Source organism: Lynx rufus, unplaced genomic scaffold, assembly GCF_022079265.1.
Source record: "Lynx rufus isolate CCGP_SWC_20201006 ecotype Redwood Valley unplaced genomic scaffold, mLynRuf1.p SCAF_2, whole genome shotgun sequence".
Taxonomy (NCBI): Eukaryota; Metazoa; Chordata; class Mammalia; order Carnivora; family Felidae; genus Lynx; species Lynx rufus.
This window is the reverse complement of record NW_025814834.1, coordinates 121489274-121633452: the sequence shown is the minus strand read 5'-3', so window position 1 is coordinate 121633452 and position 144179 is coordinate 121489274. Positions and strand designations below refer to the sequence as shown.

At 40.6% G+C, this 144179-nt stretch overlaps 2 protein-coding genes across 4 annotated transcripts; one reads left to right on the top strand and one right to left on the bottom strand.

The window, feature by feature from the left end:
* Positions 1–46642: 46642 nt before the first annotated feature.
* On the bottom strand, positions 46643–106368 carry GDAP2 (ganglioside induced differentiation associated protein 2). Of its 2 annotated transcripts, XM_047082497.1 has the most exons (14): positions 106268–106366; positions 97463–97705; positions 96052–96191; positions 87320–87473; positions 86828–86916; positions 81084–81160; positions 79548–79707; positions 77160–77316; positions 67460–67536; positions 66657–66733; positions 63490–63629; positions 62758–62812; positions 51072–51215; positions 46643–47191 (listed from the first exon to the last, which is right to left on the bottom strand). In XM_047082497.1, the coding sequence occupies exons 2-14, from the start codon at positions 97636–97638 to the stop codon at positions 47144–47146; spliced, it is 1494 nt and encodes a 497-aa protein (XP_046938453.1). In that variant the 5' UTR covers positions 97639–97705; positions 106268–106366; the 3' UTR covers positions 46643–47143. The 2 variants fall into 2 exon arrangements, with proteins under 2 accessions (XP_046938453.1, XP_046938455.1); XM_047082499.1 differs by lacking the exon at positions 46643–47191 and having other exon boundaries at positions 51092–51178; positions 106268–106368.
* A 31-nt stretch (positions 106369–106399) lies between these two features.
* WDR3 (WD repeat domain 3) lies at positions 106400–137932 on the top strand. 2 transcript variants are annotated; one of them, XM_047082496.1, is made up of 27 exons: positions 106400–106476; positions 109111–109312; positions 110257–110466; positions 113230–113348; positions 115438–115516; positions 116406–116501; positions 117436–117549; positions 117756–117857; positions 118302–118399; positions 119265–119372; positions 119892–120122; positions 122463–122556; positions 124440–124541; positions 126201–126286; positions 126921–127056; positions 127753–127809; positions 129083–129183; positions 129402–129513; positions 129961–130095; positions 130373–130423; positions 131405–131470; positions 131968–132060; positions 132533–132580; positions 133479–133522; positions 135167–135295; positions 136800–136893; positions 137196–137932. In XM_047082496.1, exons 2-27 carry the CDS (start codon positions 109142–109144, stop codon positions 137349–137351), a joined length of 2832 nt encoding a protein of 943 aa, XP_046938452.1. In that variant the 5' UTR covers positions 106400–106476; positions 109111–109141; the 3' UTR covers positions 137352–137932. The 2 variants fall into 2 exon arrangements, with proteins under 2 accessions (XP_046938452.1, XP_046938451.1); XM_047082495.1 differs by lacking the exon at positions 106400–106476 and adding an exon at positions 106574–106597.
* Positions 137933–144179: the final 6247 nt, after the last annotated feature.

Sequence of the window (144179 nt, the reverse complement as noted above, 5' to 3'; positions counted from 1 at the left end):
TCTATTCCCCTGTTCCATTAAAGCAGCTGCTTTGGGGTGTTGAGGAACATGAGAAGACCAGTAAATTCCATGAACAATGGGCCCATTACTGCACTTCTTCTATTATGAAGTGAGTTCCTTGATCAGAAACAATGCGGTATGGAATACCATGAGAGAGGATAAGACATTCTAGGAGTTCATGGATAATAGTTTTTGCAGAAGCACTGGGTATAGGGAAGGCAAAACCATATCTGGAATAAATGTGTATTCCAAAAAAGATAAAACACCGCAGCTTCCAGGATGAAAGCAGTCCAACGTAATTAACCCAGGTAGCTGGCTGTTCATCCAAGAATAGTGCCATTTTGGAGGCTCTCAGTGATAGTCTCTGTTACTTGTGGATTAGGCACTGGTGACCATAGCCAGATTAACCTTGATGAGTGCATGCCCATGTTGCTGGCCCAGGCAAATTTCCATTTCTGCCGCCATAGTCACTTTGTTCATGAGCATGCTAGGGAATGACAAGGGACGGAAGGGGAAAGAGGCTGACCGATATCCACAAAACAGATTATTCTATACACTTGATTATTAAAATCCTCCTCTGCTGAGGCTATCCTTTGGTAAGCATTCACATGGAACCCAAACATCTTCATGGTTTTTGCCCATTCAGAGAGGTCTAGTCACATACCTCTTCCCCAATTCTGTTACCAAATGTCCATTATGTCACTTCTAAGACCTTGACCATTCAGCCAAACCTTTTGCTACAGTCCATGAATCTATTTGCATGTCTCCTCATTTCTCCTTCTGAACAAAGTAAACACCCAGGTACATTGCTTGAAGCTCTGCCCTCTGGGAGGACTTCCCTTCATCACTGCCCTTATGGGATGTCCCAGGGAGGGACTGTAGTGCTACAGCTCTTCACTTTTGTGGGGCGCCTGTACATGGTACAGAAGCATCTGTAAGCCAGTTCTAAGTGTTCTCTTCCTCTGCCAGTTGACTGTAGGGAACTTTCCATGAGGCCACAGGTACGCGGGGTGAGAGAAGATAGGGCAGCAGGAGTGGGTCCAATGGCCATTTGAGCCACTTCTTCATGTAACTTACGCCTTCAGGATCTGATCGGGACTGAGCATGTACTTACTGCTTCCATTTAATGATGGGTTGTTGTGCATGTCTAATTTTATGGTTTGGTGAGTTAGATAACAACCAGTTCACGAAGGTAGCTCAGTTCACATAGTAAATTGGTGGCCCATGGTTAAGTGTTCAGTCTCTACGAAGGCCCAGTAGCAGGCCAAGAACCATTTCTCAAAAGGAGAGTAGTTATCCAAGGAGGATCTTAGGGCCTTTCTCCAAAATCCCAAAGGCCTATGTGGCAGTTCAACTATACGGACCTTTCCAAGTCTCCAAACACATCCCTATCTGCCACCGACATTCCAAGCACCAATGGATCTGCTATATCATATGGCCCAACTGGCAAAGCAGCTTACACAGCAGCCTAAACCTGTTGTAAAGCCTTTTTCTGGTTCTGGGCCCCATTCGAAACTAGCAGTTTTTCGGGTCACATGGTAAATGGCCTGAAGTAACACACTGAAATGAGTAAACTGTTGTCCTCAAAAGCCCACTAGGGACACCAACTCAGTTGGGTAAGTGGCCGACTTCAGGTCAGGTCAGGATCTTATGGTTCTTGAGTTTAAGCCCCGTGTCTGGCTCTGTGCTAACAGCTCAGAGCCTGGAGCCCGCTTTGGATGTGTCTCCCTCTCTCTCTCTGCCCCTCCCCTGCTTGTGTTCTGTCTCTCTCACTTTCAAAAATCAATGAAATATTAAAAAGAAGAAGAAGAAGAAGAAGAAGAAGAAGAAGAAGAAGAAGAAGAAGAAGAAGGAAGAGGAGGAGGAGGAGGAGGAGGAGGAGGAGAAGCCCACTAAGGCATTGTGCCTCTTTCTTGGTTGTAGAAAAGGCCAGCTGTGACAACTTCTCCTTTACTTTAGAAGGGATGTTTCAACATGTGCCATTATCACTGAACCCCTAGAAACTTCACTGAGTGGAAGGCCCCTAAATTTTAGTCAGATTTATTTTTCACTCTCCGACACACACATGTCTTACCAATAAATCTAGAGGAGTTACTAATTCTCACTCATTAGGTCCAATCAGCATAATGTCATGTGATAAATATGGGAGAGCAGCTATCTCTTTGAGATACTAATTTTATTTCCATTTGATGTATACCCAGAAGTGAGATTGCTGAATTATATGATAGTTCTATTTTTAGTTAAAAAAATTTTTTTTAGCATTTATTTATTTTTGAGAGACAGTGAGAGAGACAGAGTGCAAGTGGGGGAGGGGCAGAGAGAGAGGGAGACAGAATCCGAAACAGGCTCCAGGCTCTGAGCTGTCAGCCCAGAGCCCGATGCGAGATCACGACCCCAGCCGAAGTCTGGAGCTTAACCGACAGCCACCTAGACGCCCCTCTATTTTTAGTTTTTTAAGGAATCTTCATACTGTTTTATGTAATGGTTGTACAAATTTACATTCCCACCAACAGTGTACAAGGGTTCCCTTTTCTCCACACTCTTGCCAGAATTTGTTATCGCTTGACATTTTTTCCTCTGCAAACTGTAGTTTTTAGGAAAATATATACTTAATTTATTTACAGAGATACTGTATTATTTATAACATTTATAATAATAATAATAATAAATCATAAATTTATCATTTATTTATTATTTATTCTTTATTAATAACAAGTTAATAAATATTCCTATTCAGGGCACTGAGCTTGATTTATATACATTACTGTTGTACAATAATTTCTTGAATTTTTTAATAATAGGCATCCTAACAAATATGAGCTGGTATTTCATTGTGGTTTTGATTTGCGTTTCCTTGATGATTAATGATGTTGAACATCTTTTCATATAACTGTTGGCCATTTGTATATCTTTGGAAAAATGTCTATTCAGGTCCTTTGCCGATTTTTTAATTGGGTTATATGATTTTCTGCTATTGACTTCTAAGTGTTCCTTATATATTTTAGATATTAACCCCTTATTGGATACACAGTTTGCAAATATGTTCTATCATTATGTAGGTTGCTTTTCTTTTCTTGTCCTTTTTATTTTTTTTAAACTGTTTCCTTTGCTGTGCAGAAACTCTCTAGTTTGATATAGTCCCATTTGTTTATTTTTGCTTTTGTTGCTTGTGCTTTTGGTGACAAATCTAAAATATCATCATCACCAAGCCCAACATCATGTAGCTATTCCTGTGGGGCTTTTCCAGAATATTAGGAGTTTTACAGTTTTAAGTCTTATATTTAGGTCCTTAATCCCCTTTGAGTTTATTTTTATGTACAGTGTAAGATATAAAGCAAATATATAAAAGAAACATTGATAAAATTTAAAGATGATATTGATAAATCTGTCATCAAAGCAGATTTTAACACATCAAATATTATAACTATTTTAACTATCAAATATAGATAGCACATGCCAAAAAAACATAGTAATGTAGATGACTCGAATGTAACTAATGAATCTGATCTAATATATAGATCATATATAAACTTGGCTCCTTAAGACTAGAAAATCACCTTCTTCTCAACATTCACAGAGATCATAATCATGTTAAGCAAGCTGCAATAAATTTAAAAATTGGTACACAAAGACTACATTCTGTAATAAGAGTACAATTAGGTAAGAGTCAATAGCAAAAAGACTAAAAATTCTCCTATATTTAAAAATTTAAAAATTTTGAGAGAGAGACCACACATGCATGCACACATATGAGCCAGGGAGGTTCAGAGAGAGAGAAGGAAAGAGAATCCCAAGCAGGCTCCATGCTGTGAGTAAAGAGCCTGACACGTGGCTCAAAGTCACACACTGTGAGATCATGACCTGAGCTGAAATCAAGAGTTAGGCGCTTAACCAACTAAGTCACCCAGGTGTTCTTAAAAGCACTCTTCTAAATACATAATGAGTCAAAAAACAAATCGTATTGGATATTAAATTACTTAGATATGAATAGTAATAAAATAATAAATATCAATACTTGTGGCATACAGTTAAAGTGGAAATTGTAGGGTAACTTTTAGCTTTACATTACATTTTTTTATGAATGTTTATTTATTTTGAGAGAGAGAAAGAGAGAGAGAGCATGAGTGGGGGAGGGGCAGAAAAAGCATGAGTTGGGGAGGGACAGAAAGAGAGAGGGAGAGAAAGAATCCCAAGCAGGCTCCATGCCCTATGCAGGGCTTGATCCCATGACCTGAGCCAAATCAAAAGTCAGACACTCCAGCTGACAGAGCCACCCAGGTGGCCCATAGCTTTAAATGTTTATCTTGGAAAAGAAGAAGCCTGAAGTGTAATAAGATTAGGAAATTTGGAAAACAACAACAGAATAAACACAGAGAAAAGAAAGGGAAAACGAAGAGTAAAAATCAAGGAAATAGGAAACAAAGATACATTAGAGTGTCAGAAAGCCAAAGGTTAAGTCTCTGGAAAGGCCAATAAAATTACTTAACCTCTGTCAAGATTGATAAGGAAGAAAAAAAGAAATATACAATTAAAGAGTATTACATTACACTAATGTAATATTAATGCCACATAATATTAATATTGCATTAATATAGCAGTGATTAAAAGGAAATGATATTATGACCAAATGTATGCCAATAAATTTGAAATGTAGACAAAATGGACAAATTCCTAGAACATAAACCTGATGCTAGAAGAAATAGAAAGCCTTAATAGTCCAATCTTTATAACATAATTGAAGTAGTATTTAAAACTCCTCAATAATGAAAACAGGATAGGTTACAGTTGTACAAGCAAATTCTACCAAGTTTTCAAGGAGCTGATCATTTCATTATCATAAAAGCTCTTCTATAAAGTGGAAGAAAAAAGAACCACACCTTCCCCCCCACCCCCTGCCCAATAAATCTAATGAGGCCAGAATAATCTCAATACCAATACCAGTCAAGGATGGTAAAAGAAGTAAAATAACAGGAAAAAAGCACTCATGAATTTACACATAAAAGTCCTAAATAAAATATTATCAAACTAAATCCATCAGTTTTTGAAAGAAAGAATACAGAGGAATGACTGTAAAGGGGCATGAAGGAATTTTTAGGGTGACAGAAATGATCTTACATGTTGACTGTAGTAGATACATGATTGCATGTATTGGTTAAAATCCATTGTACTATAGACTCCAAAAGTTAATATTATTGTATATAAATTATACCTCAATTAACTTATTTTCAAATACGTTTTTATTTTTATTTTATTTTTAAAGAGACATTTTATAGAATTCCACACATATTTCATGATAAAAATTCTTAGTAAATTACATGAATAAAAGAAAGCATTCTTACTCTGATAAAGACTATCTACCAAAAATTTACATAGGAAGCCACATCATTCTTACTAAGGAATGTTAGAAGCATTACTTTCAAAATTAGAAAGAAGACGAAGATGGCCACCATTATGACTTCTATTCAATATTGCCTTGGTAATTTTAGCCAGCATGGTAAGACAATAAAAGTACTAAGAAAGGTAAGAATGGGAGGAAAAAAGAAACAAAAAATGATTTTCCCAAATAATATATTTGTCTACACAGAAAAATCCCAACCAACAGAATTAGAAACAATAATAGAAGTTAGCAAAGTGACTGGCTAAATTAGCAAGATAAAAGATAAAGTTCTATTTTTATGCCAACAAAGAACAAAACAGTTTTAAAAAGGAAAGCATTTGAGTATCAGTAAAAAATAAGGTGCTTAAGAATAGATCTAACAAAGCATATGCAAGACTTGTCTGTAGAAATTAAAAATTTTTTTATTGGAAAAAAGGGGACTTAAGTAAATGGAGAGGTTTTTTGTTGTTATTGTTCATGAATAGAAAGATCTAAATTGATTGATTCCATGCCATTTTAATCACACTTGCAACTGGCTTGGAATTCAATAAGCTTATTTAAAAATGTATACTTAAGAGCAGAAGGATGAGAAAGAAGAGTACACGGGGATCCTTGCCCTACTAGTTACCAAGACTTATTATAAAATTATAGGAATACACAAATGGATACATTTAATAGTAGGTAAAAAGAGAAATAAGCTTATACAAAATGGAACTTTGATACATGATACAGATGGCATCACAAATCAGTGGGGGAAGAAATCGTACTGAGAAAGTTGATTATTCATATAAAAAAAAGTTATATTGGATCCCCAACCCACTCCGTACGTAAAATCAATTCTAGATGTATAAAACAAAATGTGAAAGGCAAACCTTTTAAAACGCAAAATAAAATATAGCTTTCTGATCTTGGGGTAAGAAAGAATGTCTTAAGCAAGAGAGAGCACACTATAAGAGACAAGATAATGTTAAATTAAAAATTGTATACTGGTGGGGCGCCTGGGTGGCTCAGTTGGTTGAGTGTCCGACTTCAGCTCAGGTCATGATCTCACTGTTCGTGGGTTTGAGCCCCCAGGTCGGGCTCTGTGCCGACAGCTCAGAGTCTGGATCCCGCTTCAGATTCTTTGTCTCCCTTTCTCCCTGCCCCTCCCCCACTTGCACTCTGTCTCTGTCTCTTAAAAATAAACAAATGCTAAAAAAATTTTTTTTTTAATTTTATACTGGTTTGTAGGTTTCCAGGTGCTCATCATATTATTACACATTATTGTATATATTATATATTTATAGTTTATATAATAGTTGTATTATAACATAATTATTTATTATATAATATGTAATATATATTATATAGTTTATATAATCATATTTTTATTGTATGTTTGTAGTTTACATGTTTGTGATAAATACTCTTGAACGTGGCAAGTATTATATTAAACACAACAGAGGGGAAGCATTTAAAAAATGAAGAAAGAAATGAAAGGCTGAGATGGGCTAGATAGAACAAGTATGTAGCCAACTTAAATGAACTAAATTTCCAGGTCAGATGATTTCTGTCCCAGAATGTTAAAAGAATTTGCAGATGTGGTTGTTAAAAGTCTTTAGAAAATCATGAATGGGAGATATAATAGTAAAGTGAAGACAGTTAAATAAATACCCTGATTTTTTAGAAGCTGGGAAAGGTAGAGTTTTTTAAAATAATGGCAATCAACTTCATATGGATTCCTGTCACAAATTTCTAACAGATGACATGTTGGCATTTTGAAAGAATCATGTGCCCACCAGGAGCTTCGTGGGTTACTGGCAAGTGTAATTTCTGTTTGTTATTGGGTGATTGGACGTGTATCATGATTAGGCAGGCAGAAACATAGTGTGATCTTGCTAAGTGATCTTAGCAAGACCTTTGATAAAAAAAAGTCCTGTTTTTGCAGACAAGATAGAGAGTGGAAATGTGTGGATTTGTTGCTGACTGAACAAGCCGAAATGTATTGGTCAGTACCAGCCTGAGTGAGCCCTGTCCCTGGCCTCCTTGCCGTTCTTGTGCAGCCTTGAAATGTGGAGGGGGAGCTAATAATATATTCAGTGCCAGAACCAGGACTGAGAGAGACCTGGACAAGACAGAGTGAGCATAGATTAAAAACAAAACCCTCAGTTTAGTTTAAAAATGTACTTGGAAAAACATTGTTGGGAGGAAGAGCTGAATTAATAGCCACATGTCTGAAAAAGGGAAGGGGAGAGGCAGAGACAGGAGGAAGAAATATGTCCTCCAAATTCAGCACAAGGAAAGGAAATGGCGTGCTAGGGTTGCTAAAAGAGCGGTAAGACTCATACTCTATTTTGCAAATGGCTAGAATGCATCTGGAGTTTGGGTCCAATTATGGGCACCTATTTTAAGAGGAACATTGATCAACTAGAGAGAACCCTGTGGAGGTCAGGTTGGCTGTGTAGGAGTCATACCAGAGAGAGTTGAAGATTTTAGGGTTTGGGTTTGTTTTTTTTGTTTTTTCTTTGCTTAGAGAGGAGAAGCCTTGGGCTGGGATGGCTACTTTAAAATATTTAGCCTACTATGATGTGGGGAAGGGATTCAACTTATTTAGGCTCCAGAGGATCTCACTTGGTTTGGTAAAAGGAATCTTTAGGAAGGTAGGTTTTTCTTTCGGAAAACAAGAGGAGGGGAGCGGAGAATTTCTAACAAAACCATTCAAAGGCTGAATATCTGTCTCTCACAGAAATAAGTTGCTGTTACTAGAAGTGATCAACCCGTTCTGGGTGTTTTAGAGAGAATTCCACCATTGGGTAGAAGATTTTGCTAGATGGCCATCAAAATCTTTACCAGGGGTTAAGGTTCAGGGATTCTATACCTACCCCTTACCAAAAACTCTCAATTCTGTTACTGAAATGATATTAGGAAAACACTATTTGCCTATCAGTTGACTCCAGGAATCTATCTTAAAAGCACAGTTACTTCTATGTATAGGAAGCTTTAAGCAATTAGCACATAACCCTAACTGAATTTATCAAAGATTGGCCATAGACTAGACTAAAAAATCGGCAGGGAAAGAGAAAGAAATAAAAAAATATATTACTTTTATTAACAAAACACGATCATCGTAACTGTAAAGGAATTTTTATGACAGGAAGAGAAATCACCCTTTGCCCTGTTGTCTTAAAACTGATTTCACTTTGACATTTCCTGCATTTGTCCCTCTGCACACTGTTTTTTCAAAATTATTATTATTTTTTTAACATAGTGGTTGCCAGAAATATTTTGGTGGGAGAAGTTTGGGGAAATAGATTTAGAGTAAAGAGTTGGCAGCTGGGCTCAGAGCAGAAGAGCTCTGAAAGCCTAGAAGTGAAGGAAGGAGTAGGGAGGCTGAGGGAGGAAAGGGACTGACTGGTTAAGGCACAGGATAGTGCAAAGTACCTGCTTTGGGGTGGTAATTCTCTACTTTCTGGGTCCTGCCTCAGTCAGACGGAATGCCTGCTCTCTCCTTAAGCAAAACCCACATGCCCTGCCCATTCCTGCTGCCTCCAATACCCTTGCACCCTCTCTGCTGCTCTGCCTCCTGGGTCTCTTCCTGCAGAGAAACCCAGCCAAGAGAGGCTCCTTTTATTGCAGTGTGACCAGACACACTCCCAGTTCCAGATGTTGCTGGCATCAGTTGAACAAACCTCATGAAGACCGTAAAGCCAAGCACAAACCCCAGATTAACTGTTTTAGATGTTTTCTTTTTCTGAGAACTGGGACAGGGGTCTCAATCTTCTTCATGCCTTTCTCAAGCTAGAGCCACATAGGGACAAATAAAAGTTACAATTTTCAACCAGTTGTTAATCATGACTGTGTAAGAATAGCATAGGGCCCAGTAGAGCCAAGCGAATGTTGCCAAGGGTTCCAGACATGATGCAGGGGGGTTCTGGCTTGCTCCAGTTCTGTACAGTGGGGTGGTGGTCTAATTTGGCCTAGAGGCCATGGAGAATCCAGAAAGGTGACAAAAAGGCATTTTGAGACTTGCTTCCTTCACTTAAGATAATAAAACTCATCAGAAAAATATAGAAAAATATCCCTCAACTGATGGAAAGGCCAGCCCATGCCAGGGTAAGGTGGACCCACAGTCTATACCAAGGGCGTTAGAAAGAGGAAGGAATAGTGCTATGGTGATACAACACCAAGAATCTGCTTTCCCAGGCAGGGTCTGGTCTGAGTTCCCATGGTGGGGAAGCTGTCACCTATAATGCTAGACTTCTGGCAGGACCTGGAGCCTTGGGCACTACGGTGCAGGCCCCATAAGTACATGGGGTATATCTTCAGGCTCCGTAAGTCAAGGAAGACAGAAATATTCTTTTTTTTTCAAACCTTCAACTTTCTCCTATGCCTATGGGTCAATGTATGTTCCTCCTCTTGCCTAGAGCTCCATCTCTGTCCTAGATCCCTTTGCCTGGCTCCTACTTATCCTTTAAAACTTGGTGTTACCACGCTGGAAAGTCTTCTTGAATCCATCACTTCCCAGGCCAAGTTCCCACAGCACCTGGTGCCCTCTGACTGTGTTACACTGTTTTTTCTCTCTCCCATTTAGCCTCTAGGTTTCTCTGAAGTCAGGGCGGTGCCTTATCCATTCTGTACACACAGGAATACTCAGAACTGTTCTTTGAATAAACAAATAAAGGAATGGCATCCTGGGATCCTGAGGAGCTAGAGCAGAGTAGCAGAGAGGTCTTAAAGATGGCACATCAGGAGAGCAGAGCAGTGGGGCTTCTCCCAGGGATCCCAAGACCAACAGTTCCCATTAAGGTCAAGGATGGGGAAGAGAGTGGGGCCCCAGGGATGGCTTGGTGACCATTATGCTATTAGAACTGAGTATGCAGAGTGTGTAGCCGTTCTGAGGCAACTTACAGAGCAATGATGATGAAGGTTTGTTTTCGGTTATGGTGTGGCCTCAAAACACCATTGGGAGAGGCCCCCCGAGACATCTCAATACTACAGTGTCTCAGAGTTGCTTCCAGAGCAGCACCAATAGGAGCCTCAGTTGACCTGTGTTCTGTTGCCAGATACAGAGCAGGGTCAAAACAACCATGGGGACAGTCACTATGGTGGGGGGCCTGGACATGAAAAAGCGGTGGGTGGGATCTGGCACTATTTTGAGTTGGTCAAATTGCCATACATGATGTAAAGCACGTAATTCCTGCCAGAGCAAGTCCCATATATGGAAGGATACTAGCAGTAATATCATTGTTAATATGATCAAGCCAAAAATTAAAATGACCCCAACACTAAATAGCCAATTATTTGTGGGTGGAGGGAGTGACTTCATGGCTCAAGTAGTTTCGTTGTGAGATGAAAGGAAGAGAAAGCAAGTACAAGACCGGAACCCACTAGGCCTGGTTATCAAAGAGCTGTGGGGGTCTTGCAATTCGTCAGGCAACACGTCTCACCTGAGACAAAAGTCGCACAGAGTTGTCAATGGATGACTGCCCAGCTTCCATTAGTACTTCTTCAGTTTCTGTCTCTGTGGCACCAGGAGGCTCTCACTGAGAGGAGCGGTGGGGAGTGAAGGGCTTTGTCATGGGGAGTTGCCCTGCTTCTCAGCAGAGAAGAGCCCCATCCCCCCCACCTCCTGAAGCAGGAATATCCTGGTCAGTATGGGGGCGACTGTGCTGCTTGGTGGGGGCAAGGTGATTGGGTCTCCTTTCGTCACCGACTTACTGTTGCACAGGGCTCACTAACGTCTTTCAAAGGCTCAGTAACTTCCGAAGAAAACAACCACAAACCACTTCTACCTAGCAGAAACAACAGAAGGACTTATTTGAGCAAGACTTCAGACTTGGCAGGGGCTTTTCTAGATCAGAGGTTGACATTTTTTTTTTTCCTGCAAATAGCCAGAGAGTGAGTATCTTAGGCTTTTTTGCAGACCATGACATTTATTTCCCAACGCCTCACCTCTGCCCCCTGAAGCATGAACGTAGCCATAGACACCATGTGAATAAATGAGTGTGGCTGTGTTTCAATAAAATTTCACTTACAAAATAGTGAGCTGGATTTGACCCATGGGCCATGGTTTGCTGACTCCTGAATTAGATCAACAAAAAGCTGTCATTACCGAAATGGTTCTCCCACATTACAGCAGGTTACTGCCATGTTCTGGGCTTCTCCGAGGAATGAGGCTTAAGGACAGGCGTGACCTGGAGGGCAGAAGGTCAATAGTAGGTCGTCAGCCTGGCCCTGGTTGCTGCACTCAAGGCCACTCTGCTGAGGGGAGCAGAAGAAGGATGGTCAGAGGCATGAGGGGCACGAGGAGAGGGAAAGTTAGAATGTATGGTGAGAAAGGGGACTCTAGGTGGGACAAAGGAGGGGATCAGGGAGAAGCTGGGGACGGGAGGATTAAAATAGGTGGATGGATAGGAATCTCTGCTTTAGCCAGCTCCCTTTTACTGGGGCTGGACTGGAAAACACTTGCTCTGGGTCACAGATGACTTTGTCCAGCTTCTTTCGGACAAAGCCTCCAGCACCTCTGGCTGGGCCTTCAGGTGGTCCACAGTCTTGCGGGTAGAGAACTGGTCCATTCTTTCTGCCATCTCAGATCTTGGATACCTCCCATTTCTCAAAACTCACTATACCAGATTTCAACTGAACTCAAATAGATGCTTAGAAGTGACACAGGGCAGATCCCCTTTCCCGAGTCGTGTTCCCACTCTCAGCTGTCACAGAGCTAATCTTCGGAAGTACTGAGTCCCCAGGATCGCCATGTTTTCCCTGTAGGGTGGGAGGAAATACTCAGTGATTTCTCCTTTCTTGTGCATCTGCTTCTCAGAATACTAAGGATTCTGCACCGTTTGCTGTTGACAGCTCCCAGATAATGGATGGTCAGATCATGGAATGACTTCAGAAATGGCAGTCAGCTCCTTAACAAAGAGCAGGTCCTCCCAAGGCTGCTTGCATCATGCAGAGTCTACATTGTGCCTGCACATGAACTTGGAGTGGAGGGAGGCACAGGGCACGTGTGCACAGTCAGGAGTTCCGAGCAAATACTGCCATGGAAGGAAGCATACAGGTGGCTGAGTGGCCTTCCGGGAGCCTTCTCTTCCCTCCCCTACACAAACGGGAGAGTGGCAAGAGTGCTTAAGAAGGCGGGGTCTAGAGTTTGGGGACCTGAACCCTAACACATTCTGGCTGTCACATTCTGACACATTCTGGCTGTCAGTGACTTCGGAAAAATCATTCAACTCCTCTGAGCTGTACTTCCCTCATCTCTAAAATGAGCATACTATTTCTGACGTAAAGAACTGATGTGAGGACTGCTGGAAATAATCAGTTTCAGAAAAATAAACCTTTTTCTTCTTCTTCCTATTGTGACACAGACAGGAATCAAAGGGTGTAGACAGGGTCCCATGAAAACCCCAGACCTCCTGCTCTGAGCCTGTTCTAGCTGCCTGAATCCTCCTCTGGAGATTCTTTTGGAATAAACGTCCATCTGTCTGGAGATAAAACAAGGTACATCACCGTCAGTCGCTTCTGTCTCAGGGAGATGGAATATGCTTCTCTACGTGCATTTTCCTTCACTTTAAACAGAACACTTGCACGTACATTGTATGTTCAGAACTCAATACAGTCCTGGAAAAGTGAGCCTAGGGAGGGATCGTTCTCTTCATTGCACAAAGGGGAAAAATGAGTCACAGAATCCAAGTCATTCTGAGGGAGTCTGGACAGAAACCAAGTGCTTATTGCACTAGAGCAGTTGCTCAGAGGGTGTCCACAGATGCCCCCGCTCCAGAAGCATTGTGGGGCTTTGTTACAAAAGCGCATTCCGAGGCCACAGCCACATGGGTTGTTTAGACTCACTAGAGGTGGGCCTGGGAATCTGTATTCTTTGCACCTTCCTCATGTAATTCGCATACATTTTATAGCTTTGAGGCCATTGCTCCCGAGTCTACAGCAGGGGCTCTCAAGCCTAGCTAAACGTCTAGATCACCCGTGAGGGATTTACTTAACAAAATACACTCAAGCCATACCCACTCAAGTATGGGCCCCGTACTCCAGAGTTGTGACTAGATAAGTTCAGGGTGGATCTCTGGCATCCAGTGCTTCTTACTCTCAGCTCCAGTTGAAAGTTTGCTGCAATTAAAATGGCCTGCACGGGCCACACCCCAGGCCATTAAAGCAGAATATCTGGAAATAGAATCATTCGTATTTAAAAAGTCTCTGGGCTACATGGGCATTAAGGAGGATACTTGTTGGGATGACCACTGAGCATCATACGTAAGAGATGAAGTTCTGGGTTCTACTGGGTTCTACTCCTGAAGCCCATACTACACTGTATGCTAACTTGAATTAAATAAATAAATAAAAATAAAAGAAAAAGAAAAAGAAACAGCCTCTCCCAGGTGCTCCTAATGTGCAGTCACAGCTGAGAACCAGTGGTCTAGACCAGGGGTCAACAACTTCTTCGGTAAAAGTCCAGAAAATAAATATTTTTTACTTTGGGGCCATATGGTGTCTGTCACAACTACAGATGGTCCTTGACTTACAATGGTTTGACTTACAATTTCTTGATTTACGATGGTGAGAAAGTGATATGCATTCAGCAGAAACCATACTTGGAATGTTTAATTTTGATCTCTTCCCCGGGCCAGTGACATGTGGCACAATACTCTGCCATGATGCTGGCTGGTCGCAGCTCCCAGTCGGCCATGTGATCCTGAGGGTGAATCACCAAGACATGGATGACCATTCTGTCCCACACGACTATCCTGTTTCTCACTTTCAGTAGTCAATAGATTACATGAGAGACTCAACCCTTTATTATAAAATAGGCTTTGTGTTAGATGATGTTGCTCAAATGCAGACTTATGTCTACATAGGCCAGGCTAAGCTATAATGCTCAGTAGGTTATGTGTATTAAACACATTTTTGACCTATGATATTTACAACTTACGATGGGTTTATGGGAACCTAACCCTATGGTAAGTCAGGGAAGATCGCTACTCAATGCTGCCATTGTAGCGTGAAAGCAGTCATAGACAGTATGTAAATGGACAGGTGTGCCTGTGTTTTAATACATTTATTTTAAATTTTTTAATGTTTATTTATTTTTCAGAGACAGAGACAGAGCACGAGTGGGGGAGGGAGAGATAGACACAGAATCCGAAGCAGGCTCCAGGCTGTGAGCTGTCAGCACACAGCCTGATGCTGGGTCCGAACCCACGAACCGTAAGATCATGACCTGAGCCAAATCTAGCTGCTTAACTGACTGAGCCATGTGGCCCTTAATACATTTTTATTTACAGAATTCGGTGGTAGGGCGGATTTGGCCCATGGGCCACAGTGTGCTGGTTCAGATCAATGCCTCTAAAACCAGCTGGATATTTTTTTTTTAATTTCCAGTCTGTGCTAGACTGATTCTTTCGTAAAATACAACAAAAGTGAATTACTACAAAAATGAAATAAAAAACATAAAATACAAGCCCACTGATTATGCAATTAGATGTCACAGCAATGCCAAATTACTATCAAAGCTTCTAGTTACACTTTCTTTACCTATCTTGCATGAACTGGCAACGAACATCTCACGTTAGATCTGTTCGAAGATAACACTCTGAGCCACACTGCTAAAATCACAATAATCTTCTCATTTAAGAGAGAAACGTGAACAGAATTGGATAGAATTGGTATAAACTTTGTAGAGAAACAACCTTTGCATCCAACTTTGAAAAAGATGATGGACCTCTGTTCGTGAAGAAGGAAAGAGAAGGCATCTTAACATAATACTTGCCAGTTAATAAACACTCCATAAAGTAAGTGAGCTGGATTTGAATCAGGCAGGGAAAAGCAAGCTTTATTTGTTAAAAAGTTAGACAGAGGCATGTTTGCTGCTATAAGTTGAGTAGTGCTGATGAACTCTCAAGTGAAAGCACTTTGAGGGGCTTTGAAATCAGACAAGGATCAAAACCCGGCAATGCCGTTTATTAGCCAAGTTGGGGTAATCATTGACTTTTGGGAGCCTTGGTGACCTCATCTATGAATTAAGAATATCACCAACTTCCCAGGACTGTTGAGGAAATTCAAATCATATAATACAAAGTTCCTACCTCAGTACGTGGCACTCAGTAAATGGCAGCGACTGTCACCGAAAGCAGGCAGCGTTGTGGGGAGAACGCCAGCTCTGGAGCTGGGCAGACCTTGGGGTGTGAATTCTGACTTCACCACCTGTGTGATGTTGGGCCCTTTCACTTCAGTGAGTCTGTTTTTTATCTGTAAAATAGAGACATCAGTACCTACCTATGTTTCAGGTTAAAGTAAGAATTAGGGTTGATCAAGGTATGTGAAATGGTGGCCCAAAGTAGTGCTCAAAAGGTGGTGGTTCCTGTGTCTCCCTCATATAATTTCTTTGTTGAGCTATATTCATATTATCATACAATTCACCCCTGTGAGTGTGCAGTTCAGTAATTTCTAGTATATGCACAACGCTCTGCAACCATCATCACTATTTAATTTCAGAACAGCTCCTGGCTTTTAACCCATGTAACTCAGTAACCTGAGCTCGGCCTCTGTCCTCTTGCCAGCTACCGGAGGCTTGGCAAAGCCTGACACGGGAGCCATCACACCAACAATACTCTGCAAGATTTCTTAACATCTCCAAAGTCTCACACCCCACAGCCTCAGCTCCAATCTATTCTCTCTCCTCCTCCCCCTCTCCCTTCTCTGAGCTTCTGTGTCCTTCCCAGTGGGTAGGTCTGTGTCCTTTCTAGCCCATTCCCTTGGCTTCTTCACTCCATTACTGCCAGTCATTACCTCGCCATGTCAGGGACTGTTTTTCTGAGACCTGCGTCCCCTCTCATGATGAGGGGGTCTGAAAGAGGGATTCCCAACCGGAGCTACATTTCTCACCTGCCTAGCATCTATGTGGACTAGGTAGACTGGTCCTCATTCCTGGGAGGTGGGCAGAAAGGTCACTTCCAGGCTTAAGTGATTGAGAAGGGGGTACTTCTCCTCCACCTTCTCTTTCCTTCTCTGCCAGCTAAAGGCAGGACTCCAAGACCCAAGAGGATATAGCTAAGCTTCAAGGAAGGAACATGGGTCCATGAATCATCACAAGTGAGGCTACCTATGGAATCCCTGATAGGATTGACGGGAACAAGAAATGAAACGATCATAGTGATGCTATGGAGAATTGGAAGGTCTGCTTATTACAGAAGCTAGTTTTGCCTTGATTAGTATACCTGCTTAGCTCAAAGAAAACAAAACCTTTTTAACCTCAGAAGTCCCCAGAGAGAAAATTGTTATACATATTATCCTTCATACAGATTTTTCTGACCTATTATTATTACTCTTATTATACACCCAATTCACCCAATTCCATTCAAGACTGGGACTTGCAGGGATGATAATAAGATGTCTCTGTTGACAGAGAGACTGAGTTGCTCCCTGAGGCTGGGGGAATGCTTCTGGGGCAGCTGGTAAGGGCCTTCCACCCCATCTCCCACCCTCTACTCTACGATTAGATGCTCTGGCTTGGCCCCCTGACTCAAATGGTCAGTGGTAACAGGGCTTTCATAATTCATAAATGCATTTATTCATTTGGCATCTTCATAAATTCATTTATTCATGCCTTTACTTGTCCGTCTATCAAATGTTTCCCGAGACCCTACCTTGTAACTAGCACTGCTGTAGGTGACACGGAGTTTGGAGAAATAAGAGGTCTTGGTCCTTGTCCTTAAAAGGCAGAGCACAGAGGCAGAGATAAGAGCAACAGCTTGTGATTAAGTCTATGTCAAAGCAGTGGCACAACCCTCTGACAATGGGCCAGGGAGGCCTGGGGGTTTGGTGGAATCTAGAGAGCTGGAGGCTTCTAGATACGCTGGGGCTTGTGGTCAAAAAAGACAAAGGCCTTGGCAGGGGCTACGCCATCTCCCAGCTCGGGTGGAGCCTACTGGCATCGTGTTAAAGCACAACGAGAAGGAGACGCCAGAGTTCAGTTGGCTGCCCCAAAGCACTAGGGAGTGGACTCTGGCTAACTACAAACAGAGATGATACCTCTCTCCCTCAAGCTGGCTAGAACAGTTCCAGAGAACAGCACAAAACCTTCCTTGGAGACAGGCAGGAACTCGGGCTGAATTTCAGTTGTCCAGTCTGGCTCTCTCCCTTTTCTTCTTCTCTGGTCCCTAAGCCAGTAGCCCAGGTGAAACTGCCATCAGACCTGCCCAGACTTGCTTTGCCAGAGAATCTTCCATGGTGTCACCCAGGGGGAAATTAGTGCACCTTCTGGTGTGTGTGTGTGTGTGTGTGTGTGTGTGTGTGTGTGTGCACGCATGCACGCGCATGTAAGAACAGGAATCCTCTGGTACAGGTGCGATGGTTTCACACCACTACTACCTCTTGCCTCTCTCCTTGGAAAGAAAATCAAGAGGGCCATTTTTTATAGCCCAGTGGGTAGGCAAAACCAGTTTGAAATCCACCTGAGATCTAGTCCTGGGGCAGCCCTGGGATCAAGAAGACCAAGGGTTTGGGTCAAAGCTCACAACCACACAGGGGAAACACCTAGCGTTTCTTCCCCCACAAAAAAGTGAGAGGCAGAATGGGAAGATGAATATGGTTCTGGTGTCTCCCCTAGTCTGTCCCTATGACCAGAGATTACAGACCATGCTACCTATTTGCGCTACAGGACTCAGATATCCTCCCAGGGGACCAGCCGAAGGCTCATTGATCAGATGTCTGTCATTGAGGCTTCTCAAACTCCTTCCCATCCTGCCGGGTCTTAGAGAGCACAGCCCCAGAATTCTTAGGTGACAACATATTGTTTCTCTAGTGGCCAGTTCCTTCTGTTTGAGATGTTTCCTTAGTGTATTTGTTGAAAGATGTTGCTGAGAGAACTTGCCCAGGGTTTCTGTACCGAGTCACCATGACCCAGAGGTTGACCCTTAGGTTTGCTGGTTTGAGAACTTAATTTCATCAGTTCCTCACAGATAAGCAAGGTATGGAGAACCACGTCCCTTAAATAAGGGCCTGAATGACAATGAGGAGATCAGGTAGGATCACTGGTGCCCATCTTTTCTCAGAGAACTCCTGCGGATCATACCACTCAGGATGCTGAAACACAAAGCAGATATTCTTAATGTGGACACAAGCAGGGAAAAGCTCCATGGGATATCCTTTGCTCCTAAGGGATATTTAATCATCCTAGAGTACCTGGATGAACTGCCTACTGCACTCTGGAGATGTTTCTGGTTGAACAGTGCTGGTTCTCAGAATCAGAGGGATCCCACTCCAGCCTGGAGCTTGAGAAGCACCAGTTTGGTGTAAACTCACACAGACCACGCCCATCTGTGATGCCTGCCTTGACCCAGACATAATACAGTACAGTTGAACCAATAACTTTAGAATCTAGTGCTTCCCAACTTCTTGTCCATCATGCAACCATACACAACAATGTTTGTGTGGCATACTGGGTGAACTGATAGAGGGACTTGTCATCCTAAGTCCTGTTCTGCCACCCTAAGGTTCCAAGAAAGTAAAAGCCCCCATACAACGGTGGGTCATTGTTGCTAGAGAACATGTTAGAAAGCTCTGGCACATACCATGATCTTCTTCACTGGACTTGGGAGTATTTAGTAGAGATGGTAAGTTCTCCAGTCTCATCAGCAACACACCTTCTTTTAGGATCTGATCCTTTTAACATTGAGTCTCAGGGTGTTTTGGTTTTACTTTCGGCAGATGAATTCTTCTAATCCTCACAAATCTTGAATACCTTCTGTTCTCTCCAGGTCCCCTCTTCAGGGCTGAGGCACCCAGCTCCCAGCTGCTGAAGGCTCTCAGCTGTGTCCCTTACTAGGTCAGTGCCCTTGGCAGAGAACTGCCTGGCCCAAGATTGAGGCCCCTCCCAGGGGTGGCTCACATCCAGGACTGGCTAATGCAGTGTTATAAAGGCCAGGCCTCCTGGCTTCAGTTGGAAGTCATTCTGAAAGCTCATTCCAGCTCCAGAATTCCATCAGATTGTCTAAGGGCTCAGTTACAACTATATTAAAGATTAGTTTCTTCTTCTGACCAATCATCATAGGTGTCCCTACGGAAGTACACCCAACTTCTACACTGTAATTCTTGGCATCGGATCTGCCTCCAAGGAACCCTATCTAGGCCATACTCTAAGATCTCTTTAGGGGTGCCTGGGTGGCTCAGTCAGTTAAGTGTCCAACTCTGGCTCAGGTCATGATCTCACTGTTCATGAGTTCGAGCCCTGTGTTGGGCTCTGTGCTGATAGCTCGGAGCCTGAAGCCTGCTTCGGATTCTGTGTCTCCCTCTCTCTCTGCCCCTCCCCTGCTCACACTCTGTCTCTCAAAAATGAATAAACGTTAAAAAAAAAAATTTAAGATCTCTTTAGCATTCTACGTATGTCTTTTACCTTTTACTGCATAAAATGGCCAGATGTCTAGAAAACTCACAGAGTAAATGTTAAAAGTTATTTGATAATGTGAGGACTGGTGAGCAACTGGAACTTCTGAGAGAGGACAACGATTCAAAAGAAAAGTCTGAGTTTCCCTGAGGGAAAGGAGAGAATCCAGAGAGACCAAAAGGCTATCCACCCTCTACATCTCCTAGGACCAGTTGCCTTCTCTCTCTGGGCCTCATTTCCTCCATCCATCGTGGGATCACCACCTGATTGCTCTGCTCAGACTTCCTAGGTTCTCCGTTTCTGTTTCTCTAAGGCGGTGGTCCCTCCCAACTTGCATGCGTCAAATAACCTCTGGGTGGCAGGGGGTGCGGGGGAGAGGGGAAAATGGGTGATGGGCATTGAGGAGGTCACTTGCTGGGATGAGCACTGGGTATTGTACCTAAGCGATGAAGCATGGGAAATCTACCTCCAAAAACAAGAGCACACTTTACGTACTGTATGTTAGCCAATTTGACAATCAAAAACAAAACAAAACAAAACAAAACAAAACAAAACAAAACAAAACAAAACACCTCTCAAAAGACTTGTGAGGACACAGACTGCTAGGTACCACCACTAGAGTGTCTCATTTAGTGGGTCAGGGGTGGGGTCCAAGAATCTGCATATTTCTCACAAGTCCCAGGTGATGGAGGTTGGGGGGCCACGCATTGAGGACCACAGCTTGAATGGTATCTAAGGGCTGCCTCTTCTTTCAGACAGAAAAGGGGCTGGTTCACCAATTATAACGCGGTGGCACTATTCCTCCAGTGACTTTAAAGAGTTAATTCAGCTTCTTCATTTGCTTAGTGAGAAACTCTCTGTTTAAGGAAGTGCATTCCCAGCCCAGTTGGGGCCCAACTCTCAAAAGCTAAATCTTATGGGCAAAAGAGGTCACTTTCTTCCAGAGGAGACCGCAAAGGCTGAAAACCAAACAGATTTGGGTTTATGGCAAGCTCCTCAAAGCAGAGAAGGGAAGGAGGGAAGAAACCGTCTTTCTTGAAGACTCTTGCCACCTGAATGTGGCCTGCGCCCCGATGGTGTCAGACGCTGAACCTCCCCTTGGGCACAAGGTCTCAGACTCCAGCTCCCCGGGATTCTGGGGAAAGTGCTATAACCTTCTGAGGCGTGCTCGGTGCCAGCAAGAATCATCATCGGCATGGGGCTATGCTGCTGGAAGCAGTCTCCCTTCTCTGGCCCGGGGCCTCGCCACCCAGTCTGTTTTTACTGGACATCTAGGAGGCCTCAGAGCCCAGGCGTCAGGGCACTTCCTTCTTAAGAGTGTAGTGTCTGGGATGCCGAACCCAGTCTTGCCAGTTCCCATGCACGCCTCCAGGCCATGACCTTGCTTTGCTGGCTCGAGGAAGGCAGGCTTTGCCTGTTGTCAACAACTATTTGGTTGGACGGTGCCCTGGAGCTGTCTTCTGGAAGCAGTTGGGCACTGCATGGATCAGGGACATCTTCTAATAAATCTTCTCTTTTTCCCCAAAGGCAGTTTACCCAGGTTTAAAGCGTGAGAGGATCTCAGGAATCCAAGGGACCTTGACAAACCAACCAGTCTGGCTCTTTAATAACCAGACAATCCCAGTCGTAGTCACGAAGACAACATTTTACAGTCTGCAGAGTCTACAAAAGGCTTTCATGTACATTTCACGTTCCCCTCACATAGCACATTGGATCTGTTAAAGGTCTGCGGACTCTTCTTCTAAAGTGTGTCCTGTGGACCCGTCCACTCTCCCCATCTTCCCTGCTGCCACCCTGGCACCCTCACCTCTTCGGCGTCAGCCTCCAAACACGTTTGTTCTTTTGTGCCTTGCTCCTCCGCCACCCATTTTCTACATGCTGACCAGAACGATTTTTTAAAAATATACATTGGTGGTGGCTGCACAACCTTGTGAATGTACTAAATGCCACTACAATATTCACTTTAGAATTTTATGTATGTTATGTGAATTTCACCTCCATTAAGACATGTGTGTGGGAGCACCCGGGTGGCTCAGTCGCTTAAGCATCCGACACTTGACTTCGGCTCAGGTCGTGATGTCATGGTTCGTGGGATTGAGCCCCACGATCTGTGCTTGGGATTCTCTCTCTCCCTCTCTCTGCCCCTACCCCACTTGCACGCACACTCACTCGTTTTTACTCAAAATAAATAAATAAGTTAAAAAAAAAAAAGATGTGTGTGTGTATGTAAATCACCATATGTCGTGTGTTAGCACAAAACTCCTCAACAGTTTCCCCGCTGTATTTAGAACGAAACCTAAATTTTTTTCCATGAGAATACTAGGCCTACCTGATGTGACCTTGCGACCTTAACCTACCTCATCTCCTACCACTCTTTATTGCACGGCTCTGTTTCCAGGCACACTGACTTCCTCTCTGCACAAGCACACTGAGCTCATTCCGAAGAAGCTCTGCATGCCCCAGTCTATAATAATGTTCCACCCAGATCCACCCAATCCGAAGGAGCCCCACGCAATCACAATCAGCACCTGGTTTTGCATTTTATTCACATCACTATCTGATATTGCCTTGTTTGCCTAATTGTCTGACTCTTGCCCCTCAAGAATACTTGCTCCCTGTCTCCTTCAACAGTGTGCCCCAGGCTCTAGAACAATGCCTGACACATAGCAGTTGTGTTAGTCAGGTTCTCCAGAGAAATGAACCAATAGGAGAGAGAGAGAGAGAGAGAGAGAGAGAAAAGAGAGAGAGAGGAGAGAAGAGATAGAGAGGGGAGAGAGGAAGAGGGAGAAAGAGAGAGAGAGAGGAGACTTATTATGAGATTAGTTCACATGATTATGGAGGTTGGCCAGTCCAAAATCTGCAGTGTGGGCCGGCAGCCTGGAGACCCAGGAAAACTAGTGGTGCAGGTGAAATCTGAAGGCAGTCTGCTGGAGGATTCCTTTTTGCTGGGGGAGGCTGATCTTTTTGTTCTAACCAGGACTTCAACTGACTGAATGAGAGCCATGTACATTGTACAGGATAATCTGCTTACTCAAAAGTCATCAATTTAAATGTAATCCCATTTAAAACACCTTCCAGGTGGACACATAAAATTAGCCATCACAGTAGATATTGTGTAAGTGTTAACTGAATTTCTAGTTTGATCCTTGGAAGGTCTATGATACACGGATGACTAGCCCCCACTTCATAGGTGTCCCTGGAGCGAGGAAGTTAATGGATTCATTTGAGAACACAGAGCTGGAGGGGCGCCTGGGTGGCGCAGTCGGTTAAGCGTCCGACTTCATCCAGGTCACGATCTCGCGGTCCGGGAGTTCGAGCCCCGCGTCGGGCTCTGGGCTGATGGCTCAGAGCCTGGAGCCTGCTTCCGATTCTGTGTCTCCCTCTCTCTCTGCCCCTCCCCCGTTCATGCTCTGTCTCTCTCTGTCCCAAAAATAAAAAAAAAATAAAACGTTGAGAACACAGAGCTGGAAAGTGGCAAAGGCAAAGAAGGGCAAGCCCCTCTTCTACCACCGAGACTAGAACTCAGGTTCACGGTCTCCAGTGTACTCTGGACACACGTCGTCTCACGTGCTACGCCAAGTCAGGACTGCGTCTGGAGAGCACAATCTCTACTTTTCTCCGGAAGCTCTTCCTTATGGTTACAGAGATCTCCCTGCCAGGACAGGAGCCTGAGAAGAGTCCGAGGGACAAGGGCAGTGCTCCTCCCCAGGACTAAATGCCCTTTGGTTTTTTATGCCTGTTGCTTCCCACTCTCGTTGCTTCCACCACGTCAATCAACAACACGTGCAGGGGAAAAGCAACCCACGTTGTTGCTGTGGCCCACTGCTGGCTAAAGGAGCTACCATTTGCCAGATGCCTGCTGCGTGTCAGGCAACCTTCAAGAGTAGATATCAACTCCATTCTGCAGCTGATAAAATGGAGGCTACGTAACTTGCCAAGGTCACAACTTGCAAATGGCAAGGCAGATTCAAATCTTGTCTGACTCCAAAATTACAGTCTTCTCACTACCCCACAGGGTCTCTTAAAAGAGGTCAAATCTGTGACTCAATTCACCACCTTCACTTCCTCCCCACTCCGTTCCCCTCCTCTGCCAAACTGAAGCAGTATGCTGTAGTGGACAGATCACAGGTCCTAGACAGAGAAGGCCTGGGCCCTTCCAGGCTGTCTGAACAAGCTGTTTGGTCTATCATTCTACAGTTTATTCATGAATGAAAGGAGAAAAAAGTACCACCATTCGGATGAAAAGAGATGATGTCTGTAATGTTCTCTGAGACTAGAAAGCGATACGTGTGTTAGTTGGTATTGTTATAATCTACACACATGACTTCTTTCTAGATCTGAAGTAAAAACCTAACTTGCAGGAGTCCCTTTCTGACTGATACAAACCCATTTAATCACTTGCTTGATTTGTATGCTGCAAGCATTAGCAAGAATTAGGGCCTCGTTTTCAAATAAATTCAGTATTTGCTATGTATCCTCAAATGGACTGTTCAACAAGGCAGGGACTGAAACTTCCATTTCCTTTTCATCCTTCTGTCTTGCCCAATGCAGGGATCTTCATTTAACAGAATTTGGCTCAAGAATGAGAATGTGTAGGAGAAGTCAAGAAGTCATTTTGCTTGAGGGGAGTAAGAACTTTGATAAAGGCAAGTGTGGTGAATCAGAGGTGCAAACTGAGTGGGGGAGGGAGCTATTTCCCTAAACGAACTAGTGAGAAAAAAATGGGGCCAAGGTAGAGGGGCAAAATCCCGAAATCCCAATGCTTATCCATTTTGAAAGGGTGGGTATTGGTTCTTTCTGTCCTAGGGTTGACATGGTACCGTGTAAAATTTCTAAACCGTGAGTCAAAAATCCTGGGCTGCAGAATCGCAAGTCATTTCATATCCTTAAGCCAGTTTTTAAATTTGTAACATGATAGTGCTGAACTTGATTATTGTCAGGTTATTGTTTCCAGCTCAAACATGTTATGTGATCACAGACAAGAGGCTTTCTTAACATACAAAGACCTCCTACAAACCAACTAAAAAAAAAAAAAAAAAAAGCCAGTAACCCAACAGAGAAGGTGAAGGATATAAGCAGATAGTTCACAGAAAAGAAAATACAGGCAACGTTTAAACCAAAAGAGCCATGCAAGTTAAAACTACAAAGAAATTCAATGTTTTCAACTATCAGATTGGAAATAGAGTTCCATGATGCATTGTGTTGCTGACTATGAGAACGCCAGCACTGTCAAGAAAGTAGTAGAAGCGTATACTGGACAATTTGGTGCTAACTATTAAAATTAGAAGCTCACATATTCTTTGATGTGGCAGTTCCACACCTACGTGTTTACACAGGTATGCTTACACACATGAACCACCACCTTTTAAAGGGCATTTCACAACAGCATCTTGGCAGTATCAATGGATTTTAAAACAACCTCAATGGCCATCTATGTACTGTTACTTAGATAAATTATGGTGCACTAGATTCCCAGACAATGTAATAATAGCAATCTTGAAAAACAATGAGACATCTCTCTATATAGTACCATGGACAAACCTTCCAGATATACTGTTTAATAAAAAAAGAGACGGGGAAGACAAAAAGAATATATATGTTGTATAATATACATATTCCTTTTTACTTGGAAATACTTTAAAACTTACAACAAAAATTGTAAAAAAAAAAAAAGGGTATAAAGAACACCTATGTGTTCAAAGCATAGCTTTGATACAAAGCCTGTAAATGCAGCAGAAGAAAACTACAAATAAGGCATAAGAAATGGTTTTCATATGGCTGCTTGGTTTGTGACAAAGATGTCATCACAATTCAGTACAGGAAAGGATGGTTTTTTCAATAAATAACATTGGGTCAACTGAAATCCCTTAAAGTAAAGTTCATTGATCCTTTATTTCACACTCTATTTCACAGTATACCAAAAAAAATTTTTTTAAAACATAGACATGTATATATGATTGTTAAAGCAATATGCTACCAGAAACAAAACAAAACAACAAAACAAAACAAAACCACAGACGGTATCTCTACAACTTTAGGTAGGCAAACATTTTTAAAACAAGATGTAAAAACCACTAAACAAGAGAAAAATTTAATAAATTGGATTCCATTAAAATTAAGAACTCTTCATCAAAAGACAACATTCAGAGAGTGAAAAGGGAGGTGACACACTGAGAAGAGAACTCCCTCCCTCCCTGTCATGACAAGGGCCTCATCCAAATACACAAAGACCTACAAACCAAAAGACTAAGAATGCAACAGACAAATGGGAAAACACTTGAAGTTGGCATTTAACAGAAGAGGATATTCAAATGACCCATGTGCAGATGAAAAAGGTGCTCAATGTCATTTGATCAGGAAAATGCAAATGAAAACCAAAAATGTGATACTGCCAAACTACCACCAAAATTAAAAGGACTGATTAGAACCAAATGTTGGCAACAATGTGGTAGACAACTAGAATTCTCACACGCTGCTGATGGAGTACAGATTGGTTCAACCACTTTGGAAAACAATTCGGTAGGTTAATTTTTTTTTAGTAGCTCTGAGGTGTAATTCATATACAATAAATTGCATATTTTTGTCGTGTATAACTTGGTGAGTTGTACATATGTATGTACCCATGAAGCAATTGCCACGGTCAAGAAAATAAACATGTCCACCACCCCCAGAAATTTCCTAGTGCTTTTTGGAACCCATTCCTTCTCTCTATTCCCCACCACTTGATACTTAGGCAACCGCTGATCTGCTTTCTATCACTATGGATCAGTTTGTCTTCTCTAGGATTTTATATTCATGGAATCACAGAGTAGGTATTTTTGTACCCAGTTCTTTTACTCACATATTGATTTTAGAATTCATCCATGTTGACTTAGCTATTGTTTTTTATTGCTGAGTAGTATTCCATTGTACATCTGTACCCCATTTGTTGATCTATGCACCTGTTGATGAACAGCTGTGCTGTTTCCAGTTCTCTACTATTACAAATAAAGCAGCCCTGAAAACTAATGTACAGGTCTTTGTGTGGACATATGCCTTGTTTTCTCTTGGATAAATGGAATGACTGAATCATAGGTAGGGGTACATGTAACCTTTAAACAGATGAGCAGCAGTTTTTAATAGAGATAAACGAACATGTTCCCTATGACCCATCAAGTCCACTCTGGCTATATTCCCAAGAGAAATGAATGTATACGTCCACCCAAACATATGTACCAGAATGTTCATAGCACTTTATTTGTAATAGCCAGAAATTGGACACATATCCAAAAGCCCCTGAATGGTCGCCAGAAATCCTCCACCACTGTGGTGTTCCTGAGATGCTTTGAGCCAGCCGCGGGCATTCTGTCGCTCAGAAAATCTGTTACAATCACTCCATTACATATACCCTCAATCCCCCTCCCCCTCTCTCCTGCCCATGTTCTTGACTGTCAAACCCCAAGAGTCCTAAATTCAGATTGCTGCCTACTTCCTGCTGGCAGGCGAATGTGACTACAGAAAAGCATGCTTCTTTGTGACTGGTGTCCTAGTTTTTCTCAATTAGGAATGGATCAGTCCCCTAGGGGGCATTTGGAAATGTGACCGGGAGTTCTTTTGATCATCACAATCAGTGAGGGGTATTACTAAGGGCCAGAGATGCTAAATGTCCTGAGGGCCAAAAGCTTGGAAAACACTGCTTGATCACAAACCTCAAGTGGTAAGTGCTGACCACAATCATGCTAGAATTCCTTCATCGATTCCTTTTTCCACTCCCCAGACAACTTTTCTCTCTTCTCATCTCAAACCTCTAAAACCTTTTCCCTCTTCCTCATTTTCAGCTAAAAACCCTATCTCTTAATCAAAAGAAAAAAACAGAAGAGTTCAAGAAAAAATGTCCACATTCTCTTGATTATCTACCAATATACCTACAACTACACCCACATACTCAGTGTCCCCTTCTGTCGCAATGGGTAAAGTGTCCGGGATATTTTCGAAGTCCTGCACCAGATTCTATCCCCTCTCACATACTCAACAATTTCCCCCCTGCAATAATTTTATCATCAATTTCCCCTCTCTGCTCTATTATTCCCATCAGGATATAAACAGTCCATACAATTTCACAACCCCCCAAATATTCTCCCTTGACATCATGTGACCCTCCACATTTTAGAAGGATCGTAATGTACAGGGAGCCAAGAGGCCTGGCTCTGCCACCATGTCACCAATGACCTTGGGTGGTTGACCTTTGCACACCTCTTTTTCTCATCTATAAAATGAAAAGGTGATACAAGTGAATCTCTAAGATTCCTTCTCTGGTTAACATTGGATATCGATGACATGTCCCCTCACAATGTACATACACATCAGGCAAGGCACAAAGCAGAGCGAGGCTGTTTAAGAAAGGTATTGTAAGCCACACACTCCTCCACCGGAGGAACATGGGGCACAGGACAGGAACACAAAGGATCCTTTTACCAGGGAGGTTAACAGTAAGGGCCTTCAAATAGGGATCAAGTTCAGGGTGGGGAGATCAATGAAGTTAGGAGAACTGGTGGAGGTTTCCTGGAGGATAGGGTTTATGACAGGGCTTAAAGGATACTCAGAGGAACAGTAGAAGTTCAGAGCTGCAGAAACTCTGCCAGGAGTCAGCCCAATATGTTGGAGGTAAAGGAAAGTAGTGGGAAAAAGACGAGGCTGTAAAAATGGGCTGGGGCCCTATTGTTGGAACCTTGAGGTCTGAATGAAAGGCTTGTTCTTTACATGCAGCATGGAAATTCATGCTGAAAAAACTAAAGACAGTGGAAACAATGGAAACAAGTATGTTTTGCAGCTCAGCTTGAGTCCTACATCCAACATGAATTTGTGTAGCTAAGGTTCCGGTCTCTAATACAGGGAATGGGGCAGAGATGAAGAGAAAATCATCTTTCTGATTAATTTGGCCAAAGCACATCTGGAAGTTGTCCAAAGAGAACAAATGAGTAACCCTAGAGTCCTGGTGTACCAAATATCTGTTTTTTTTCTGACTGTAACTATACATTTAACCCTGGAACCTAGTCTCTCCATATCAGGAACATTCTGTTCCAAATTACCACAGGAGAATGCCCATTTCTTGTCATACTGGGACATGCAGTTATATGGGTGGTTGCCAAGACAAATCTTGTCATACAAAGGGCAAATAAATGTTAAATGACAGGACAAATCAGTTTTAAGATCAAATATATATTCTCATTTAGTTGCTAGCACATTCTTGGTTACTTTGTATAAAGCTCAACATTAAATACTTCAACAGTGTTCAACAGCCTTTAACACTGGTGCCAGTTGTGGGGTTCACAAAGCTGTGTGGGGAGCCTAAGAGTCTGAATTCCCATTGATCCCACCACCAATTCACAGGTATCCTTAAGAAAGTAACTGCCTGCCACTATTAGTTGGCAAACTGGAGGCCTGGATACCTTAACACCAGGTTCAAATCCTGGCCCTGCCACTAATAGGACTCTGGCCTTCATTCTCTTTGTGCCTCAGTTTCCTCATCTGTAGAGTGGGGATAACAAAGGTTCTAGCCTCCCAGGATTGTTGGGAGAATCAAATGTGTTCATATATTTAGAATACTGCCTGGCCTGTGGTAAAGAATTATAAATACTAGTTATTACAATTTACCTCCACACTACTTCAGCCTCTCTCTGAGGTTATCACTGCCTCCTGATGGCTTTAAATATGCAAGGCAGGAACATAGTTTCCATAAAGGACTGTGAAGCAGAATTTAGGATGCTCAGAAATCTGACCTTTCACCTCCACTTCTTCTCCCAGACTCACTGGTGTGTGATCTATGATCAGAGACCCCTGGGAAGAAAGAGAGAAGTTCTGTCAGAATTTTTTCTTTGAGGTGGTCATAGTGACCCTCTGGTACAGCATGTTCTTCAAGAAAACTCTTCCCCCACCACCTCATTATCCATTTCCATTTCCCTTCTTCAATTTCCTGGTAGCTCCTTTCCCATTTTTCCTTTGGTCGCTTCATTGGTACCAGTTTTTCTTTTCTTTCTCACCTAGCCCATTTTTCAAGTGTGCTTATCTGTATAAGGACACCAGGACAAATGTGCCAAAGGTCAAAGCCTGATAACCTGGGTCAGAAGATCAGTTTCTCTAGTAAGAGGTTGAGAGAAGTGTACGGAGCCTCTTGGTTCACCCAGTGGGAGAACGTGCTTGGGGAACCATGGAGTTAGTGGGCTGGACTCAGGAGACTTCTGGCAAACAAATTTCCCGGGGAAAACATGGAGAACATACCTTTTCTATTCCTGTGTGCCTTCCTCCCACCTGAAGCTAAGGGAGTTAAAAATCCAACTCAGGAGTGCCCAAAGGAATGTTCTTAGACATGTTGCAAAATTCGGTTGAGTTCAACATACTCTCAGATCTGATTCCCTCTGGAAAATCTCTACAAGGTCACACTTCACTGAAACCATGACCGAACAAGGACATGATTACCGTGCAGTCTCTCTGGAATAGCTGCAAATTCAAATAAAGCTCGTCCCCTCAAACGATCACTTTGCAACTGTCATACCACGAGTCCTAAATGTTTGTTTGAAAAACAGGAAGTGTTAAAACTATAAGACAAGAAAGTACAGTATGCTATTCCTGTCCGTAGGTCATCCAGAATAAAGGGCAGGACTGACAACTCTCTGCTGGAATGCATTTGTTTTCAACACTTCACGGCAAAGTGAGATTCTTCAAACAGGACAGTAATAATTTGGTATGGACATGGCCAAACCTCCTGGCCCTTATCGCTGAACACAATGTCCTAGTCTACTCTAATTCATTCCGTGACATATCTGCTTGAGGAATCTTGACATTTTCGTCACTTCTTTTCTCTATCTCCAGGTTGGTTGCCAACCCTTGCTAACACTGCAACAGGATGTAATCATTGACCAAAACTCACAGGACTTTGTGAACTGCTTCTGTTGCACTGTGTTCTTTTCAGGAATTTGCCTTGGCAAAGTCCTTGCATTTATTACATTAGACTTGGGTGAGCAGAAGCCTTTCATAAAAGATGTAATTCTGGTGAATTCTGACAATATCCAGAGTCAGGGGGTTGATCTTATTTACAAAGGATGTGACGATGCTACTTTTCTAGTCGGATATTGCACTTTCTAGTTTCTAATTTACCTTCAGCTACGTTTTGAGGTGATGCAGTATAATTATAAGGCAAGAATAAAGTCTAGAGATAAAGGCCAGGTAGGTAAGAAAATGGAGAAGCTAAGTTTCAAACACAGGTCTTGTAATTCCAGAGCCCTGTGTTCTTTCTGCCAACACTCTAACAAGTTAAGTGCAATGAACAAGGAAAGCAGGAAAAAGAATCTTCAACCCTTAGAACACAGCACACTATTAAGCCTTTCTTTCTACAATGGAACAGACACTCTTCTTTGCTAAAGAATGCATTTTTGATGAACATATATCCATCTTTTGTACCTTCTTTGCAAATAACTCATTCTACACCGAAAGTCATTTAGCTATTTAGATATGTAAACAAGGCAAGACTGATTTTCCTGCCTCTTCTTCCTACCTTCTCTACCCCCTGGTTGTAATGCATGGCTTTATAGATACATGCCTACTTGTTTTTCATAGTAGTATTACAATGTAAAGTAAAAAACAACAAAAACAAGCAAAAAACATAAAAATGGGTGTCAGTTAAATACTGCTCATAGCTCAGCAGTAAGTAAGCTATTTTTAAAATGTAGTGTAGTCAAGAAGTACATATTTATAATGTCATGTTCAGAAGTAACTATAAAGGGCAGGGCTTCCAATTAATGTGAGAATCCAAGAGAGCAGTTAGCCCAAATATTTATTAAAAATAAATAGTACAGGTATCGTGCTCAGTACTGTGAATAGTGTGGTGTTCAAAACAGACACTGCACAGTGCACCCTCTAGATGCAAAGTTTCTGTCTTTCACCAAAACCTACCTGGAGGGTTAATAAAACTCCTTTGCTCACTGCAAAAATGCAAAGGGAGCATTACACAGCAGGCTGCATCCAAAGCCATGTTTGAAGAATTGTCTAACATTGGGCAATCTGATTACTGCAAGGATTTCCCAAGGAGCAAACAGGGAGAGAAATGTCTGTAGCAATAGAAATATAGCTGAAGATTCTGCATCTTTTTTGAAGATTCTGAATGTTAAAACTTGAAATCAGAGCAACTACTCAGTGACAAATAAGTCTCTGAAATTTGTTGCTGGGCAATAAGGTCACCTGTCTCTAGCGGACCGGAGGGGTCCCACACGATCCTGGATCACACAAGCAGACAGCTGATACAGACCGGCATGCCGAGAAAGGATCTAGATGAGCACGAGGCTCTCATAAATCATGTATTAGCCTCCTGATGACATTCTGCTGGAAGAGGGAGAGGCTGGCAGGGACTGAGCCATCACAAATACAAGCAGGGAGTTGGTGGCTCCCTTTCTGAGGATGGGCACATGGTCCCCAGACAAGTTCAAAGGACAGATGTCAGTATTTAAAGAGAGACTGTGGAGTGTGACCCAGGACACTTTGGACGAGGCAGATTCTTAGAATCATATGGAAAACTGTGAAGTGCACAGCAAGAGGGTTTAGAATCACAGTCTAGCCCTGATTAAGCAGAAAGTCTGTGTATTTATTACCATACAATAAGTGGATCAATGACTCTGTGTGCTTCCAGACATTCCAACATCAGATATAGGGCAGCCATGGGGAGTTAGGCAAATACAAAATACACCAGTTATTACTATTAGATTCCAGAACTTTTCCCTGCTCAGCCCAGGAGGGTGCCCTGGTCATTCTCATTACAGTGATGTAAGCATCTGTGATCAGTTAATGTCCAAACATAACCTTTTTGCAACACTTGGACTAGGCTTTCCCCAGAGCTCTCTTGTAAGTGGGGAAGGACCTATTAACTTGTTCCTATCAAGGTTCTCCCTGGATGCTGGAGTGAGTGAAGAGGAACTTTCAGGTAGGTGAGTACATTTTAGTACAGATAGGAGGACTGACAGGATAGGTGGGCAAGAACTGACGAACAGACATCTGCCTAGTCCCTCCTGGCCAAGGATTTTGTCTATCCCTTGTTGTGACAGAACTGGTCGTTAACATCAGATTCACACTTGTCTTGCATGTTTACAAATGTCCCCACCAGGCTAGAAGGTGCATGAAGTTAAGGACCCTGACCCTCTTGTGCAAGCCTGTGTTCCTACAGCCCAGTGCATGGTAGCTGCTTAACAAGGATTTTCTGAGTAGGTAGTAAGTAAACTTGTGTCTAGTAACTGTTTAGTAGAACAAATATAGTGGATTCAGTTGCTCACAACTGCAACTGATTCTTATTGTTTGTGGTAGTTACGTTTTATAAAGGTGCTGGGACACTAAATCAGTGAATCCTGAAACACTGCTGCTAGGAGAAATACGAGGTTCCACTCGCTGAGCCTCTGGTCAAAACATTTTTCACCAACCAATCAATCCGTAACTTTGTTTTCTGTATGTTCCTGTTTAAAGATCCCTTATATGGTTGACTCACTAACACTTGTGGCCAACAGCACCGTACAACTCATGCCTGAACGGAGCTCATCTAGCCCATTTATTTCTTCCCTAAGGAACATCACAGCCTTCCTGCGTTTAGGAATACCAGACAGCACTCGAGTGCTGCACTGGGAGCCATTTTAAACAGAGAAATCAACAGAGAACAAAAATGCAAAACACCTGGCACTAAATGAACCAAAACCAGGAGACTTGTTTATGGCATGGGAGCTGAAACGAGGAGGCAGAGTGCCATCTGGTTCCACCTCAATCATTTTGCTGTCATGAGGGAGAAAATAGAGCACCTCTTTGGTGTGATGGAGAAGAGTAATGGACCCAAGAGGTAGTTTACGGTTAGCATCCGGGTGCCTGGCAGGTCCCCCAAGCACACGGGGCCTCTTTAAGAGCTACATTCATCTGGGGATGATTACATGAAGACAGGAGGCATTAGGGAGGTGAGCGCGGAACTAAATAATCACCAAGTTATAAAATGCCAGGTTTAGCAGGTAGTCCTTGAACACTGAAAAAGACAAATCTGGAACACGTGGAAGATTGTATCTCACAGAGTAAAAATAAAAAAATAATGGATGGCATAGGCTTGGAATACCTTCCGAAGTTCAGAGACATTCACAGGTGGATATTAAGGAAAGGCAGGAAGTGTTAGGGAATTCTTAAGAATGCACCACACTGAATTGTTTGGACTCTGCCGAGGTGATGTGACACGAGCATCTCTTGTCCGTCTCCTAGCCTGGCAAGAGAGGCATGCTGACGACGGTGCCCAGGTTCGTGTGGGGTAACTTTACCTGAGGGTAGCTCCAGGGGTAGGTATTAAGCATTCATCAGTGCCCACTCTCTCTGCGTGTGTGTGTGTGTGTGTGTGTGTGTGTGTGTGTGTGTGAAGGCCCAGCTGTTGGGAAGGACAGAAACGGCTCCGGCCACTTAGGCTTTCTGGCTCGTTTTATGGGTGACTCAGTCTCCACCATCCTAGAAGACTGCACAAAACTCCTCTGCAAGGCTGTCTCATCACCTCAGAGCCTTCCCACAGGTTTCCACATCTTGTTGGCTTGGTAGAAAATCAGCTTCTACCTCCAGGTCTAGTATTTGGTCATTAATGAGGCAATTTGGGACCTGAAACCCAACCCTCACTTAACAGCCCTTCCCCGGGGTGGAGGGAAGCAAATTATTCAGAATTAATGTTGTGAAGCAAAGTTGCTAACCAAAGGAAAGAAAATTTGGCTATCCATAAAAATGTATTATATGGGGATCCTCTTAATTCTTATGCCTTTCTTGCTCCTAGGACTCATCAAGTAGTTCCCAAATCCTGATTGACCAAGTGATTCTCCTGCTTCAGATCTTACTTCTTGGATACCATAAGCATAAATACATTTTGCTTTCAGCAATTATTTAAAAACCTACTACATGTCAGCGACTGTTCAAGGAGATATTGAGAATACTACAATGAACAAAACAGAAAGTCTATGTCCCTAGTTATTCATATATATATATATATATATTCATATATATATGACCTATATATTCATATATATATATATGAATATGGCAATAAATGTAGTATTTAATAAATGTGGCACTGACCAATCAGAAGAGGTGCTAGCCATAGTCTTGGCATAGGGTTCTGGAAGGGCAGGTGGTATTAACCCTTTAGTTGCTAGGATTGTGTGGCGATCCAGGGAACCTGGGGGAAGGATGGGGGTAGTAAAGGGCACCTGCAGGGCTCAGGATGGCAGCTATTTTGGTACTTTTAACAGTTGATGTGGTTGAATATGAGCCCTGGCGGTAAGTGCCATGGGGAATATTAAATGGCACAACATGACCAAAGCGTGAATAGAGTGACTTATCCCAGAAACACAGTAATACTCATGTTTTAGAAAGCAACTTCTTTCGGGGGGGGGGGGGTCAAGGGCTGGGGGGGGGGGTGCAGTAAAGGGAGTGCAAAGGGAGGAGCAAGTGAATGCAGTACCTGAATGTTCTTTTTTAAGTCTCCGTCAGCAACAGACTTTGTTTTTATAGCACTCCGTGAAAACAAAATACCCTTAATCTCACAGTTTACCTGAAATGAGTCATGACCTAAAGGTTCTGATGTAAATGATGAGAGTATGTAAACGGCAGATGCTTTAGAAGAGAAAATAAAAATCAGTAACATCTGAATTTAATGTCTGAATATTAATAACCCTCTCTTTCCTTAAGAGGAGACCATGGTATGGAATGCGATGTGGTAAGTAAATGACAAGAAGGAGAAGCAGCAGAAGGCCAATCCTGAGTAACACGCTGGACGCAGATCCAAGTGGCTTCTGAGCAGTGAGCTGTGAATGTTACCCTCACAACTGTATTTCTGAAGGCAAAAAATTGCATGTTAGTCCTTAACAGGCTGTGGTTTCTCACTTTTCCTGTTGAAGCACTTGGGACCAATAAATGTCATTTTTTAAGTGGTAATTTTTGAGAAAGTGACTTTTAAGGGAATCAAGTTTTGAGAAATATGCCTGGGAGCCATGAGTGACTACAGAAAACATGTTAGGCCTTAATGTTTAGTGCCCTTGATATAATTATTTCAAGAAAAGGAAAGAAATAAGACATCTCCAAATCCTGTTTCCATGCTTATGAAAAGAACTGTGATCAACATTATTCAGAACACATAAACAGCATCTTCTTTCAATAGTTGGCCAAATACTTAATGTAAGGTTTCTTAGTTTGATATTTATCTGGAGAGATGATCCAGACCTTTAAAATAGTTTCTCAGAGGTGTCCCTGACCTAAGAAAAGATGAAGAACCACTGGCACAAGGGAAAATTCATTCATTCATTCATTCATTCATTCATTCATCTGTTTGTTCATTCATTCATTGCACATGCATTTATGCAATGTCCGTTATATACCAGGTACTAGGCTAGGCACTGGGCATATAGCACGTAATGAGTCCAATGAGCTCCCTATTCCCATGCAGTCTGTATTCTACTGAGTGGGTTGGGCAGGCTTATAGGGTTTAGAACCCTGGGCAAGTTTTTTGCTTCTCTGAGCCTCCCTGCTTTATCTGTAAAGTAGGAATAAGAGGATAAGAACAAAAATGAGTCAAATATCTAGTACAAAGGTATAAATACAATAATAATTATTATAAAACTCCCATCGCCCGGAGGAAGTAGGCGTAGGTCAGAGAGGTAGCGCTATCTTCATTTTTGTAGATACAAAGGTTAAGCTCAAAGGGGTTGCATGAATTGTGTTAGGCAAGGGAGTGATCGATACATAGCTCTGATCTGGGCTAGCTAGTTGATACACTGACTGGCTCTTGATTTTTTCTTTCTCCAAATTGCTTTTTCTTAATTAGGCCTCTACTGGATTCATCAGTTTTAGAGAAACACTGAATTATTTAAAACGGGGGTTGGTAAACGGTGGCCCGCTGCCTATTTTCACATGGCCCTCAAGCTGAGCGTACTTTTATAGTTTTACATGGTTGAAAACAAAGAAAAATATTATTTTGTTATACTTGAAAAGTTAGTTGAACTTTACATTCCAGTCTCCATAAAGTCTTATTGAACACAGGCACACCCATTTGCTCAAGTACTGTCCGTGGCTGCTTTCATGCTATAGTGGCAGAGCTGAATGGCTGTGACAGAGACCATATGGCCTGAAAAGCCTAAAATATTTATGATATGGCCCTTGACCAAAAAAGTTTGCCAACTCCTGACTTAAAATGTCATTTTCTCTTGAAGGAAAGACATACCAAATACATCATCATCTTCTGAACTGGGAATGTGACATAATTTAAGATTAAAGAGCCAAGATTAAGTCTGGAAAGTGAGACACTTTTGATCACAGCAATTAGAATACTTAAATGAGACACCAGCTAGTGTTTATGAGACTTTTGGAAGTATTAAGTCATTTGATCCTCAGAATAACTCTAAGAGGTAAGTACTCTTTACATATAAGAGGGCTGAAATTCAAAGAGGTTGGGAGACGTGTCTGGGTCACACAGCCAGTAAACGGCTGAGCTGGGATTTGAATTGAGGTCTATGCTTCTATATACCAGACAAATGCCATACAATGGACAGCCTGATAGCTTAAGGAAGACACTCTGTATAGACAGATTTACCCAATCTTCTCTGCCTTTCCAAAACGTATTCCCTAAAATTACCTGATGGGCAGTTTCTTTACTGCTCCCAGTTTCTTCTCTTTTTTTTCTTCTGTAAAATGGGGGAAATAATCTAACCGGCAAGTTTATTTTAAGAGTTAGGGATAATATATTCACAATGTCTGGTATCCTGTAAATGACAGCTGTTATTATTTCATTACTACCGTGTAGGGATGTTTTTGTAAGATGCATGTATAGCAAATCTGCTAAGGCAACTCTAGAGGCAGGGGGAGGTGGTGGCTATGAGAGAAAAGTAGAGTTAAATACGTCCCCTTGTCCCTGAAAGGCCTGGCAATCAGTCCCAGGCTGTCAGTTGCCTAAATTAGGCATTGACATTGGACACGCTCGCTTCTGTACAAAGTAGCTTATGGAGTAGCTACTACGTGAGAATCAACACCACACGTGAGGAGGACGCAGCGATCGTGCTGGAGAGGAAACGGGAGAGGCAGCAGTTGGGAGGTCAAGGGAGAGTGAACAGCTGGAAGTTGTACTTTAGAATTCTCTCCCGTGAGGAAGGAAACTGGGAAGAATGGCAATAAGAAGGAGCTATGCCACTACTTGGAACCCCTAGGTTGGCGACCAGGGCAAATGCCTGCTGCCAGATTTCTCTAATGTCCAATCTGGTAGAAGGCATTTCCCCCGGTCACCAACCTAGGGGTTTCTCTTTTACCAAGAACAAATGTCAGTGACTTTCTTAGTGTGGGCCAGGCACTGCGCCAAGTGTTGTGACCATTATTTTCTCGGGTGATTCTCACAACCATCTTGTGAAGTAGACACTGCTATCAATGTTTTATAGGTATGAAAACTGAGGCTTAGTACGGCTAAGTGACTCCATAGCCACAACAGCACTCCTGTTAAGCATCAGTCAGGATCGGAATCTAGTCTTTTGACACTGATTCCACTGCCCTTTCAATTACTCCTCAGTTGCTATGGCTAGGGACCTATGTGGGTATTAATTCATTCAATAGGTACTTATTGAGACACTGTTCTACCAATCGTGCAACATGGAGTTGTGTCTTAGAGGAAGGAGTAAAGTCCAAACAACGCAGGAGGAAGGGTGGAGGGAAGTGGGAATGGAGAATGACTCTTAATGGGTATGGGGCTTCCATTTAGGGTGTTAAAATGTTCTAAAAGTAGATCGTGGTGATGGCTGTATAACACTGAGCATACTAACAACCACGGAAGTATACATTTTAAATGGATAAATTTTATGATATGTGAATTACATTTCAATAAAGATGCCAAAAAACGTAAAGAGAAAATAAAAATATGCACATACCAATAAAGGATATACTCCATAAAACTAGAATAGAAATAGGTATAGTCACGAGAGCTTTTATATCCATAAGAATATAATATAGGATGGTATTATATTTACAACTTGATTTTGATACATGTCACAATAAATTATATAAACATAAAAACAAGACAAACAAAAAGCCCGAGATGCAGAGTAGTCTTACCCTATGCCACTCCACTAAAAACTAAAAAAAAAAAAAAAAAATGGGTTTCTTGCCTTTTTCTCACTCCTTGTGTAACTCCCATGGGGGTACATGAGGCTCCAAACCGACTTTACTAAGACAACATTTTCCATAGCAATAGGATGGATTCAACAAGGAAATGATAGCACCTCATAGTTCTGGTCTTGTACTAAGTGTTTTACAAAGAAAACAACTGTGCAGCATGTCTGCTGTGAACTGTGAACTGTGCATTCACTTACCTAACTTTAAGTTGACTGATAACTCTGCTGCTAATTCTTGAACTCTGGTCCTCCCAGGGAACTTGGCTGAGCAAGTGCAACTTAGATAAAAAAATAAATGATAAATAATAAATTAAAAAAAACAAAACAAAACTTGTTTAGAGGTCTCAGAGGGAATGTCAAAGGCAAGGGGCCGTGCAAACATAGTTAAACCAAAGGGCTCCAGCTATAGATGGCAAGGTCATCCTGAAACTACCTACTATCGCCATGATCTGGCTGTGAGCGCAACGTTGCTGCCTTAACCTGCCTGGCCCTCTACTTCCTCATCTGTTTGAGAACTTATGCCCCTTTCATAGTAAGTTTTAACACTTACTTTGTTATTAGAAATAAAGTTCACAGATAACCCACCTAAGACAATGTGTTAAACCAATGTTATCATTTACAATAAGCATGTCAAAATGAAAATGTCAGACACATCTCAACTAGAAGACATAATGAAATGGTCAAATGCTTTGGATACCTCCTTATAAAAAAATAAATTTGGATTTTTTTAAAAATTCAAAGACGAGAGGCCATTCCATCCAAAGTTATAATGAATTGATCTTATTTGCCTTTAATAAAAGAAAGAGGAAAAATAACTTGAAGTAGGGCTTACAACCCAAATCAAGTAACAGGCTGCTAAAACTGGAGAAAAGCAGGTAAAACTGGACCTTATCTGTAATGTGAAGCCGGAACAATTTTCCAATGCTGGACTACAGGATAAGGCAGAGAGGACATCTTTTCTATCTTGATGGAGAGCCATACATTCATTGAACTTAAAGATCTTGCAGATGGGGAAAAGAGGCTAGATCAGAAACAATAATTTCTATGACATAGATTATTATTATGCTTCTATGTAGGATGCCATAAAGAAAATATATATATATTTAAAAACAGACCTTATAAAATTCAGTGGCAGCCTCATGTTTCATGTATCTCCACTGCCTTAATAATTTGTGCAAGTATGTTTTAGGAAGTAGGGAAAGAACTTGATTTTGATACATACTATCTTTGTTAATAAATGAGTTCCTCTTACAACTCTCTCCTGGTATTTTCTCCCAGCACCCAATTAGAAAAAAAACACAAAACAGTAAAAACCCAGCCTACAGATATGCTTGTTCATATCTGGAGTTCTTTTCAGAACTCCAGAATTTATTTTAGAAAACTAGGAGAAGGTAAAAAACTTATCTGAAACTATTTTAAAGGACAGGGCAATTTTTAAAAATATGTCTCACAGGTGAAAATTAGATGTCTGCAGACTATTTCTCAGAACTATCAAAGAATATAATAGTGGTGAGGGGGAGGAATTCTTTTTTTTTTTCTGCAAAAAAGCTATATCGAGATTCAGGAAGAATCTCATGTTATCATTAGTTACAGATGTTAAATGTGCAAGAGAACATTAATGTACAAGTTGGGCCTAACGGTCCTAATACCCTTTTACTGGACCACAACCTAGCATGATAGCCTTGAAAAACAATTCATATTTATTGTGTCAATTACTTCGCACATTACACAATTGTTTAAAAAAACCTTAGCCACATCCCCTCCAGAGAAACATCATTAGTTTTATAGTATTTTTGAGAAAATACAGATTAAAATTAAATAAGCTTGTTAAATAAGCAACTTATATCGATGCTTTGTATTATTACTTAAGAGTATGAGTTTTGAAATCAGACTTTGATTTGAATCCTGATTCTCTCTCTCAATGTAGAAGGTAACATATATAAAGAGCTTGGCAATGTAGAAGGCACATACTAAGTCCTCAAATGTTAGTTGTTCTTTTTTTTTTAGTATTTATTTATTCTGAGGTGGGGGAGGGGCAGAGAGAGGGGGAGAGAGAGAATCCCAAGCAGGCTCCACACCCAGCGTGAAGCCTGACATGGGGCTCAATCTCATGACTGTGAGATCATGACCTTGGCCGAAATCAAGAGTTGGACACTTAAGTGACTGAGCCACCTAGGTGCCCCAGTTATTATCATTTCTAATCAAAGCAATGGTAGCTACCTTCTATAAACACTTAACCATCCATGCTTTATGAGCATTATTGCATTTCTTTCTAATTATCCAATGAGTATTATTATCCCTGTTGAACACATGGAAACACTGAGGTTCAGAAAAGGTGGGGAACCATGCCCGAGGTCTGAACCTAGGTGTGTTAGGGGCCAAAGCACCAATATTAACTAACCATCCTTAAAAATTCTTGGGTCAGGGGGTGGGGGGAATGGTGGGGGGGAATGTGAGTGTGTGGGTGTGTGTGTGTGTTTGGTTGGGGGAATCCATGAGTTTACTGTGAGAATTAGACATTTTTCGTGCTGATGAAAAACTTCAAAATAATTAATATTCATGTTCCGGATATTAGTTTATTAACATAAACTGCTTTAAAACCCAATTTTGCCAGGACATTTTAAGTGCCTACGTTCGTATTTATGTTTACTTGCACACTAAAGCTGGGTTCTGCTTTGGCTGCGGAAGGCTTACGGAGAACAGAGGCTGACTTAATAGGGGAACGATACATTCAAGCTAGATGAAGGCCAAGTGATACCACTATGTGCTAAACAAATGAAAGGAACAGTCTGAACTGAGACACACGGGGGAGACAGCTGAGTCACTACGCAGCACACACAGCACAGGGCGGGTGTGTGCTAACCCTGAAGGAACCTGTGCTACAGCGCTCAGTACCATCATCATATTACGGGTGACAGTTCTGTTTGGGCAAAACATCGTTGTCCATCCTATTTCGTTAAGGTTACTTTAAGTTGTATTGGTTTCATAGTTTTGCTTGTATCTAATCTATAAACTTCTTCTGGTTTTATAATTGTGCAAGAACTATAAGCGTAAAGCATTATACATAGCTTTATATAAACTGAGATAACATAATAAATAATGGAGTAAACACTGAGGAACTAAGACAACCTCTCCTTATTAAAAGGGGATGTGCATTATTCAAGTTTGAGAAACACGCCTCTGTCATGCACTGCTTGTGTGCGTGGGCTTCAGCAGGTCATTTAACCTCTCTATCACCATTGACCTCAAAGGATTTGTAGGATTAAATGAGATAATGAATCGGAGTGCCTGGCCCACAGAAAGGATTACGATAGTTATGTCTCCTTTCCTCGAAACAGGGAAAATATGGAAGCTGAATATAGTCTCGGCTTTTTTCCTTGTGGTCTTGGGACCAGGAGTATTGATAATCACCTGAGCTTGTTAGAAACTGAGAATCCCAGGCCCCACACCAGAGCTACTGGATCAGAATCTGCATTTTGACATATTGCCAGATGATTTATTGTATGCACATTAAAGTTTGAGAAACACTAGTCCAAGTCCCCATAGAGAAGGTTGACAGTAAAATTCACTGCATTTAACTCCATAGGTTAACTTTGGTGATTACAGAAAATCCAGGTGTAAATGACCAAAACAAACTATCCCACCCTATGGTTCAATATAAACACTACCATTTTACTACTGGCTCTTCATAGGCTATATTTACAGAGTGATGGGATCTAACTTCAACTTCAGAAAGACCAAAATATATTTTTAAATGTAAAATATTCAGGGGCACCTGGGTGGCTCAGTTGCTTAAAACTCCGACTTTGGCTCAGGTCATGATCTCGCAGTCTTTGAGTTCGAGCCCTGCGTCTGGCTCTGTGCTGACAGTTCAGAGCCTGGAGCCTGCTTTGGATTCTGTGTCTCCCTCTCTCTCTCTGCCCCTCCCCCTGCTCACGCTTTGTATCTCTCTCTCTCTCAAAAATAACATTAAAAAAAAAATAAAAAGTAAAATAAAATATTCATAAAAGCATTCTGAATTCTGAATAAACACATTTTAAGATCATGTCAAGAAAACATTTTTGGGTCTTCTGTGCCCAACAGCAATTAAAATCATTTACATATGTTAAACTCTTATTTAAATATTTTGGCCCACAAGAATTGGTCTAACAAAGTGCTGGCTCAGTTTATGATGACTGTGCGCTTACACTAACAAAACACACCGCAAAGGAAAAGTATGATTGCATATACAAAATGTATTAATTTTAACCGTTCAACAAAAATATTAGATCATTCAGCAGTAACGATTTTGTTAGTGTAATTCACCTATAGAATATCTGTTTTTCTTCTTGAACTCAGTGACCCTATACATTTCGTGCTTGTTTCATGTAAAAAGATTAGATACTATTCCTGGAAGCAAGGAAACCAAAATTAACTAATATCCAAAAGAGCCACTAACACATAAAGTGACCTTGATATCATCTGCTTAAGGGCTATTCTGATAGAATCAAAGCTTGAACTATGTTATTTATTGCTCTGTGTTATCTACATATGGGCCATAGAAACCACATTCAAAGAATGTGATGCAAAGTGGATTACTGGGTGTATGTGTATGTGTGTGTGTGTGTACACACATATATTCACATACATATGTATGAAGGTAGATGTATATAGGATGTGTATGTGTATATGTATATGTATATGTATATGTATATGTATATGTATATGTATATGTATATAGGGTTTGGCCTACTGGGCAATCCTTATAATCTCTGGGTTTCTGATATGACCTAGATCACAGGTAGAGTCCTCCTTTAATCTTTCATGGTTTCAGGCAATCCTGAACCAGAGTCAATCACGTACCATGAGGTATATCAGTGCCAGTGTAGGTAAAACATTCTAGTGCATGTGGACTATGATGACCATAACTTAAGAGAACTACCATCTGAAACTCACTGGCCATCTCCAATTTTAGAGGTGCATATGCTGCTACCTTATAGTCCTCTGGGTCATTAATACAATCAATCCACTGGTCTTAAAATACAGTCCTCCTTCTAGTACTTCAAATTCCAATCATTTCTATTCATATATTAATCAACATAAACTCTCTCTATATATACATACACAATCAGGGGAAACACAAAGAGCGATTTGTAGCTTATACGGAAACCACATTTTACCATTTTCTTATTAACTATTGCAAAGAAAAGAAACCATTACCTACAGTATGAATTCATTAAACAATATCTAAGCAAATGGAGAACAGGGAGAAATAGTCAGGCCCTGTTCTTCTACTGGAGTGGTTACTCTCATCCCTCTCTAGAAATGCAAGATATTTTAATCCTTTCAGATTTCAGATATGTGATCAAAAACCTGTATCCATTTTTCCTATCAAAATTAAAAATCCTGTTATTTGGTCTCAAACTACTTGGATTCCTTTGAAAAAATAAATATAACAGAGCACCAGCCAGTGAAATAAGATGTATATTAAAGAAAATCCTGAGACCACTTGATCTCTAAGCTTTAGGAGTCTAATAAAGATAGTTTTTTTCCAGACGTTATTTTCGCTAGCAAGAAACTTGGATATAGAGGAGTTAAGAAGAACCCAAATATATGCTGAAGAAATGTACTTGTTTAAAAAATCCTATTATGCCTTGGATGAATTAATGAATTAAATTAAAATTTTAGAAGTTGTTTCTTCCTCAATTCGACTAGCATCTGGCATGACCGAAGTTGGATTAAATCAAAGACTTGGTGGGGCTTTGAATTAACATCAGATGCTAGTGCTCATCTCCACCCAGTCACCCTTTTATCCTCTAATGTGTCCCTGGAAAATGGCATGTTATCCAGACAACGCAACCTGTTGACAAAGGCAGATACATACTGAACTTTACATGATCATTTCACCATAAGGTCACTATGTTCCCCTCGTAGGACTTTATGCGCTGAAACAACTTCATTATATAACACTCTAGGCAGCTATAAAAGCATGAGCTTGGTCCCATACCAAATTTAGTTTCACTGAAAAGTACAGCCCTTATCTTTGGACACCATTCAATTGTGAAATGGGGCTGACATGTATATACTTTCATATTACCTTTATACCCTAGGATATCAATTGAACCAGAATTTCACTATATGTAGAATCTTGCTTGTGTTACTAGACATTAATATACTCATATGAATATAGCAGAGGGACATTCTTTCCAAATTATTCTTTCCAATAATTTTAGTTCCTTTTGAACGGCAAAGTAGTTTGCAGCCTCTATTATCTACAGAGGAAATGATTCAGGCCAGATGCCAACTGGAGGTAGCCCAGTCCACTTTCAAAAGAGAAAAGGTGGTATATTTTTAATGACCGCTCCCAGTGACCCCAACTCTGATCTAATAATAGCCTGGAGAAGATGAAGATAATTTTTCAGATTTTTAAAGCTCAAAGCTTAAGGGATTTAAAGCAGTGCTATCAGAGAGGAAGGAGGAAGCCTAATACCAGCCAACTGACTGGCTATCTGGATCTGATGACCTAGGGAACATAACAGGAAACTCTTACCAAATAAGCACATATAAGGAGCTAAGTGGCTTTGATATATGATGCAAAGCAAATGTGTCCAGTACATACAAAAGAGAAGAGGGTTTATCGAAGAAATGTAAAGCCCCCTGTTGCTTGAATGGGGCTAATACAACTATAGGGGAATTTCTCTGTCATAAAAGGAGGAGGTTTCCTTTATCGCCACTGAACGATTAACTTGGGCACAGATGTATGGGACCTTTGGAAGCACTGATCCTGAACACACTGGAACAGAAGGGTTCTACTTTTTCTTCCCTGAACCACCAATGTACAGGATGGACTGAGGGAGGGGCATGGCATAGGAATCAAAAGGAATATGAAGACAACCAGATGGAAATGACAGTGGTTTGACCTTAATTCAAGAAGAAATGTTTAAAATGGCTAACAGATGCCTCTTGTTAAAGTGTGGCATTGGGGGAGGAGCAGGCCAGAAGAAATTCTGGACAAAGTAGGAAGGAGGTCCTCACGGTTGGGATTTTTCACTAGCAGCTCTTGTCCCACGAAAAGAAAAATGACTCAGAAGGTGCCAAGGACAAGAGGAGTGCCTGGTAGTACCCTCAAGTCTATTTATTATCATTTAAAGACTGACCGAAACGACACCCTAGATAAGCTCTGCTAGCATTTTGCACCCAAAGGCATCAAAAGCCCTTTCTAAATGCTCTTAGGATACCTCTGTGAGGTAGGAATCGTAATTCTGGTTCTTATTCATAAACAAGCTAAGGCACAAATAGAGTCTGAGTGGCAAATGTGATCTGGAATTTCATTTGCTGCAACAAACTTCCTCCATATTGATGTAGGCAACTCAAGAGACACTGCGAGGAAATGTCCTTAGAGGGAGCAGCTTTAAGAGCCAAACAAAATCACACCTCTGGGAAGACCATGCTCTTGAAAGGGTCACTGATCGAGTCTAAGAGATACCTTTCACTTAAGAGTACTAATAAGTGAAGTCCTCTAAAATAAGGCAACCAAATCACCCATGATTATAGGAAAAATGCGGAAGATATGGTCTTATTGTCCTCCACTACTGAGACCAGAACAGTGGCAATCTTAACAAATCATAAATCCAAGGAACTTTAGTCCTTAAATCTTTGTCTTAACTAGTGCAGTAAGATTCTAAGACCTATATTTTGCTAACGATTTTGGTATTTTGATCAAATACATTTCCACATCCTTGATCCCAGACAATTCTCTTTTATCATAACCAAATTATCTGCATAAAATGTAGTGCCATGATCTGAAGCAAACAATGCATCTATGGTCAGCACACACTGGTTCTATATATTTTGAGAAACAGTGAAGTACACAAAGGAAGCGTGCAATGTTAGAGAGATGGCATGGACAACATTGGTGGCTGGTCTAACGGAGAATCTAGTGTCCTCTCAGGAAACTGAAGATACTCAAAAGTTGCTCCCCGATTTCTATTAACAACCCTCTAAAAATGAACATTTTCATTTGATACAAATATACAAATTTAAAATAAGTGTGCAGTTCGGAATGGCCTACCATTTTCAGATTGCTTATGTGCCAGAAAATATACAGTCAATAAAAAAATACCAGAGAGGTGGGGACAAAAGGCTCTCTGGATCTGAAGAGCAAAAATGAATATCACTTCAATAGGTAGCAATTCGTGGAGAAAGTGACGTCCCTGGAAACCAGTAGCGCTAAAAGATGGCAGGTCACAAATCTGGTGATGGGGGATAAGATGTATAGTAAGGCCCATTTTCCTGTGGAAGAAAAAAAAAAAGACAAGAACATTAAGTAATAAAACCAATTCAAATGGGAATGTGAAAGAACGGGATTTACAGTCGGCGATATGGCCTCTGTAAAATGTCTAGCACATGCGTGGCCCTGAGCAAGGCCCTCAGCCATCAAACCAGGTCCGCTGGAGTCAGCCAGAGCTGGTGTAGAGTAGGCAGAGGTAATCAGGATGGTAATATTTTTAAATAACCTCATTACTTAATATTTAATTCTATATACCAGACACTTTATCGGCACTTTCCTTTCATTATCCCTTCATATTCTCACATAATGCCATGAAGTAGATAACATCCTCTTTTTACAGAAGAAGACACCAAGGATCACACAGCTTGCAGAACTCACCCAAGGCCAGCCAGCAGTAACCAGAAGAGTCTGAATTTAAATCCTCGTCTATTCAAATCTAACACCCAGATTTACTTTTTTAGACTGTATTGTCTTACTGTGTGCTGCATCTTAAATTAACGTAGAATGGTGGAAAACAAGAGTAAGGGCAAATTTCCTGACTTCATTTTGGCTAACTTTATCTTAATAAAAAAATGAAGACAGTTCACTTTATGGTAGACGGACCTCTGATTATACTTATTGGACTTAGGATTCATTTCTCATATCTAAGGAAAGTATTTGACAAAAAACTTGTTTGTCAGTAAATCATAAACAGAACTGTTTAGCACCAATGTAGATAATAATTAGGAAAGCAGAATGGCGGACAGATGAAAATAGCATTGCTTTACGGTACATTTACATTATTGGTTATGACAGAGCATTAAATGTATCTGGTTTTGAACCCAGTAGGTGGCTAAATGTTATCTAAGGGAATCAAAAGCTCTAATATTCTTCAGAGCAGATGCTCTAGGGCAAGAATTGATCTTGGGACCTTAGCCCGGAAAACAAGAGAATATCTAGGAAAACTTACTTTCTGATTACAAATCTGACCAGATATTAAAAACATTTCTAAAAATTAGGTAGAAACAAATCCTAGGATTGGCTGCCTTTCATGTTATTTGAAAAAAAGTTAAGGAAAGCCTTTTTGTTTTTGTTTTGTATTTCAGAATTGCCCATCAAGATCTTTCATACTAACCAATCCTATATCCTCAACACGCATGGAAGCTATGCTTACGAAACATGCCTCAACAAATAAATCAACTTTGAAGTTCATCTGAAAAGAAATGGTTCACTATCTGTCTTTAAGATTTCTCCGTTCCATTCGACTACCATATTGTTTCAGGTTTCTTACATCCGCATTAAGTTGTGATGAAGTAGGAAGGGCAAATCTAATTCTTAATGCTATGAAATAGAGCTTTTTACATTAGTCTCACACTGTGCAAGAGACTGCCGTGCAATCTATTTTCTCTATTTCTGGAAACAGTCAAAGAACTTTGAAGAATTGTCGCCAGGTAAACTTGTATACTCTTCTTCGACTACATTTATAAGAGTGCTGACTGGCTAGCTCCTTTTCTGAAATCATCTCCGTACCATTTTGATACAGATAGATAAAAATTACCTTCTAGCTACCTTCAAAGGTTCCTTTCATTCCCATAAAACTTATGTCACTATTCTAAGTCACACAAGACCCAGAAAATAGAAGCCCGCTGAGACCTGCCAACAACAAACGCCACATCACACCTACTATGTGCAAGGCATGCCTGAACATGCCAGTAAATTAACCAACTCCATACTTATTTCCTTTTCTCTAATCATACTTTCAATTCTTCCTAGCAAGAGAAAATGTTTCCTTACAAGGCAATAACCAACCACCTATTGGATCTCCACCTCAGTGTTCCACGGGCCACCTCAAACGCAGTGTCACAAACTGAACAAACACACCGCCTGTCTCCTCTCTCCCACTCCAACACTGCCCCTGCCCCCCATGCTCTTCCTCCAAAATGCCCCTCTGGGGTGGCAGCCACGCCATCTACCAAGTCTCCCACGGCGGAAGCTCTGGTAGTCACTTTAGGCATCTTTGCCCTTTCATCTTCCTGAATGGCTTCCTCCGTCACCAAATGCTGTGGGTTTTATTTCCTAAAATGTCTACTTCTAAGATCTTCAAGCCCTTGCCATGAGCACTGCTGCTGCCCCAGCTCTAGTCTCCTTTCTCCTCCGATCCTCTACTCGCCTCTTCCTTGTCTCCCTGCCTCTAGTGTTATCCTTCTCCAGTCACGTTCTGCACTGTTGCTTTTGCCATGGTTCTAAACAGAAATATAATGGCAGTTCTCCCTTGTAGAACACTCCCCACTCCCCACAGAGCCAAAGTGCTGCAAGTAACATGTAAAGCTCTAGCATCTAGTGACCTGCCCTCTGCCAGCCTTTTCCACATTGTCTCCTGACACCTTCTTTAGTTTCTCCCCTTTTTTGTCCTTCTCTTTGGCCTTTATATATAGATGACCTGATATCTCAATTTTAGAAAGCTCTAGTACAGGCACAGAGAGATGATCCAATGACCCAAGTGTTACATTATAGGTTGTTTTATTAAAATGTAATTAATCACATCATTAATTAGGCCCGCATTTGATATACAAAATAGAAGAAAAACCTAAAACAAGCACACAAACAAAACAGACAGACAAAACCAGGCTAGAGTGTGGTGTTGATATTTAACGAAAGTCTGTTTTATGGGCCCCTAAGATTATAGAAAATGTGTTGGCTTAAAAAACAGTCGTTTGGGTTTTCTAACCAATGCAATCCAACTTGTATGTTCTACCCCAGAAAATATATTATAAATCCAGATACTAGCTTTGAACTGTCATTCCAAATTTTTGATCTCAAAATGTCTTTTAGTATCTTTCCTTTTATTTCCCGCTATCCATTTTTTTTAAATATTAAGAAGAGTGATATATAGTTCAAAAGAATAATAATAAGGTTATTTTCTACCCCAGAAATCTGCATGAACACAAATTGGTATTCTTCCCCCCCTTCCACATATTCAACAATCTTTCTATGATCCAGCTACTCCAATTACAAATCCTCTCTGCACAAAAGCCAAATACGAAATTTTATTAGTCATTAGAACACATTAAATACTTTGCTCTTCACATAAAGGAACACAGGAATTATAGCTGAAGTTAAAGAAATGGTGGAGAGAAAATGTCTTGTAGAATATTTATTTTGGTGTATACATGCTGTACAATAATTGGGGAAGAACAATCCATTTGAAGCTTAATATAACCTTCAAATATATTCCCTGATTCATGCATAATGTTACGTAATCAGCAACAGTTAAATAAGGAGACTGATGATCTTTTGGCCAAGCATGTTACTTACTTTTGTTTTGTTTTTAACTACTAAAGCGGTAGTGAGAATAAACACAAAGCGATGGATAGAGCTTTAATGAAACTCAAGAGTAGCCCTTTACTAGTGTTTGATATATTCACAAATTCATCTAGAAGTAATAATAATACTAGTGTTGCTTGTTCTTAAAAACATTAGATAAACTTTCAGCAAAATGAAACTTGCAGCAGGGTAAAGGCTAGGCTACCTTGTTTGAATTAATGCTGAAAATGTCAGACACCAAGAGATTCTTCTGACCTTACTTATGTAGATAAAAAGCGATTCAATCTTAAGGAAATTCGGCAGAGGTGGCAGAAAACTGACCATATAAGCAAGGGCTGGCTTCAAACCAGCAGAAAAATCTCCCATTGAAAAGTTAACTGAGGAAAAAGCTCTCTTAGGACAAAGCGTTTTCCTAGTTACTGCAGGAAGAGAATGTTGAATGATACTGTCAAGTTTACTAAAACACACGAATTGCATTAATACCATCTTATAATAAAAGGATGCTGTGCGCCTAAGCAGGGCCCCATAGAGCAGTTAAGATACTACACCGGGTGAGGGAGAACTCCTGGAACTTCTTACCCTGGCATCATATTCAAGGACAAAAGGTGGAAAATCAATCTGTTCTGGTGATATGGCAGAAAATAGCTGGTGGAGGCTGTCCACATGGTGGATTTTGTCCTTCAGTCCTGAGACAGAAAAGGTGGTAAAAAACCATGTTGATACCTAATCAATAGAAGAGAAACACAATTTAAGCCAGGGGCCAGTGTTAGAAATGCACAACGTGATTCTGAAAATTTATACTAGAGAGAAACTATTATTTCAAAGTTGAAACTGATGTCAGAAAAAGCTTATAATGAGCTGTATTTGTCAAAGTGCAGGTGGTAGCTCATCAGTGAATTATGCAATTAGTTTAGTGGATTATGGACAGAATTAAAAACAACCACAATGAAAAGGAAACACGCTAGGGCAACAATTACTAGGGAAGGTGATAAGGGGCGAGCCAAGTGTTTCATAAAGCTTTCGCTTCTGTGAGGTGTCTGTATGCTTCCATGTGTAGTGTGTTGTCACATAATATACGCTTCTTACTGTGGGTTGTGGGCAAAAGGACCCTGCATTATTTGGTAGAATAATGGATTCAGTGGTACTCTGAAAATGGTTAACATTTCCAAATCTCAGAAACTCATCATTTTTCCAAATGAGACCGCGAAGAAAATTTGTGCCGAAATGTGATACATTTATTTTTCATTTGACATTTGGCATGCAGTCTTTCTTAGTCAAAGTGAATCTTCTGTGAACGTGAAGGCACCTTTACTCATTTCAGTTTACAACATGCAAACCCTCTGTAAGAGCCAGTCTGCAAAATTTGTTGCAAAAAAGAAAAATTATTAACAGCAAACAATAGTGACATAAACTAGGCAACAGCTGGAACTCACAAATTATTGTTCATCGCTCTCAATTGCTGATCTAATCAGTCATGTTTACCAATGGCTTACACAACGGCTCTGCGCAGTAGGTGCAATATTGTCGCTATCCCCATTTTATTTACAGAAGGAAATGTGCATACGAACGTGTGCCCTGGGGACAGTGCGCTACAAATGTACAACTGGGCACGTTACAAATACAGGACACTTTGGATATCTGCCACTGATGCCAGTCATTTTGTTAATTTCTTTTGTATAGTCTTACCACATTTTCCACTGGCTGTCCAAACCTTTCACATATTCTAGGCCCCTAATATGACATACCTCCTTCTCCTTCACGCTTTCTTACAAGAAAAGGCATGAAAGAAGAGAGACAACACTGCACTGACTTATCAGGATCCTGTCCAGATTTGCAGAACTTGGTAGAGACTCATTTTCAATCATTATTTCTCCCTTCCAGCTCCAGATTACCCCTTCTATTGAGTTCTTAATACCAGAAATTTACACTGCATTTAGAGCATTTATTCCTGCTTCCTAGGATTTCAGTTTCTTACGTCCATTTCTATAATTTCCCTAGTACTTGGCAGACAATCATAGAATAACAGCCTAATGTTTTGTGAGACACAGACAGAACCAGCATTCTCAAAATATTTGATAAAGAAAGAATAAATAAAGATAGGACTTACTTTACAATGATTTTTATAGCTTGAGTCACTATTTTATTTTGGCTACACTACCAATGACTGGCATAAGGCCTCAAGTATTAACATTAGCCTCTCCGCTACCCTCTCCCCCTGCCCCCAGTATTACCAAGTTTATTTAAAGGGGGGTGTTGGAGGGGAGGGGAGGCATTTGGCCTTGCTAGAACTAGGCGAGTTAATTTAAATCAAATTGAATAGTCACTCAATTATATACTCCCAATCAGTTTTTGACATCAGTTCCTTTAAAGCACATGCTGTTATATACCTCACGAATGTAAACTTCTGCAAACTAGGTTAGTGAAACTTGCAGATTAGAAGAAGCTCTCAGGCTGGCCACAGAGGTAGCTAATAAACCAGTAAGAGCTATGGAGAGGTCACAGACATGTTACAGATTCCAGAAGGAGCTTAAGAAAATTAGAAGATTGTAGAGTCTGGACAGAGAAGAACCAAAAGGCTGTGTTAAGACAGTAAACATTTATGCAAGGCATAAACATCTGCTGGTCATCTGTGTCCTAAGCATTCAGTTGTACGTCAAACAGGAAAACAATGATAGAGCCGCTCCTCTAAAGGGAGCTTAGAGCCTAGTAGAGGAGCCAGATTATAAGCATGAGACTAACAACTAGCTAAGGCAAAATGTACTGACTATAATGAATGGCCCACAGAGACACGTGACTACCTATGTATGCAAGGAGCCCCAGCCACTTGGAAAAAGGGAGAAACATACAGAGCTATAAGGGCCTATGCAGAAGACTTTTGTGCCATTGTTCTCTTGCCTCAAAACCCTTTTACATGCTGCTTTTATAGTCCTGACACCCTTTCCCTCAATTCTTTGCCTGGCTAAGTGTTCTTCAGAGCTCAGATCAAAATTCACCCCAATGAGGAGGCTTTCTTTTACCACCCTCCACCCAAAGCGGAAAAGGAGCCTCCTTCTAAATGTTCCAACAACACTTTGTTTACTCATGTTACTGCAAAGCTAGCAATAGTATTATATTATCTGATTCTCTAAATAGACTATAAACTCCCTAATGTGGGGAATGTCTTATTCAATACCATATTCATAGCATCCAATTAATGCCCAACCAAAAAAGTAAGGAATTCAATGTTTTGGAAGAATTAACAAATGGAGTAATAAGAGTTTCTGAGCTTATTACTTTAATACTGTTTAGGGCTGGTTTAATGTTTCTTCATTCTACAATAAAAATATATTGCCCTTCATGGGGCGCCTGGGTGGCGCAGTGGGTTAAGCGTCCGACTTCAGCCAGGTCACGTTCTCGCGGTCCGTGAGTTTGAGCCCCGCGTCAGGCTCTGGGCTGATGGCTCAGAGCCTGGAGCCTGTTTCCGATTCTGTGTCTCCCTCTCTCTCTGCCCCTCCCCCGTTCATGCTCTGTCTCTCTCTGTCCCAAAAAATAAATAAACGTTGAAAAAAAAAATTTAAAAAAAAAAATATTGCCCTTCAATCGGTGCCTCAGTTTCTTCATCTATAAAATCAGCAAATTAGACTTAAATGATCTTTAAGGTCCCTCTTAATTGTACAGTTCTACGAAAGCACTCCTGCATATGCCACACCAGACCAACATGGGGGCGGCGGTGGTAAACTCAAAGAGATAGTTGGATTGGGGAAGTTGAGGCAGCGATATGTGAAAGAAACACATTTCTCTGTCGCACTTTCTGCCATTACCTTCTTCACATCCTCCATGTATTGCAAGAGAAAATTACTCAAAGTAGATAGAAGTAAAAACTCAGTTAACTTCTGCTCAGCAACCTGAGCAGAAAACTCAAGAACATTGTCTTCACTTTTTAAAATTTTAACTTTTATATAGCTTAACTTTTAATTTTCAATTATTTATAAGTCATATACATTTACATAGGTAAATTTGTATTACTTATTATCTACTATTTTAACAAACTGAAAAAAATGTAAAACTTGAAAAAGGACTGCTTTGATATTTTGTGAATGCCATAAATTCTTTCACCCAATTATTCACAAACGCAAAGCCAAGAACACAGAATCACAAAACAATATAAACTAGAAGACTGTTTACACACGTATGCACTAATCAGTTGGAGCCAGAATCAATGGTGGGTTTAAATTCTGTTACTTTGCCTTGTATTAGTAAACTTCTAAGGAGAAAAAGAGTAGTGATTTATATGAGCAGTCAATTTATTACCACTTTGGGTGGAGTGGCCTGGAAAAGATCTGAAGAGTATCAAAATCAGAACAATGTGATTCGATTGTTTTATTAGCCCTTGATTTCATCTCATTATTTTATAATTACAAACACCCCATTTAGAGTTCTTGACTTAGTATAAAATAATGGTGGATTTCATTACACATGGGTTTTATTCTCTCAATCCTAATTTTCCCCATCCCAAAATGTTATGAAGAGGTAATATAACAGTTTTCACTTTATTCATCTGGTCTTCAGCCTCTGCCCAGCCTGCCACTGACTCCTATCTGAAACAGTTCCAACGTGTGACAGCCAAGGCTAGTGGCTCTAACTCTGAAATTTCTGGTAATGTGTTTCCATCAAAGTCACAGGATGGATAGCTATTTATAGATTTTCTGTGTGGAGGAGGAGGGACTAAAGCCATATCTTAGCAAACAGTGGCTACACATTTTTATAAGTCTGGTATAAAGGAACACTATTCTGGTAAGTCTGCATTTGTAACAAAAGAAAATTATGAAAATGTTCAAATAGTCACTAAAGTTGGAAGGGTTTTACAGTGAATACCAGCATAGCCACCACTCAATCATTAACACTTTCCTTATGTTTTCTCTATCACATATTTATCCATCCGTCTATCCATCTGTGGATCTTACGTTTTTGCATTTGCAAGTAAACTGCAGACATCAAGAAGCTGTCCCCAAATACAGCATTCATCTAACTAGAGTTCAACGTTCACTCAGTTTCTTTGCTATAAAATTTACATTCGACGAAGTGCACAGATTTTGTGTGTACTTTTACTGTTTCACCAAATGCACACACTGGAGAGGCAAAAACTCCTATTAAGTTAGAAAACATTTTCATCACCCCAGAATGTTCCCTCATACTCCTCTTCCCTTATGGCCCTCTCCACGGAGGCAAACAATGTTTTGATTTTTTTTCTACCATGGATTAGTCTGGTCTGCTCTAGAATTTCATATAAATGGATTCATACAGTATAATTTTTATGTAAGGGTTCTCCTACCCAGCTTAATGTTTTTAAGATTCTAGCATGTGGTTCTGTCTATCAGTAGTGTGTTCTCTTTCACTGCCAAGAAACACTGCATTACGAGAATATACTAGAGCTTAATTATTCATAATCTTATTGATGGGTGCCTGGCTGTTTCCAGTCTTTGGCTGCTATGACTAAAGCTGCTATGCACGTTCTCATAGAAGTCTTTTTTGGCACATAATTTTCATTTCATTTGGGTAAATACTTAGTGGCACTGATGGGTCACAGGCTAGGTATATATTTAGTTTATAAGAAATTTTCGTTAACTCTTTTCAAAGTAGTTGCATGATTTCCAACTCCCTCTTATGATGTAGGAGAATTCCTGTCACTTCACATCACTGTCAGTATTTGGTACTGCTGGTCTTCCAAATTTTAGCTATTCTGGTGGCAGTGTAGCAGTATTTCATTGCAGTTTAAAAAAACGTATCTTTTAAAATATAACTGACATATAATAAACTGCACATATTTGAAGTATACAATTTTTTAAGCATTGATACACACACACACACACACACACACACACACACACACACACACCCATAAAACCATCACCATAATCAAGAAAAAGGACATAGCTATCAGTCCTGGAGGTTCTCAGGGCCCTTTGCCACTCTCCCCTCCCACCCTCCTCCCATCACCCCCCCCTCCCTGTCTGCAGGTAATCGCTGCTCTACTTTCCGTAATTACACGTTCGTTTGTGTGCCCTAGAATTTTATACGAATGAGATCATACGGTGTGCACGCTTGTCTGGCTTCTTTTACTCAGCATAATTACTTAGAAATCCATTCGTGTTGTGATGTGCATCAACACTTCATCCTTTTTCATTACTGAGTAGTATTCTATTGTATGGATATACGAGTTTGGTTATCAGTTCTTCTAGTGACGGGCATAGGGGGGTCGTTTCCAGTTTGGGGTTACAATACAACCTCCATGAGCGTTTGTGTATAAGTCTTTGTATAGATAGATTTTCATTTGTCTCAGGTAAATACTAAGAGTGGAATGGCCAGATCACATGGTAGGTGTACGTTCAGCTCTTTAAATAAACTGCCAGATTGCATTCCAAAGCTTCTGTAACATTTTACATTCAGATCAGCACTGCATCAGAATACCAGTTCTTCCACATTCTCACCAACATTTGGTATGGGCACTCTTTTAAGTTTTAGCATTCTAACAGGAGTGCAATGATACCTCATTTTTAATTTGCACCTTCCCAATGACCAATTATATTAAACATCTTTTTGTGTGCTTATTTGCCATCTATATATTTTCTTTGGGGAAATGCTAGCACAAATTTCTTGCCCGTTTCTAAACTGAGTTTTTCCTTATTAGTGATTTCTGGGATTCCTTTATTCTAAAGAGAAATCCTTTTTCAGATAAATGCTTATTTACAAAGATTTCTCTCAGGCTGTAGCCTCATCTTTTCACTCTCTTAACCATCTTTAAAAAGGCAGAAGTTTTTAAATTTGATGAAGTCCAATTTTGTTTATGGGTTGTGTTTTGGTGTTGTATCTAAGAAATCTTTGCTTTACTCAATGTCACAAAGCTTTTTCTCTTATATTTTCTTTTTAGAAGTTTAACACTTTTACATTTTACAATTAAGGTCTTTGACCCATTTCCAGTTCATTTTTGTATGTGATGCAAGACATGGGTCAAAGTTGTTGTTGTTGTTTTACATATAGATATCTAATTGTTCCAGCATCATTTGTTGAAGAGAATGTTCTTTTTCCACTGACCTGACTTCACACATTTCTCAAAAACCAGTTATCTCTATACACGTGAATCTATTTCAGGGTTCTCTATTCTGCTCCACTGATCTAGATGTCTACCTTTATGCCAATACCTTGTGCTGTCTTGAGTACTGCAGTTTTAGAATAAGCTTTGAAAGCAGGGAGTGTTGGTCCTCAACTTTGGTCTTCTTTTAAAATTGTTTTGGCTCCATTAAAAAAAAAAAAGTGGGGAGGGGGTGCCTCGATGGCTCAGTCAGTTTAGCGTCCGACTTCAGTTCAGGTCATGTTCTCACGGTTTATGGGTTTGAGCCCCACGTCGGGCTCTGTGCTGACAGCTCAGAGCCTGGAGCCTGCTTCTGATTCTATGTGTTCCTCTGTCTCTCTCTCTGCCCCTCTACCACTCATGTTCTGTCTCTCTCAAAAATAAATAAACATTTAAAAATAAATAAATAATAAATAAAATCGCTTTGGTTCTTTTATCTTTGCATTTTTGCTTGTCAATTTCTACAAAAAAGCTTGCTGAACTTTTGATTGGCATTGAATCTGTACATTTAGCAAGCACTGAGATTTTGACAATAATAGTGTCTTCTAACCCCCAAATACAGCATGTCTTCCTTTATTTATGCCTCCTTTCTCTCACAAATGTTTTGCAATGTACACAACTTGTACAGTGCACGAGTCTTTCACATCTTTTGCCCTATTTACCCATAAGCACTTAATAGATTTTGAAGCTAATATAAATAACATTATCTTTTAAATTTCAATTGCACTGCCTGTTGCTAATATATACAACTGACTTGTGAATACTGATCTCAAACCCTGAAGCCCTGATAAAACTTACTTATTAATTCTACTAGTTTTTCTGAGGATACCACAGGGTCTTCTACATAGATGCTCACGTCATCTGTGAATAAAGACAGTATTATTTACTCCTCTCTACATCTAGAGGCATTTTGCTTCTTTTTCTTGCCATATTACACTGGTTAGAACCTCTGGTACAATAATGAATAAAAGTGGAGAGAGCAGACATGCTAAAAACCAACCTAATCCTCCTGTCTCCATTAAAGAAAAATATTCAGTAGCTACTGGGTGAACAAAATATAAACGGATTATCAGATGTGGGGAAATAGTCAAGTGATATCTTTAAGTGCTACAGAAAGAAAAAAATTAGCCACCCACTAAGCATAACAAAATAGTAGGAATGTTGATATAACAGATGTTATCTGATAAGACTATGTAATCAGAACTTTACTGAACAAAGAGCAGGAAAAGCCTTTCATTTAACTGATTGTTCCAACACTGTACTTTTCTTTTTCTTTCTTTCTTTCTTTCTTTCTTTCTTTCTTTCTTTCTTTCTTTCTTTTTTTCTTTTCTTTTCTTTTCTTTTCTTTCTTTTCCTTCCTTCCTTCCTTCCTTCCTTCCTTCCTTCCTTCCTTTCTTTCCCTCCCTCCCTTCCCTTCCTCCCTCCCTCCCTTCCCTCCCTTCCTTCCTTCCCTCCCTCCCTCCCTTCCTTCCCTTCCTTCTTTTCCTTCCTTCCTTCCTTCCCTTCCCTTCCTTTCCTTCCTTCCTTCCTTCCCTTCTTTCTTTCTTTCCTTCCTTCCTTTCCTTCTTTCTTTCCTTCCTTCCTTCCTTTTCTTCCTTCCTTCCTTTCTTTAAGCCTGGCCAAACAGCATTCTCATAAGCACTTAATTAGCACTTACTATGCTATTCCAACACTGAGGAAACCAAAAAAAATTTGCAATTTTTAAAAGGATTACTTAAAATATTTCATGCAAATTTTTAAATGTTTCTTTTTTGAGAGACAGAGCATAAGTGGGGGAGGGGCAGAGAGACAGAGACAGAGACAGAGAGAGAGAGAGAGAGAGAGAGAGAGAGAAGGAGACACAGAATCTGAAGTAGGCTCCAGGTTCTGAGTGTCAGCACACAGCCTCACGCAGAGCTTGAACTCATGAACTGAACCATGAGATCATGACCCGAGCCGACTGAGCCACCCAGATGCTCCTTACATGCAAATTTTAAGATGAGAAATTCAACAATTCTGTAAACAATCAGAAAGCGAAAAGTGAAAAACATTCTCTCAATGAAGTCTTCACTCATCTCTTACTATGAAGGGTAATGAGGACTTTTCACTACTTATCTTACTTAATTTCTCCACGGTGCTTTAAAATAATGACTACTTCTACCGTCTTTGACGCTTTTCCTGTCCACTGGCTCCCACAACATTAGTCAATCTTGGCTCTCTGGAAGATCTTCACATTACTGCTCCTTGGTCGCCCTCCTTGATCCCAGGGCTCTGTCAACTTTAGCTGTCTTCTTTGTGATTTTATTCATTAGCATATTTAAAGAGTTAAAGCACTATTTGCTTGATGGAGACTCTCAGATTTATATCCTAGTCCATGATCCCCTTTATCTGATGACAGCTAGAAGTCATGAATGACACAGTCCTTTCATTTACTAAATAAATAAATCCTGGGTTTTATGCTGAACTAAGTCCTCTTTTCTCCAAACCCCAATGATATAGTCAGAATTTTTTTTTTTCCTTGCCTGGGCCTGAGTTTGGCCAACTTTTGCAAAGGACTCCACTGTAAATATTTTAGGCTTCCATTAACATTCTAAGAAAATATCATTAGGCAGGCCTGAAGGAACAGTGGTGTGCTCTACTGCAGGCAGGACAGTATGGATATGGACTAGGAGGTAGCTGTGTCCTTTCAGATACAAGACGGTGGTGGGACGAGCTCACGCAGAGGCAGCGGGACTAATGGCACAGGCATGGATTTGGACGGTAGTGAGCACACAGAACTGATGTAATAGGATGTTTCCCTGGCTCCTGGCTTGGGCACCTGAAGGGCAGTGGTCCCACTGACTAGGACAGGAAATATAAATAGCAGTTTGGGAGTGAGTAGGGGAACACAGGAGTTATTCTGTTTCTCAAATGTTGAACTTCAGGGGCCTGTAAGACATCTAAATGAAGATACTTAATCAACAGTTCAACATTCACGTCTAAGCACAGGAATGACAATGAGGAGGAGGACGATGGCGACGATGATGATAGTGGTTAACGTTTCCTGAGCGTTTATTATAGGTCAGGTAAAATTTTAAGCATTTTGTAGGTATTAACTAATGTTATCCTCCCAATAACCCTACAAGGTGAGCACTGTTATTATTATCTCCGTTTTATACAAGATGATATTAAAGCACAGAGGTTCCATTATTTGCCTGAGATGATAAACTGGTAGTTGGCAGAGCTGGGACTAGAACCTGAGTCTTGGATTATGCTTTAAACATTGGGCTTTTCTGCCTCCCCTGACATGTATGTATTTGGGAACCGCATATATATATTTGAGGGTTGCTGAAGACACAGGAATGAAACAAGGTACAGAATGAAAGAAAAGGATGAGGGTTTGGGAACACTGACATTCCAAGGATAAGCAGGAGCAGAGAGAGGGGACAGCATAGGAGACGGAGAAGGAGCAGCTCGAAGTGCGAGAAAACTCAGCAAGGTTACGTTTCAAGGGAGCCAAGACAAAGTGTTTCAAGGAAGAAGGGACCGGCTGGGATTAAGGCTGCAGGGAAAACAGGTACGACGCAGATGACCAGTGATTTTGCTGTGAGTCGCTTTAGTTGCCACAGTGGCACCTGAATGAGACTGGAGTAAATTAAGGTGGATAAAAAATGGAGACAGTGAGTGCAGAACGTAGGTCACGCTAAAAAATTTTGGTTGTAAAGGGGAGGAAATAGAAGTGGAGGCTTTAGCATGTTTAAAAGTTGATGAGTTAGATCCAGAAAAATGGGAGGAGAAAGACAAAGACAAAAACTGCTGAAGAGAATTCCTGAGGAGACGGAAATGTGTTGTGTAGTTGATGAGTGGAGGCTCTCCAATTAAAATGTCTAGATCCAAATCCAAACTCCACTACTTACTAGGTGCTTACCTCAGAAAAGTTACTTACTCTCTCAAAGCATCAATTTCCTTGCCTGTAAAGTGGGCATAAACTACTATCTACTTCATAGATACAAGACTTTAACAAGATAATGCGTGGGAAGAGCTGGCACACAGGAAGCGCTTAGAAAACATCAGCTCTTATTACTAGGGGATCCAGACCACCAGGTAGAAGGTCGGCCCTTCATTAAGAAGAAACACATTTTTTTTTGTGACAGAAAAGGAGCTAATGATAGGAACAGATGTCAGGTAAGCTTGGGGTGGGAGGGAGAGGACAGAAAGCTTTTTACTGATGCTTTTGATGTTCTTGGTCAAGAATAAGGCAGGGCCAACTGTTGGAATGAGGGGCTGCTTGAGGAGAATGTGTCCTTCCTGGGACATACCGTCTAGTGAAATACCAGGGGGGCCTTAGCAGTGAAAGCTCCGTGTCTGCTTAGAAGCCCCCAGTCACATGGCTCTAAGATTTCTCCATCTGTGTTCAGCAACCCAGATACGAGAGTGAAGAAAGCAGAGTGGCGAAATGTCTCACGACCAGGTTTTGATGAGCAAGTGTGATGAACGATACTGTAGGCATTAACAGCAGTGACTGAAGTGACAGGGCAAGGGTTTCAGGCTGGACAGGGAAGAAAATAAAGACCAAAAAAAAAAAAAAAAAAAAAAGATGATATTTTTAGAAAAAGTAAAAGAACCAAAGGAGTGCATGTGTTGATGAAGTCAAAATGCAGGACTAGATATTAGAGATATTAGGGATGTGATTGTGAACAAGACAGCTGTAATCTAGCTCTCACAAATCCTGCAGGCTAGCATAAAGTAGAAAATTAAACAATTAATTGGAATTAAAAATTAAAATCTTAAGGGGGAGTATAATGCAGGAGTACCTACTTGTTGGCAGAACGGGTCGGGGAAGGCTTTCTATGGAAAGTAACTACTGAGCAGAGGGGCAAACAGAAGTTAGCACGAGCAGAGGAAGGAAAGCGCATTCCGTATCAAGAGCGTGAGCGAAGTCCAATGAACACAGAGCATGAAGAGGCAAGCAAGAACTGAGAGGCGGACAGCCTGTATGCGTTGCCTACAAAGATACTAGACTTAACGTGGGACCAAAGCATTTGGATCATGACTGAAAATCACTGAAAAGGAACAGTAGACAAAGAAATTGGCCATCACAGTGGTGATAGTGAGAATTAAGATGTTGAAATAGATCTTAAAATGTTGGCATGCAGTGAACTTAAATGTGAGATTTAGCTAAAGAGAAACACACTGTACCTTTGAACGAAATGTTGGATGAACAAAATAAACAGCCTTCAAATTCCTCTTGTATCTAATGCGAAATAAAAACATGGGTCAGTATGTCATGTTATAGACAATTAACTCTTTGCTAGAACACAGACATATATTCACAAAGGGGAAAAAAATTTTAAACGGGTCTAGTTTACATATTGAATTTTAAGTGAAATGTCAAAAAATAATTCAGGGGACATTTCATTATTTAAAGTATCCATTGTATAGAAGATATTGTTTCTCTTGGCTGTGACAGAGCCAACTACAGGTAAAACAAAGTAAATTCATATCTAACAAAAAGTTATGTGCCTTTTTTTATACTGTACTAGAATATCTGAGATCATATCATGAATTATAAAACTCATGGGTCACTGGTCAAATGAAATAATATTTATAAATGTATTTTGAGAAGAGTAACACACCTAATTAACAGAAGGTAGTATTTTTGTTATCTTATATACAAAGATTGGTAACGACCCCAACCCTTTCGCAAGATGTTTAAAAGCAGCAAAAATTTTACATATGAATTTACTTAAATGCAAAATACACTGGAGTTAAGGAGGGACTCCTGATACTAAAATATCTGATCTATGTGTGATAAAAATCTTTGTTACATGAAATATCTTTTCACAGAATACACAGCAATGTTTACTACTCATTAATATTAGGAAAGAAAGAAGCTATCTCCCCTCTTCATAATTTGCAAAAATAACTAACTTGACATCAACAACATCGTAGAGTTTCTTCAGGAAGTCAGAGTCCAGGTGATTGTATTCACTGGTCAGTGTGTGAAAATATACTAATACATATTCCTTCACAGCAATGTGATCCATTACATGGATGAAATATAAGAGAGCCTAGAAGGAAAAAAGAAGTAAACGTAAGATCATCTTGCATAAGTAGTCAATTTCGCAGAAGCCAAGAGAGAGGCAAAACTCAGAAGATGAACCTAATTGATGCCCCAGGCACTACAGATGGACATCTCAGACTAATGAGTATCAATTCTCTTTGAAAAAGAGCTTCAGGAAAGTGAACCTAGCCAGTGTTTACCAGTTCTCAGAAATGCTACAGTAGGATCCCTTTCTGCCTTTTTCTAAGGGCTGGAGGAGAACAATCAGTCTCTATGTGCTCAAATAACTCTTCATATACTCAAAAGAGTTCTTCAGTCAATTGCGAGGTTTTCCCTCTCTAGGATAATGAATTGTAGAAGTACAACTTCTAGACTTCTGATCATTCTTGAAGTTTCTGCCTGAAACTCAATGAAAATCTTTGCAGTCTCTAGTGGGATGCAGACTTATGGCTCTCATGTAACCAAGAATTACTACAGAAGGACATTCTGAGTGATGCCTCCCTCCCATGGCTCACTTGGAGGACTAATTTTCTTGGCATCTTTAATGTTGACCTGAAATGAGGAAAAGGACAACAGGTTTAGTCAGTAGATGGCAATGAGCCGGGCAGCATTTCTAGAGCTCTGAAAGACTCAAATTTAATGTGACCCAGATCACATTAGAGAAACACTTCATTGTAAGAAGGATGAAATTTAAGAGAAACATTAAACACGGAGCAGAGCTCCAATATGGGCAGGGCCAGGGTAACCCAGTGGTAACAGGCGATTTCCCAATTCTCCTCAGGATAGTCTTTGGCATTATCATGAGTAGACTAAAATGGATTAGCATCCAACTGCTACCAGAGCGGACGAAGGAGGAGGGCACTAACAACACACAGGATCCTTCCACTTTGTTGGTTTGGACCTCACAATGTATCTCATTATATTACATGAAATGATACATCATGGATATCCAGAACACCAAGCAAGTGCAGAGATTTATGTTTTTATTGGTTATCACATTATTAATGATGAGAATGAATGTTATGTTGGTTGTTAATGACACAAAACAAATGGCTACAAGTAGAAACTTAGTAATGATATAATTTGCATCAGTCGAGCTTTTCCTGTGCATTTGTGTGTGTGTATTTTTATTATTATTTCTGCTTTTACCAGACTGCTTTTGGCCCTCTTTCTATCCACTCTCCACCCCCTGCAGGGCAATTAAGATACCCATTTTCAGCTTTAAATTCCCCATCTTTAACTTAAATGTTTTTCATTATAAGGAAGTATAGCCACATGACAGAAAAATGTAGAAAACAAATTCTCCCCAAAACCATGACATCCATTTTGAAATATTTACATTTTGAGTTTTTACCTTTATGCTGAAAACAAAACAAGTTAAAGTCAGGGTATAGGCAATTAATGCACCACTTTTCTATTGATATTACATTACAAATATTTCTCTATAGTACTGTATTTATTTGCCTTTGTAACCATAACCTTTAAGGGTCACAAAATACTCCATCTGTGGATATGCCATAATTAATTGTTAGAACTTTAAGTCATAGTTTTGTGGTACAAACCAGCCCATGGGAGCATGCCAGGTCCAATGTTTCCATAATTTTTTTTTTTTTTTTTTACCTAAACACCAGTGACTGGGAGCCTAAGGACTTAGCCAGAAAGCAATGATCTGCTTTTGTACAAATGTGTTTTATCTCAAAATTGTGTGCAATTTTTATATTTTTAGGTACAAAATTTGTTACTATGGTTAAGAACGATTTGTTAAAGTGATTTTCCTCTTTTGTAGTCACTTTCTAATACAGTGATGTTCTTGGATGACCTATGTATTTATCTTTTGGATTCAATGGTCTCTTGCCCAAGTATTCCAATTTGGGCAGCTTCAGGCTCTACAGCTACTTCCATACTCAGATTATTTCCTTAGTACAAATTCTGAGGAACAAAATTCCTGGGTCGATGGATGTGACCACTTTTATCATTTTAATTCATCTTTGATGACAATGATTATTATTTAAAAGTTCAGGCCAGTTTTGAAAGTGAAAAAAGATATCTCATTCTGATTCGCTTTTTTTTTTTTGGATTACTAATCATTTTTATTTTTTATTTATTTTATTTTTTTAAGTTTCTTTATTTTTGAGAGAGAGAGAGAGAGAGAGAGAGAGAGGAAGCATGCAGGGAGGGGGCGGGGGGGGGGGGAACAGAGGCTCTGAAGTGGGTTCCACGCTAACATCACAGAGCCCCATCCGGGGCTCAAACTCACAAACCATGAGATCATAACCAGAGTCAAAGGGGGATGCTCAACCGACTGAGCCACCCAGGCGCCCTGGATTACTAATTATTTCTTTATAAATTTTTTAAAAATGTTTATTCATTTCTGAAAGACAGAGAGAGACAGGGCACAGGCAGGGGTGGGGCAGAGAGAGGAGGGACACAGAACCTGAAGCAGGCTCCAGGCTCTGAGCTGTCAGCACAGAGCCCGACACGGGGCTCGAACTCACGAACTGTGAGATCATGACCTGAGCCGGAGTCGGATGCTCAACCAACTGAGCCACCCAGGCACCCCAGTAATCATTTTTAAAAGCACAATCATTTTATTTTTATTTGCCAGTAATAATACCATTTTTTATTTAATGTTGAGCTACATCTCTGACTTCTTCTCTTCAGATAGATACTCAAGAGTTAATTTTTCTTTTTTTCAAGACAAGCAGTGTCTGATTGTTAGTACAATTATAACCTAGAGTGATTCCAACCCAAAACTATCCGGCTACATCACATCCGAAATGGCGCGGCTGCGTTTTTGGAGATCACATGACGGCATTCTCGTATTTTCGAGAATTTGCTCTCCTACAGAGCAAAACCGAACCCCTAACGTACTGAAATGAATGGTGCATGCCAGCCTACAGACCCAGGGCTGCTCCTCTGCCCAGATACACACATTTCCACCCCCTCTCATATTCTCAGTCCTGATTCCAAATTCACATCCTACTAATTGTAAAAATCAACATCATGTGTAAAATAGAGCCTTGCTGTGGCTTACCTTGTCCATATCTATTAATGTGACAGGAATGTTTCTTCCAACTACCACCATCACTGTGCGCCCACAGTTATCAACACCTGCGAACGGGAAATGTGATCAGTGCCTAGAGATTTTATTCCAAGGCTGGACTCGGACACTGTAAAAACATTCTACACAAATATAAAAGACTGAACACCAGGAACTTAACGTTTTTCAAATTTCATCCTCAGATTTCTTTCACTTTGTGGAAAACAATACATATATATATTTTAGCTTTATGAGGTTCTGATGACTGCACTTATTTTTAAGATAAAGGCTTCCTGCAGGTTTTAAATCAGGGATAGCCAAGGGTAAGGCTGCAGGGCCAAGGCCTTTTTATAAATAGGTTTTGTTCAAGTTTTAATAACATCAGTGATCCAGGAAAAACTAATGGGAACTCAATTCTGAAAATTAACAATTACTGCCTGAAAAAGGAATTTAATGGAGAAAGAGTGGAAATTTGAGAACTTTCCCCATCTCCGTTATACATTTAGACAAGGTTTGAATTTTGTATAGCAAGTGAATGGTATTTTTAAGAGCAGAAAAGATGTTAAAAGGTAAGAAAAGAGACATTAAGAAGAAGTGGACCAACGTAGAACTACAAGATGAAAATTTTACAGGTTGAGATGTTATTTTTAAGATCTTGATGATGAGCCAAACTACCCTCATTAGTATAAAAAATTTTTTTTCATAGGCAAAATGGACAAAATCAGAGAAAAATGAAGTTTCTAGTAGCGTGCTAGGTGGGGTCCTTAAAAAGGAAAAGAAAAGCTACTTATGCTCACCTGTCTGGTATAAGGCTTTTAGAGAAGCAATATCAGATAGATCCTCAGATCTTGCTTGACACAACCAGCGATTATAACTAGAGAAATAAAGGATATAATTATTATAATAATCCCCTGTAAATTAAATTTACAAATGGAATCTGTTTCTTTCCCTAAAGAATGAGGTTTTATTATAATGTGCAAGAAGTTAAGGAGGGCATTTTATGCAGAATCTCAACCAATGTTGAGAAAATGTTAAACCAATGTTTATTATATAATAAACAGAGTCACTGAGAAAATGTGTTCATACTACATGATTTAAAATAATCCTTTATGATCAAGTGAAGACTATTCATATAAATGACAAAGACAGCAAGTACTCAAATGAACACTGTTTTCAAATACTATTATTTTCCCTTACTAAACAACATGGCAGAGAAGGCCTAAAGCAATAGCAGTTATCCAAAACAGATGTACACTCACCCAACGATTTACCGAGTGCTTACAAAACGCTAGGTATTGAGAATGCTACAGTGAATAAACACTGTCAGTGCCCTCGAGTTTACTTTTCAGAAGAAAAACAGGTAAGTGTTTTACATGTTACATGGGACCACAAAGGAACTAGGTAATTTTATGTGGGAAGTCCAGGTTTATTTTAATGATTGGTTAATCAAACCAGTTGCGCTGAGAACCCACAGAGCAGATCCCAGGGATCTTGGCTTAGCTTGGCTTTAGCTAAAAGGACATGAAAGCTGGAAGAGACGTTAAAGATCTCAAAGCGGGGAAATGACTTGCAAGGTCGAGCTAGTCTTAGTCACCAGTCAATTATTGCTAGAGTTGAATTTGAAGTTTACTCATATCTCCAGAGTTCTGGAAAGGTCAGTACTTTTTCTACTATTTCATACTGTTTTGTTGTAATTCATAGTGCCACTTATTTGCAAAAACAGCTTTCACAGCACTGAAATCATGAGAAGCAACTCTGAAGAATGTAGGTTACATAGGGCAACATCCCATAACATGAGGAAAACTAAACCAGGAGAGGGAGACTTGGGTTCTAATCCTATCGCTTTCTGTGCAACCTTAGTAAATAAAGCTGCTTCACCTCTATGGACCTGTTTCCTCATCCATAAAGTGGTGTTTACAGAGGACACCTTTCAGCTATAATGTACACTCACACAACTAAGGGTATTTAATAGGAAACCTATTACATATGGATTGTAATCAACAAGTGATATGTCTGCTAGTATCACAGAAATTGAACTGCCTGTGAAAAACATACTTGGTATCACAAGATTCTACAGTTTAAATCTGGAAACTTACCCACCTACGCAAATTGAAAAGTGAAAGACAAAATAGCTTTCAACTCTGGCTTAAGACATAACTTGCAACTCAAGAAAAGAACTATGTTTATGGTCGTTCTCCCTTATCCCTATGTACTGTTCCAAAATTTTAGAGTCATTTCCTTGGTTATTCACATGAAATCCGCAAAGGTACTGTTTTCTAACTGTCTTACGGTTAAGCCATCTCACCGCAAGACTGAACAGAACAGATCTTAAGTGTCTCATGAGTTCCACAGGTCCGACCTGGCATAAAACACGGAACAGGAATTCAGTAAACGTCTGTTAATTTCTATACTCCATTCATGTATTCATTAGCTCACTTTTCAAAGGTGCAGGGCATACATGCAAATGTCTGCATCATAGTAGGGACTCTAAGCTTTGTTGAATGAAATAATAAACATAAGTATTATTCAAGATATTTGGGGGGGGCACTGGAGAATGATAATAAAAGGCACTTGGTTTCAAAGATTTTAAAGCTGAATATATGAGATAGACACATATTACAAAGAATAAACTTTGTAACAGGATGGAACGAAACAAGCAGTCCAACAGACGTCTAAAATTCTATCAATCAAGTGTGCTCAGAGGAGGACTGGCGGGGGTGCGGATAGTGGGAGTGGAGTGGAGGCAAGATCCAGACATGCAGAATTAACTGTTCTCTTCTTTGAACCACAAAGATTAGTACAAGGCTTCACCCACTTACTGCCAGTGTTTGCTTCTACTCAGACCACATGACAGAGAATATGGCTTATTTGTCTCTATATTTCCAGCCAATCCCCAGGGTAGCTCCTGATACTGAGTAACAATGTGTTCAATGAACTCTGAAAAAAATCTTTTTTCGAATTGGAATTCAGGTGCACAAAACAAAATTAATTAGCCTTGGTTCAAATCACTCTCATCACGGGTACACACATGGTTCTCTTTAAAAAACTGCTTATCTAATTACTTATGTTTAATGAAGTAATAAGTGCTCTGAAACCTCCTGGCCAAAACAAAAGCAGGCACTCTCACAATAATCTATATCTAATCACATGGTCACTCCCCTCCAATTCTGGCCCCTGCCTCCTCTCTCTCCCCCCCCCCCCCCATAACCAGTGTCTGGAATCACAGGTTCATCATTTTCTTGCTTTCCTTTTTATATATTTTTTTGTTCATTTGTTATGTATTCCTACAAAGTTTTTTGGAAAAAGCTTACATTCTGTATGTAATCTCTTGGGTCTTGTTTGACCTACTGGACTGCTAAGATTCATCTGTATCATTGGGTGGCATTGTTCTTCATTCACCTGGATTACCATGTAAATTGTAGTTGTACTACATGAAAACGACGCTTTTTTTTCATCTACTCTCCTACTGGTGGGTGCCCGGACTGTTCCCAGGTTTGTGCTCCTGTGCACAGTGCTACGATCAACTTATTTTACATGTTTCCTGGTATATGTGTGCATGCTTTCTCTTGGGTAGCTACATAAGGGTTGAAGTGCTAGGTTACAGGTATATTCAGTTTTGGGAGGTTAAGGCCAGACCCCTTTTCCAAAGGGTTGTACCTACTTGTGCTTCTACAAGCAATGGATACGACTTCCTGGGAACCCATGTCCTCAGCACGTGGTATTGGCAGATGTTTTAACTTTTGCCAGTCAGGTTTGAAAGGGTATCTCATTTCTCTGGTCACTAATGATGCTGAGAACCTGCTCATATTTATTGGACATGTCTTCTGTGAGATGCCTGCTCATATTGTTTTTCTAGAGGGCTATTTGTTCTTTTCTCACTCACCTGTAGGAATTTTTTGTATATTCTTGATCCTAGTCATTTTCCAGTTATGTTTACCGTGAACACTCCCATTCTGTAACTTGTTTTTCACTTTAAGATTCACTGCTCCATCTGCCAGAACTCTTAATTTTAATAGAGTCAAAACTATGTTTTCTTTTACAGTCAATTCCTTTTATATCTTGTCTAAGAAACCTGTCCTTTCTCCAAGGTATAAAAGACACTATCCTACAACTTCTTCCATGAGTTTTAATTAAAAAAAAAATTTAAGTCCTCAATCCATCTAAAATTGACTTTAGTCCATGGTGTGAATCCTGATATGGTATAAACTCTAAAATGTTGTTAACCTTGATCTGTGATTAACAGCTTGAGATCCTAGAATAGATTTTGGCTGGCAAAATCCATACGAGCATATTCATGGGGAGAAGGTTTATAGCTTACATGTGATTCTTTAAAGGCTTTATGATTCAAAAAGGTTTAGTTTCTAAGCCTGAGACGAATTCCAATGCAACAACTCAGGACTGCAATCTTCAGCTGGTTTCTTCTTTATTCTAATCAAGTCTCCTCTCTTCCCACTACGGATCATAGAAGTTTAATTTGATTATCTAGTCAACTTTCTTTTCCTTTAAACAAGAATTTGGAAGAAGGGAATAAAAGCAAAAGATGTTAGCTTTATCTCCTCAGCTAACATGTTTGTTTCCCTCAACTATTAAAAAAATATTTTAGGAGCGCCTGGGTGGCTCAGTCGGTTGAGCGTCCGACTTCAGCTCAGGTCATTATCTCGCGGCTGGTGAGTTGGAGCCCCGCGTCGGGCTCTGTGCTGACAGCTTGGAGCCTGAAGCCTGCTTCATATTCTAAGTCTCCCTCTCTCTCTTCTCTGGCCCTCCCCTGCTCATGCTGTCTCTGTCTCTCAAAAACAAGCATTAAAAAAATTTCAAAACAATTTTAAAACTTCCATTATATCTCTTATAAACTGCACCTCATTTGTTGCTATAGTTTCTGCACTTTTTTTCAATAAAGGCATACAATTTTTTACCCCAATCCAACAATCAAAACAAATGCTAAAAGGAAAGTATCAACTTAAAACAGTTTCTTGTTTTCTTAGAGCTTATTCCAGGTAAACGGATTTCTATTACCTGCTGGGTAAATTGCAATAATCACAGGTAAACAGTCACACAAAATATGGCAACACGGCAGTGAAGGGAGCCACTACAGTGCTCTGAAGGCAGAAATACTGAGTGGACAGATTCTCAACAGGCTGCAATCAACTAAGGCTGGATGCCGTCCTCACAAAGCTAACAGAAGGCAATTTCTTCCAGTTAATCAATTACCATCCACGTGCATAACCACAGGTTGAATGATGAAGAAAAGATACGCTAAATTATTCTTAAAAGACTAATGGCTAACATATTTGTGTGTAACCAATAGCCCAGGGAGAATGTTGGCTTTGGAATCAACATAAGCTTTCCTGACCTGATGGAACTGCCCCACGCTGGACTTGGTTAGGACCCCTGTCACATACTCATTGGACCCTGTAGTTTAAATAAATTATTCATACAATACTTAAACATTTCTCTCCTCTGCAAGACCCGAAGCTCCATGAGGCTGACACTGTATCTGTCTCGCATGTCACTATTATGTTTTCAGCATGACACCTAGCACATTAGTAAGGGCTCAGAAAATACTTAACAGTGAAGGAGATGAAGTTTTTATTCCGGAAAATGACTTAAGAGTTGTTGGCAACTGGATCTTAAGCCAAGCGAGGAACACTAACGGAAAAAGAAAAAGTTACTGTAATATAATTTTAAGAGTTTTAAAGCTGTATTTTTGAAAAAGAATATCTAGGTTGCTTCCTAATTTTTGTAAGTAAGCCAACTTGTACCTTACGATATACCCAAATCACTGTCACAACTGGATAGAAGACCTAGAAATACTAGTAAAGAATTAGGCAACATGCCTAATTTTTTCAGATGTTAAAAAGAATTACCACACAGAGGTAATGATGTGGCGAGGTAGTGCTGGGCAAACAATGATCTGACTCTATAAAGACAATCCATGGGACCTTAGTGTTGTTACTGACGGAAGAATTGAAAGCTTTCAAAAAGATATTGCTAACTAAAGACCTACTTCCTCAGAGATTAAAAAAAAAAATCACTCGATCAACCCGATCAACCCACATAATGAACAGAAACCAGACCTGTTATGTGTAAATAAAGCCTTATTTAGACAAAATAAGAGAAATAAATAAACTGAGAAAAACCACAGCCTGAAATCTTAAAACATTCAGCACGTAGCAGAGTAAGCAGTTATGTTATAACTCGTAGACAAGGAGTCATCAAATCTCAAACCTTTTGGTCTCAGGACTCTTTGATGTTTATGTCAGTTATCTCTACCAACATTTACCACGTTAGAAATAAAAACAGAAATGTTAAAAGTGATTATTTGTAAATCTAAAAACGACGAAAACCTTTACGTGAACATTAAGCGACTTTACACGACAAAAACTGTGTTTTGGGAGAAGGGTTAATACTCCTCGTTTTGGCAAATCTCTTTAGGTTCTGCTGGATTCTCACATCTGCTTCTGTATTTAATCTACTGCAATGTCACACAGTAAGTAGCCTCTGGGAAACTCCACTGAACGGTGGGAGGAGGAGGAGGACAAGGGCAAATAGTCTGAGTAGCATCACAAAACTGGTTTTGGTCTCTTGGGCTCCCTGAAAGGGTCTCTGGTTCCTTGCCCACCCTTCTGAGCCTCTGTTATTACTCCGAAGTATCCTGCAGCATAGCTATGAGACTCCACCTCATTCGTAATCATCACAGACGCTGGGCACTTAAATGGAAATCTGACAACGTTTTGATTCAGACATAGCTTATCACTCAAGAGCACAGTGTGACAGAGGCACCTCGCCCGTTTCTCAGTGCAGGCTTTGGGAGCCACAGGCTGTGTTTTGACTACACAGTCACAGCCTGACCGCTGCTCAGAACACACCCCGACACCTGAAGACCATGTGGCTCACTCATGAATTTTAAAACAGAGGGACTACCTTAATTATCTCGGGATACTTCAATATCTAGAATGTTATCTTGTACAGTGTAAATATTCAACATTTTCTGAACTGAATGGAAACTATCAACTGTGCAACAAATGTGAATCTCAAAATCAAGACCCTCTACCAACAAGGACAGTGCTTTCCATGCTGTATTCATATTCCTTCTGAGAAGCTATCCCTTTGCCGAGGACTCCTTTCCAGAAAGGAGTGAAGAGCTTTTAATGCTGACTTGAACTAGTCACTAAACTAATCATTAAGTGAAACAAATCTCATTAAAGAGAGAAAGAGACACACACAGACAAGTATCCAGTCCAAACACAAACTTCAAAATTTCCAGATTATCCATACTACTCATGGAGAAATGAAAAAGGTATGAGGGGTGCACATGTGTGTAGAAGAGAAAGACAGAGAACAGGCTGACTGATTTGAGAAAAGTGGCTGCAATGCAGTTCTTTGAATATGAATACAAAAAATCTCTAGTCCTTTGCCAACGTGTCTGAAGTTGGTTTGTGTAAGTGGGCTGAAGAAGGTGGTGGAGAAGGGAGATGTGCTGTACTCGCCACTCGGAAGGCTCTTTCTCAGTGAGCTGTGACTCTGGGCGAGCCAGTCTTGGGGATCATTTACCCTCTAGAAAGGGGTCAGACTACATCAGTGATTTAGGACGCAGAAGAATCACTTATGAAACTTTAGAAACTTTCCACAGAGGTTCTGATGCAGGAAGTTTGGTGTGGGGCATACACATTTTTAGCAAGCAGCCCGGGTGATGATAATGCTTACAGACCATGTGTTCCACTTTGGAAAACTGTATCAGACGATTACCAACATTCCTTTTGACTATGGGTATTCATTCACGAGAAACCACAAACCAGTGGTTCTTGAAGTGTGGTCCACAGTCTTGACGCTTTTCAGGGGGTTTCCAAAGTCAAAACCGTTCTCATCATCATACTGAAACATCATTTGCCTCTTTCACTGTGTTCATATTTGCACCCATGGCGGAAAAACAACTGTTAAGTCAAACTACTGGTGCCTTATGATGAACCATGGTGGAGGCCCCAGATTGTACTAGCAGTCACTATGCTCTTCCGTTGCCAAAATTCCCAGAGAACCAAAAAAAAAAAAAAAAAAAGAAAAAAAAAAGAAAAAGAAAAAAGCCAGTTTTATTTAAGAATGTCTTTGATGAGGAAGTAAAAATTATTATTTTCATTAAATCAACCCTTGGGAACACATCTTTTTAATTTTAATGTAGCACAGAATGGGAAGAACACTTCTACATACCGAAGTATGAGGTTGTCTTGAAGAAAAGCACTGTGTGACTTAGAAGCTGAACTAGTTGCTTTTTTTTCATGGGACACTGTTTTTCTTCAAATAATGACTGGCAGACAAACTGTGGTTATTCAACATGAGTATTTGGCAGATGTTTTCTCAAAAATGAATAAAGTGACCCTGTCGTTTCCAGAAAAACAACCAACGGTATTTCTTGCCAATGATAAAACTTGAGATTTAAAATGCACATATAATTTTGGAAAATTCGTCTCTATCAACAGAAGCTTAGAGCTCCTAATACTTAAAGACTTTTCTGATGAGGTCAGTGGCAATATTAACAAATATAATTTCTTCATATTGGGTACTGAAATCTGTCAATATTTAGAAGATCCGAATAATTCAGTGAATCGATGTTTTCCAACAGAAAATGTTATACATTCATGCTATAAATTCCTATTATAAAACCAATTCAAAGATGACAGAACAAAACATTTTAATATATCAGAATATAAAAATTCATGGATATGCTTTGAGATTCCCTATTACCGCTAAACTGTAAGAAACTACCATTTATCGAGTTATGTTGTAATAGCAGAAAATACCATAAATTATTTGAAAAGGCTATTAACATACGCCTCTCCTTCCCAATTATGTATCTGAGTGGGGCTGGATTTTCTTCATACACTTCACCCAAAACAACTTATTGCAACAGTCTGAATGCTGATATGAGAATCCAGCTGTCTTCTATTAAGCCAAACATTAAAACATTTGCAAAAATGTAAAACAGTGCCATTTCTTCTATTTTTTTAGTTATTTTTCATAAAAACACAATGGATTATTTTTAAATAAATTAATGATTTCTCATACGATAAATACTGGTAGACACAAACCACGTAAACAAAAGCTCTCTGGGGTCCTTAACAGTTTTTAAGAGTGCAAAGGGGACCTAAGACAAAACAGTTTAAACACTGCCTCCGACCAAAAAAAGGTACCCAGATCTAGTAGTGCATGAATCACCATGTGAAAAAGTTCAACATATATACAGATGCCAAAGTCCCAGTCATGTGAGGGAGAACCCCATCACTGTATTTAAAGAAAAATGTTTGCCAGTTGATTCTTACACATGCAAATTTAGAAACCACTGAAACTATCATTTGCTGGCCACTGCTTGTGGAAAAGCTGTTCATTGGTGCCCCCTAGCGGCAAATTTGCTTTGTTTCTAAAAATAAAATCAGAATAAAACGAAGACCAGAAAATCACCAGATACAAAGTTCTAATTCTGTAAGGGACTCCAGAGGTCATCCAGTCCACTCCCACTTACAGATGGAGACTGACAATAACCACACATCAGTACAAGATACCGTGATAGAGGCTATGCTTTGCTTAAGTACAGGTGTGAAAAAGCATACAGGAGAAGCCATCTATTCCAGACTTCCCTTCCACCTATTCTGGCTTATCTCCAAGGAGATAAATTTCCAGAGGCAATCACTTTTAAGCTGAAACCTGGAGAATGGGCAGGAATTGAAGGATGAGAGTATTTTGGTCAAAAGGGATGGCAAGTACCAAAGCTAAAAGGTAAAATAGACCAGGATTTGCTCAGTACTGAAGAGAACAGTGATCGATTTTAAGAGCTTGCTAAGTACCACGTGCTCACAACAATCCCATGAGATGTTAACCTCTCAACCAACCCTATAAGGTAATGCTGATATGAACTATAAGTTACCATTTTTCTTTCCTGTAAAAGTGCCTGAAAAGCAGCTAGTTTTCCAAAGACTGTTAATCCTTGGAAAAGCTTACCCAGAAGCACATAAGCTGCTTTTCTTTATGCTTGAAAAAGGACTTACTCAGAATTGCTTTAGAAGACACCTGAAAGAAATGGAATGGCTTTTCAGGTCCCTGGGATAAATCAGGGAGAAATAAAGTGTTTTTAAATGTAACGAAACTATAGATTACGCTTTAGTTATAAATACAACAAAGTTAAGTAAAATCTTTGTTAACTCTGCCTTTCCCTTCCCCTAGTTGCTACTTTTAGAACTTCACCCAGAGGCACCACAACTATAGTAGAAAGAGTGGGGGCTCAGAAATCTGATGTGCATCTGAACACTGGCTTCGCTACATTTTAACTGTCACCACTGAGAAGTTAACTTTGATTTTCTGCATCTACCAAATAGGGACAACATCTTCCTCACCGGATTGGCATGAAAAATAGACTAGAATACATTATATGTTGATCACTTGGCAGCTGTAAGGTCCTTTCTTATTCCTCAAGTCCTTCCATGTCTATCAGTCCAAAGGGGTTTGCCTTACTTTCTCTGATGCTGCTTCTGCAGGGCTGCCTCTGATAACTGGCCCTGAAGGATCAGTCTTCTCTGCTTATCAATATCTCCTTCCATTCGAGCAAAAGCATGAGAGCCGATGAAAGAGAGATCTACTCCCAAGCCTTCAGCCTCCTCTTCTTGGTTGTCTGTAACAAAAATACTATCAATAGAGAGCGTAGGACAACACCCAACTATAAATGCTACAGACTGTGAATGCCTAAAAGGGAGGACTGTGAGGTAATCAAAAACACTGGGGTTAAGGGTATTTTTTTTTTTTTTTCTTGAGAATCAAACTGAAATCAGATTTAGGCATTTAACGAACGGAAATAATGCAAGAAACCCCCTGTCCCTGTGTGACAGAAGTTTTAGGAATACCAAGGTGACCTAGGTATCACTTCAGGAAGGAAAGAGTAGAACCTAATGATAAGCAAAAAGAAGTAATTATACAGAATGCAACTGAAAGATGGACTGTCACACCACATCTGACAAAACAAATAAAAAAGAACAAATGTTTGGGATCATTTATCCAGAACTGATTAAGGAGGGAGCACGTGGTTAGCGGACACAGAAACTGGAGTCCTTTTGTTCGATAAGCCCCAGTGACAGACAGCTGGAGCGGGACTGCCAGGACCCACATTCACTAGGATAACGTTTCATTCTAATTTAGCATCCTGGTTTTCTCTACTGGTCATGCCTATGTAATCATTCCGACCCGTCAGAGTTCTAGTTTTCACTACGAATTAATAAATTAACTTTCCAATTTACCCATATGATCATTTTGTTTGGCTAGATGTCAGTACTTCGGGAATGGATCATCTCTTAATGTGCTCCTCACTGCCTTCCCAGATTTATTAAAAAAAAAAAAAAAAAAAGTCTTTAAAGAAAGGAAAAAAAAATGCCTTGGACCATGGGGAGCTTCCCAAGGTGATGCCACTACTTGAAGCCCAGCCAGGTGGGCCACCTCAATGGGACTTCCTTACCTCTACTTCACTGCTCTTCAAATTGTGACAGGTCAATAGCTCAGAAAGTGTGCTTTTATGAACAAATACCCACGAATGAATCAAGTAAGCTGGCTTTACATCTATTTTAACAGACTGAACATTCTAATTGAAAAGACTTATGAGCACTAAGGCCTACATTTTTGAGGTGATCAAGCACTCTTTGTGAATGGTTGACACAAGGACCCCTTTGCCTAACGAGTTGGCCTAATCTGCTACCCAGCATTACAATCTCGAATTGGGTTTTGCTATTCATTACTCCTTGTCATACAAAATGTATTTACCCACTTAGGAAAAACTATATTCTTTAGTGGTGGTCCTAAGCATGAAAATTCCAAGTAAGTCTGGGTGTATCCTAAAGTACACAGGCAGCCCTCCAGCAAAGCTTGGTTCAGACATTTCCTGGTGGTAAACCACTTACAATTCCTCCACTGGAGTTAAGGCTGCGTACTGGTGATAAAAAGGAGATGAGCAGCCTTCTACAGATTTTTACCTTGATGCTCATTTACAAGTGTTCACAGCAGGAATCTCACAGTAATTCCTAGACTGCTGAATTTTCAGATCAAGTTCTAGCACTGAAGCATGTAAGGCATGCCTCCACAGAAGGGAGTTATGGCCTTCACCATGTCCCCGTGAAGACCAGTGCAATCTGTCAGCACAGATTCAGAAGGGCTCTCACCCTACCGTGTTCTGCCACTGCTCCAATCTACATGAGTATATAACTTAAAGAAACCAAAAGAGTGATAACAGCATTCTTGTTTCAATATTTAATATTAGGTCTGGCTTTTAGAGGACATATTGTTGAAGCTGTTGACAATTTCAGATGATTGTGTACTTCAGGAAGGTGAAAATGTTGTTATACCCAACTCTGGATCTCTACTGCCTAACAAACTTGATGTTGTGTGTGTGTGTGTGTGTGTGTGTGTGTGTGTATAAACATACATTTTTTTTTTAGGTTAAAGACTACACTTGGGGGCCTCTGGGTGGCTCAGTCGGTTAAGCGCCTGAATCTTGGTTTGGGCTCAGGTCGTGACCTCACGGTTCCTGAGACTGAGGTCCACATTGGGCTCCATGCTGACAGCATGGGGCCTGCTCGGGGTTCGTTCGTTCGTTCGTTCATTCTCTCTCTCTCTCTCTCTCTCTCTCTCTCTCTCCCTCTCCACCTCTTCCCTGCTTGCATGCACACACACTCTCTCAAAATAAATAAACTTAAAAAAAAAAGTAAATTTTAATAAGAATAAAACTCTAAAAACATTTAAGGTGGTCTTGATCTTAATGACACTCATAGACAGCCCCCAAAGGCAGGCTAAACCATCTCCTTCTTGGTGGTGTTCATCAGTCCCTGACAGAAGAGGGAAATTAAGAAAGGCAGAACTCACCCTCCGGGGCACCAGGTTTTTCACTTATTCTAATCTGTCGTTCAGGTACCACAGGCTCCCCTTCTGCATTTCCAATATCTGCAGGTAGGTATGGCAATGATCGACATTCCTCCTTTAATGACCTTGGGAAGTACAGAGGTAGCAGCTTTTGGTAAGTAGCCTGTGTCAGAAAAGCAAGACACTCTGTGAAAAATAACGAAGTAATGAAGCAGCCATCAGGCGTCAGCAATGCATTGTGCTGTTCCAGTCACTGTGAAGACAGCTCCCACCAAGAATAAAGACCTTTCCACTTCTAAGCTCGACTAGAGCCATCTGGGACCCTCCATCAGTTCTTATGTAAAAGGTCAGGATATTGTTAGATGGTCAAGTTAAGCCTGACTCCCATCCTGGCAACTTCAGGTCACTGAACCTGGAATGCAGAAGCGCTGCCACTCCTGTCCTATGGTCATCTGCCCCTCCCTTGGAATATCGTATTTTTCTTTAATGACAATTTCAGCTTTATCACCTCCCATGGGAAGCATTTCCTAACCCTGTGCAAGCTAGAGTTCTGTGTTCCTGTCCATTCCATACTTCCATTAGTGCACTTATCACGATGATCAAAAACTCTGAACTGTCTGTCCCCACCAATAGACAACGGACTGCTTGAGGACAACGACGCCGACTTCTTCACTGGTGTATTCCCATCTAGTGTAATAAACTTGTACGCCAGACACTCAATGAAAGATCACTGACAGAACGAATGAATAGGTAACCAGGTGAAATAAGAGACAGCAAACAAGCAAATGTGTCTTGTTTTAGCAAATTCAAAAGTATTTATATATCATGCATATAGCTATTAATACTTTCAGTGGGTATTTCACAGGAATTAATTCATTTACCACAAAACTTCTGTGATATAACTGCTATTAGTACTCCCATTTTATCAAAGAACAGAGAGGTTTAAGTAACTTGCCCAAGGACACGAAACTGCAAAATAATATAAGCTGGATCGGAGAGAGCACACTAAAACTAAATAAAACTTAATAAGAGTTAAAGCGAAGACCTAATTTTCTAAAACGGCTCCAAATTAGACTGAAACATACTAACCCCAACTACATACAACAAAACATAACCCTCCAACTTAATCAGTGCCAGTCACTAGGCTAGGCTGTCACCTGTTTCCAGGTGAGGCAGACATCAAAGCTTTTCCAGCACAGGAGTGGTTTTCCAGTTACGCTGCCCAGGCACCCAGTACTTGGGTTATAAGGTGATGCCTCAAGATATTTTAAAAGCTAATACAGGGAGCAAAGCAGAACAACTCCACCTTGTGGGACTTCACTAAGTGAAAACAGTCTTAGCAATGAAAAACATGAACAAATGCTCCTTTCTGATTTATTTTTAGTTTCTAACACGGATTTTTTTCAACAAATGATACCAAACACATACACTGATACCTAGGATTTGCCTGCTAGCAATTCAGCAAATAGATAATGATGACACAAAGGCAAACACTAGTAAAAGTAAGATTTAAACAAGGCAACATAATTAGCAAGATACCTCTTCAAGTTCAGAGACAGCAAATACTACTTTTTCAATGGTCTCCCCATGAATCTCCAGGAATCTCCTTACAGTGCCTAAGGAAAAGAATAAATTATTCAACAAATAATGACTTGTGTGAAGAAAATTCAAACAAACTCTTCAAAGTTTTATTTTTGTAATACATCCCTCCTCATTTCAGTAGGTGTCTGCTCAATGACACCTTATCAGTGACGCCTGCCCAGACCACTATAATTAAAAATCCTTCTCTGGGGCACCTGGGTGACTCAGTCAGTTGAGCGTCCGATTCTTGATTTCGGCTCAGGTCATGATCCCAGGGTCATGGGATCAAGCCCCACGTTGGGCTCAACACTGGGCGTGGAGCCCGCTTAAGATTTTCTCTCTTTCTCTCTCTCTCTCTCCCTCCCCCTCTCTGCCCCTCTCCTCCGCTCACACGTGCTCTAAAATAAAAAAATAAAATTCCTTCTCTGATTTACTTTCCTCCAGAATAAATATTATAGACATCTTGTGGAATCTGTTTATTTTACATCTTCTCTGTCCTCCCTGCCCCATCTGCTAGAATGAAAATACCCCAACAGCAAGAGCTTTATTTTATTTACTGCTTTATTGTCAATGTCTAGAACAGTGCCCGGCCATAGAAGATGCTGACTCCAGACAATTCATCCTTATCCAGTATATTTTTATTCCCTGGGGCCTCTCACTCTCTGCCTAGAATGATCTAGCCTAAGCGTTTCTGTATTCATTCAGTTACAGTATTCAACGACCTACTCAGCCCTGCATCCCTATCAAAATCTCATTAAACCAAAGGTGATTTTTTTTCTTAATTTCTACATTATTCTGATTCTTCTCTATCAATTTCCTATCAATGAAACCTAAAGGCCTGTTTCTCAGTCCTTACCTCACTAGAGATTTCTCTAGCTTTAGTTTTAAATGCCCATGCTCTACCTTTTAAAAATGCGCTTCTCCAGGGTTCTGACCTCCATATTTATTTTCTTGATATATATATTCTCTTACCTCACCAATTTGCTGGCTAGGCACTGATGTAAATACTCAGACTCTCAGATCTTTATATACTGTTTTCTGAATGTAAGAGCTCAATTGCCTACTGCCTACAGGGCATATCTGCCGAGATCACCCAGAGACCTCAAACTGGGGAGGACTAGACTTGACCTCCATCTTTCCCCCCAAATCTGTTCCTTTACCTGTATTCTTTATTCCATTCCATAGCAACATCCAATCACTCATCCAAGCTCTAAACCTGATTTCAACACTTCTTTCACTTCTTCCTTTTCTTTTTAAAAAATTTTTTTTAAATGTTTATTTACTTTTGAGAGAGTGAGAGAGAAACAGAGAGAGAGAGAGAGACAGAGAGAGAGGGAGATGAAGAATCTGAAGCAGGCTCCGGGCTGTCAGCACAGAGACTGATGCGACGCTTGAACTCCAGGACAGCGAGATCATGACCTGAGCCCAAGTCGGATGCTTAACCGACTGAGCCACCCAGCACCCCATTCCTTCACCCTGCATTCAATGGGTTATCATGTCCTTTAAATTCTACTGCTGACAGAAATTTTCAAACATCCACTCCTTCTTTCTTCCAGCTGCTCTTAGGATCTTAATGCTTACGAGCCTTTGGCAGTAAGCTCTTAATTGTGTGCTTATTTTTCTCTTTTCCAGGTCTACATATTCAGCACTGCCCGAGTTATCTTCCTTACCCTGTCACCCTCCTTACTCAATAATCCTGGGGCTCTGCACTGCTTATAGGTTAGGATCCAAGTCCCAGCATGGTTCTTCACACTTGGATCTCAACTGGCCACTCCCTCACCCCCTGGCTTTAGTCCTGTTTCCCATCATTCCTCCCACACACCTTACGTTTTGGGCAAATTGGCTTCTTTGCTGTACTCAGAACGCTCCACTTAACTTTTACGCGACCCTGCCTCTGCCTCCATGGCTACCTTTGACTAGATATCCTTCATTCACCATGGCCTTCTCTTAGTGAACTCCTACCCATTTGTCAAGACCCTGTCCAAAGCCATCTGGTTTGTACAGAACTACATCTTTTCTTGTGCTCCTCTTACAACCTGAATAACCCTCCATTTGTGAACTTCTCCTAGCATTTTACGGTTGGATGGTGAGCTTTCTGAAGGCCAAGTATATCTTACATTAATATTATGAGAACCCAGCACATCTTAAAGATGTGGCAAGCAATCATTCAAAAGTAACCAGCACCTGAATTAACATTTTATAGCTCTGGTTATCTACAAATTGCCTGCCTTGTTTGCTACTGTATCTTGAGAACATAACAGCAGACCCATTTGCTGAAGGACTATACATTATTCTCCCTCTACAAGGTGATAAATTTATTTTTCATTTCTCTTTCTATTCTGCCTTAACAATTTTTTTAAAATGAACTTTCAGAAAGGGATTTTCTTCTCTTTGACTCCAAGTTTTAATTAATGTTCACACATAGTGGTTTCCCAGCATACAACTGTAGGATTTCCACTAGAAGACAAAATGCAATGCCAGATAGTAACTAAAACTGAATTCCCTCAGCAGAATTCATTAAGAAAAGTAATTTTGCAAAAAAGGATTAAAAAAAAAAAAAAAAGAAGAGTGATGTCATGGCTACAAGGATTTAGTACCAACAGCCAATTCAAACCGTTTCCTTCCAAGTTTCATCTCTGCACTATTCTTTGCAGCCAACCAGGATGTCATGCACCTCACTTTTAGTGAAAACCCTTTAACTGGTGAGAATGACATCTGGGGCATTAAAATTCCCAACAGGGAAACACAGTAAGAACAAACAGCGTCATCTTTTTTTTCTCACCACTGTATCCTCTCCTGTATAGCACAGGGCCTAGCACACAGTCGCTCAAAGTTTTGTTGAATGAATAAATAACCTGATGAACTGATTTTAATGCAGATGTTTCTTTGGGCTTCTAATGCAGAAGAACTGAACTGCACGTGAACCCAGGGAAAAACGATAAATAGTCTTGATACATCTATCAAGAGGACATTACCTAGGTTTCAAATGAAATAAAGTTTGGTAATATTTTAAAGAGTTTGGTACTAAAGACTTAGAGTTACATTATTAGATTTGTTCTTGGTCTGTACATGCTGCGAAAGTCCATCTGTATTTTTTTTAATAAAATGCTACAGTTTTGCTATTAGATTTAAGGTAAAGTCAAACAGGCCTTATTAAAAGTTGACTTGCCCATCTTTAAGTTTTCCATTTCCTTTGTGCTAAATAAGTAAATTCTTAGAAACTGCCTCATCGAAGTCCCTTAAACCAACTATTGACCTTCATCTGCTCTTATTACAATTCCTGCTCAAAGTTGACACCTCCAGAGTACTGTACCAAGTGATTTATCAAGCAGTTTTTCTGGGGCCACAGAGCCAGTGAGACTGGTAGAACTGGGATCAAAAGCCAGTCTTCTTGACTCCCTTTTCAGAGCCTTTTCTACAAAATGTTGCTGCCTTTTTAAATTCTAACGCCTGAGTGGCTCAGTCGGTTGAGCATCCGACTTTGGCTCAGGTCATGATCTTGCAGTCTGTGAGTTTGAGCCCCGCATCGGACTCTGTGCTGACAGCTCAGAGCCTGGAGCCTGCTTCAGATTCTGTGTCTCCCTCTCTCTCTGTCCCTCCCCCGCTTGCACTCTGTCTCAAAAATAAATGAACATTAAAAAAGTAAGTTCTAACCTATATGATTACTTTAATAAGAAACGGAGACATATAAAAAGTCATAGCTCAAGGTATGGGATGATAAGGCAAGGACTAAGAGGAATCAGAGAATGTCAAGACCTGGCAAAAGTTTTGCCAGGAAGAATTATATAAAGGCAGGAACTTTGCTTTGGTAAGGCACCATTCAGAATGCATGCAGAGTAGTGATAACATAGGAGCTTCCCACTGAAGCAGTTCTAACTCAAGCATAATTGAATTATTTAGTATAATAAACAGGTTACTGGACTTGGGAGTCATCAGTATGCATAACCTTAAGAACATGATAAATTTCTGAGCCTCTTTACTTGTAAAAAGGACACCATATTCCCTAAAACACAGGGCTGTTGAAGGAATTTCTATATCCCTTTTTAAAATACATACTTTTTTTAAAAAGTTCTTTAAAGATTTGAGAGAGAGAGAGAGAAAGGGAGACAGAGAAAAAGATTTGAGAGAGAGGGAAAGGGAGACACAATCTGAAGCAGGTTCCACACTGTCAGAACAGAGCCCAATGTGGGGCTCGAACTCACAAACCGTGAGATCATGACCTGAGCTGAAATCAAGAGTTGGATGCTCAACCGACTAAGCCACCCAGGTTCCCCCAAAATACCTATTTCTTAAGCAAGTACCATATGTAAACCATTCTTGACCTATGGAAGCATTAGAAATGCAAAGATGAAAAGATAAGAGCTCTGCTCCTCAAGAAACTCAGTCTAATATATATGAAGTATAAAATAGGTAAATTTACTACAAAATCCTTGAGCAGTCAATCTTCATTTTAAAAATAGTTAATTGTTAAATAAGACTACTTATGTACTCACCCTAAATTCTAGGCTATCTAATAATAATTTTATACATTTGAGTATCTCTAGTTTATCGTTGAGAAGACTTTCAGCTCCTTGTCTTTAAATTCTAGAGATACAAGGGTTCTTAAAGATCATCTTATACAGTTTTCCTCCTCAATGAGGAATATCTGCAACAAATGGTCATTTAGCCTCTGCGTGCACATTCCCAGTGACAAGAAGTTCACTTGAAACACCCGCCTATTACAGTGAGTCCTATCTCAAGTGGGACCAAATCTCCTTCCTTCTGACACAGTTCTTGGACCTGTTCTCTACTGCTGGAGGTCTTACCTACAAGTCTTACAAGAAATCTGTGAACTCCCTGAAATTGTACACAAATTTCCTGTGTATGTATGTCCTCTGGGGAAAGGGGTCCACAGCTTTCTTCCATCAGATGCTCGGTGCAGTTTATGATGGCTCCCCAAGAGGCTCAGAACCACTGCTCTAAAAATGCAGCACAGAATAAGTTCACGAGACTCCTTCAGATGTTAAAGATGGGCACCATATATGCTAAAAGCATCATCTTCTTTAGGAGAAACACCTGTTTCTCCTGTTTCAAACTGTTGGCTCTCCAGTTTGTCAGTGTCTCATAAGATAGGACACCCAGAACTATATACAAACGTCTAGATGTGGTCTGAACCTGCATATAATACAGTGAGATCATGGAATCTCTCGAGCCGAACACCTTGTTTTTATATCACATATATGACATTCTGTCTCATAATGATCAAGCTTGGTCTTTTTTAAACCTCAATGCAAGGACTTATACTCAAATGACACATGTGAAAGCTGCTATTTCAACTGCAAAGTGCTACATAAACACTGTATCATGAAATCTGTTTTGACATCATTGTTGCAATGTTACAATTATTCTGAATCATGATGCAAAAACCCAATGCGCTGACCATACTTCTCAGCTTGGTATCATTTGCAAATTTCGTAAGCAAGCCTGCAAGCCTTTATTCAAGCGGAGAAAAATGTCAGCCTGGGAAAGTAAATTGAGCTCAGCAACTTATCAATACAAAGTTCCCTCCAGGATGCCATGATTAGCTAATCAACAAATCTTCTTTGGCTATAACTATTTAATTAGTGATAACAGAAAAATCTGTAAGGCTCAATTTATGTGCTGCAACCCAATCCTATTCATGAAGTCCTCGATGTAGGCACAGCTTCGCCAATGTTACTTACGAAGTGCTATGTGTGTTGCATCCTCTAAAGGATAACCTCGTTTTGCAGAATTGATGACACAGAATCCCACAGATGACATTGACTGCTCTCTGCGGACAGAAAACACAAAGCACCAATATTCATAACACATACATATGTAATTAATTTAAAAATGCAGCTCAACTTCTCCTTCCCTACCTCCTCAACAAATCTAGTGTAACAATTAACTCAGTTACGCTATTTAATATTTATATTAATATTATAATTGTACCACTCGGGGGGAATATAGTTCAAGCAAAGATAGAATGAAATGGGAACAGGTTAAATTCTTAAGTCACCCAAAACCATTTCTCTTATCCTGCTAAACTTGTGAAGATAATTAATTTTGTCTTCAGAATCCTCTTACGTGATTTAAATCCCTCAAAATTTGATTTCCACAGCTAGGTTTCATTTTGAAACCGGGGCCTTTGACAGTGTATGGCATGGTGCATCCAGGAGGTGAATAAGCCGTACTTTGCCAGCTGTAGCACGTTTCTGTAGCAGCTGTACAGGGAGCTCTCAGCAGCGGTGCGATAGCGGCTCTTGTACTTAGGTCCCACTGTGTGAATGATGAACCGGGCAGCTAGATTAAATCCTTTCGTCAATTTTGCTTCACCTGTCCGGCAACCTGGGAACAATGGAGCATGCTTAAGTCATGGAGGTGTTGGGGGGAAAAAAAAGTCAACAAAATAAGGCATAAAACAGAAAAGTAATAAGAACTTCATTGAGAAATTTCAATTAAAAATATGGATTGAACACAAACACTGATCTCTGTTGTCAAAATGACAGTGAAGCAATACGGTAGGTATAAAAACAGAGACAAAGAGAATGGGAGAGAACATCAAGCAGATACGCATCATCAAAATTCTGGAAGGCAGAAGGCCAGGAAATAACTGATTCAGCAAGCAGAGAAACCTAACTGCTCACAGAAAAGAGGTCGCCAATTGGAAGCAAGCTGGTCGTATGGAAAGGCGGTGTTGGATTCAAGACAGACTGCTTGGATTCAAATCTCGGGTCTACCATTTTCCTTCTGTGCTACCTGGGCAGCTGCCTGGCCTCTCCAGGCCTCAATTTCCCATTTAGTGGGAATACTACTGGTACTCACTTCACAGGATGAAATTAGTTAATACATGCAAAGTACACACACGCGTTACCTACCATTCTTGTTGTTACTACGGAACACTAGGAAGGCTCAAGACTTGGAGGCCTATGTCCTTCTAAAGGCTATGATGTGAAGTGGGACTAAAAAGAGGAGGCGGAGTTAAGTTGCATAAGAACAGTCAAATCTGCAACAACCCCTTCCCAGCCAGCACAGCAAGGGGATGATTTCTTTACCATCACAGCAGCAGGAACGTTTACTCTCTGGAGATGCTGCGCTGGAGAGTGTCTGGACTGCAGAACCCCGGGCGCAGCTGAGAAGAGGGGATTTAGCTAAGGTGTTACACTCTACAGTGAGAGCTTTAGCCTTCTGCTCCTAACTGGTGTCCAAAACACAGATGCCCACGCTTACACCCCTTCCAGGAAACTAAGAGGCCCAAACCAAAGGACTCACAGACTGTGACAACTAACGGAAGTTCCCCAACCAAACAACAGGGCTCCTTCTGCTCATCACCTCCGGCTAGACCCGCCAAGCAGTAACTCTTGCCTGTGCACACAGAGCTTCCCTTCACCTTCTCACTTCCTCCATCATAAATACAGCTGACACTCAAGGATCACTAGGAAGTGAGCCAAGCCTCTGACCAAAGGGGGTCAAAACGATGCTCAAACAAGAGAGAAGGCAACCACTGTCAGATAGGTAAGAGAAGATAAGGTACCTCAGAAACAAAACCAGAATGTTATAAGATGTTATAAAAAAAAAAATTCAGAGAAGAGGAAAAAACAAAGCACTTCTATAACTGTTACAGCCAAATGAAAACATGTTATCAGGAATGACAACAGATACATTAAAGCTGAAGTTAAGGAAAGCTTCCGGAAAATAAAAAGCTAGAAAATAAGACATGAAAAATTGGAGGATTAAACAAGGAGGTACAAAATCCAATAGAATTTCTTCAAAGAGAGAACAGAGAATACAGAGGGAAGGAAATTATGAAAGAAAACAAATTTTCCAGAACTGAAAGATAAGAGTTTCTAGCTCACAGAATACCCAAACCACATCAAGGTGGAGAAACTATGAAACTGAGAATACCAGAAAGATGAGATCATAGTTTCCAGAGAAAAAAACATTATCACGCAAAGAATCAAGAACAAGAATAGCATCTGAGTTTTCAAGAGCAATAATAAAAACAGAAAACAATGGACCAATGCCTTCAAAACCTGGAAAAGGATTACTAGCTTAGAATTTCATTTTCAGCCAAACTTCCAATTAAGTATGAAGGTGGAAGGTCTCAGTAATTTTGTCCCCACCCATCCTTCTCAGATATCTCCAGTAGATTTATCCACAAAAATGAAGGAATACATCAAAGAAGAGAAAGGCATGAGAGATCCAGAAAATGGGAGGATTCACTGAATAGAAAAAAGGATTTCCTAGGATAATAACTATACAGCAGGCATAGAGAACAACCTAGAGAGGAAAGAGGACGGTGGATTTCAGGAGGCACCTTGTCAAGAAGAAAATGGACTTGAAAGATAACCAAGAGTTTTTGACTTTACTGAGAGGTTTATAGTCGTATTTAAAAGTTTGAGATTGCATCAGTGATAGAATATTAAATAATCAAATCAATAACTCAGGAAAATAGCTATACAAAAAGAATTCAAATCCGTTTTGTAATAAGCAGCGAGCAATATTTATACAATCACAATGTTAAGGCTGAATGTCGATTTAATAAAAATTTGACAGACCAATTGGGGAAAGGGGTGAAGGGGGAAGAAAATGTGAATTTTTTTTTTTTTGTATAGTTAAAAGCAGGGAGTGGATAAGAGTTTAATCTTTAATTTCCACAATAGGAAGTCAACAGAGAATGAAAAAAATCAATACAGCAGTTGTAGCATATTATTTGGAAATAGAAGTAAAATAAGGAAGTTAAAGGTTTGAAAGTATATGCCCCTGAAGAAAGGGAAGGGAAAGGCAAAGAACTGTTGCTTTCCTTTATATATTTCGATGTAAGATTCTTTGACTTTTAAAACCACATATACAGTGATCAATGAAAAGCCGTAAGCACGAACTGATACTCAAAAAAGAGAAAGGGAAAAAAACATCATTTGGCACCATTTGAGGCAGCTCAAATTGGTTTAATAACCAATTCTTAGTTTGAAAAATGGTAATTAAAAGAATTAAGCATTTATGCTGCCCTCTAATAGAAACTAATTCAGAGTAACCACATGTCAGTTATTGGGGAAAGGCTCTACTTTAGAGGAATGTGAGCCAGTAACCAAGGATATGATGATAGGTTTTAGAAAAATACAACTTCACAATCTTTTGTTAAAATTAATTAATTAATTAATTAATTTTTGAGAGAGTGCAAGTGGGGGAGGGGCAGGCAGAGGGGAAAAGAAAGGGACAGAGGATCTGAAGTGGGCTCTATGTTGACAGGCTGACAGCAGCGAGCCCCATGTGGGGCTTGAACCCACAAAGTGCAAGATCACATCCTGAGCTGAAATCAGACACTCAACCGACTGGGCCACCCAGGCGCCCCTACAGCTTCACAATCTTAATGAAATTACTGACTCAGATAAGGACTATAAATGTTGCTAAAACCATTATGTGAACGTATGACAGGGTCCTGGGTATTCATAGAACTTAAATAACCCCATATTGACTACAGAGGGTGAAACAACTGTACAAATGGAAGAATCAAGCTGTCATCACTCTAAGCCAGAGAGCCATCTTAGTGTCAGTAATGGTCCACTAACAGGTCAATCAGATTTTATACGTCTCCCAATATGATATACTAAGTACACAATACAACATCACCTATGAAATCCTTTAGCCAAATCTGATTCAATTAGATACAACTTCCAGGTTATAGGAAATACAAGGGATAAAGCGACAGACCAAATGGTACCTCAGGGTAAGCCGATAAACCCAGAAGGTGAGCCATCTTGGAAGACATGTTGGCCTACTTTACTCAACAAGTGTCATAAAAAGGGAATGGAGTTGGATGAAAACAAAATCTTTAAAGATACAACAATTAGATGTAATGTGTGACCCTAGATTGGTTATTGCTTTGGATAAACTAGCTGCAAAGGGCATTTCTGGGTCAACTGGAAAGTTAAAACTATGGTTTGGGGCGCCTGGGTGGCGCAGTCGGTTAAGCGTCCGACTTCAGCCAGGTCACGATCTCGCGGTCCGTGAGTTCGAGCCCCGCGTCGGGCTCTGGGCTGATGGCTCAGAGCCTGGAGCCTGTTTCCGGTTCTGTGTCTCCCTCTCTCTCTGCCCCTCCCCCGTTCATGCTCTGTCTCTCTCTGTCCCAAAAATAAATAAACGTTGAAAAAAAAAAAAATTAAAAAAAAAAAAAAAAAAAAAAAAACAAACTATGGTTTGGGTATTAGATGAACAGCCAAAAGGTAGAATTCATCTGCTGAAGAAAGCAGACTGCAGAACAGTATGTGTATAATTATCTTAAGATATGCACTGTATACATATAATTATTTTGGTAACAAAATATGTAAGAATGTATGCATATGCCCACATACACATAAAGATCCAGAAGAATATGTGCTACAGTACGAGTACTGGTGATCTCTGTGTGGTGAAAATGTTAAGTGTTCATTTATTTCATAGCTTGTGTGCATATACTTTCTACAATTTACATTTACTGCTTCTGTAACTAGAAAGCAATTATTTGAAAGGCATAATATACATTAAAAAAAAAAATAAAGCAAGTAAGGAAATATGTATTGGGGCAGTTGGCAGAATCAGTCCTGAAGATCTCTGAAGACAGACTACAGACACAGAAAAGAATTTTAAGTGTTCAGGATACTCTGGTTTTGGGAATCCCACCTTTTCCTTAATAATTGTTAACCAAAATGCAGAACTCTGGAGACTAGACTCATGCTAATAATAAGCACACTGTTCCCAACCTTCCACTTGTTCTGTCTAGCCCAGATTTCTTCTAACCCAAAGCCTAAATCCTGACATCATTATGAACAGTTAAAACACAACCCTGAAAGTATTTTTAATTCCTGCAGAACAAATGCAAATTCTTGAGTAAGTTCAAGTTCACTCCAGCCGAAACTCTGTCCAGCATGCCCTTTACCCCTCCGCTAAGGAGCGCTGCTGGTACGATAACCTGAATATCGGAGCAGTAAAGATTAGTTAGGACTTTTCAGCTTCACTTACTTCTCTCCAAACGCTAACATCCACAGTAAGAAACACAAAAGTTGTTTTAATCCTTATAGCAAAGACTCCTATTCATAAGAGAACAGAGCAATCAAAAAACTCAGTGCGTGTACTCCCATCCTAGCAAATGTGCACATTAAGTACCAAGTGACAGAACATTTAAGTAGCAAAACTACACAGTGGTCCTGATTGCAGGAGAAAGTATTTTCCTTCTCTTTTGCACATGGAGACGCATAAGCTCTACACTGGAGAATGTTGTGTGTGTGCCTGAGAAAAATTTGCACTCTGGTGCTATTAGATGGACTATTCTGGGTATGCCTATTACATTCATTTGACCCCATAGTGTAATTCAGGCCCACTGTTTCCTTACTAATTTTGTCTGGATGATCCATCCAGTGTTGAAAGTGGTGTACTGTGGTCCCTGCTACTGTGTGGCTCTTTCTCCATTTAGATCTTTTTTTTAAAAATTTTTTTTTCTTTTTTTTTTTTTTAGTATTTATTTTTGAGACAGAGAGAGACAGAGCATGAACGGGGGAGGGTCAGAGACAGAGGGAGACACAGAATCCGAAGCAGGCTCCAGGCTCTGAGCTGTCAGCACAGAGCCCGACGCGGGGCTTGAACGCACGGACCGCGAGATCATGACCTGAGCCGAAGTCGGCCGCTTAACCGACTGAGCCACCCAGGCGCCCCAACCATTTAGGTCTTTTAATATTTGCCTTAAATATTTAAGAGCTTCTACGTTGGGTGCATACATATTTACAACTGCTACATCCCTTTGATGAACTGACCCCTTTTTCATCATACAGTGACCTTCTCGGTCTCTTGTGACCAATTCTGACTGGAAGTCTATTTTATCTGGCAGAAGTACAGCCACTCTTGTTCTCTTTTGGTTTCCATTTGCACAGAGTATCTTTTACCATCCCTGCACTTTCAGCCTACACGTATCATTAAAGCTAAAGTGAATCTCTTGTAGACACTATACTGCTGGGTCTTGTTTTTTTTATCCACCAACCACTCTGTGTCCTTTGATTGGAGAACTTAGTCCTTTTATGCTTAAAGAAATTGCGGCTAGGTAAGGAATTACTATTGCCATTTTGTTAATTGTTTCCTGAGGTTTTTTTAAGTTCCTCTTTTTCCTCTCTTGCGGTCTTGCTTTGTGATTTATTTTTCTTACTGGTATGCTTTAATTCCTTTCTCTTTATCTTCTGTGTATCTACTAGAGGTTTCTTTTCTTCATGAGTATCACGAGGCTTACGTAAAACATCTTATAACAGTCTATTTTAAGCTGTTAACACGTTACCCTCCTCTGTGATGCTACTGGTGACATAGTCTGATACTGTTAGTGTTTTCAATAAAAATAAGACATCATCACTGCTAGTTACTTAACATCCCAGGGAGTTTGTAGTCATTCATCTGCTACTTAAAGGGTGCCTCCACTCCTCTGGGTACAGGCACACAGGGACCAAGGAGACATACAGTTCCTGTCCTCATGGAGGTCAAAGTTTAATGTGAACCCCATCATCATATAAACAATTTATGAAATTACTATTGTCATAAGAGCACAAAAGAAAAGCAACACAGGCTGGGAGCACATATCATGGGGAGATTGGCAAATTCTGAAGTAAATACGAGGAAGAGACTAAGCAAAGACTTAAGAAGAATTAAGAACTGCAAGAGCAAAGTACATGCAAAATTGAACAAGAGCCAAACGATCAGTTTGGTTCAAGTACAGTAAGGGAGGGAGAAAGGGACATGGAAGGAGCCCGGAGGCAAGTGCCTGAGATCTTGTAAGTCCTTGGACACCAGCTCAAGGAGTTTGTGTTTTAAATGTCACGGGAGGCCACTACACAGTTCAAAGCAGGGAAGCAGTAGGAAGGGATTTACAATTTAAAAAGCAAATGCTTACTGTATGTGGCAAATAGATTTAGGTAAAGAAGAATGAATGTAGGGAGACCAGTTGAAAGGGAAGCTCCAGTCAGGGAATGATGGTAAGACAGGCTAGGTTGGAGGCAGTGGTGATACAAGACTCAAGATATATTTATGGCTTGATGACAGCCTTTATGTGGGGGATAATGAGGAGAAAGCGTTAACCCTAAAGTTTTCTGCGTGAAAAATGGGAGAGAATGACGATGCCATTTTACTGATAGCAAACACTTTCTTATATAATAAGGGTTGTCAAACTGGGCTTCCCCATCCTGAATTTGGAGAATTCAGGTTTTAAACTTACTGCAAGACTTTTATATTCACCCCTGTCAATGTTTTCATTTTTTGGCTCCCGGTTCCAGTCGGCTCAGAATATTTAAAACTCTTTGGTCATCCAACATCTCCTATTAACTCCTCTCAACTTTCTATCATCTACAAATTTGGGGAGTCATGCTTTGCAATCATTTATGAAGCTGTTACTGAAAATGTAAAAAGGGGAGAGGATTAAGTATCCAGCCTGCAGTGCATCATTAATAATCTTTCCTCAGGTTTGCAGAGACGCATCAAACAATTGGGGCCTGTAACTAACAGCAGCAGTAACACTAAACACTAGAATGTACTTTGAACTTAATGTCTATTATTTCATTTACTTTTCATGATACTGTTTCTATCCCCAAATACTCGCTGAGCTCTTGTGATGTGTCAGGAACTGAGGTAGAGACTATCATCACCATGCCACTTTAGAGAGTAGGAAACTCAGGCTCAGCGGTGAAGTGACCAGTTTTACATCACACTAGTGAAGGGCAGAGTTACAACATGAACTCCTGCTTAGAGACTCTCAGACACATGCTGTCAAATACTGAGGTTTCATTTGTATGCTTACATTAAATTTGATTACTTTCTTTCTCTTACCCTTCCGTCTAGCTCTAAGGTGTGAGAACACACACACATACACACACACAGGCCGTAAGGAATTTTTCCAGACCAGCTTCTCTATTACCTTTATCAAAGAACTTGTCAGTATTATCTCTACTGCCTTTTCTAATTTCTACATGTTCTTCCCGGTATCATGTTTTCAGTTTAATTGAGGGCTTTTTTCCTCCTTCAGCTATCATATAGTTCAGTTTCTTGATCAGATGATGTAATTCTTCTCTCTCTATCCTCTCTTTCATGGAATCAGCATTATTAAGCATTCCTCTTCAAATTCTAATATTCTTATTAGGTTAGAAACCAGTTTTCACTGATAAATGGTAGAGATCAAAAAAACTCAAGATTTTATAAATGTGATATCTGTTATTTACATTTTAAGAACCATTGCTGTATTTCCTAAATACCTTTTATAAAATGGGCTGACTGAATTTCACAATATTCTATTTGGGCTCAAATAATAGTAACTTGGCTTGCCAGGTTGGTAATTGAAGAAAATGAATGCAAATAAGGTAAACAAGATTCTGAACTAATGGAACTCTTCCCTGTCTCCATTTCTAATGAAATATTCTCAGAAGAAGGTTCTGGTTAAAAAAAAAAAAAAAAAAAGCAAGTGCAAAAGTAATCGAGAATATATTTGTCCTTACAATGCATTTTGGTTTTATCACTAAGTCAACTTCATTTCCAAAGTGCAACATTTACTCTCCTTGAGGTATATGAAAAATTCTCTATCAATATCAAATAATGATAGAATTTTTCAGTTTAGAGAAAGGATAGTTGTTTCACAAGGCTTATTTGTGCAAGAAAATATACAGCCAAGAAAATGCTACCAAAGACTTAACTGGCTATCGTAACTAGCATTTTTAAATTCAAGAACATGACAGAGGAGTTTTACTGAGAGTAAAGTCTCAGTGTTCAGTTTCTAACACAATGTGGGGCTTTCAAAAGCTGTTTTTATGTAGTTTAAACAAAAACAAAACAGCTGCATCTACTTAGTATTCTCATTAAATGCAAAACATGCTTCTTTAAATATCAAAAATGTGTCCTAACAATAACATACCTAGGAAAACTCACTCACCCTTAAGTTTCTGTAGGTCCTCCTTCAAATCGGGTCCTGCGAGCATGAAGATACTCTCTGACACAGGGTTCTTATCTGTAAGACTTTCATTGCTGGTATTCACAATGGCTGTACAGTTCAGTAATGCCACGTCTCCTTTCCTGAGGAAATGATGAACAAAGAACAAACGTGGGGAAGAGGAGGGAGATAAAAAAGCTAACTGCTAATTATTTCAAAACGTTCTATCCTCACTCCCCTTACAACATTGGTTTTGCTAGCTCACAAGCTTAAGCAACAGTAGAAAAGGAGTTCCGGACTCAGGAAGACTAATCTGGCATCTTAGATCTTCAATGCAAATGCTGCAAAGCCGCTACCCACAGAATTGTGTTCTTTCTTTCCTTCTTCCGTATTGCTTTCATTGCAACAGAGTGCTTATAGAGCTGAAAGTGGTTGGTTTCGAGAGTTTACCACAGCAGCATTATTCCTAATAGCCAAAAAGTAGAAAGAACCCAAATGTCTAACAACTAATGAACTAACACTGACAAATGGCATAGGTATGTATATCCATACAGTGGAATATTATCTGGCCATAGAAAGGAATGAAGTACTGATTCACACCACCACATGGATGAATCTTTAAAACATACCAAGTCACAACTGACTCCATTTACATGAGATGTCCCCAGTATACAAATCTATACACAGAGAAAGTAGATTAGTGGTTGGCTGCAGCTGAGAGATGGGGAGACAGGGAAGGACTGCTAACGGGTAGAGGACTTTGGGGTGATGAAAATGTTCTAAAATTGACTGTGGTGATGGTTACACAACTTTGTGAATACACTAAACACCACTGACTTCTACAATTTAAACTGATAAACTGTATGAGATGTGAATTATCTCTCAATAAAGCTTTTTTTTAAAGAAGAAAGGCACTACTACTAACAGATGCAACATAGGTGAACTTTCGAATGATCACGCTGAACGAAGGTGGCTGGATGAAAAAAAAGAGTACGTGATTCCATTTACATAAAACTTTGGAAAATGCAAATTGATCTATAGTGACAGAAGGATTAATGGGATGTGGAGTCGGGGGGGCATGAAGGAGGGATTATGCAAGGACACAAAACACACTTTTGGGAGTGATAAATATATTAAGTTGGCTGTGGTGATCGGAATGGGAGAGCAGGCTCACGGATATACACATGTCAAAGTGTACCAAACTGTACACTTTAAAAATACGCAGCTTATCGTATGTCAATAAAACTGTGTAAGTATGTGCAAAATGATACGTTAACAGAGCTAGGGCTCACAAAAAAGTTTAGAAGAAGTTATGAGAATAAAGGAGTTTAGAAGAAACAATGAGAAAAAAATAATTTAGAAAATAATTATGAGAGTATTATCATATTTTGATATGATTTAGTCAAAGAATTACCAAAGAATCACTTTCCCGCTGATATCCTTGTTGTAAAGAAAAGGTGATCTAACAGTATTTTCTTGCAATGTTTCAGCTGCAGTATCAGAAGTATTTAATTCATCTTCACATGAGTCGCCCCAGCTGGGTAGCGTATCCACATCCACAAACTGGGAAGGGGCACCCAAGGGATCCATGGAATGGGAACTTCAGCTGGTCTTTCCCCAAATTTCTCAGCAATTCAATATTCACTGGAGACTTCAGCTTAAAAGAAAAGAAAGAACCATTTTAATACAAGTACAGATACTACTTTACTTCCATTAGATCAAAAAACAAATCTCTACTGTGAAATGCTCTAATAGTACATTGTGTGATTAGTCACTTAAACACTCCATAAAAATCAATATACAACAAAGAATTGCTATAGTTTCTCTAAAGAAGAAAGGGGGATTATCGAAGCACAAATTCTTTTCAAAGAATTATAGTCATTAAAATAATCACATGATCCACCAGTTCTACTTTCTAGAAACACAGGACAATTCATTCAGCATTCACTGAGTGTCTGCTATGGGGGGCGGGGGTGGTGCTAGGTGCTGCAAGAGAAACAAAGATAAATAATATGCACAATTTGAAGAGTTCAGTGGAATGATAATATGGAGATAAGATCTTACTCAATGATAACTGAGTAAGACAAAAGGAAAAGCGGGAGGTTCCTGCAATCAAGTATAAGTTTGAACTTAGTAGAGAAGCAGACGGAGAAGAAGGCGTGGATTTGAGAGGCAATACATACAAAGGAAGAATTAACGGGACTGGACAATTTACAAGATATGGCAGGAGACAATGATGTGGTAGGAAGATGGTTGTACAGAAACGTAGAAATTAGAAGAGGGTGATAGGAAGACACACGGTATCAAGTACTACAGACAGGCCATGGGAAATTCAGCATGAGTAGAGGATATTTAATTTGCCAAGAAGCCAGACAGCTGTTGCAGTAAAACGCAGATTCATTCATCCAATAAATCTCTATGAGCATCTGTCATGGGTCAGGTATTGTTCGAGGCACGGGGGATGCACTGGTGAATAAGACAGCAAGTCCATGCACTTACTGAGCTTATGCTTCCTGGAGAGGAGATGATAAACAGTAACCAAACAGGCAAGCAGGTATCTAAAGAATGACTGAGGGCAATAAGTATTACAAGAGAAAAGGGAATAACTGAGTAGAGAGCTAAATAAAGTGAGAGAGCCGGCAACGTGAAGCCCTGCAGTGTTTCAGGCAGAGGAAATAGCAAGAGTAAAGGCCCAGAGGGCAGGAAGGAGCTTGGTGTATCCCAGGAAGGGTGAGGAGGCCAATGTGGATACAGTAGAATAAGTTAGGTAATGAGTGGTAGGTGACTGAGGTTGGTGAGAGATGGAAAGTCTGGAGGATGCAGTTCGTAAGCCCTAATGGGAAGGTTCGGTCTTATTGTAAACAGGAGGGGAAGCTGTTAGAGGATCTTGACAGAGGTAATGACTTAATATAAACAACACCTTATAAGATTACTCTAGCTACCGTGAAATGGAGTGAGGGCAAGAGTAAAACCAGAGACCAGTAGAAAACTGCTGCAGGGATCTAGGTGACATGGTGAAGAAGGTGGTGAGAAACGGTTGGATTTGGAATGTATTTTGAAGGTAGAGGCGACGAGACTTGCTAAATGGCTGTGAAGGATAAGGGAAAAGAAAAGAATCAAAGGTAATTCCTAGATTTCTTGCTCGAGCAACTGAGTAGATGCTAATGCTATTTACAGAGAAGAGGAAGGCTGGAGTAGGTTGTGCAGTGGAGTGAGGAAGGCTGGAGTAGGTTGTGCAGTGGAGTGATAATCACGGTCGTTTTTCCTCATATGTTTTTGCACGTGTTAAGTTTGAGATGCTCCTCATATGGCCAAGTATTGAAGTCAGACATGCAATTGGCTGTAAGAGGCTAGAGCTCAGAGAAGAGGTCGGGCTACAGATATAAATCTGGAAGACTCAGCGTGTGGGTGGCATTTAAGGCTATGGGAACCAGACATTATTACCAAAAGAGACCATACAAATGGAGAAAAGAGACCCAAGGACTGAGTCCTCAGGCAAAACTTACAGGTTGGAAAGAGGACAAGTCAAAAAAAAAAAAAAATGATAAAGAGGAATAAAAGGATAGGGAGGAACACCAGGAAATAGCCTAAAAGCCAGGTGAAGAAAGCATTTTAAGAAGTGTTTGAGAAGATCAGCTAAGGGAAGTGCTACTGAAATGCCGAGTCACAGGGCCAAGAACTGATTAGTTAGTGTGTTTGGTAAGTTACAGATCACTGTCACCACTGAGCAGGCAGATGATCAGCTGGGCTGTGAATTTCTTGTTAGAGTTTTCTGTGTGACCTTAAGGTTTGTTGTTAGAGAAGGAGAACAAACATGCCTTTCTTCATCTAATTCCTTGGTGTTTCTTACTGAGAAGTGTGAGATACTAAATGGAACGAACCATGGATTAGGCACAATATGTTAGCTCCTGCGCCAGCACTGTGGCGTGGGAAGTGTGATCGTTTATATAACAATTTCAGAAAGGCCTTATAGATGATACCATGATAAAACTATGTAAGAGGATTATTCTTATTCGATATAAAATATGCCTTTGAAATTATTTTGAAATAAATTAATTTTATCAGAAGTCAGTGTTTAATCCATCCAATTGGCCTTTGAAACTGGAGGCAATCATGAGATCTGTTGATCTGTTAACAAGTATGCAAACCTGAGCTGGACAAGCTGAAGAGAGGACAAATAGAGACATTTATCTTCCACAGTTGAACTGCCTGGAGCTCAATGGAATGACATTTTGCAGAAATTCATACTTAAAAAAAATTATTCACAGATTTCTGAAGACAATGACTCATGCTGAAACTTAGCTATAACATAAAAAAGTCCATTAAACACAGAGTTAGTGTTCATTTTGCAAACTCGAGTGCCAACTTTCAGAACAAAATTACTTCTTTATTTTTTTATTTAAAAAAAAATTTTTTTTTAACATTTATTTATTTTTGAGACAGAGAGAGACAGAGCATGAGCAGGGGAGGGTCAGAGAGAGATAGGGAGACACAGAATCCGAAACAGGCTCCAGACTCTGAGCTGTCAGCCCAGAGCCCGATGCGGGGCTCGAACTCACGGACCGCGAGATCATGACCTGAGCCGAAGTCGGACGCCCAACCGACTGAGCCAGCCAGGCACCCTCAAAATTACTTCTTTAAAATAACTTTTCTAACTCTAATATCCACTTATAGAACATTTGGAGGGGGGAAGTAACGGGAAAAACTCCCCAATTTTTATGTAGTTCCTATCTTTTTCTATGATAGGTGAAATCATAATGTATGTACAATTTTGAATCTGGCTTCTTCAGTGTTTTAAGATAGATCCTTCCACGTGCAATTACACTGTGAGGGAGAGGCAGGGTGGTACAAAGTAAAAGCTTAGGCTCTGTTATCAGCAGGCCTGAGTTTAGGTCTAGGACATAACAGTTGGGTCATCCTTAACTGCAAGCCAGGTTTCCTTATTTCGAAAATAAGAGTAATCTACTTACAGGGTTATTTTGAGGATTACACAATATAATCTGGCACAAAGCAAGGTACGATGAAAAGTTACCTGTTACAACTTTCTCAGAGCCAAGGTGAAAGTCACCTGCACCACTGATGAGATAAAGTTATGGCTCCACGTGTGGCAAAGACCAAAACACTTGCTGTCAAAGACAGTACCAAATAAACCAAACCAACTGCTGAATTAAGATACACTTATTTATCTCAATGTCTGCCCTTGTAATGATTTGTTAACCCCTAAAACCCAGATCAACCCAACATCTTTTTCTCTCATTCTAGTCTTATGGTATTAGAAAAATAATCAGTATCCTGTCTGCTGCCAAGACAAATGCATGTTTTCCGAGGCCCTCCATCAACACTATTAGGAAATACTAGGAAACTGTGTTAGTAATTCTTGGGTGACTCTATACTACACCATCCAGCATTTGTGGTGGGCATCCTCCAAGATGTCCTTCAATGATGCCAATTCCTGATATCAATGCCCCAGTACAGCTGCCTCTGACAATGTTAACAGGGGTGGCCCATATACCGACCAATAGATTCTGCAGAAATGATAGTATATGACTTTGAAGGATGAGTCATAAAAGATATTGTGCTCTCTTGGAGTGCTTGCTCTGAGTAAGTTAGCCCCTACGATGTGGGACACTCAAGAAGCCCATGAGAAGGTCCCCATGGGAAGTACCTGAGAGTTCCTGCCAACAACCAGCACTGATGCCCAGGCAGGTGAAGGAATCCCCTTCACCTGGATCCTCCAGCCTCAGTTGGGCTTCAAATGACTTCAGCCCCAGATGACATCCTGACTGCAACCTCACGAGAAATGCTCATGAACCAGAACCACACAACTAAGCTGCTACTGAATTCTGAATTCCTGGCCCATAGAAGTTATAAGACAATAAATACTTATTTGCCTACTATGTCCCAGGCATTCAATTACTTAAGTATTGTTAGATGCTGAGATTCTACTGGCAGAGGGAGACTCACAAAAATCACACAAATATATAATCACAGAAACAAATATACTGCATAGCTGAAATTTGTGAGAATTGTTCTATAAAGAAGAACAAGGTGGAAAGCTAACTTAGATCGGAGAGAATGTCTCTTCCAGGACGCGACAGTTCAGACCAAAAGTAGACAGGTTTTACAGAGGTGAGGATAAATCTGGAAGCTGCACTTTTAAGCCTGCCCAACTGCCTTCAAATAATGCATTTTACTCCACTTTACCAGCTCTCCTCTAAGTGAAAAGGTAATAACTCTTCCTTCACAATATCTGATCTCTCCTTCCCCTCTGTCCTCCTATTCTTAAAAAAAAAAAAAAAAGGGGGCGTCTGGGTGGCGCAGTCGGTTAAGCATCCGACTTCAGCCAGGTCACGATCTCGCGGTCTGTGGGTTCGAGCCCTGTGTAGGGCTCTGGGCTGATGGCTCAGAGCCTGGAGCCTGTTTCCGATTCTGTGTCTCTCTCTCTCTCTCTCTCTCTCTCGGCCCCTACCCCGTTCATGCTCTGTCTCTCTCTGTCCCAAAAATAAATAAAAAACGTTGAAAAAAATTAAAAAAAAAAAAAGTCCTACCCTATTTCTTCTTCAGATGCCAGCTAAATGCCTCATTCTATGACCTAACTTCATAAACATAATCTGTTTTGGAGATCGATTTCCTTTTCTTCCATTTATTCAACCTACTGCAGTTTTGTTGGCACCTCTTGTAACAATGCTAAAATTGCTCTTTCAAGGTCTAACAATGACTGCCCAAATGTTAAATCCAGGAGCTAATCAAATTTTAGTTGCATTAACTATTGGTCATTCTTTCCCTGAAACTCTACTATCCTCTTTGACAGTACACTAGTGGGTGGTTGGCTTGTATCTCCGATCACATCTTATCCATATAATTTGTTGGACCTTCTTCCCAGATCTTAAAAGTCATTGTGCCCCTTAAGATATTGGGTGCTAAATGAGTAATAAACATGCTTCAGAGCTCTCAAAGTTGAATGGCATTCTATAGAAAGTGTCATAGCATTTAACAAAGAATAAATTCTTTTTCACCTCCATCTCTAAACAGAAATTGGTATTTCTCATCAAAAAGAGATTTAAATCTCCCCTTTTCTCCAACACACACACCTTGGCAATAAAGCAAATGGAGCAGCAAAGCCAAGCTAGGCAGGAAAATTTGATCCTTGATACTTAAGGAATATGGGTTCTTAACATTTTTCGTGTCACAGACCCTTTTGGGAATCACATAAAAAGATCAAGACCTTTTCACCACCCAAAATGTGAGTACATGAGCTGATATAAGGAAAGATTTGCAAATAAATTTGAGAAGGTTCCCAGACTCTGATTAAGAATCCCAATGACAAAACACAGAGTGCTCAGGTGAGGGAGGAGGGAAAGGCAACACAGCGCTATGTAGTTAAAGCCAAATTTTGGTTAACATTAAGGAGCAAGACCTTCCAGTGAATATCAGTTAATCAGTTCTGTACTTTACGCAGGTTCATAAGTAAACACTAAACCTTAGTCTAAAAGGCTCCTGAGGCAAGACTTCTATGTCCCAGGATCAAAAAGTCTACAGGAGACAAACAGAAGATTCTAGAATAGATCATATCTATTTCCTTAGCTATACTATCTTAAGGTTACCTTCAATAGCTTCATGAATGATGACCTAAAGATAAATCCTTTACGATTCAAATGCATAGTGAGAATAAACAATTCTCATTACCCTATGGCTTGTCTATTTCCCCAAATATTGTCAATGTTTAGGTTAAGTCCTCATTTGTTTTTAAAAAAATCTGCAATCCTTCAGTTTAAGAAGTGCTCTAAATAAAGCTTTATATGAATAATTGTATTGGCTAGAGGGATTAGATTTTTATTGTTCAAGACTAGGCAGGGTCAGGCAGAATAGCCTAGATCACGGTCTCAAGATAACCTGGTTTTTGTCTGGATAAAAAGAAAATGGTATCATTTAAAAGAGAAAAACAAGAACTTTAAATCTGTTTGCTTGGTTTTTTTTTTTTTTTAATGTTTACATTGTTTGGACAGGCCTGGGTAAAAGTACATAGAGAGCTGGTCCATGCTTTTGACCTCCATTAATCACCAGCTCTCTTTTCACTGTGCAAACACAGCAAAACAAATTACAGATTTACCCTTCCTTATGCCTTGTACTTCGATATTTAAAACTTCAGGGCACATTAGATATTCAACTAGAGTACCTCCATCCCAACACCAAATCTATCATATTTACGAATTATTCTATGCAAATAGAAATAACTTTATTTTTAAGTTACTTAGGTGGAACAACAAACCAAGGCAATAAAGATATGTCAACAATAAATACAGTTTAACAAATATTTCTAAGTGGTATCAATGGCCCAGGTCAAATTTAACATTATTCAAAACCACCAAAAGCACATGCTCCAATGGTGAGTTCATAGTACCACCTTCATATTAAAAGAACTTCATTTAACTAGGGGCGCCTGGAAGACTCAGTCGGTTAAGCGTCAGACTTGGCTCAGGTCATGATATAATGGTTTGTGAGTTTGAGCCCCACATTCGTGTCTGTACTGACAGCTGGGAGCCTGGAGGCTGCTTCAGTTTCTGCGTCTCCCTCCCTCTCTCTGGTCTTGCCCACTTACACTCTGGGTCTCTCTCTCTCAAAAATAAATGAACATTAAAAAATTTTTAAAAATACTTTACTAAGTTTTAATTATTAGTATTAATACAATTAATACAAATTGGACAATGTGAAACTTAAATGAGAAATTAGGGTTATTCTCTTTAAATACTGTATGAAATGCATTATCTTGGCACTCAATCACAGCTGCTCTTACCCCAACTTTTATTAAAATTATTTTTTCCATTTGTGATTGTCCCTCCGCATATTTCATAATATTAAGAGAAATTTTAAGTAAAATCATGACTCATTCAAATATAAAAATAAGTAGGTATCCAACATTTTATTTAACTCAAAAGCAAACCAGGCAGGTGGTAGATTGAAGGGAATTCCAAAATTGAACATATTGATCAGGAATATTGAACGTACAGGAAGGCAACTTCCACTGAATCTTTAAGAGGACAAAATCTACATGTCTATAGACAAAAATTATACAGTATTGACATTAGTTATCTAGAGTTCACAGAGTTGTAAAATAACTTTCTTGGAATAGCTTTCTAGATAGAATCCAGATTATGCAGTTTTCTACTGAAGCACACATTTTTTCTAATTATATAATGCATATCACCTATAGGAGATTTTAACTATACACACCCACCTAAATGCTCCCTTCCCCATAACATTTACTGAAATAATAGTTTGTTGCCACAATTTCCTCCTTTCTCATTCATCCAAGCCACGGTAATCTTGTTTCAAAACACCTACAGTGCTACATCTATCTATAGTCTCAATCGCTACTATTGCAATTTTCTTGAATATGGAAGAGCAGCTGCACATGTGTTAAGAACTCCAGAAACGTCTGAAGATAATCAGATAATTTAGATAAATGTCTCATTTCTAGGTTGACTGCAGACATCTTGTTAAATAAGCAAAGGCAAAGGCTTATTTCCATCGTAGAGCTTTTTGTTAGCTTTAATTTTCCACAACTACACACATCAGAACTCATTTCTGAACATTTCTGTGCAGCCCAAGAATAGAAGCGGACAGAGCTGCAAGACAGAAAGCCTAATTTCCACTTGGTGACAGAGTACCTAAACCTCGATTACCACGCAAGGAGGAGTCAGCACTGGTCACTTCCCCCTCAAGCGGCCAGGGAGCGGAAACACAAAGCCAGACCAATGTCACTCCAGGGACTGCGGGGATCCAGACAACTCAGCATCCTGGGCTCGGCGCCTATCCAGCCCTGACTCGACCTGCTCTCGGTTTGTGGAACGCCCCGTCCACACGCGCGGCAACATACACTTGACCGTGGGGCTGTAACCTGCAGGGGTCCCAGCCGCCCTATCTCACCTGCATCCAGGGCGCGTGCCTCCCCAGTGACTGCAGCACCACTGACCCTGGTACCCAGGTCTGCCTACCCTGTCTTCTTGCCGATAAGTCGTCCCCGACAGTGCTGCGGGCCAGAAGAGCCCGACCAACCGCTGGGGAAGAAGTGGCAGGCTCATTCTCCCAGAGGGAGGACAGCACTAACCCTCTCCGTCCGCACCCCCAGCCGGGGCCGAGTCCGAGCGCCTCCAGCCGCGCCCCCCGCCCGCTCCGCCCCGCTTTCCCCCCCGGCCCGGGTCTAGGTCCCGCCTCTCACCGCACTCCGGCGGTCCCATCCGGGCGGCAGCGGGGCGGGTTAAGCTCCTCGCAGAAAGCGGCCGAGCGGCATCCCCAGACACCCCCGGCTAGGAGCTCGGCGATCAGGTGAGGCAAAGTCCCAGGAGGCTGGAGTGACCAGCTGGAAGAGCTTTGAGTGGCGAACACGGCTTCCGCTACCGGCCGGCCCTCACCAACCACAGCCCACACGTACGTCATTTCCTCCTCGAAGGCAAAAGGAATGCCGGGCGGAAGTGGGTCGCGGAGCGGACCCGGAAGGGGCGGGTACTGTGGGCGGGTCCAAGCGGCCCGGATCCTCGTGGAGGCCCAGGTGGGTAAGGTGGGGGCCAGGCGTTCCAACCCCGTTTCTCGCGGTCCTGGCTGAGGCCTTCGGGGCACCAGCCCCAGATGAGGCGGGGGCGTTTGCGGCCGGTTGCTAGGGTGGAGGGGACCCTGAGCGACTGCGAACCTACCGACGTCCCCGGAGGCCACCTGCAATCGCCCGGGGCTGGCGCCTGCGGTAGTAGAGGTGCCGCGAGTCCAGCGGCTCTCCAGAGGATGCTCGGGCAGCATGATCCTTGTGCGGAGCCCCCTCGCTCTGTCCTGACTGAAGACTTGGGTTAGGGACGTCTGACAAGTCTGTCGCAACGTCCCAGCCCTTCAGTGCATCATAGCAGCAACGTATTTTGGGGATCTGCGGCTATACCTGGAAACAGGGATGGTAGGGGTGCGGGGGAAGGTTAGGTCATGACCTCTCTCTAAAAGGCGTCGAGATCTGTGCACGTGAAACACAAATGACCAGTGCCAAGTTGTATGGAAGGTAGTTTGAATACGGAGGCAATTGAAAAGGCTGCGAGGATTGGTCTAGCCTCAGAGGAAGTGGGCCTCAGAGAATAACACCGGTTAAAAAAAATAGGTCATGGACAATGCACGTTTTTCTAGGTGAGAGGAACAACGTGAAGAAAGCAAGACAAGGAAGGAAAGGTGAAGAAAGCAGGACAAGGAAGGAAACCAACTAACCTGATAGGAACCCAGTGGCAAAGCGCTAGAACAGAAAGTATCTTACATCCCTTTGCTTAGTTTCCTTGTCTGTAAAATGGGGGTAAGAATAGTACCGACTTTGAAGGTTATTGTGAAGAATTTTTTATAGGTATATTTACAATACTTTAGATGCTTTTCTAAATGCCTTACATGTATTAACCCTCTTAATTCACTCAATTGTTATTTGTCATTAAACAACCACATATGTTTACTCAGGTGTATTCATTTAATACATCTCTATTTATAAGTGCCCTTTAAGTCTTGGCTGCTATAATAATATTTTTTTATTAATGAGCCAAAGGTTGCTACAAGGTTTTGAGCCTGAATGGCTGGGAGGGTTGTGTGTCTTAGAAAAAGGAACAAATGAGGGGTTCAGGAAGCAAGGTAGGTTTGGTTTTACATATGTTCAAGGAGATGCTGCAAGGTCTTTGAATGGGAATATTTCATAAGTTTTTGGAACTCTGTTATTTGTATTCACATATATGGACAGGAATAGAGATATAGGTGTCCCTGGGCCCAGGCATCCTATATGAAGTCTCCAAGGAAAATACTGTGGAAAGAATTGGTAGATGGCCAAAGACTACCAAGAGGACCAATTCTAGTTAAGGGGCTGGAGAAATAAGAGGAATTGGGGAAGAATTGATCAAATGGCATGGGCTAACAGCATTATCACATTGTTAATAATTCTTTTCTTGATTTTTAACTGGCTTTTGTTGGTTCTTAGGTGAGGAAAAATGAGGCCGCTAAGTGATTACTAAAAGAAAATATTAAAGAGAGCTGGCATTGATTATTTTTCTGTTAAGGTAGGCTGAAGGAGAGTGTAATCAGAAATAGTTTCTGTAGAGTTAAACCAAATGTAGAAACCAGCAACAAAACGCAGCTCCCAGAAAAAGGGTGTAGTTTCTGTTTGGTGTTGTATTTTTTAAGATGCATAGATGTTTGGGGCACTTTTCACTTTGTATCAAGACCAGAGAAGCTTGACTTATCTTCTTCACTTGTATCTTTTGTCAATAACCAGTGTTTCAGGGGCACCTGGGTGGCTCAGTCGGTTGGGCATCCAACTTTGGCTCGGGACGTGGTCTCACGGTTCATGGGTTTGAGCCCCACGTTGGGCTCTCTGCTGACAGCTCAGAGCCTGGAGCCTGCTTTGGATTCTGTGTTTCCCTCCGTCCGTCCCCTGCTCTCTCTGTGTCTTTGTTTCTCAAAAATAAATAAACGTTAAAAAATTAAAAACAAAAACAGAAATCGGCCCTGGGAGGTAAGGTGAATGTGGCTCTCAGCAATCTGTTTTCATAAGACCTCTCGTGATTTGGATATGTACCTGAGTTTGAGAACCACTATGCTAGAGGATAATGTGCCATGAAGTTAAGGATTTTCTTTTACTCAACATCATATCTCTAGTATCTAGTATCTAAAATAGCACTTCTCCAGGTAGTAGGATTATAGTAATTGTTTACTGTAAATATATTCAGACTCTGTCCATCTCAGTGTAAAAACTTTGATGGCGGTTGAATGAACAGAAGTGAATTGTTGAGCTGCCTTGAGGCCATATGTCGGTTATTTGTGAGGTGGGCACGACGAGATGACCAATTTGAAACTTGAGGAATGAGGGCTTACACGTGAGTCAACAGCACATAAAAAAATGAAGATGTCCAGGTATTATGTGAATGATTTATTCAGAGTAAATAAAAGCGAAGAAGCCACAAGTTACATGCTTTAACCACACGATAAACAGTTGGTGTTTGCTGGCCTCACAGAACCCAGACACCCAAGGAACTGAGTTTTCTTTGTTTGCGTGCACAGCTGCCTCACTTGTGGAACCAGACATTACGACATGGGGCTCACGAAGCAGTATCTCCGCTATGTTGCCAGTGCAGTCTTTGGCCTTATTGGCAGCCAAAAAGGTAATATTGTCTTTGTGACGCTTCGTGGTGAAAAAGGACGCTATGTGGCAGTACCAGCCTGCGAACATGTGTTCATCTGGGACTTAAGGAAAGGAGAGAAGGTAAGCCAGAAATCAATGAGGTTGATAACTGATTTATACGTATTTGAGGATGGGGAGGCAGAAGTGGGAGATTTTTGTATGTGTGTGCCCCTGGAAGAGAAGTCTTTCTTTGGGCCTAGGTAGCAAGTAACAGGTTCTATTGTGTTCTTCTGCACTAAATTCTGAAAACCACACCAAACAGCAGTTTACCTCTTAGGTATCTGTTTGTAGTATTTCCAGGTTAAGTAGTTGTCATTATTCCTGACATGTTTGGTTTTCTCTGCCAGTTCTTTATTTTTCAAGTTCTTCTACTTGGCCTCGCAACCAGTTATAAAATAGTAGCCATTTAAAAGGAATATTACTCAGCTATGTTGATCAAGTCTTTTTCTCATGTATACAGATGAGGCCCAAGGTTGTTAAACTAGGTTTTGATACTTTGTGACTGAGTTCCCTAAACCTACCACTTCTGCCAAACCAAATTGAGGCGTTTTGATCTTGTCCACTTACTATGTGACTCCCAAGAGGTTAATACTTTGATGCTTGTTGCCACCCAGAGTTTCTTGGGGATAAACCATACAGCACTCTAGTGGCACACAGATTGACTTCTTTAAGATGGGGCTCAGTTAAAGCGAGGATGTTTTAATAACCCTATATGGAAAGTCATTTGGTGTTAACATAGGATAAGGATTTAGTAATTTATCACTTGGGAAACTTTCGCACATTATTATGCTAATGTAGGGCTTTGGAGAATATAATTTTACCCTTTCTTGAGTGTTTCATTGCCCAGCACAAGTAATAATTCCTCTATTAAAGAACTTGAGATGAATTGTAGAATTTTATTATCATTCATAAGAGTGATCTGGAATTATTGACGTTCTAATTTTATTGTCCCTGATTATTCCCACACTTTTCCTTTGATGACGTGTTTAACTCCTGTACATCGTTTATGATTCTTACAATTGCAGATCCTCATCCTTCAGGGACTTAAACAAGAAGTCACTTGCTTGTGTCCCTCCCCAGATGGGCTGCACTTAGCTGTTGGTTATGAGGATGGGTCTATCCGAATCTTCAGTCTCCTGAGTGGGGAAGGAAATGTGACCTTCAATGGACACAAGGCAGCCATCACTTCCCTGAAGTATGATCAGCTAGGAGGGAGACTGGCTTCTGGGTCCAAGGTGAGACTTTGAATCAGGTGCCCAGATTTTGACTTAGTAAAGGACTATAAGGCTTATGTTGAAGCTGGTTGTTCACAAAAACTGATGGGTGAAACAGTGGGTTTTTGGTGTATAGAACAGTATAGATGGTAGAAATAAAGAGAGAAGGATGAGTATGAATTGGGTGGTTCATTTTATTTCCTATCACGTTCTCTGATAAAAGCCTGTTGGTGTTTTTGGTGTTGTTTTTAATCTTTTTAATGTTTATTTTTGAGAGAGAGAGAGAGAGAGACAGGACAGAGTGTGAATGGGGGAGGGGCAGCGAGAGAGAGAGAGACACAGAATTCGAAGTAGGCTCCAGGCTCTGAGCTGTCAGCACAGAGCCCGACGTGGGGCTGGAACTCATAAACCGTGAGATCATGACCTGAGCCAAAGTCGGATGCTTAACCGACTGAGACACCCAGGCGCCCCAAAAGCCTGTTAAATATAGGAGCAAGATGAGGGTGCCCCAGATAACTATTATATAACATCATTGTGGAAGTGCTACTTAAAACAGTACACTAGGGGAAAAACAGATGAGTCAAGGAGAGACACAGTGGTCATTCTTTGCCATTAAGTCCAATAAAGTCCACAGTCTTCAGTTTAGAAGATGCAATATAAAAGATTGCATTGACAGGGGCACCTGGGTGGCTCAGTCAGTTAAGCGGCCGACTTCGGCTCAGGTCGTGATCTCGCGGTCCGTGAGTTCAAGCCCCGCATCGGGCTCTGTGCTGACAGCTCGGAGCCGGGAGCCTGCTTCTGTTTCTGTGTCTCCCTCTCTCTCTGCCCCTCCCCCATCGCGCTCTGTCTCTCTCTGCCTTTCAAAAATGAATAAATGTTAAAAAAAAAAAATTAAAGAAAAAAAGATTGCATTGACAACAGTAGGTTAAATAACAGAAAAATACTATGAAACCATACTGAAGAATGTAACAGAAGACTTGAATAGAGATACAAACCATGTTGAATGGGAAGACAAAGATGCTACTTTTTTCCAGTTCACTTATATAGATAAAACAATTTAAATAAATAGCTCACAAGTTTTTGTTGTTTTTTGAGAACATGACCAAATTATTTAAAGCATGAATGGAAAACAAATGAATCAAAAACACCAGAAATTTGGGAAAGTTGAATAATAAAACAGGGCTTCAGGTTTGTTTGTTTTTTTTCAGAGTTAGATTTTTTTAGGAGGTTTCAGATACTAAATGCATTATGAAGTCATAATTTAAAATGTGTTAATCTGGCATCAATTCAAAAATAGGTAGATTATTGCAACCAAATGGGAATCCCAGACTCAAATCCACTCTCATGTTTCTAATTAGTATGTTTTAAAGATAATGTTTCCGGTGTGTATAAAAATGATGAATTACTCACAAAATAGTATAGGCAATTGGCTCAGTATGTAGGGGGAAGTTTTGAATTAAAGCTTTACTTTATGCCATATGCAAAATGAGTCACAGATTAGAAACTTAAATAGTAAAGAGTGATATTTTAAGTACACTAGAAGATACACTAGAAGTAAGTATCTGCTACTAAGGTAGAAAGGGACTTTAAGCATGTCAGTAAAGAAAGAAATTACAAAGGAAAAGATCAATAGATTTGAATATTTAGATTTAAAGCATTTGTACATTAAAAAAAAATAGGAAACTTATTGAGAGTAAATCCTGAGTTCTCACAGGGAGAAATTTTTTTTCCTTTTATTTTCTTTGCTTTTTGTTGTATTTGTACGAGAAGATGGGTGTTAGCTGAACCTGTTGCTGTCATGGTGTACATGCACCTCAAGTTTATCCAGTGATGTATGATTGTTATTTCTCAATGAAACTGGAAAAAAAGTTAAAAGACATTGAAAAAGGGGACGTATTTAATATTTTCAGTATAGGAAGGATTAATAGCGTTCATCTCATAATAACTTTACAAACGAGCCAAAGGTAAGACCCTAAGGAGGATGAAAGACGTGACCTAGCAGTTCAAGAGAGGTACAAACGGCCAGCAATCACTGTAGAGCATGTGCAGAATTTCTTGTGAGTATTCAGAAATGCAAATCCAATAAATACTGAGACAGCATTTTTAACTTCTGAAGTTGGCAGTGGTTTTTGAGAAGCTAATAATATCCAGAGCCAAAGGGATGGGAAAACTGGCCTTGTCATTCATATCCCTGGTGGACCTACAGATTGGTGCAAGTTAAAGAGATCACCTTGTCGCGATGAATTGCAAACTTGAAAAATAATACCTTTTAACCCAAGAATTTCCCTTTTTAGTATTCTGATCTGAGGTATATACAAAGATTTCTGTGCAAGAATGTTCATTTCCACATATTTATGATAGAAATTTGGGAACTACCTAAGTAGTTAAAACAAAAAATTTTAAATGGGTTATGGTATATCCTTAGGATTGATTATTATATGATCATTGAAAACGAGAACAGTCTGGAGGGATGTGGAAAAATGGAAATATTTTAAGTGAAAAAAGTTGGGGGGGGTTATAAAATGTTACCAATAACATGATCCCAGTTTTCTAAAAATAACCTGGATGTTGGAGTGGAACATTATAAAACAGCATACCTGCAACAGTGGTTACATCTGGGTGGTGGAATTAACTGGTGTTTATTCCCTCTGTACTTTTTTGTATGCATTTCCAGATTTTCTACAGTTTTCTGTTATATCACCTTTGCAGTAAAAATACTACATCCTATTGTTTCTCAAGGCACTGTGGTAAAGAAAATTCTTCTGTATTATCTGATCCCTTTAGGACACAGATACTATCGTATGGGATGTGATCAATGAAAGTGGCCTCTACCGTCTGAAGGGGCACAAGGACGCCGTGACACAAGCATTGTTTCTACGAGAAAAGAATCTACTAGTTACTAGGTAAAGAAATAACAGTTTCGTTTCCAGTTCTTTCCTATGTGAATGCATCAGAGAGGGTTTCAAAGAGGAAATGTGCCTCATTCCTTCCTCATTTCTCTGCACTCTCCTCAGGCTCATGTGCTCGCTTCCTCCTTTGCCCTCTGCATTCCTCTGTCCTTCCCTCTTTTCCCCAGTGGTATCATAGAACCTATCCAGAGTTGTTTCTAGCATTTTTAAAGTATCTTTTCTGATTTGTTATTGTTATCCCCTGGCATTAGCTTTTCCGTGTTCCTTAAACCTTGACATGCCTTTCATAGACTGAGCTGTCTGCTTTCTAGATCCCTAGAAAGTCAGGAAAGCAGAATGTGGAGCAGTGGGCTGGTGTAAATACCAAGTGCTTGAATTCCTGCCTGCCTTTTGAGAACAGACGTGCTCTATACGTAACCCTTCTGAACATCTCTTAGGTTGAGCCATTTGAAATTTCCGTTTGTGTAGGTCAAACATGATATCCGCCATTTCGTATGGCTCAACCTTCTATAATAATTATTGGTCCTGAGGAATGGCCACCCAGGGAAGTTTGGGATCCTAAGGTTTGCCAGCAGTAACTAGAAGAACTTTAGTAATGACTCAGAAGCAGTTGTGAAGGAGCACTGAATGGCATACCGTTGGTGGGTTAGTTCCTGTGGGATGGCACATTGGTGTATCTTGTTAGATAACACAAGTTCTATGAGAGAACGACTAAGGTTCCACTAGAATTGTACCCTTTATAGCTCAGTGAACAGTTGACCCTTGAACAACAGATTTGAATTGGGCCGGTCCACTTATCCGTGTGTTGTTTCCAATAAATAGAGTACTGTAAATGTGTTTTCTCTTATGATTTCTTAATATTTTCTTTTCTCTAGCCTTGTTGTGAGAATGCATATTACATACAACGTAAGTGTTAAGCAGCTGTTTATGTTATTGGTCAACAGTAGGCTGTATGTAAGTAGTGTTTTGGGGGAGTCAAAGTTGTATGTTGATTTTTGACTCCACTGGGGTGAGGGAGCTGGTGCCCCCTAGCCCCCTCATTGTACAGGGGTCAACTGTTAAAAAAGAAAAAAGGAAATAACACAGTGAGGTGGGATTTTATACGAAAGACTTCATAAATTGGGTTTTTTGTCTTTTGGTTTTTTTCCAGTTTGGTCTTGAAGGAGAATTATTTTGGATTTATATTAGTGAAGAAGCAGGGAAGAGGTGTTTGAGGCAGGAGGAGTAGAGCTCGTTGGCAGGGAGACTCAGAAGCCAATTAACGAGAGGTTTTGAAAATGGTGCTGAAGAATTTGATTTTGATTCTATAGAGAACCTGGAGCTAGTGTAAGTTCAAAAAGTTGTGATTATCTGATAGTAGTTTATTGGATGTAATGAAGGAACGGGAACGGACAAAGAGATCAGATGAAAAGCTATGAAAATAATTCAGGCAGTAGAACTGAAATTCAGGCTTGTGTACAGAAATGAATTCGAAGGAGTGAAGGCCTCACAGAGGCGGCATAGAGACCAGCTGGAAGCGGGAGATGGGGGAGCAGAAGAGATCCGAGGTATTTCTGTGTCAGACAGCTGACAGAAGGAAAAGGTTAATGCTGCCATGCTCGAAATGGTGGGCCACAGGTCCATCACACAGGTGATATGTGCCTCATCACTCTGAATTCAAGGTTATTTTTGTGTTCGCAGGTGCAACGTGGTATTTTGTACCTAATAGCCACATGGAGTTAGATTTTTTTCCTCAAAAAAAGGAGTAGGGGCACCTGGGTGGCTCAGTGGGTTGAGCATCCAACCTTGGCTCAGGTCATGATCTCATGGTCCGTGGGTTCATGCCCCATGTCAGGCTCTGTGCTAATAGCTCAGAGCCTGAAGCCTGCTTCGGATTCTGTGTCTCCCTCTCTCTGACCCTCCCCTGTTCATGCTCTGTCTCTGTCTCAAAAATAAATAAACATTAAAAAAAACTAAAAAAAAAAAAAGAGGAGGAGTAGCATTAGACATGTTGCTGTGTGTATTTTTTTGAAGGCAACAAATGAGTCCTTGATGTCCTGTTTACTGATTTTCCTCATAAAATTTTTCTCGTTTCTTTTTTTAGTGGGAAAGATACCCTGGTGAAATGGTGGGACCTTGACACCCAGCACTGCTTTAAAACGATGGTTGGCCACCGAACCGAGGTACATGTAGGGTCACGGGCCCAGGGAAAGAATGGCAAGGCAGAAAGAAAAGATGGTGTTCTCTCCTGCTTTGTTTTTACTGCTCCCAGTAATCCTTGCATGCTGTCCCGAGAGACAGAGAGGTTGGTGCGGTGGAGGAAGTGCCGGCCGTGGGAGCAGATACAGCTGCTTCGGGATTTAGTAAAGATTGGCCTTGGATAGGTTTTTAACCCACGAATAGGAGTTTCATTGCTTCGAAGTAATGTGTCCACCTTTATGATTGTAGGGGAGTTTAATGACACTGTACAGTGCCTGGTCCGGTGACACGTAAACAGCAAACGTGGCCATTTTAAGAGTCACCTGAACATACATATTTTCAGTGAAGAGCAGGGAGTATTTTAGATCGTTGTATCCTCCTCCATGTTTTGTTCTTACCAGGCTTTCAAAAACATACCTGGAATTAATGATGATGAAAAGCAAATTAGATTCTTTGTTGACTCGCAACAATATTGTTCTTAGATGTTTGAGGCTGAAAATTATACAGTAGACATCAGTGGGGGTACCTTTTATTTGCAAGGCACTACTGAAACAAAGAAGTACCAGACTTAAAATCGTCCTTTGAGTGGATTCTAGTTAGATCGATTTGTGCTGAACAGCCATTATGTAAATTTAAGGGTAGGAAATTACAGAGAAACTTCTAGTTACTGCATGAACAACGGTTCTACCACAGACCACTTTTTCTTTCCAAAGGTGAGAATTTCTTTCAGTATTTTGAAAAGATTACCTTAATATTAGCTTTGTAAATTCCAAAGGGATTTCGCTACAGATAGTATACTTAGACTTTTGGAATGCCACATCATATATCCTGGAATGTCTTAAAAATCCTGTTTGATCTTTTTATACCCTGTAGGTGTGGGGGTTGGTTCTCGTGTCAGAAGAAAAGCGACTCATCACTGGGTCTTCCGACAGTGAACTGAGGGCGTGGGACATAGCCTACCTACAGGAGGTAATTGCTTTTCTGATTATGGGCGGTGCTGTGTTTTAGCAGTGTCATGGGCTCATCGAATTTAGAATCAGATGTAATCATTGAGTTCTTCTCATTGTACTAGAAGGAATTCTATCACTGATAACTTCCAACTCCTAAACAGATATTTTTTTTCTTCATTATTAGTGCCATTGCCCTAATTCATTTGAGCTTGAAGAAAGATAATTTTAAGTTACACCTTCTGGTAATGCTAATCTTTTACTTTGTGGAACTCTTAGCACAAAATTCCTGGACCTTTGGGTGTCCGTGGGTGGACTTAAGAATATGTGTGGCCCTTTCCCCTCGGACAAAAATCTGTGTAAAATTTCCATGTGTTTATAAAAATATATTCTGAGAAGATCTGTTACTTTCTCAGATCCCTAAAGATTTTGTGTGGAAAAAAGTTTATGGACCTCAGATTTAGCTGGAGTTAGATGTGGAGTGTTGTGTTCAGTAGCTGTTCTGGTGGGTTCTACTGCAGTAGTCTAGGCTGTATCTTTGCTTCTTTAAAGGAGAACATATAACCTCTGTAGGTTTTATTGCCTCTGTCGTTCTCGATTCCAGACTTGAATCTTTCCTCCATAATATGGTGGTAGTTCTTTCACCTAAGAAGGTTTTAAAGTTAATGAAGAGTCAGTCACCGTTTTTTTTTTTTTAATTTTAGATTAAGTTAATAACTTATTAGCTATAGTCTGTATATTTCAGAAAGTTATTGGAGATAGGATAGTGAACACTTTTGTTTGCATTTGCTATAGTCAGTTTTTAAAATACTCTAGAATAAACGTCCTACCATTGAAGAGGTTTGATCAAAGAGAACCCGAAATGGAAGTTACCGGTGGCCATGAGGATAGGTTTCTAAGTCATTAGGGCTGAGACACATTATTTCAGCTTTTATTTTCCCATTTTTATAAAACAGATGGATGACCTAGAAGAACCAGAGCTCAAGAAAAGCAGAGGGTCTCCTCCTGGGATACAGGATACACCTGAGCCTCGGGATGGTACCCTGGAGACAGATGAAACTCCTGAGGACGTAATTCTTTTTTCTTTTTGTTTCTAAGCTTCATTTGAATTGAGTCGTGGGAACAATGAGAATTGGAGATTTTTTAATTTAAAAATTTGCAGTTCTCATCATTTCAGGAAATACCTTTGTCACTCGCATTTCTTAGAATCGTATCTTTTCAGAGGTTTGACAGAACTTGCATTTAACCTTCACCTTCTCCTTTGCTTCTTCCGTAGCGCATCCTTACGTGCAGAAAAGCTGGTTCCATCATGCGGGAGGGCAGGGACAGAGTCGTGAACCTTGCCGTAGACAGGACGGGCAGGATTCTAGCTTGCCACGTGAGTACCAGTCGTCAGAGAAAACAATAGGGATGGGCTGTTCCCTCTCAGAGACCGTGCTTGTTTCACATCCAGTGCAGAGACTGCGTTTCCCCCAGTCGTGTTAACAGTTCTGTATGTGCTGCTGTGTAGACTTAGGATCCCTAGCTTCTATTAGCATAACACAGTCATAGTTACTGTGATGGTCCTTATCGTTAGCGAGCATTAGTGTGTGCTTTCTAAGCAGTTTAATGGCATTAGCTTCCTCTTTGGTCTTGAGAGCAATGCTGTGATAGGAAGAGGTATTCCCACTTTACACACGAACCAACAATCCCAGAGAGAGGGAGTTGTCCCAGCTAATACAACCAGTAAGTCCTGAAGGAACATTCTTGTTTAGGTCTTAGTGAGAAAAAGCTACATTACAAATTGCCTTTCCTGGACTCACGTCAACTTTCACCTTTCTAGGGAACCGATTCTGTGCTAGAAGTGTTCTGCATCCTTTCCAAAGCGGAAGTTCAGAAGAAAATGGATAAGAAGATGAAAAAAGCTAGAAAGAAAGCAAAGTTAGTTTTTTTAAAAATATGTACTACTAATAAAATATCTTGGGTGGGCCACATAGCCCTGATAGAAAAACTTCTTTAAGGAAGTGATTACCCTGCTAGCGATTACTGTTAAAAGCTAGAGAAGATTTTGTGTAGCACTGTTAGTCCAAATTTTAAATTTCTGCTCCATGGTACAACTTCATAGTACATTCCTGAGTCTTGAACTCAGAGCCATACAGAACTACAAAAGCTGTACAGATTTCGTAAAAATAGCTTGTAAATGATTTTGTTCTCAGGCTGGCAGGTGTCTTCAGTGACAGCAGCCCATACAGAACGAAGCTGGGTTGCATAATGCTAACAGTGGAGGTCATGAGGAGAAAGACTGTAGCAATGACATTTGGGGGCAAAATAACCTTGGAATAGGTTGTTATAATAACCACAGTAACTGTTTCTTCAATGGTTGAAATTTAGCAAGGCTCAAAGGAAAAGACACCTGACTTGGCAAATTTTTTTGAGACCTCTGGTTTATCTGACATTGTTAGATTGATAGGTACAGGTTAGTGGATCTTGTAAAAAGTTCTGAAGTAAAGAAAGTTTACTAGAAACATATCATTGGGATAGTTTGAATTACAAAGACTTGGCCCAGGAAATTTTATGGGCCGTTGCCTTCAGAATCCATTTATTGAGGGTACCTGTTAAATGGAATAAAACTTTGTATTTATGACACTGTAGTTTACAAAGCACTTCTGCATACACTGTGTTGTCTAATTCTCACGGTAATCCTGTGGTTAAGTGACTCCCAGGATCACACAGAACTTGACTCAAGTAATTGCAAAGATTCTTCTAGAAAAGTAGTAGCATGATAGTCTTTTTCCCCCCTCTCTAGATTAAATTCTTCCAAAGGGGAGGAGGAAGACCTTGAAGTCAATGTTGAAATGACTCTGCAAGATGAAATCCAACGGGTGACTAATATCAAAACTTCTGCCAAAATCAAGTGAGTAAAAATAAAGTATCTGAAGTACTTGAAAGTAGCATTGTAGAAATATTGTGCTACAAAGTTGTATTAGCTTTTTCATGCTATTTGTAAGCAGCCTAGAGGAATTATATATTTGGAGACAGTGATCATGGGATACCTGCCCTCACCATGGGCCAATTATTCATCATCTCATATTTGTTTTATTAGAATAACCTTTTCTATTTGTTTAGTCTTCTTTCCTGCTGCTATTTAGAAAGAAAAACATGTGCCCTATGTTCCAAAAGGATTTAAGGTCACTTAAAAAATTATACACACAAAAGCAAGTTATATGTCGGATTCAGTATCTGAGCCCAGGTTTCTTTGACTTAACAGCCTATGCTCAATGACTGTCCAATTCTCAGAGCACTTTTTGTAAAATTCTTTACAGTTGCTCAAATGTCTTAGGTTGAGGACACGGTGAAGCCGTTCTACTAGAAAACGTTCACCTTGTGAGCGAAGATGGTAGCTAGAACATTTATGAATTATTTTCTCATGCAGATCCTTTGACTTGATTCACTCGCCTCAAGGAGAGTTGAAGGCGGTCTTCCTGCTGCAGAACAACTTGGTGGAGTCCTATTCGCTGAGCCCATCTGCACCTGCTCCTCAGGCTGTGAGGACGAGCAGAATCACCCTCGGGGGTCATCGCAGCGATGTGCGGACTCTGTCTTTCAGCTCAGACAACATTGCTATCCTTTCAGCGGCGGCGGAGTCCGTGAAGATATGGAACAGGTTTGTGAACTGGTGCTCTCCATAGCTTTATCCAGTCGTGTGATTTTCCCTGTGAATTAGGTTTAAGTATGCTTTTTTGTTTTTAAGTTTAGTTATGTATTTTGAGAGAGAGACAGAGCAGCACAGAGCCTGACATGGGGCTTGATCTTACGAACCATGAGATCGTGACCTGAGCCAAGATCAAGAGTCGGACACTCAACTGACTGAGCCATCCAGGCCCCCCAGACTTGAGTACTCTTGATGGTTGGTTGTTAGTCTCTTTAGGCCCTACCTACAGTTCCCTCAGAACGTATTTTAACTGTAGGCGTATGGAGTTTAGAGTGGGAAAAGTTGCCTTTTTAAATTGGTGCCCAAAAAATGCAAGCTTATTCCATGTGTGAAGCTTGTCGCTGTACTTGGCTCGAGGAAAATGCACAAACGTGCTGCCTGTTCCTTCAGTTCTAATAGGCTGTTAGTGCTGCCCAGTGTTTTGACTGCAATTTCTCATTCCTGACTTTCCTAGATGACTATTCTATACCTTTTGTCTCCTCAAACCCCAGACACCCCTAGCACCTATAAGCTAGTGAGCTTGCTTCCTAGTTCACTAAAAAAACGGAATCCTAGAAAACGTTCACATGCTCCCAGCATATCTGCCAACTAGGCTGCATCTACACCCACATAATCCGGCTTCCCTCCTGTTACCATGGTGGCGCTCCTAACCAGAATTCCCCACGACGTTTACCTGAGGTTCTTCCTCTGCTCCCTCGAGCACTGGTCCTCCTCCTCCACCTGTAACGTGCCTGCTCTACCGGATCGTTCCCCTCAGCCTACAGATATGCTCTAATATCTCCCGTCTCAAAAGTAATGCCCCGTTTCCTGCTCAGTCTCTCCAGAGCCAGCCCATCCTCTGGTTTCTTTTCTCCATTCTGTCTCCATTCTCCATTAGGCCTTTCCCCACTGTCTCGCCACAGCAGCTCTTGTCACCTCATCACTGATCTTCATGTTTCTGAATCCCGTGACCCAAGAGCTTCATGTGACACTCTCTCCTTGAATTGATAACTTCCTTGGACTCTCATTACTTCCTCTTCCTCTGCTGGCTGTTCCCTCTGTCTGTGCCGGGTCCTTCTTACCTTTCTGACCTCCAAGTGTCTGACTACTTCCAGGGCAGAGTCTTTGGACCTTTTCTCGGTGTACAGTCACTTTACGCTGCTTTCTCTGTACTCACCATGCATAAATGTTTCTCTAGCTTTAGCCTCTCCCTGAACAGCAGACCCTTACATTTAAGTAAGATGGATGTCTAATTGGGCATGTCAAGGTTTTATGTCCCAAACCATGCTTGTGATCCTGTTTCTCTGACAGCCTACCCACCTGCTCAGGGCCATTCCCCCATCCCCGGCCCCGTTCACTAGCGGGTCCTGTCAGCTCTACTGTCGGGACATGGCCAGCATCTGACCACATGTTATCACCTGTGTGGCCACCACCAGCCCCATCCGCTGTCCTTCCTCCCCGGGGTTGTCGCGATAGCTTCCTGACGGGTCTCCCTGCCGTGTGCCTCACCCTCTGCGGTCTCTCCACACAGCCACCAGAGTGCTCACAAACCTCCCCTCTGACTCCACTCCCGTTCTGCTGCCCTAGAGCTTGCTGGCCTGTTGTCATCCCCTAAACGCAGCAAGAACGTGCCCCTGTGGTGGCGGTTGTGCTCCTGGTCTTTGTGCCTGGAACCATCTTCCCCATTATATACAGGCTTTCTCCCTGTCTTCTCACCAAATGACAGTCCTGCCCTCGACCAGGACGCCCTCCTCCTCCCTTCTGACCAGCATGGTTTCTCCGGGACACCTGCCAGCACTGGATAGGCCAGCATGTGGCTGCCTCGTTCCTAAAGAATGTTCGGGTTTATGAGGTTCAGGACCTCTTTTCTGTTCAACACACTGTTATATTGCCAGCACCTAGAATAGCATTTGGCATTCAGTAAGTTGTTGATTGAAGTGGGCATTTGATGTTTATCTGTTGAATGGATGAATGCTTATGGTCCAGTAAAATGAACTTTACTTGCAGAGATATTAATATGCTAATTCAGCCTATAATCCTCTGGGCTCACGTCTTTATGGTGGCACATCGGGCTCCGTTGAGCCCAGCACATGCTTTTTTATGCCCTGCTGTTACATAATCTCTGTTCTTTAGGATTAGGAGGCCCCTACACAAAAAATAAAGTTAGGTGCCATGTAATTTTTTTCTCTCTTGACTATAATTAGGTTTGAGCCAAAGTCTGTGGCTAGGTGTGTATTGAACGTACGCATTGACCTCTAAGATGGGGAGGCAGGTTTCTTAATGTGTGAGTTCTTTATTCCTTCTTTCCCACAGGGCCACGCTACAGTGCATTCGCACCATGACCTGTGAATACGCGCTTTGCTCGTTCTTCGTACCTGGTGACAGGCAGGTGGTCATAGGAACAAAGGTAAACAGACTTCTCGCACTCTGGAGGCTCTTCTCAATATTCTTAAAGTTGTTTGAGAATTCTGGCTCCTGTTTTTGCACAGAACAGGAATGTATTAGAAATGTATTAGAGCTGGATGATATGTGAAGGTTGGTAGTTGGTTCCCCTTTTTTTTTTGAGGGGTTTTCTTTTTAGTTGTAGGTTCTTTATTTTATAAAAAAAATCAAACCTTACGTTATGAGTAATAAAATTACAATCGCGACCTTGAGATCACTGTCCGTGTTTTGGTGATCGGCCTTTCACGCATCTTTTTATGAGCACCTACGTAGTTGTTTTAAGAAGACTAATGATAAAATATACAAAGTACTTAGTGTCATGCTTGGTAGATGGAAGCATTCAATGGAGACAGACTGACTAGTCCTCATTCCCAGTTGCTAATCAGATTGGAAGATAGACATGCAGGAATGAGCAGACACAGATTTGGGTTCAGATTCTCCCCCTTTTTAGAACAGGTAATTTGGAGCAAGGTCACCAAACTTCTCTTAGTGTGTTACCTTATCTGTATAATAGGATGGTGACACTTGTTTTTTGACAGTGGCTTTTGCACTAGATGGGCCTACGTCTGAGTGCTAGATTTTCCACTTGCTAGCTGTGAGAACTTTGGACATTACTTACTCCTGTAAGTCTTGGTTTTCTCATGTAAAATGGGGTGAATAACCTCCGTCACAGTAGGTAAAGCACTTAGCACAGAAACTGACTCACTAATAACTAATAACTAATAACTAATAAGCAAATAACTAATGACTAAGAGCTGGTAGTAGAGGCACAGGGAGAATAAGGTCATGGAATACTTTAAAACGTGCTTTGCAAGTTATTTGTCATCGTCATCCCCCTAAACCAGGGCTGTGTGCACGTGATCACTTTATTAGAAATCCTGTGTATCACAATGGGTATTTTTTGCCCAGCTAAAAGTGTAAAATAAGCTAGAGAGATTTTAGGGTCAGTGTTGGAATGGACATTAAATTCCAATTAAAAGTTTCTCTCATCTTTCATTCATTCTTTCAACAAACGTCCCTGTATTGTTTTTGTTAGGAAAGCATGTTGTGAGTACCTTCCAAGTCCACCTACCTGTATGACTAAAGTGCAGCCCCCACATCCCAGCCCAGTCTCTGATCATTTAACGTACGTGATCTTATTTAATGCCCACAGCAGCTTAGAGAGGTTGCTGCTATAAGCCCCATTTTGCAGATGAGAAAATGGGCTCTTGGAGGTGAATTCAGCAGTAGTCAGCCCTGGGACCCCAGTCCTTCCACCTTATGCTCTCCGCACCCCCCTTCCCCTACAGAAGCCCATCATAGAGCGGGCTTTGCCGCTGTGTGTGTTCCTCGCTTGGTATTGTGACCGTGGCATATCCCAATTTCTAAACAGGAAGTGTGTCTCATTGTTTTCTAAGCCTTTGCAGTTTATTTTTAAGTCCATTGCCCTCCCTAGCATTGTAGGTAGATTTCTGTTTCTCACTGTCGGTGTACTGGAGAGGAGGAAACCAAAACTAGATGGAGAAATGTGGGTTAAGCCAGATACCATTTAAAATTGCTTTAACTCGAAAGGTTTTTAGGAGCATTTGCTGCTGTGTTTCTCCTGGTTTGCCTCTGGCCATGCTGTGGCCCTTCTGAAGTTGAGGGACCAGTGAAAGTGATGAGCCCAGTACTGTGAGGCCGCAGGCTCTGTCGTTGGGCAGCAGAGCAACCCTGCCAGAGACTGCTCCACGCATCAGTGGCCTCACTCACCATGCGGAACGTGCGCTCCATTCACAAGCAGTTGGCCACATCTAAATTGTGTAGGCATGAATCTTAGAGGGTATGGATGTGCTCATTGGAGCTGTGCTCATTTTGTGTCTTCCACAGACGGGTAAGCTGCAGCTTTATGACCTGGCCTCAGGAAATCTGCTGGAGACAGTAGATGCACACGATGGAGCTCTGTGGTCCTTGTCTCTCTCTCCAGATCAGGTAACTAAGCCAGACATTTGGATCCGGACTTTGTACACTAGCTGCCTTTCCCATTGCTTGCATCAGCGTTTCCTGCTGCCTGCCAAAGATTCTTCAGGATATCTTTAAAGAAAGCCAACTTTTTGTCTAATCATGAGATTTTCTACGTGGTGGCATATCATGTGCCTGATAATACAGATAGCTGTCGTAGCAAGTGAATTCTCGTTCAGCTGCATGACATCAGATTACTTGGCCTCATGATTTTTACCAGTGCTTTGTGCTGCTTCCTAAAAGGAACTATTTCCTTGGGCAACAAAGTGCAGAGGATGCAGTAGACTTTCTGTTTCTCCTTTCAGTCCCTACATCCACGAGGCTAGAAGTCTAGTGTTTGTAGCAAACATATCAGCCCTTTCAAGTCAGTAACAGGGTGCTTCCCTTGTGAGGGGTCACCTTGGAGAACTGTATGCTTATTCTAGTAATGGTGCTGTTGGTCAGCATTTTGAGATGTTTTTTGACAATACTTTAATAAGAGCTTGTGGCCCATTCACTTGAACCTTCTCGATAGTGGCAAACCATCTACTGAAAGTAGCTGTTTTTGGAAAAAACGGAATCTGGAAGTTAGAGCAGGTTACGTCATCTGTGGTCAGAATAAAACAGCATTTAAAGTTTAAATAGTAGTAACATCTAGGATTCTATCTCTCGAAATATTTTTATTTTTTTTAACATTTATTTATTTTTGAGAGAGAGCGTGAGAATGAGTGGGGGAGGGGCAGAGAGAGAGAGGGAGACACAGAATCCGAAGCAGGTTCCAGGCTCTGAGCTGTCAGCACAAAGCCTGATGCAGGGCTTGAACTCACGAACCCTGAGATCATGACCTGAGCCGAAGTTGGACGCTTATTCCAGCCTCTGAGCTGTCAGCACAAAGCCTGATGTGGGGCTCAAACTCACGAACCCTGAGATCATGACCTGAGCTGAAGTTGGACGCTTAACTGACTGAGCCACCCAGTTGCCCCTCTCAAAGTATTTTTATATCCATCTTATCCTTTATTCTTTCATAATGGTTTTAGAAGCTAGATAGTCTTGGTCATTTCAGCATCACAAGAGTCCTTGTAAGGTTGTTTCCTATGTTACAAATCTCAAATGGCACAATAAACACTTGCAATCTAGCTTTCTGACCTGTGTTCTATAGAGTTTAACACTACAATGCGATGGGACTGATTTTCTTTATATTAGAAAACAATTTCAAATGTATTTTACGCAGAGACATTGCAAGAATAAATTTATACCCTTCTGAGAAATACTTTGAATGAACTTATTTAGATGATCTAGTCTGTGTATATTTGTCAAACCATTTTATTAGCAGCAACTTCTTTTGACTGGTGCTTTCTAAGGTGGAGCAAAAGACCCTACAGTGTTCAGAGTCCTCCTGATGCTGAACGAAAGTATAGCTAGAACTTTCCCCTAGCTACTGTGTCTACATTAGCTCCTGCTAGGAATTTTCAAATAAGATCTGTGGCTGCCGCCCCAAAAGAGCAAGGAGAGGGGTTAGGGAAACCACGTTTTTCTTCATTCTTCTCCCATGCCATTAAATACAAATGGTCTTTTATGCTATTTTGATGTCGTCTTATCAAAGTTTCCGTAACAAAATATTTTTTAATTGCAATGTCATTTGATTTTCAGCGTGGCTTTGTGACAGGTGGTGCAGATAAATCTGTCAAGTTCTGGGATTTTGAGTTGGTAAAAGATGAGAATAGTACCCAGAAGAGGTGAGTAGACATTTTTTAATTTGTGTCCTTGTTTTTTTTTTTTTTTTTAATTTTTTTTTTTTCAACGTTTATTTATTTTTGGGACAGAGAGAGACACAGCATGAACGGGGGAGGGGCAGAGAGAGAGGGAGACACAGAATCAGAAACAGGCTCCAGGCTCCGAGCCATCAGCCCAGAGCCTGACGCGGGGCTCGAACTCACGGACCGCGAGATCGTGACCTGGCTGAAGTCGGACGCTTAACCGACTGCGCCACCCAGGCGCCCCATTGTGTCCTTGTTTTAGAGTGAAAATGGGGAACTACTGAATGGGTTTTTGACATATATTTTTTTTTAATGTTTATTTATTTTTGCAAGAGAGACAGAGCATGTGTGGGGAGGGGCAGAGAGAGAGGGAGACGCAGAATCTGAAGCAGGCTCCAGGCTCCCAGCTGTCAGCACAGAGCCCGACACAGGGCTCGAACTCACAGACTGCATGATCATGACCTGGGCGGAAGTCGGACGCTTAATCGACTGAGCCACCCAGGCACCCGACATGTGTATTTCTCTTGTGCTCCAGGGACTTTTTGGAATTTTTGTCTGCCTTTGTAGAGCCCTCATTTATTAATTTTTCCCTTGATGCTTTCTGTCCTGCTAGACTTTCTGTGAAACAAACCCGAACCTTGCAACTAGATGAAGATGTTCTTTGTGTCAGTTACTCTCCCAATCAGAAGCTGTTGGCTGTCTCTTTGCTGGACTGTACTGTGAAAATTTTCTATGTTGACACTTTAAAGGTACAGTGATTATGCCTGCAAATAGTTTCTGTCTTTCTGACTGACCTTGGTTGGGTTGAGACTGTAAAGTGGCCCTAACTGTGCCCAGCAGTGGTAGGTTTCTAAAAATTTATACGGGAATCAAAACATTTTAGGTGCACTAGGAAAGCCAGAGTTTTAAAGAACCCTTTGGTTCATAAATTTTGCTTGAGGCAAGTTTTATTTCGTAAGTTCAGAAAATCCTGTTGCAGCCAGTAGCTTAAGAGCATTGTTGGGTCTCCCGGGCAGTGCTTCCACACTTGGCTATGTGTCGGGATCGTTTGGGTTGCTTTTAAAACTAGAAGATTACTGGGCCCTGGGCCCCGAGTCGGCAGGACTGGATCTGACCTGGGAACATTGTTGTGAAGCGAGGGCCCAAAGTCTTTTCAGCTGAGAGGTGCCGTGAACGTCCCTGTGCCCTATTGTGCCTGAGGCAGTGGGCGTCAGGGGCATGCCGGGCTCCACCGCACTGCAGCACTCGTGGCAGGTGCATGCAGGGTCTGCGTGCTGGACCCAGGCTGAGCTGCCTTCAGTGGTTTGTCTACTCGGGAAATATAAAGCAATCCAGAACAGTGTTTATTATATTTTAAAGTTATATTTTTGATCCACTTGTAACAAACAGTGCCTATATTTTATAGATAGATGTGAATTATTTGTTCTTTTCTTTTTAATACTTAGTTTTTTCTCTCACTGTATGGACACAAACTGCCTGTTATATGCATGGACATCTCTTACGTAAGTAAAATGTAAACAGTGTCTCAGAAACAAGTTGTCTTTTCTAAAGCACTTTCTTAGTTCTTGGCTTGCTATCTTCACTTCAGAGTATTTTTTCATCCTGTTGTTAATCTTTCACCCAAAAAAGCCATAAAATGATATATGTTATAATTGTACCTTAAATATGTATATTACTTTAGTACTTTCAGAATATGTTCACAAATGTCTTAATTAACCCTTAAAACTAACCCCACTGTGGATTTTCCAGATAGTATTTTGCTGTCTAAAATACCATAATTGGTAGACCGCCCTAAAATACGATTTTAAAAAAGGCTCCCGCTTTGTTCTGAAGGATAATGCTGGTGAGGAGGATGGAACTTGGCTTCGTATTTGGACACTTACCATATTTTGCACTATCTGTATACTTTTAGTCTCTTGACCAAAATCATATTTTTGCAATGTCTAGTTATGGCTAAGAGTGGCAATAATGTGTTTAAAGACACGATCTAGTCTGTGTGAAAGGGATCAGCCCCGTGCTCTAGCTGTTTGAATTCCATGCGTTAACAGTAGGTAGGTGTCACACAGTATTTCCGGTGTTCTTTTTTTAAATTTTTTTAATGTTTGTTTATTTTTGAGAGAGAGAGAGAGACAGAGTGTGAGTGGGGGAGAGGCAGAGAGAGGGAGACACAGAATCCAAAGCAGGCTTCAGGTTCCGAGCAGCTTAGCACAGAGCCCTATGTGGGGCTCGAACCCACAGACAATGAGATCATGACCTGAGCTGAAGTCGGACGCTTAACCGACTGAGCCACCCAGGCGCCCTGTTTTCCGGTGTTCTTATGTTGGCAACCATTTGAATGAGAAGTTGAGATAGGAAAGATAGGAGAAATAGAGATCAGGAACATGAGCTAAAAGGCTGGGTTGCAAACTTTCCAGTAGGTTCTTTCCCAGACTCTTCTTTCCTTCTTCCTCCCTCTTCCCCCAAATCCTAGGACAGAGATTAGACATTCTTCTTCCTATGTGTTTAACAACGTAAATAGGTAACTGACATCACGGCACACCACCACCCTACAGCAGTACAAACCCAGTGGAGCCGCAGAGTTCTTGCTCTCACTCAACAAGCTTTTAAAGGCAACCTTAGATAAAAGCAAAGAAGTAGGTGCTCTTGATAGATGAAATTAATTGTTTAGTATTGATTTTACTGTTTCCAGAAAAAGTGGGTTAAATGTTCTAGGTAGTCTAATTGTAGGGTTTCTGATAGTCAAGCAAAGTAACAGTTTACTTCTCTTCCTTGTAGGATGGGACACTAATAGCCACTGGTTCTGCTGACAGGAATGTGAAAATCTGGGGTTTGGACTTCGGGGACTGCCACAAGTCTCTCTTTGCGCACGATGACAGGTAGGTGCTGTCTTTTCAAAGACGTCCCTTTGCGTCACCTGTATCATTTCCCTTGTGCCTCTGTGTCTGTTATTTTGGTGTTTTCAGACAGTCATAAATGTAAAATTCTAAAATATAAATAATCAGGCATTCTAGAACTAGCTCTTCAAAACTATGTGCATGAGACTCTTCACTAATGTGGAATTTGATGACATTTGCTCCTTTCTCTCACTTTTCAGCGTGATGTACCTCCAGTTCGTACCCAAGTCCCACCTCTTCTTCACCGCTGGGAAGGACCATAAGATTAAGCAGTGGGATGCGGACAAATTTGAACACATACAGACTCTGGAGGTGACTCTTGCTGCTTAGTTTCCTCAGTTCTCAGTACTTCAGAACTTTACTACTCAGTACTTCAGAACTTTACTACTCAGTACTCAGTACTTCAGAACTACTTTTTTTCTTTTTTTAATTTTTTTTATGTTTGTTTATTTTTCAGAGTGAGAGAGACAGAGGATGAGTTGGGGAGGGGCAGAGAGACAGGAAGACACAGAATCCCAAGCAGGCTCCAGGCTCTGAGCTGTCAGCACAGACCCTGCCTGATGTGGGGCTCAAACCCACAGACTGTGAGATCATGACCTGAGCCAAAGTCGGACACTCAACCGACTGAGCCACCCGGGCGCCCCTTTCAGAACTACTTTTAAGATCAAGTGTGGGCCTCCCACTGATGTAGAGCAGGTATCGGTCAATGAATAAGGTATTTCTTCTCAGGGTTTTTGTTTTTGTTTCTTTTCTCTCCAGGGGCACCACCAGGAAATCTGGTGCTTGGCTGTAAGCCCCAGTGGAGACTATGTTGTGTCATCGTCCCATGACAAATCTCTGAGACTTTGGGAGAGAACAAGGGAGCCTCTTATTCTTGAGGAAGAAAGGGAGATGGTAAGGACTTAGGCTTGGTTACGGAGGTGCTGGTGGGTATCTGACCTGCTGTCCCAGCCGCGGCGTTCTGTCTAGTGTGGCCACCCCTCAGCCAGTGCGAATCCAGGGACCTCCAGGAGATGTTTCCAGCACTACTGTCACCGATTCAGCAGCCACACAGAGAGAGAGATGCTATTAGGGGACTGCATTTTGAAAGAAGCAGCTTTTCAGTCTCATTTCACTTCATGTAGAGACCATGTTTTTTCTTCCAGATTAACTTCTCTCTCTCTCTTGACAGCAAAGAGAAGCAGAATATGAGGAGAGCGTGGCCAAAGAAGACCAGCCAGTAGTAAGTAAATCTTTTGGGACTCTGAGATTGAGCCCTGTAATTATCTTATTCGAATTTACTTTAGTTTCAAGAATTTCTAATGGAATTAGAATTAGGATCAGATGCTGAAGTCATCACCAGCTCATGCAGGACGCTGTCTGTGCAGTCCTGTTTGATTCAACTGTATATCCTGATTTTGAGGGACAAATGACTGACCAAATTTGGTAAAGCATGATTGTCATTCTCGCTATTGTTCTGTTTCATTTTTTAAGGAGGCCTCATGGAATCATAGAACAAAAATAAAAATCAAAAGGTTTTGGAATTTGTGGGGGTTTTTTTGCCTTTAATTTTAGAGAGAGAATATGTGAGCACATGCTAGTGGGGGAGGAGTAGAGGGAGAGAGAGAGAGAGAGAGAGAGAGAGAGAGAATCCCAAGCAGGCTCCACACTCAGTGTGGAACCCAGTGGGGGGCTCAACCTCACAACCCTGGGACCATGACCTGGAACCAAAATTGAGAGTCGGACACTCAACTGACTGAGCCACCCAGGCTCCCTTGGGCATTCTCTTTAAACTTTTGTAGAATAGGATATTCTCATAATAATGAATATAAAATACTTGCCAATGTTTGGCACTTAGTAAGTACCCTATTAACAGTAGTTGGTAACACCATGTTACCATTATTATAGTGATGTCTCTTCTTTTCTGGATATAAGATTAATTTGTTGTTTGTTTGTTTTTTTAATGTCCATTTATTTTGAGTGAGAGCGCATACACGTGTGCAAGCAGGGGAGGGGCAGAGAGAGAGGGAGAGAGAGAATCCCAAGCAGGCTCCACGCTGTCAGCCTAGAGCCCGATGTGCAGATTGATCTCACAAATCACGAGATCACAACCTGAGGCAAATTCAAGAGTCGGATGCTTAACTTACTGAGCCACCCAGGTGCCTCTAATTGGTTCTGTAATGCCTCTCAGCAATATTGTCAAGGATCTCTTTTTTTCTGGCAGGTTCCAGGAGAGACTCAAGGTGACAATTACTTTACTGGAAAGAAAACTATTGAAACGGTCAAAGCGGTACGTTGATACAGAATGTAGTATCTCATTTTTAAAGAGGATCCCAACTTTTCAGTGAAAAGTTTTTGTCAACCAGATAGCCCTTTTGTGGCAGAAAGTTGATGAAATATGTAGGTGGAGATCATAACCCCTGTTTTCCTTCCTTGTAACCGAGGACAGAAGTAGTGCCAAGTCGGTGATGGTTTGTAGAAAGGAGAGCTCATTCTCCCCAGTGTCCTGGAAGCAGCACCTCTAAGGTGCCGGGAGCTGCCCTGCTCCCTGAGTGCACGTACATACGGTCTCACCTGAATCCAAGACGCTTAGTGTCCTCCCCGTAAATTAGAAAGAAAAGAAAAACCAAAGACGTCTACAAGTGGCTGTCTGGCACTCTACTGACACGTGTTTATTACACGGATTCAAGTTATCTGGTAGTTCTCTAGTCAGGTCTTCTGGTTGCAGTGTTCCGGGATGATGGGGCGTGTGACAATGATGTCTGTCCTTTGTCGCCATCTGTGTAGGCTGAGAGGATCATGGAGGCTGTCGAGCTATACCGAGAGGAAACTGCAAAAATGAAGGAACACAAAGCCATTTGTAAAGCTGCAGGGAAAGAGGTGAGATAGTCCATGAAGTTACACTCTCAGAAACGTGTCTAAATGGAATTCCTGAGATGAAAACCATCATTTTAGGACGTTCTTGACTCAGAACTGCAAATGAGATAAATGTAATAGAGTCTTTCCTATTTCAAGTATTAGAAAGAAGGAGTTGAGGGCCTAGGAGGAGGGAAGCTTGGTTTTAATGGAAAGCAAAAGAGAGGAAATTCCAGACTGAGGTGACCATTATATTGGGTAGAAACTCCTGCTCCTGCTTTGGTTGCAGAGGCACTGTAACCATTCCAGATTTCCACATAAAATATTGTCCCAACTCATTCATCAGCACTATTAAAATTAAAAGGCCTGGTCATTGTTTTATATTCTTTCAATTTGTAGGGTTTCCCTTTTCAAAACTAGAGTACGATTGTCGCCCTGCGATAGTGCCTATCCAAGTCTTGTTTTTTAATGACGTGATTTAATAATTTCTTCATAGGTTCCTCTTCCCATCAACCCCATCCTGATGGCCTATGGCAACATCTCTGTGAGTAGAGTGTCTAACAGCTTCCCCCTGGTTACTCAGAGGTTACTTTCAGGGACAAGAGAGGCAAAGTAGGAAGTGAAGAGGCATGATTTTTTTTTTTTAATGTTTGTTTATTTTGAGAGAAAGAGAGGAGTGTAAGTGGGGGAGGGGTGGAGAGAGAGAAGAGAGAATCCCAAGCAGGCTCCTTACTGTCAGCCCGGAGCCTGACACAGGGATCGATCCCATGGACTGTGAGATCATGACCTGAGCCACGATCAGAGTTGGACTCTTAACTGACTGAGCCACCCAGGCGCCCCTCAAGAAGCATGATTTGAGGCTGGACGTATTGGGGAATACTTTGCCGTTAAAACTTTCTTTTGTCTTCCGTGGTGTTGAGTATTTCAAAAGGACCATTTTAGCGTAACTTCCAACCCATCCTTTTTGGTTGGACTGGATGGCATTCTCGTATTTTCTAGTGCTTATTTGTCCAGTTTCCAAAGCCCTCTTGCAGATTCTGTCCATGTAAATGAACTTGGAAATTGAGGTTTCCGGAGGAAAAGTTGGCATACGTCAGTCAGATAGAGGAGCGGGGAGAAATGGGACAGTGTGTGCACATCGAGCAGTCTGCAGTACGTTCCATGCACGTGTCATTCGTCGCACTCATCCTGTGAGTCAGGGCAGCCTCATTTTACTGCTAGGAAACTGGCCTGACTCACAGATAGAAGGTAACACAGTTGGGGAGTGGCAGAGCTGGACTGCGAACCCAAATGTGACAGACTCTAAGCCCGCACATGCATTGCCCTCTTAGAGCCCCGTTTGTCACGTGAGCGGGATCCCTGGTGTTTAGGAGATAGGAATGAGGGAGCCTCCGTAGAAACCAACCCAGGGCATCACTAAGGCTGCTGTGCTTCCTTTACAGCCTTCAGCTTATGTGTTGGAGATTTTTAAAGGAATCAAGTCGAGGTGAGTCCCAGTGTACGGTTACAATTCGTCAGCTAACATTTACTGACTGCCTGTCTGACCATGAGATAAACAGGAGTTATAACTGATGGTTATTTTCCATGTAAGTTGAACTATGTCAGCATTTTGGTGGAAAATAATACATTATAAGGCTCTTTTTGAGGCAGAGCCAGGAGGCTCCTCCTAAACTATGAAGGGAAATTTTAGGGACAAACGAAGGGTAGTGCTACTGCACATTGGGGGTAATGAAAGCATCTGTCATCAGTCACAAGTACCAACTGGTAACCTTTTCTGATTGTGTGTTTCCGATGGCTTATTTTTATTGGAATCCTGCTGTATATAATGTTGTATCCTGTCCTTTTTCACAGAATATTTCCTGAGCGTTTGCTCACGTTACCAATATTCTTCAAAAATAAATTCGTTGCGTTATATCAAGATGCTCATTGCATGGATAATTACTATTGGATTTGCTTTTGATTTTTGCTGTTAGCAGTAGTGCTTCTGTGAACACCTTTACATAGAAATCTTCGTTGTTGTTTTTTAAGATAAGAATCCTAGCATAACAATAACTGATCAATGGGCATGAGCTCCTTAAAGGTCTGTGTTGCAGAATTACTTTCCAGAATGCTTGTAATGACTTTTTACCAGGCTTTGAAAAATTCTTTGCCAGTTTCAGAGGCAAAAGGTAGTATTGTATTATATTAATTTCTTTCAATTATTAATGAATTTGTTGGCCTTTTGTCTTTTTTTCCTGTGAATTTTTAGTTTCTCTGTCTTGTACTCTTCAGTAATTTCTCATTGGTTTCTAAAAATTCTTTATATCTCTTGTTCTGTATTTTTAGGATCATGTTTCTTGTTTGTGATTTACCTTTGGGTTTTATTTATGAGTTTGACCTACTGATAGGTCATAACAATTCTCAATATCTAAATCTGTCCCTTACAACAAGAAGTAAACAGACCTGAGGATAACAAAACTTCACTAGAGAAACATAAAAGAAAATGTAAATGAATGGAAGTGTTACACATTCCTAGAAGGGAAGATTCTGTGTCCTAAAGATTTACTTGTTTTTTTAAAAAAACTAATTTACAGGTTGGTGACTCTAGTTGAAGTCCTCTTGAGATTTGGAATTGGAATTGATGAAATGATATTAGAACTAGTTCAAAAAAAGTAAAACAAACCAGAAGAATAGCAAGAGAGAGTTAGATTCTCCTGGATTAAAAAGCTATAAAATTAGCAGAACTAAAACACTACAGGATTGTTGTCAGAATCAGTCAGTCAGGAGGACCAACTTGAAAGCCCTGAAAGAGAGTCTAAAATGTGAAGATTCAATACATGGTAAAAGAAGTATCATAATGTAAAGGCGGAACATTCAACCAAAGAGTTTGGAGAAATTAGTTAATCTGGAAAAACAGTTAGATTCTCCTATCGTGCCATGGACCAGAATGCAACAAATAGATTAAAATATTAAATGTAAAAAACAAAACATGGAAAAGAGGGAACCATCCAAAGTATAAACGAATATTAAATTTAACTCTGAATGGGTAAGATCTATTCAAACATAAAATCATAGAAAAATCAGTAGAAGTTTTAAAATTGAGCAGGTTAAGAAATATGGCATTTTTAGTGTTTATTCTCTTTGTCTTCAGCGAGCTGGAAGAGTCTCTGCTTGTGCTGCCTTTCTCTTACGTCCCAGACGTCCTGAAGCTCTTTAACGAATTCATCCAGCTGGGCTCTGATATTGAACTTCTGTGCAGGTGCCTCTTCTTTCTGCTCAGGTAACCTGCTTTCCAAAGAGTACCGTGTCTACTCGGCCTGACCGCCCCGGTGCTACTTTAACTGATGGTGTCCACACTGGAATTAGGAACTCCGATGTTTGAGACTCAGAGATGGTTACAGGATTTCACTGCTGTGTGACATAAATTATTTCTTATGCTGTGGAATCAGTCTTGTCCTTAAACAAGGGTCATGGTGGCTCATCTCTTTAAGTAATGAGGCGGAGCACTGCTCAGGGATGCTTAGTAGGCATAAGCCTCCAGGCTGCAGTAGCTCTGGTTCTGGTCTGTTTGCTGAGAGCCCAGTACCGAGTGGCCAGTTGGCCTCATTCGTTGTGTCTGTTTAACTGTTTAGTGTAAGCAAAAGGATTTGGTTTTGTCCTCCTAACAGCATCGTCTGGAATAGTGCCTTTATTTTCCTGGGTCTCTAGAAACAAATGGAAACATCAGGGCATATCCAGAGGGAAGTAAGAAACAAAGGAAATATGTTTATTAGACTATTCTTAAATATGTAGAATTGCTCTTAATGTGTAACTGAGAAGAGTGTGTTTGTAGTTTAAGAGTGTACTCTTGTATCTCCGCCCCCTCAGTCTCCAGCTGTTACAGCAGAGACCGGGAATAGAGACAGATCCAACACTCCTTGAAACGCTGTTAGGAAGACAAGATACAAACTCATCAGCCAATACCAAAGAGTTAAAAAACTAACAAAGAGATATATTTAGAGAATTCGTATTTGAATTGACCTATTTTCATGACTCTTAATCCTGTGTTCCTTTTATTCCATCAAGATAGTAGCAATAGAAGAACAGGGATATGTTTGTTAGTCTCTTGCCATATTTATAATTTGAGGCAAGTGATGAGGCCTCAAATTGGCACTCAACGATGTTGCTAATAATTTCTTACTGCTTGGCATAGGTACTAAATCGGGGTTTCTGATCTTAAGGGAAACACTAGGAATATTTCCAGCATATCAGAGGGTTGGAGATGCCTAGTGCCTTACAAGTAGCTGTGACAGGTCACACATGAGTGTGAGTTACGCATCGAGGAATATGAATTCATTGTAGGTCATCTTGGTACTGTAGGTCAGAGTTTGACTCTCTCGTCAGTGACTATCTTCTTTTCTGCTGTGGCTTCCCTAGAAATATTAACAAACCTTTGTTGAGTTAGCATTTCTTAGCACGCTCATTCCTCTCTGAGCTTTCCTAGAATACCGTTGTCAAAGTCTGCGGCCTCATGGTAGATGGCAGGGAAAAGGGCCAGCTTTGCAAACAAGTTGAATGTGCCATAACTTTTAGGATAGTATTGTTAAAATTGACATCAGATAAAAGCGAATAGTAGAGAGGAAACATCTTCAGCCATTTTTTATACTGCCATGATATGGTAAAATTAATCCTTTTTTTGCTTTTTTTTTTTTTTTTTTGCTTTGATATTATCTGTTTGCTTTTCTAGAAAGGATAAGTGGAGCACTACCTCTCTTTGTAACGTGACTGTTTTGTTTTTCTATTAGGATTCACTTTGGGCAGATCACTAGTAACCAAATGCTTGTGCCAGTCATTGAAAAATTAAAGGAAACAACTATTTCAAAAGTCAGCCAAGTCCGGGTAGGTATCCCTGTAGTAATGCAGTAATGAGGGGGAAATCCTAGTGTGTGTGTGACTTTGAAGTAGCACAGTGAGCTGTGCCTTGTCTTTGGTGATATTGACCAGACATATATCTGTATTGAGGTAAGATTTCCACTGTATTGGATAAAGAATAGAGAGAAGAAAACAAAACAAGAAAGACCTTAGACAAGGAGGGATGCCTAAGAACACCTGAAGCATTGGTTCTCCTGACTTGCACATGCTGCTGCGATTGAACTCAAGTGAGAGAATGTTCATCTCACCTTTCTTCTATCCCTTCCCAGGATGTTATTGGCTTCAATATGGCAGGTCTTGAATATCTCAAGAGGGAATGTGAGGCAAAAAGTGAAGTTATGTTTTTTGCTGATGCTACCAGCCACTTGGAAGAAAAGAAGAGGAAGAGGAAAAAGAGGGAGAAGCTAATTTTAACATATACTTAAAATTGAAATGCGGTACCCTTTTCTTTTTATTTAAAAGGACTTCTAAACTAAGCTGTCAACTTAAAAATTACCAAAGACCAGAGCTTACTGTGTTACAGAAGATGTCAGGATGTGGTTCCCAGCTTTGCCTGAGGAGATCCCAATGTGAGATTATGGGCCCCATGTCTTGGACATAAGGCCTCAGAGTTCAAAATCTTTCTGTGCCCTGAGAGGTTGAGCCCTGCAGGAGGTGTTCCTATCATATTCTGTCAGGGAACAACGAACTTTTTGTTTTTTACTAGTTATTTCACTAGAGCTAAAATGAACATTTCAAAAGTTTTTCTTATTTCTGTGATAACAGAAGATTTGTTGATATGTTACTCTTTGTATTACGTTTTATCTCCTGCAGAGACCATCAAGTGCACAATTGATTGCCCTCTCCCCATAAGTGCAGAGTCATGGACTTAGCTGAAAAGGACCATAAAAATGATCTAAAACAGCCTCCTTAAGCTCAACCTCTTGCAGGAGGTTATAACTGTATGTAAAAATATCTAATTGCTAATCTTTTCTACTTGTTTCTAATTAAAGTGTAGTTAAGCTGAGATGTCTTACTGGGCTTTTGGGTGATTAATACCATATACATATGTATGTACACGGTAAGGATTTGGGGAGGTGAGAATATTTTAGGAAAAGAAATGGATACATTCCTTTGGGCCTGACTTTTCTTTGTGGGAAGTTTTTAAGGCACTAATCCAACCTTGTTACAGTTCTGTGTGGATTTGTGTTTGTTTGTTTTTTTTCTTCTTTAAGATTTATTTAAATTCTCGTTAGTTAACATACAATGTAACATTAGAGTCACATGTCCAGTATAGTGATTCAGCACTTTCATACAACATGCAATGCTCATCACAAGTGCACTCCTTAATCCCCATTGCCTATTTAACCCATCTCCCCCCACCGCCTCCTTCTGGTAACCATCAGTTTGTTCTCTACAGTTAAGTCTCTTTCTTGGTTTGCTTCTCTCTTTTTCTCAGTTTGTTCATTTGTTTTGTTTCTTAAATTCCAGGTATGAGTGAAATCATAATTGTCTTTCTCTGACTTATTTTTCATAGTATAATAATACTCTCTCGCTCCATCTATGTCATTGCAAATGGCAAAATTTCATTCTGTTTCGTGGCTGAGTAATATCCCATCGTATGTATGTACCACATCTTTATCCATTCATCAACCGATGGACACTTGGGCTGCTTCCATAATTTGGCTATTAAAGGTTTTGCTGCTATAAACATTGAGATGCATTATCCCTTTGAATTAGTACTTTTGTATTCTTTGGGTAAACGCCTCATAGTGCAATTGCTGGATCATAGGTTAATTCTAACTTTAATTTTTTGAGGAAACTCCACACTGTTTTCCAGAGCAGCTGCACCAGTTTGCATTCCCACCAACAGTACAAGAGGGTTCCCCTTTCTCTACATCCTCACCAGCACCTGTGGTTTCTTGTGTTGTTGATTTTAGCCATTCTGACAGGTATGACGTGATCTTTCTTTGTAGTTTTGATTGGTATTTCCCTGATGATGAGTGATGTTGAACATCTTTTTGTATGTTGTTGGCCATCTGGATGTCATCTTTGGAAAAAGGTCTGTTCATGTCTTCTCATTTTTAAATTGGATTATTTGTTTTGTGTGTGTGTTTAGTCGGGTAAGTTCTTTATAGATTTTGGATACTAACCCTTTATCAGATATGTCATTTGCAAATATCTTCTCCCCTTGAGCAGGCTTTCTTTTAGTTTTGTTGATTGTGTCCTTCGCTGTGCAGAAGCTTTTTATTTTGATGAGGTCCCAATAATTTATTTTTGCTCTTGTTTCCCTTGCCTCAGAAGACATACCTAGAAAGAAGTTGGCTATGCTCGATGTCAAAAAGGTTACTGTGTTCTCTCAGAATTTTATGGTTTCAGGTCTCACATGTAGGTCATTCATCCATTTTGAATTGATTTTTGTGTTTGGTGTAAGAAAGTGGTCCAGTTTCATTGTTTTGCACATTGCTGTCCAGTTTTCCCAACACCATTTGTTGAAGAGGCTGTCTTTTTCCCATTGGATATGCTTTTCCTGCTTTGTTGAACATTAGTTGACCATATAGTTGTGGGTTCATTTCTGGGTTTTCTGTTCTGTTTCATTGGTCTGCATGTCTGTTTTTGTGGCAGTGCCGTACTCTTTGGCTCACTTCAGCTTTGTAATATAACTTGAAGTCTGGAACTGTGATGCCTCCAGCTTTGCTTTGTGTTTTCAAGATTGCTTTGGCTATTCAGGATCTTTTGTGGTTCCATACAAATTTTCGGATTGTTTCTTCTAGCTATGTGAAAACTTCTGGTGGTATTTTGATAGAGATTGCATTAAATGTGTAGATTGCTTTGTGTAATATAGACATTTTAACATTATTTGTTCTTCTAACTCATGAGCCTGGAATGTTTTTCCATTTCCTTGTGTCATCTTCAATTTCTTTTCATCAGTGTTTTATAGTTTTCTGGGTATTGGTCTTTTACCCCTTTGGGTAGGTTTATTCCTAGGTATCTTATGTTTTTGGTGCAGTTGTAAATGGGAATGTTTTCTTAATTTCTCTTTTTGCTGCTTCATTATTGGTATATAGAAATGCAACAGGTTCTGTATGTTGATTTTGTATCCTGTGACTTTACTGAATTAATGTGTCAGTTCTAGCAGTTTTTTGGTGGAGCCTTTCAGGTTTTCTACATAGAGTATTATGTCGTCTGCACATAGTGAAAGTTTGACTTCTTCCTTGCCAATTTGAATGCCTTTTATTTCTTTTTGTTGTCTGATTGCTGAGGCTAGGACTCCCAGTGCTGTATTAAATAACTGTGGTGAGAGTGGACATCCCTGTCTTGTTCTGTAGAGGAAAAGCTCTCAGTTTTACTCGTTGAGGATGATATTAGCTGTGGGTGTTTCATATATGGTCTTTATTATGTTGAAATATGTTCCCTCTAAACTTACTTTGTTGAGGGTTTTTATCATGAATGGATGTTGTACTTTGTCAAATGCTTTTTCTGCATCTATTGAGAGGATCATATGGTTCTTATCTTTCTTTTATTAATGTGGTGTATCATGATGATTGATTTGTGAATATTGAACCACCCTTGCAGCCCAGAAATAAATCCCACTTGATCATAGTGAATATGTTACTGTTGGATTTGGTTTGCTGGTGTTTTATTGAGAATTTTTGCATCCATGTTCATCAGAATATTGGCCTATAGTTCTCTTTTTTAGTAGAGTCTTTATCTGGTTTTGGTATAAGGGTAATGCTGGCTTCATAAAATGAATTTGGAAGTTTTCTTTCCTTTTCTGTTTTTTCAAACAGTTTGAGAAGAATAGGCATGAACTCTTCTTTAAATATTTCATAGAATTCCCCTGTGAAGCCATCTGGCCCTGGACTTTTGTTTGTTGGGACTTTTTTTTATTACTGATCAGTTCTATGCTGGTTATTGGTATGTTCGTTTTCTTTTTGTTTCAATTTTGGTAGTTCATGTTTCTAGGAATTTATCCATTTCTTCCAGGTTGTTCAATTTGTTGGCATATAGTTCTCATAATATTCTCTTATAATTGTTGTACTTCTGTGGTGTTGGTTATTCTCATCTCTCATTTGTGATTTTATTTGTTTGAGTCCTTTTTCTTGATAAGTCTGGCTAGAGGTTTATCAATTTAACTGATGTTTTTCCCAAGAACCATCTCCTGGTTTCACCAATCTGTTTTATTGGGGTTGTTTTTGTTTGTTTTGGTTTTTTTTTAGTTTCTAAATAAGATAATTTATATTATTTCCCTTCTTCTGCTGGCTTTACGCTTCATTTGTTGTTCTTTTTCTAGCTCCTTTAGGTATAATGTTAGGTCATTTATTTGAGATGTTTCTTGCTTCTTGAGATAGGCTTGTATAGGTATAAACTTCCCTCTTGTAACTGCTTTTGCTGCATCCCAAACAAAGGTTTTGGACTGCTATGTTTTCATTTTCATTTGTTTCCATGTATTTTTTTTTTCTTCTTTGATTTCCTGGTTGACCCATTCATTGTTTAGTAACATGTTGTTTAGTTTTTGTGTATTTGTGGTCTTTCCAAATTTTTTCTCGTGGTTGACTTCAAGTTTCATAGTGCTGTGGTCTGAAATATGCATGGTATGATCTCAATCTTTTTGTATTTGTTGACGCCTGTTTTGTGACCTAATATGTGATCTGTTCTGGAGAATGTTCCATGTGCACTTGAAAAAATATGTATTCTGTTGTTTTAGGATAGGATGTTGTGAATACATCCTTTAGGCCCATCTGGTCAAGCGTGTCATTCAAAGCCATTGTTTCCTTGTTGATTTTCTGTTTAGGTGATCTGTCCCTTGGTGTAAGTGGGGTATTAAAGTGCCCTACTATTATGTGTTATTGTGTATAGTTCGTTTATGTTTGTTATTGATTGTTTTATATATATTTGGGTACTTCCGAGTTGGGTGTATAAATACTGAACAATTGTTATATCTTTTTGTTGGTTTGTCCCCTTAATGATTATATAACATTCTTGTCTCTTTTTAAAGTCTTTGTTTTAAAGTCTAGTTTGTCCAATAGAAGTACTGCTACTCTGGCTTTCTTTTGACATCCATTTGCATGATAGATGTTTCACCATCCCCCCCACTTTCTATCTGTAGGTGTCTTTAGGTCTAAAATGAGTCTCTTGTAGGCAGCATATAGAAGGGTCCCCATGTCTTTTGATTGGAGCATTTAGTCCATTTACATTCAAAGTAATTATTGATAGACGTGTATTTATTGCCACTTTATTTTTTCTCGTTTCTGAAGATTTTCTTTGATCCTTTTCTTCTTTTCGCTTTTGGTTTCCTTTGTAGTCAGAGTCCCCTTTGATATTTCTTGCAGTGCTGGGTTAGTGGTCATGAATTTCATTTTTGTCTAGAAAACTGTCACTCCTTTTATTCTGAATGATAGCCTTGCTGGATAGAGTATTCTTGGCTGCAGATTTTTCCCACTCAGCACTTTGAATATATCCTACCACTCCCTTCTGGCTTGTCAAATTTCTGTTGAGAAATCCCCAGCTAGCCATATAGGTTTTCCCTTGTAAGTGAGGGACTTCTTTTGTCTTGTTGCTTTTAAGGTTTTTCTTTATCATTATGTTTGCAAATTTAATTTAATTATAATATGACTTGGTGATGTGTGGACAGGGATTTGTGCTGGTCTTGTAGGCTAGGGGCCCGCCTTGCTGGGACTGAGGCAGGCTTGACTGAGAAGAGCAGTCCTGCCAGAGCGGAGAGGTGTGTGAGGCTTGGAGTAAGCAAATTAGGCAGCCAGTGTCAACACTGAGCTGCTTCCCTCCGGGTGGCTCTGTGTTTATGCTGAGGGGCAGGGGAGGGAAACGGTGCCTGCCAGCTCCTTTGTTCCCAGAGAGGTGTCTATGGTTGCCTCTCAGGGATGCTGTGGAGAAGAGTGAATAATACTCCCCCTCTGTGCCCTAGGCGTTCTTCAGATGTTTCCACACTATTTCCCCCTGGGTTGTCTGCCTGCTTTCTCTTCAGGAGCAGCACAGTGCCCCCTGGGCTCTCTCCCAGCCAAGCCGCTGCTGACCTTTAAAACCAGGCTTTAAGCCCACTGGTTGCAGCCTTTCTCATTTTCCAAGCGAATGGCTTTAGGGAAACATTCTCCTTCTGCTTCCCCTGGCTGCTATTCCCCTCTGTCGTATATATACATACATATATATATACGTATATATATAAATGCTGTTCTCTGTGACCACAGCTCCCTTGCCTCCAGAGCACCCATTTCTTCCCTAAAACACATCTCCACACTTACTACCTTCTTCAGGGTGGCCTCTTCTCTGCCTTTAGTTGTGGAGTTTAGTCTGTCAATTGATTTCTGGGGTATTCAGGGTGATTTTATAATTATCTAGTTGTTGTTTGTCGGACAAGATAAGCCCAGGGTTCTCCTACTCCACTGCTGTCGTCTTCTGTCTTCTTGAGTCAGTTTCAGTGGGTGGCGTCCTTCTGTGAATATGTCCATTTCATTGGTGCTGTGTTGTGGTGCCACCATTTTCTTGACAGTCTCAGAGCTGTAGTCCTTGTGGTGTCATTCTCCAAGGTCCCTAGCCACAAGTCCAATACTGTTCCTACACATAACACAGTCACGGAAGCAAAGTAAGGAATATAGTGGGGTTATTCACTGGGCAGAACAGGAGTAAAGAAAGATTCTTTTGGCATAGAGTTCCTGAGGCTTAACTACAAAAAGGTAAGAGAAGAGATCGCATGGTGGATTTTAGGTGCTTCTAGTCTGAAGCAGCAGCCTTTTCTTTAGGTGGCTGTTCCTGCCACTAGAGACAGGAGTTAGTGTACTTACTGAAAGGTGTCTTAGTTCTTGAGTCAGCAAAGGCTGGATCCACATCACGTCTGTGCTTGTTGGAAGCGTTCATCCCCAAATAGCTGCAGCATCTCCCATTAACATTTTTGATGGTTTCCAAACCAAAGCAAGTTCAGGAGGGTACTCTCCTTGCGTTTTAGAAGTGTTGCTTTCCCATATCTCTACCATCACTTAAGATTAACAGTAGTAGGGGATTTAAAGGTGTTTCTGTGTGGAAAGGGTTACACACATCAAAGAGAAGGAGGGCTTATGGCGAATGAAGTGATGTGTGCAGGAAGTAACTGAGTTCCAACTTTTAATCAAAATACTTGAAACTCCTTACTCCTAAAGGTTTGAGGTTAACCAGTGAGTTAAAAAGTAAATTTTAAGCCAAGCCAATTCCTACTCATTTAGTCAGCATATAATGGCTTCGCCAGCCATTGGCTAGATATAATCCTTAGTACGGGAACCATT

Coding starts and splice junctions, on each gene's coding strand:
- GDAP2 (XM_047082497.1), bottom strand. CDS start 97,638: ATGGATCCCTTGGGTGCCCCTTCCCAGTTTGTGGATGTGGATACGCTA. Junction 86,917..87,319: donor AACGTGCTACAGCTGGCAAA/GTACGGCTTATT, acceptor TTCTGTCCGCAG/AGAGCAGTCAATGTCATCTG. Junction 51,216..62,757: donor ATCCAACATTTCGTTCAAAG/GTACAGTGTGTT, acceptor TCTATTGATTAG/GTATCAACATGGTTTTTTAC.
- WDR3 (XM_047082496.1), top strand. CDS start 109,142: ATGGGGCTCACGAAGCAGTATCTCCGCTATGTTGCCAGTGCAGTCTTT. Junction 113,349..115,437: donor AAGAATCTACTAGTTACTAG/GTAAAGAAATAA, acceptor TTCTTTTTTTAG/TGGGAAAGATACCCTGGTGA. Junction 132,061..132,532: donor GTAAAGCTGCAGGGAAAGAG/GTGAGATAGTCC, acceptor ATTTCTTCATAG/GTTCCTCTTCCCATCAACCC.